Raw genomic sequence first — 116241 nt, 5'->3', positions numbered from 1 at the left:
CTCTCCCCGCATTCACAGCTATTCATTCTAGCATCTTCGACACCGCTGTTTCACGCAGCTGGACAGCTGCAGTCATGTCAGTACTTGTCTTTAGCTAATAATGAAATCAGACTGCAAGGAAGAAACACCATCAGCATAAGCTGCAACGTGATGTGTAAGAAACCTACACAGATTTAATTCATTGATCAAAGATGCAAGTGTGAGATGAGATTTGGCCGTCAAGCAAACAAGCTGTCAGGTCCACAGACTGAGAGATGACTAGCATATAGCTGCAGCACCGGAGGCTGCACTTTCAGGACCACATTTTTAGGATCGCAATTCTAGGACCCTAACTAGAGGGCGGGTTTTGCAAAGAAAGTTAGTGGGATTCATAATAACGCGACAGGATTGCATTTCCACCAAAAATGGAAGAAGATCTCGTCAAGCCAAGTGTGAATAACATTACTGATTGTGAATAACGTTATTTTCATTTGTTTAACTCTTACTGTGAAAACAGTTGATGTCTTGAATTGGACAGTGAAGTAACATTAGCTGTCTAGCCAAAGTGTGAGTGAGTTAACTAACGTTAACGTTAAAAGTCTTAAAGTTCCTAAAGTTACAATTATCGTTAGCTTATGATAGCTTGCTAACTGTCAGCCTAAAGTATTTGTTTAATAAAACCGTAACGTTTTAGTAAAACCTTAATTAATAAGTACTAATGAATGCATTTTTTTTAAGTGTTACCAATATTTTTATAACCCATCAGTGATTATGTTGTCCACTTACTATTTCAGTGAAGTGGAGGAATTCTGCAGACGATTGGAAAAACAAACGAGAAAAGAAGGAAGACCACTCAATTAAAAGGTGGTGCTCTTACCTACTTCATAATGTGGGCTCTCTCTCTCTTGCAGGAATCATTGAGACTGTTGAAAGGGTTCGATTGTGTGAAGAACAGAAACGGCAGACAATAAATAATTAAAATTGTCATTCTCCTGTTTGTGTAGTTCATGTGGAAATGCCAAAATTTCAATTCAATTCAATTTTATTTATAGTATCAAATCATAACAAGAGTTATCTCAAGACACTTTACAGATAGAGTAGGTCTAGACCACACTATAATTTACAAAGACCCAACAATTCCAGTAATTCCCCCAAGAGCAAGTATTTAGTACGACAGTGGCGAGGAAAAATTAAAAACTTTTTGACTTAGTTGCTTGCTTTTTTTTCTTTGTTGGGGTGGGTGGGTTGTGAAATTTGTTTAGTATATTGTTTTCAATGTAAAGGTGCAGTAGGTAAGACTTATAGAACTAACTTTCTGTCATATTTGCTGAAACTGACCCTATGTTTGAGTAGAACTACATGAAGGCACCACCTACAGCCTGTAGTGCGATTTGCAAAAATCCACCGCTCCCTGTTCAGATTCACCAATCAGGGCCGGGGTGTCTAACTGCATGTCAATCACTGCTCATGTACACGCATTCATTTTCACTTGTGGGGGGAGGGGCTTAGGAGACTGTTTTGGGCTTTACCGGAAATGGGGGGAGGGACTGAGAAGTTGTCGATGTTAAAAATGTTTGGCTAAGTCTTGGATCTTCGCAATCCTACCTACGGCACCTTTAAATACATTTAAAAAGTACTTCTTTATTTTACCTGTTAATATTGCACAACATGCAATTAGCAACCAAGTTGAATTGCAAGACAGAAAGTAGTATCTGGGTGGAAAAACCTTTTTTAAACATAATATTTGGACAGAAAATTGCTTTTTGGTGAAATTAACCTTTTAACATATGAAAAACTAGGGTCCTAGAAATGCAGTCCTGAAAACGCAGCCTCTGGTACGGCGCTGTAGTAAAGGAAAAACTAGGGTCCTGGAAATGCGGTCATATAAATGCAGTCCTTGAAATGCAGCCTCCAGTACTGCAGGAACATAGTACTGTCAGAGATGGAGGGATGAAGGGATGGATGACCAGCTCTGTGCCTCCTGAGGGCGCTGCTGCGTGCTCTTTTTCCACATTTTCTATTTTGTAGAAGAGGTGGAAGAAGTATTTAGATCCTTTACTTCAGTAAAAATACTAATAGGCTACCACGATCTAAAAACACTCTGTTACAAGTCATGCATTGAAAATGTTGACTTGTAACAGAGTGTTTTACTGTGTACTGTATGTAAGTTTCATCAGGAAAATGTACTGAAAGTAAAAGTACTCAATGCAGAAAAATCCTCACATTTTAGAAGCTGGAAACGATCCAAACGTGTTTAATGGTCTAATCATTTCAGTTGTAAATGTAGGGTATATATATTGTTGGGTAGTTTAATTTATAATAAAACATCGTATTTCATAAACTACATGTGTTTTGTGTCCAAAATCTTAATCTGTAAAGTAACTAAAGCTGTCAGATTAGTGTAGTGCAGTAAAAAGTACAATATTTCTCTCTGAAATGTAGTGGCGTAGAAGTAGAAAGTGGCATGAAAAGAAAAGACTCAAGTAAAGTGCAAGTACCTCAAATTTGTACTTAAGTACAGTACTGGAGTAAATGTACTTAGTTACATTCCATCACTGGCAGTTAGTGTAGCCTAACTGAAAGGGAGATGGATCATTTCATGAAATAATGATTATTTTAGAAAGCATACTGTTCAAAAAGATTCTTTTCTTTTCTGAAGTAAGGACTGATATATATTGCACATGATGGGATTTAGATTAGTCCACATGAAAGCTTTAGTGTGTAACTTCTTGATATTACAGTAATGAACGTCCGTTACATTCAAGCCATTGTCAAATGAGTTGCTACAAAACTAATTAAGACTCCACACAACTCTTTCTGTATTTCTCAGTATGGCTATGTTCAGAAGATTGTGGCATCTGGTGACTTTCCTGCGCAGAAACTTAGTGAAGATAATTAGGCCTACCTCTTTAATAGGGTTGGGTATCATTTGGGTTTTTTCGATACCGGTGCTAAAAGGATACTTTTAAAACGGTGCCGGTGCCTAAACGGTGCCTGAACCGGTGCCTGAACCGGTGCCTGAACTGAAATTTATATATAATATATTTATAATGTATATAATATAAAATATTTAAAAAAAGGGTTAAAATATAAAAAAAAAGGAGCACAAAACGTCATTGGCGACATTAAAGAACGGCTTGTTTATTGCTAAGGCCATATGGTCAAAATTAAATGATTGATTAATAATGTAATAACAATAACTTATAACAATGACTTATTTCACCAGTAAATTGCTGTTAAACGACAAAAACAAGCACCAGATGGGAAAAGGTATTTTACAATAACTTAAAATGCACCACAAGGCTGGCGAGTTTCAAGTAAACACACCGTCTGTATTGTTTTTCCGACAACGGCAGCTGCAGTCAGACTGTTACATCCCGGTGTTGGAATCTTCTACAGGGAAATACAGTCACACTTTGCACGGCTTAACATTAGCTTAACCATTGTGTTTAATCCAGCTACTAGTTAACAGTAACGTAGTGTCCCGTGCAGCGATGCTTCTGAAAGAAAAAAAAGTCAGGCTCCGAAATGAGGCACCGAAATTTTCCTTCTTATTCGGTATCGTTACTACCGTTTACATCGGAACCGGTGCCCTATTGGCACTCTGTTTTGGTACCCAACCCTACTCTTTAATCCTCCATGTCCTCCTTGGCTACTTGCCACCACGTGGGGGAAGTCACTGAAGGCTTGTATCATGTATCAACAGTTTTGTTGTCATTGTTTAGAATTCCTCATGGGGGCGGATGAAACTACACACTAAAGCTTTAAGCCTACTCATGCAAATCCTTGTTGCACCTCTTGTATTTAACCACGAGATGGCAATATAATAAAGCTAGTTGGCAAGCAACCACAAGCAGAATGAAAATAGAAGACATAAGAGCATTTGTCCCCATCCCCAGACTTGGGGAGGGGGGGGGTTCCCATTTACGGCAGCTATATGCACTATTTTTCAAGATATTAATAATAGAATGCCTAAAATCTGTACATCATTTTGGGGAAAAAACATAGTTGCTAAGCAAAGAAAAACATCTACACCCTAGTTCCTATTTTATATCTAGGCTAATTGTTCTCCAACTGTCTTTATCATTCTGGAACCAGAACACAGCACATGTTGAGGATTTTCACCCCTGCCACCTAAAGGCAAAAAAATGTCTGATGTTAGTATTTCAAAGTTACAGAATGTAGGTAGGGTAGGAATTTGGCGTAAACAGCATTGGTAATCTGAAACCTGTTTTTAGTAGAGTTCACAGAATGAATGTTGATATTAGAACAGAACTTTTGCTGCATTGATTTGCCAGTCCAGTCAGAGAGTCTGAGGGCATGTGACACAAAGTTTAAGGTGTTTTAAAAACCTAAAATATTCTGGGCTTTTGAGAAAACATTCAGGGCTGTTTTTTTTTACAATAAATGTATGACATTTAAATTGATATTTATTGTTTTGGTCCATACATGTACTGGTTTCTAAGCATATGATTTAAAGGAGAACTCCGGGCAATTTTTACGTTAATCTTTATCAATATAAATATATAAGTACTGTTGATAGCAAAAGAAACTAATAGAATCGGTCCTAGCAAACTGGAGTTGCTGCAGCTAATGCCCGTAGCTCCCAGTTAGCTAAAACAGCAGTTTTGGGGACATATTCTAAAGAGTGCCTTTGTGCCTCTTAACAGACACGAAATGCAATTATAATGTCTGTGCAACATGAACAGGGCTCTTACGTGACAACAAGATGTGTTTTCAACTCAGACATCCTGCCGCTAGCTCGCCCTGCTAGCTGCTAGCTGCCGTCTGGGATGAGTGTATTCAGCCAGGCTTCGATGATAATCATCACGCAGCAGTTCCGTGTGTATTTGTAGCTCATCTATTGTGTGTGACATCGATCTGGCATTGGTGAGTAGGAGTCTTGGCTGTAGCTCGCGCTTGGAGCAGCTGCTTCATCTGCCTGTTGCCCCTCTGTCTGCCTCGTTCTTTCCAACTCTTGTGAGGCTAGTTCTTCGTCTTTATACTCGGGTTTGAATAAATAAGGACGACCATCAAACTCAAAAGCCTCTTCCATGTGTTCAATATCTTCTAGATTCTCCATAGTTACGTTACTCCAAGCTTCTTCCCTTGTGAATACCTCCGGTCTTCACTCTTCACACACTACGCTCCGATCTGCACACAGCTGTTTACCTTTTCCTGACTTCAGCGCGAGCTACAGCTAGCCTTCAGTAATGCTATTACTGTGCAAGCCACACACATCATTTATCGCGTTTCCATGTAGTTACATAGTCACTGATATGTTCATAACCACTACAGTGCTTAATTAAATATTTTTGAGGGGGAAATAAACTACAATTTTTCACCGAGAAGGCATGACCTGTCCTTTGGAGGACATCCACCAGACCAGCGGGCGCTCGTTGTATTGTTGTCGGCCGCGGCAGGCGAGGTAGGCAGGGAGGAAGGAGAAGCAAGGATGCCAGTCGGGCCTGCTAGCCCGGCTAAGGAAACTACCACACAAATCGACACTGCCAAGACTCCTACTCACCAACGCCAGATCGATGTCACACACAATAGATGAGCTACAAATACACACGGAACTGATGCGTGATTATGGCTGAACATCAAATAATATAAATCAAATAATTTAATATAAATCAAATAAAACCACCAGTACCTTTACATGGAGCCCCAGAAGCAACGAAAGGCAGTAAAACGATGAACAAATGACTCAGGATCCTAATGGGGAACTCCCCTGAGTCTTTTTTTTACAGGTGTTGGGGAATACTATGCTGCATGTGTGAAAACAACTTTATAAAAGCCTTTTGTGTATCTAGAGGGCGCTGTGTGAAGTCTGGGCCACTTTAAACACAAAATCACACAAAACGTAGCAACACATTTTTTTAAATTTTAACCGGGGTGTTGATTGGGTATCACCTGTGACACAGCCAATAAACGAGACACGCCCACCAAACGAGAGAAAACATATTTGAAAGCTGTTGCACATCGCTTCATTCCATTCCGAGGAGACATGTCGTTCAACATGGAAACCATAGCAAAACGGTGCACACCGTTTTGAGATTGAATGTTTCCTTGGTAAACTGACTCATCGTCAGTTGGGGCTGAAGACTAAGTTTGAAAATGAAAAACATCTTTGGTGTTACGTTAGAAAGTGAGATTATCAGACGTATGTAGTTTCTCATCTCTGCTAGAGGCTAGCAGCTCAGGGCTACATTGATGGTTTTTATCCTTTTTTTAACTGTAAAAAAACAACTTTTGACAATATTATAGTAGAGCAATGCAAATCGGTGGAGTAGCTACTCTTAAGGGAGACAACATTATTCATCATCATCTTTTACTGCCTTTTGTTGTTTCTGTTGGTTTTCTATTATAATGTAATCATACAAGAATACAAAACATATATAAGATATTGAAATATAAAGTTTTTGGTTCATTAAAATAAACTGAGGGTTTTATAAAAGAATAGTCAAAAGACAGTCATCTGAGTTTTTTTACAGCGGGGATCTTCCCAGCATTGGACGCTTGGTGGGCTCGCCTCTAGCAGTTATCAGTTTCTCTACACTGACCACTGACAAACAAAGAAAACAGGCTCCATCCTCTGAAGTATTATATAGGAGTCAATTAAAATAAATCTAACGTAACTTTACTTCCACCTTAGGACACATTACATACATGCAGGTACGACTACACTACTCATGTAGTGCATATCACTCTGCCTAGGGTGGTAATCTAGTTCCAAATAACATATCACAACATCCCCTCCATGGAGTGGAGGAAGTTCTCTGTGGCAGCTGCGTTCATGGTGTTCCTTCATCACAGCTGCTTTGCAAGCCAGGTGCTGTCGGTGTCCCTCTTTACCTGCGTCTGCTCGGCTTGGCAGTAAAGTGGTGACAGGCCTGCCAAAGAGCAGTTCTGCAGGTGAAGGCAGGTGTCGCTTTTACTTGTAGCAAAGCTATGTGGAGGTCATCTTTGTTTTGCTGTGTTTTCTTCACAATGGCTTTGATGTGTCGGACATGTCTTTCAATTAGGGCTGTCAAACGATTACATTTTCTTAATCGCGATTAATCGCATGTTTTATCACATGATTAAAATTCTATTATTTTGCATTTCAGAACTGTTTTTAAGTACATATTAACAATGGAATGCAATTCTTACCAGTGTATCTTGATTGGGAATGAAATGAATGCAAAGAAAATGACTTTATGACCTTGATTTTAAGATTTGTATTTGTTTATTATATATTTAATCTAGTCACACATTTGAACAATACCCAACCCTAATATTGACTCTAGAGTCAATATTAGGGTTGGGTATTGTTGTATAAAAAAAAGAAGGGTACTAAACAGTTGGCGACATTAAAGAATGGCTTGTTTATTGCTAAGGCCATATCGTCAAAATTAAATGTTTAATAATAATGTAATCACTATAACAATAACTTATTTCACTAGTAAATAGCTGTTGAATGACAAAAACAACCACCAGATGGGAAAAGGGCATTTAACAACAACTTTGAATGCACCACGAGGCTGTAAATTACCAGTTTCATTGAACGCACCGTCTGTGTTTTTCCGACAACAGCAGCTGCAGATTGTTACATCCCGGTGTCGGAATCCTCTACAGTGAAATACAACAGTGAAATACAGACAAACTTTACACCGTTTAGCGTTAGCTGTCAGCATTGTAACCGTGTTTAATCCAGCTACTAGCGAGCGGTAGGCTAACGTTAGCTGCTGTCGAGTATAGTGTTAACTAGTGTCACGTGCAGCAATGTTTCTGTTGCCTGTAACGTCTGTTTCAGAGCATCAGAGAGAAGTGCAGGCATATGCAGCAGCAGGATGTGTTACGAGGAAGTATGGCAAAATAGTAGCCTGTTAGGCACGACGCAAAGCCCAGTGAAGTGAAAATAAATTAATAAATGGCAGCATGCGATTAATACCATTAAAAAAAATTAACGCATTATGCTCGGCCCTTAATCGCATCGCGATTAACGCGTTAATGCTGACATCCCACTTTCAATAAATCCATTGCTTTTGGGATAGTGGGGTGAACTGGTGATGTGTCTTACTCCACATTCTTTCACAAGTCCCTTGAAGGCCTGTCCTGTGTACTGTGGTGCATTATCGGTCAGGATTTCGTCCGGTCGTCCGAATAAGGACATGTATCGCTGCATTTTTTGTGTGACTGCATGGCTGGATACTGGAGTGGGCATTTCATCTACAAGTGGATATTTTCAGTATCTGTCTATAGTCAACATGTAGTGGCGGCCATTGACTTCAAAAAGGTTGGAGGCTATTGACTGCCATGGTTTGGGCGGTATTTCATGCAGTTTGAGAGGCTCTTTTTGGTTTGCATCTTGATGCTCTGCACACACACTGCATGATCTGCAGACTCTTTCAATGTCGTCATTCATCTTTGTCCAATAGACACTTTCTCTTGCCAGCTGGCGTGTTTTTTCTATGCCTTGGTGGCCCACGTGTAGTTGTGTGAGAATGTCTTCAGTCATGGAGTCTGGAATGAATACCTGTCTGCCCTTGAAGATACTCCTGACTCTATAGCAAGTTCGTCTCTGAAAGACCAGTATGGACGCAGGTCTTTAGGTAGGTCCTTTATGCTTTCAGGCCATCCCTCATGAATGAATTCCTTCAGCGCACGGAGCCTTGGGTCATCAGCAGTTTGGCTACGCAGAGCGTCTTGTTTTCCAGGTGAGAAGTTTATTATGGCGATGGTATGCCTCTCTGGATCCTCAAACTCTGTTTCGATCCCATCTATGTACTCATCCAGCTCAATGACGCCGCTGTTTTCAGGGTTTGGTAACCGGCTAAGAGTGTCTGCCAGGACCATTTATCTTTATCTATCTATCTATCTATCTATCTATCTATCTATCTATCTATCTATCTATCTATTTCTGCTCCGGGTCGGTATTTGACTTCATAGTTGTACCCTTGGGTCTTAATCAGCATACGCTGGAGTCGGGGTGGTGCTGCATGCAGTGGTTTTGAGCAGATAGTGACAAGTGGTTTGTGATCTGTTATCACGGTGAATGATTTTCCATACAGGTAGGTGTGGTAACGCTGCATTCCATAAACTATTGTGAGCATTGTTCTATGTTGCTGTATCTTGACTGGCGGTCCGTCAGAGTCTTTGGTCCGAACGCGATGGGCCTATTGTTCTGCACCAGTGCTATAACTAGGCCCTTCTGTGATGCATCTACTTGAGTGTCAGGGGTGTGCTAGTGTCATAATATTTCAGACATGCATCCTCTGTGATGGCTGATTTTAAGTCATCGAAGCATTTCTGATGGTCTGCTTCCCATATCCACAAAGCATAATTTTTTAGCAGTCTTCTCAAGGTGTGCGCTTTCTCTGCTAATTTTGGCATGTAAGTTGCGAGGTAAGTTAGCATTCCCATGAATCTGTGCAGTTCATCCTTGTTTTGGGGGGGTTGGCATATTCTGTATGTCTCTTATTTTTGCAGGGTCTGGTTTTTTGCCACTGTCTGTGTACAGGTTGCCAAAGAATGAGATACTGTTCTGCTTTATCATGCATTTGTCGCTATTGAACACCATACCTGCTTCTGTGGCCCGTTCCATCAGGTTAATCAGGTTCCTGTCGTGGTCTTCTTCATTTTTTCCACATACGGCTATGTCGTCAGCCATACTGACCACACCATCAAGCCCCTCCAGGATCTGGTCCATCTTGGCCTGGAAGAAATCTTGAATACACTCAGTCCAAATGGCAGACGTTTCCAGCAGTATCTACCAAACGGAGTGCGAAACATTGTCAAGACTTGCGAGTCTTCATCAAGATGTATTGACCAGTATCCTGCTTTTGCGTCAAGCTTGCTGAAAATCTCTGCATTTGCGAATTTTGGATTCAGTTCCTCGACTATAGGTATCTTGTATGAGCATCTTTTCAGGCTGGCATTCAGTTTTTGTGGGTTTAGGCATATCCATAAGGATCCGTCCTTCTTTGTGCTGTACGCCAGGCTGGAGCACCACTCAGTGTGATGTTCGACTTTCCACGAGTTTGTTCAGCTCACCTTGGAGCTTGTCTTTGATGTGGATGCTGCATTTCCGTCTATGAATGGCTCGGCGTCATCCTTCAGGATGAGTTTTGCAGTTCCTTTAAAGTTTCCTATTTTATCAAACTGATTCAGATATGCTCTTTTGAGATCATCACAGGTAGTTATTTTCAGTAGTTTTGCTTGTTGTTTGTTTTCCTTGCTGTCATCCATTTTTTCTTTAACTGTGTCCACATGCATAGTCACAAGATTCAACAGTTCACTCGTGGGTAGCCCATCCACAGCTGGTCCTGGTACATCCACAACGTAGAACTTGGCGTTTATCCATCTGGACTCCTTGTGTTGGCATGGAATGTTGATGGTTCCAAAGCAAGGGATCTCATGACCACTGTAAGCAGATAGTTTCAGGTTGTTTTTCTTCAGTTTTTTGTATGCACGTGCGTCGCTTCCGTACATCTGTCTGAATGTGCGCAGTGGAAGAGTGTTCGCCTGATGCTCCTGTGTCGATTTTCAGGCGAAGTGTATGTCCATAGCCTGGTACATCAGGTGGTCTCACGTTCAGTGTTGTGTAGGCCTCTTCTCTAGGTGATTTACTGTTGATGCTGTACATGCATTTTTCACTGATTGTGTCTGGTACATGTATTCTTCTTCTGGCTCTTGACTTTCGACCACATCAATTTTGGATTTGTGCTGTAGCCTGTGTCCTTTCTTATTTGCCTGGTGTTTGTTTTGTGGTGGACGAGACTTACTTCTTTTCCTTGCATTCGAGTTTTGCTTTTGTTGCCGTCTGTTTTCCCTGCAGCATCTCGCCCAGTGTCCTTTTGCGCCACACACAGAGCATTTGTCACTGTATGCAGGGCACTGCCGCGGTTTGTGGTTTGTGCCACAGTTCTGGCATACTCGTCCTCTGTGTCTTGCATGAACTTTTTCCAAAGTATATAGGCCAAGCTGGTTTAACTGTTCATTCCCTGCTGATAAAGCTTCATATTTCAGGTTTTTTCTTGTCGTCATCGCTGAGTCTGCTAGCATTCAGTCTTTTTAGTTCTTCATCTCCGATGCCTCGGCAGATCTTCCTACCTTGTTTAGCTTCATCCTCTATTTCCTCATCGTATAGGTAAAGACACATTTTCTGTCTAAATAGTGAGATAGCCTCACTCAGATCCAGATCGGACCAGTTCATCGTCGGTAAATGTGATACCATTTTGTCCGTGTATCAGCGTCTGCACACACTTGTGTTGCTTCCCTTAGCCACTTAGCTTGCTCCCGTTTGCTGCTTAGCTTGTCTAGTTCTCATCCACCAGTGTGGCGATAGCAATATTATCCTTGGACAATTTCGCCTGAGACTCACGTCAGGCACAGAGCGGGTCTTTCACCGCTGCCACCATGAAGTATTATTTAGGAGTCAATGATGAGGACTTGAAAATAAATCCAACGTAACTTTACTTCCACCTTAGGACACATTACATACATGCAGGTATGACTACGCTACTCATCTAGTGCATATCACTCCGCCTAGGGTGGTAATCTAGTTCCACATAACATATCACAACATCCTCCTACAACCGCCATGGCTGCACCTGATTGGACGAAGGGGCTGTCTGCTCCCGAATTTCAAAAGAGACCAACATGGCGGCTCATTTGGTAACTGTTGTGGAATTTCCAGCTTATGAACTCATGCTATGTAAGTTGAGACAATGGTACCCAGATGTCATTCAGGTCAGTGTCCAACATAACCTCATTACCTTTCTAGGCAGAGTAGTACTTGATGATAAGACAGTGCTGCTCAACCTGCCAAGGCCATGGAGAAGGTACACACACAACACATTTTGTCTGTGCTGAGATATTTAGGCACCCACAATATCTTTGTTTACCTTAATGGTTTAACTGAACTTAAAGGTGCAACGTGTAGCCTAATACTGACAGCGTTTAAAATAGTTACTGCAGTCCAAATTAAAAAATACTGGAGAGAGTATTTTCTGACTGCTTACATACAATGAATTGGAAGTGTGGAAAGGACAGTGGACACGTACCTTAACCCCTTCCCCTGTCCTCGGGGCTCCGTCTAACCTAGGGTGACCAGACGTCCCGTTTTGACCGGGTCAGTCACGATTTTGAATTGCGTGTCCCGAGTCCCGACAAAAGCCTGTCGGGACGCTTAAATGTCCCGGTTTACACCAACCATTATGACATTGTCCCTGTTGTCAGCGATTACATAGCCGACGTGGTCATATTATAGCCCGATCATTAACTAAACCCATGTAGAAAGACTAATAAAGCGTCCAGCGTATGATTTTAACAATGTGTGTGTGTGTGTGTGTGTGTGTGTCAGTCAATCGTAGCGGTCTACATAATCTGTGCAGCCAGCGTTACAATGTAGGCTATATTTGTAAACATTGTTGCAATGCCTCTTCTAATCTGTCTTGTTTTAACCAGTCCCTCTAGGTCTGCTGGAAAGTCAGTGGATGAGCGCTGGGTGGAAATGGGGACATTCTAAAATGTGAAAAAGGTTAACGTGGTTTAATGTACCTAAACAACGATCAATGATCACCAAATTTCTCTCTCATATTGTTCTTTCTCTCTCATATTGCTCTGGTTATGAGGAGCAATATGAGAGAGAAATTTGGTGATCACTGATCGTTGTTTAGGTACATTAAACCACGTCAAGCTTTTTCCTTACAATAGCCTCAATGAAGCAGAAACGCTTAATGTCAGATAACGTCCATAATAATTGGACTTTGGGTTAGATTTTTTGACAGTTTTCAGTGGTTATGAGGAGCAATATGAGAGAGAAATTTGGTGATCACTGATCGTTGTTTAGGTACATTAAACCACATTAAGCTTTTTCATGTTACGACTTAAATAAAGCCCATGAGAACCGTGGAGAGTCAACCCACAGCCGCTCCGCTGCCCTGCTGAAAATGTGAAGCAGACACTCGTCACACGGGCCAATTTTGCTGACACCTGTGCATAATTTCACAGTAGGCTTTCAGTCAACAAATTGATTCTTGAGCAAATTCACTCCTCTAACAAATATACGGAATTCATGTTTCCAATAGGGAAGCTAAATTAATTAATGCATAAATTAATTGATGTAGGCTATGTATTATTATGCATTATGCAATTAATGATTTATGTGTTACTGCATTCCTTAATATTCCATGAATCATCAGGAATTGACGTGCTCATAGTCTGTCATTCGTGACCATACATGAACAACACAACTAAAGCATTAGGTATGTGGGCACACCATTATGAATTATGATTTATTAAGCATGATCCTGATTTTTTATTTTTCTGCAAAAAAATGTGGTCATCACTGCGCAAATTCTGATTTGAACACAACTTGTGCATAATGATGTAGCCATCTTACCTAATGCTTTAGTTGATGTGTTGTTCATGCATGAGGTCATGAATGAGAGGCTATGAACTCATGTCAATTCCTGATGATTCATAAGATATAAAGGAATGAAGTAATGAACAAATCATGAATTCATAATTCATGTAGTATTACCATCACTTTAGTTCAAGCCTGTGGCAGCAGTTCCAAATAATTTGTTTAGTGCCATGCAATGAAAAATACCTTTTCACAATGTTTTTCACAAGTTCAGTGGGTGCATTTTCCAAAAGAATGCTTTAATTCTGAAAAATAAAGTTGGTCCCACACAAAACTCACTCAATGTCTTTTAATATTATTTCTTAGATATGTAGGCTACATACCAAGAAAATGCATGAATATTAACTGAGATACCCCATTATGTTGTGAGCAGTAGGCCTATGTGTGCTGTTGGCAAAATTGTGTCTAATCTGTCTGTGTCTATGTCTGACCTGGGCTGGCACATGTTTACGTTGAAAAGCGTGTGCGTGCACGAGCACTACGGTCATGCGCAAAGTGTCCCGGTTTTAGTTCCGGGAAATCTGGTCACCCTAGTCTAACCCCTCCCCCTGTCCTCGGGGCTCCCTCTAACCCCTCCTCCTTTCCTCGGGGCTCTGTCTAACCCCTCCTCCTGTCCTTGGGGCTCCGCCCACACACAGACATGCTTCAGAGCAGAGCGGAGAAAGGACTGCAATTTGACTTCATGTCTCATTCAGCAGTAAGCAAACACCTAATAATAGGCTTGTTCAAGATGAACCAGGCCTGTGCAGAATCAATCACCTGCGATTGCCGCCCAATGCATGGTTAGGTTTGTATCCGACTTGATCCCGACTCCCTCTGATGTCATGCACACGTGGGCAACAATAACCACACGAGATCAAGGCGACCGAAGTTTTTAAAGCCAGATGCCGCAGTTGCTCTTCACCGACTACAAGACCCAGGCAGACCCAGGGCATGATGGGAAACGTCTGGCTCTCAGCTGATTGGTTCAGAATCGACTCAACATGATGAAGTTTTATATAAACTTTCTATTGTTTTTGAATTGGAGGGATTTTAATTGCTAGTTGTCTGATTTAAAGGCTTATTCTGTACAGAACACAGCCTATTATAATATCAAATGCTTAAACAAACATGACTCGTACTCAGCTGGGCGAGGAAGCATTTCATTGGTTCTTTCCGAGCGGACCGCGAGGCAGTGATTGGTGGGCGTTTTTACAGGATTACAGCAGCTACAGATGACAGATATTTTTCCCTCCTTTTTCAGAGCCCATAAGTTATTTATTGCTGTTGGGGTGTAAAGACCATTTCAAACTACAGTATATCAAAAAGTGTATATTGGAATAAGTTACCAACCCTGCCTTTAATAAAATAATAAAATAAATGAGAGGTGGTTCTAGATGACAGACAGCGAGAGAAGCAGCCCTCTGTCTGTGTTGTCCTCAGTGACCTTAGCTCTGCTGTTGCTAAGTTGAGCTAAACTTTCCCTCCCTCCACCAATAGAGACAGATTGTCCCCCTTCCCCTCACAGCTGTGTGGCCTGAATGCTGGAAATAACCACCGGCCTGCGGATCAGGAGTCATGGCTGTTTAACAGTGGCAAAAGTTGGCACTGTGCTGCTGTAAACTATAAAAACAGAGAAAGACACAGGCTGAACTTTATAATGGAGACTATCGAGCCGACCCAAAGCCATACAATATACAGCGCAAAGAAGCGCATCAAGCTGGTACCAAGACCTAATTAAAAAATCAAATGTGGCCCAATTATTGTGATCCATGTCGGTTAAGATGAAGAGGCTGCTAAGATGAATTAGCTACGGAACATGTACAGCATTATCTGTTTAGGTCTACATGTGTTGAGTACTGCAGCGTATGGTTGAATTTATCATTATGTTTTCAGACGTAGCGTTGGTGAGATGCAAGTCAAGAAAGTCAGTACGGCAACCTCCCGGCCAATAAGACAATATAACAAAAATAATGCACCTTCATTAAGTCCAGAGAACCTTAAAGGTGAGAAGCCTGTTTACTTAGTACCATGCAGTAAGTAAGACCCACATGTTGGGACCCCCTTGAAAACGACATGATACGTGTTTATCCTAATAAACAAATTTTAATATATGGGGCAACGCCTGCGAGCCAGTTCAGGCATACAACTCGAGCTGCACCGTTGCATACACATGTGACCGCTTCACACTCTGTATCATTTACCAAACACACCCAATCAATTTGTCGGTCCCTGCTCCAGTATTGCTGACTGCTCTGTAAGCCCCACCACCACCCCAGCATCTACATGCAGGCTCCAGCCAGGGGGAAACTACCCAATATCTCATGTGAACCCAATCTGCGGGGAGTGATGAGGTCGGAGTCTGGCAGCCAAACACAATATTCTGCTGTTATAATGAACATTTCAATTGTGAGTTGTCTGACTGAAATAAGAAACATCTGAAGAAGAAAGTCCGATAACGATAATAATGGCACAACACCTTGCTGAACATGATTTATAAAATCGTAATCCTAAGAGGTTATTGAACATTTGAAAACACTGGGAAACATTGGATTTTCAAACGTAATCCCTTAGTCTACCCCGCTCTGAATGAGTAAATAAATTATAACCCTTTTTTAAACCACTTTTCTCAGTGTACCTATTACAGCCTGTTCTCATGAACCATACGTTCGAAAATCTATGAAAAGATAAGCACTGTAATTCGTATGATTTCCACGTTGTTTTTTTTGTGCTGCGCGCACCACATTGACTGCTGCTGCATAAGAATGCAGCTCTCTGTGTAGCGAAGTGGTCGGGGTGATGGGTGGGCGCACAGGACTTTCAAGCCAGGGAGCAGAGTTTGCTTCCCGGGGAAGACAAAAGACTTTCACCCAGGAATGCGTGTTTCTTAATACAGTGTTTTAATACAAACCACAATCTTTTTCCTAAACTTAACTACTCATTTCAGTGCCTTACCGTAACTTTTGTGGCCGCATAACGCTCACTTTTTCTTGCCTAAACTTAAACGTAATCTCCGCCGAAACGACCGGCAGCTCGCAGTGCTCTGTACCCGGCGCACAGTCATCTATATTCGGGTAACTGAACCACCAACTACCGCTGACCTGACAGAGCACCATGCGGAGCACCGTAGCCGGTGCCGCAGAGCTCTGTAGCAGCTAAACATATCTACTAACTGCCACTGATATGACAACTTGTGACAGAGGTCTGAAGCCGGCGTCACAAAGCTCTGTAGCGGCTTAAACAGCTAGCGACTGCCACTCTGTAGCACGGAGCTCTGTAGTCGATGTCACGTGACCAGCCGGCGGTCTCCTATCATACGTTTTAGTGTGCATAACTTTTCGTACGATATCATATGAACCCGTTCATGAGAATGCGTTGCCTATTGATAGGGTTGCACAAACTTCATGGTATAAATTGTATATGGTTATGTTGTTGTGTTAATTATATTTATAGTTTGATATAATTGTGATACAAAATTCTCAATGCAGTTCACTTGCTTGGTGTCAACAACATCACATGGCCTTCATTAGCATGTATACAACCCCGTTATTGTGAACAAAAGTCCATACACAGGTTTTTACCAAACTGCTGTTTCCATGATCAAGAATGAACCGTCTCGCTCAAGACAGGCATATTTTTCCACACATGCACTGTGGCTGTAACAATTCAGTTGTTGTAGTCCCCCTCTTCTTGTTATCACTCTGGCTTTAAATGCACGCCATGGTTGAGGTAGAAGAAAAGTTGTAATATACCCTTCCAAAATTAAAAATATAAATAACAGTATCAGTAAACGTTTGGAATTTTCTGGCATGAAAAGTAAGGTTCAGCATGGCCCAAGTATGGAACTGTGGCCACATGATAACATGTTTTCAATCGTGAGAAGCGGTTAAAAGCTCCAGAAAAAGCTAGTAGGACCTTGAGTTAAGATTATTTTGTCAAACAAAGTATCAATTTCAATCATTAAAAACACAAACTGGTCAAACGTCATCCAATTATGTAAATATGAATGTCAATGTGTTTATGTGCATGCATATGAAAAATCAAGACTGTACACAATATCAGAAAGTAGGGAGACAAAACAAATCTGCTCTTTTTACAGTTTATTGAATATATATATATATATATATATATATATATATATATATATATATATATAAAACTACAAAAGTAAGACTGTTTCAAATAGAGAGCAGTCCATTTATTTCATATACTATATATATGTGTATATATACACACATATATTTTTTATCTACAGTCCACATTTGGATCCCAATACAGTGATCAGCTGATAGTTTCTCTCTGTGTGTTTGTGTTCTATTGCATAGAAAAAGGCACAGCTCTGAGGTCTGTGTAAAATACAGCCTTCGTAGAGGAAATCAGCCTCGACTGCGGTCAGTCTTTCTCGGCGATTCGGAACTGCCACATGCTCGGACAGCGCTAAAACAGATTCGGTAACACTGATCGACAGTCTCAGGAGCTTGAATGCTGTTCATACTATCTACATTACTTTTGGCATTGAAGCGTCTATGACAGGCTTTGGAGTCTTGACATCTGAAGGTTGGAGACAGGTTTTTTAGTATTGCTGCATGAACTGTTCGCCTTCAACTGGAAAACGATGAAAAAAAAAAATAAAAATAAATAAAAGAGTAGAAAAGATGTAAAAAGTTGTGGCCGCCACCCCACAAAAATCAATAACAAAGCAACAAACAAACATAAACAAGATCCTAGAACTACCTATGTATATATAAAAAAATGGCTTCCACCCATAATTCCATGCTCAGATACATTCCTATCTGAAATACATTCCTACCACACATTCTGTACACACATTTACAATCCAAATGTTCACGTCACATCAAAAATAAATATATTTATACAGAAAAGAAAGACAACATGAATAAATAACTTCATAGACACAAAAGAAAAAACAAGCACTCCAAAATCCAAACATAGTGAAAGAAACAGCACAGTCGTCTACAAACAGCATGAGTTGGTGCTGCTATCTGCTCGGCTCACACTCTGCTTTGAATTCAGTTCAAATGCATTTCATTTACGTACTGGCTACGGTCAAATACACGCTGGGAAACTAATGATCTTCAATTGGAACAAGTTTCAACACCGCCCCGACCTCACTGCTGTTGGCTACCACAGCAAGAGGAGTCAGTCTGGATTCCAGATAACACATTCTGTCCCATTAACAACTACTGGGTCCCACCAGCTGGGACTTCTGCTAGAAATACCATTAACATACCATTTTACACCATAACAAGGTTGTATTGGCAGACACACAAGTGTTTAGGCTTTCTTGTTCTATTTGATACTTCAGTACTTTTGATGGAAAAAATCCACCCTATTGGTGATGTGCATTTGCGCACCACTGCAGTGTCTATCTGTGGTGTCCTTTCCTTACGGTGTATTGCTGAGAAAAGCTAGACAAATGTTGATGATATGTATAATGATAAGCAGGACCACACGGAATTTGTAGATGCAGAATTTTCCGCATATTTCCCGCAGATTTTAAACAAATAAAAATAAAGCTCAAAATGCTTACACATCTCCACCCTAAGCAGAAAAGCAGTCCGCTATATTCTGCAGATTTTCATTCTGGATCAAAAAAATGAAAAAAAAAAAAAAAAAAATCAGCAGATTTTGTTTGGGTCTGATGATAAGATACAGTGCACAGCAGTTACAATGTTTGGTGTCAACATTAAAGCTGCACTCATCAATACCTTTATTATTGCTATCAAATGATTACGCATAATGTGTAAGGTGTCGTTTGTAGTGAGGGACTCAGATAATTATCACCAAACTCTGCACTTGCCCTTGGTTCTATAGTGTTTTAGCTCATAGTTTTGGTTTTCTGGCCCGCTACTCTGATAAACCCACACTGCAAAGCAACACATTTGCAGAATATAGTGGAGTATATTAGCAGCTAAAGAGGCAGATGTGTCCCTCCTTCAGCCGTTGGTGGTGACCAAAACAGCCTGAAAGAGAGAGTGAATATGGAACTTGCAATTATCAGGTGGCCAGAGACAGAATTCCAAATGAATACTAATGTGCATTAATCTTCAGCCAACACACTTGCCAAAACAACTCATATACTATAGAGTAATAATATGTTATGTTATGTGTTGAGCTTGTTCTTTTGTCAACAAGTGGCAAAAAAAACCCTATGAATACAGCTTTAAACATTAAACTGAAGGCTTTTAAAAAAGCCCTCATTTTGAATTCTGATACTTAAAGGGGCTTTACTTGATATTCCGAACATTATTATAGCATCAAACAACTATTTGCTACGTAAAGATATAGTGCAGTAATGGCTCCCTGGGCAGAGTTATTTGACAAGTTGGGAAAGGGTTTGTGAGAGCCGTGTGGAGCCAATCCCAGACCACTTTTTTTTTCTTCTGAATATCGAGTACAGCCCCTTTAAAAATCAGGAGAAGGCAGAATCCAGTCTCACCCAGAGTACCCTCAAGACAATTACAACACTTCACACAGCAAGTCTGTAAATGCATTGAACTTATGACTGGTGATGTATAAAAGTATCCCAGGGTGGATTTTTCTTTTTAATATTTGAGCCGATTAGTTCAACTTTCATTGCATTGTCTGGCTATAAGAGGCAAGGTGAGTTAGTCTGACTTTTACTGACTCACTGCTTCTGTCTTTCTGAATATGTCCGCAAGAAAAGGCATTTTACAACTTTTTGTTTTGTTCCATCGACCCTTAAAAACACGTAATGTATCTGCACCTTGGAAGTTATTCTATCCCGTAGTCCTGTAGCCAGTATGACTTTTACATTACAAGGAAAGATGGTAGGTCTGTGATTTGCTAATGTCTGTGTCTACTACTGGCCTTATCTACCTATCAAAAATACAACTATCCTGGTGCCAACATGTTGGTCTCATTCAGAATGGGCTTTGTGCAAATTATGTGACACTGACCTTGCAAAAGCTTGTTGTGTGGTTTCTAAATGAAGGTCAGCAGTCTGAGAAGGTAGATTTAGGAGACTGTGACACAGCTGTTTTCAGCCTGTTGCCTCTACTCCAAAGATCTCTTCCATATAGTGTTGTCACTTTTCATGTGGAAAACCAGTTAATAGCTAAATTTGTGACTAGTTAGTTAAAATAACATCAATTTAATTATTAAAGGTAATCAAAATTTGTGTAAACAGGACTATTTCTAGCTTCAATAGATATCATATAAAAGGCTTGAATATGGACATAGCATGGCTGCTAAAACTCTGTGTGTGTGTGTGTGTGGTGTGTGTGTGTGTGTGTGTGTGTGCGCGCGCGTGTGTGTGTGTGTTTGGTCTGCTGGGGGAAAAAAGCAGGTGGACTTTAGGAATCCTCATGCGACCCTCATCTTAGAAGCTACACTTAGCCATCACATATAGTCTTTTTGGGTCAAATCAAAGATCATGCATAGTGGCTTGTGCTGTGCAGGGGGGTAGGATTTATGAAACAATTAGTATTTTGGATCGTATCAGGTATCAGGTTAACATTGTGGTTTGGGTTTCCTACTTCATTGGAAATCCACATTCAAATTCCTCACAAGCCAGATTTAGCCCTCCTGCTATCATATGTTTAAAACATACCTTGGGGTCAACATCAAAACTGTACAACACAATGCACAGAAGAGAGCAGAACCCTGGGATTTGGCATATAGGCCTCCTATTCTAATCACAAGTAAATATACTCTGCAAATTGTGTGTATGTGTGTGTGTAATACTATATGCGGTGCTGTAATCTGTCCGTCACTTATGGTGCTAATTATGTAGGAGCCAAACCAAAAAAGAGGCATTTCTATTAAAATATTCAATTTTCTTGGTGTGATTCTGAGAAGCTCTATGCAATCTGTGATAGTTGTTTTGTCTTGAGTCCACAGCCACAAAAATGTGTTTAGAGCCTAAAGTCTCTACTCAGGTTGGACTTTTCAGATCATCCACATTCAACTGGGAGGCAAGAGTTGGTGGTGGCGCAGCTGGCGCTTCCAATGTAAACACATCAAGCTTTCCTGTGGGTGTAGCTCATTTGAATGATGTAAGTGAAGCGTGATAACCAGACCATAGTTTGAGCTCATGTAAAAAAGCATCCAGCACAGTTATATATGCCTGCCTGCCAATAAGGAAGAGAAAGAAAAAAAATAAGTCCTGAACTGAATTCACAGACATGATGTGTATAAGAACAGACATTTCCTTCTACCAAAACAAGTTTAACAAACAACCAGGCGATGTGTTTTAGAGCTACTCCCAAAGCGTGATTATATTGACAGGCTAATATATAATGTAGCACACTGACAAAACAATGTATTCCTTGTAAAACCTTTTTATGCTTGCTTTACAAATAAAACATAGCATATGTAATAAGATAAAGATTAAATAATTATTATTTGATCATAACAAATTACCTTACTTAATAATAGTTTTAACACAATATAATAAATTAAAAAAAAAAAAAACATTGAGGATTGACCTCTCTAGGCTGTTAAAGTTAAAAGAACTAGAAAAAAAGACAAATACTGTAAAAACAGGAATTGAAGTGGTCATTTTGAAAGGCACTCATCTGCTAAAAGCCATGAATTCAGTGTGTGTGTGTGTGTGTGTGTGTGTGTGTGTGTGTGTGTCTGTGTCATGATGTCTATGTGTGTTCACTTGTATAACTATACCTGTGAGGAGTAAATGTCCTCACAAGGATAGAATGATTGCAAAAATCCTCCAGAATGAGGACAATTTGCCGGTCCTCATTTTTTCTATTTACAGTTACTTTTTTAGGATTAAGGCTTAGGTTCAGGTTAAAGAGTAAAACTAGGATTAGGTTTAAATTAGGATTAGGGAATGAATGGAATCAATGGAGGTCCTCACAAGTATAGAAATACAAATGTATGTGTGTCTTTGTTTCCCGGTTACTTCATTTCCATATTTGGAAAGGCGAGCACAGTGCATGCACAGTGTTGTGTAGTAGTAGTTGTCATAGTAGTACTAATTGACATCACTATCAACGTTTACAATTACCGACCTTTGAAGAGAGTTTTTTTTTTTTTTTTTTTAAATGTAAAAACAACAACCAGGAAAATAACCAAATCGATCCCAAAAGTTCATTCCAGTCTGTTCTCCATATGAAACTGTCTGTGTGTTTCTGAGGTGGTGGTGTCAGTGAGTCACGAGCCCACCAACACCTCCATGATGTGGTCCAGTTCTGTCAGATCTATTTTGAAAGGCTGATTGGCTGAAACCTGGGGGGCAGGGCCGCTGTATGGCAACGCCAGCGATTTGAGAAGGTCGTCCGCCGTCACCACCGGTGAAAGTTTGGTGAGTCCACCACCTGCCGCCACGCCCACAGTCCCCGCTGTGGTACAGGGATCAAAGTCATACATGGACGTGTCGATGTCGGCGAACAGGACGTCGTCCAGTGCCAAGTCTGAGAGAAACCCAGAGGGAGAGGAAGAGGAGGAAGAGGAAGAAATGTCTACTAGGCCAACAGGGGGCAGTGTGGGCAAAGTGTCCATCGGCCGGAGATCGGCACAGCAGGCTTCGGCTAGCAAGACGCCAGCTGCCTCTGGTTTAGCACCCATGGTCCTGCAGTCTCTGGGTGCTGGGGAGGGGGCTGCTAAGTGGGAGGGCTGGGTGAGTGGGGTGGGAGCTGGGGAGGTAGTCATGGTCGTAGTATTAGCTGCTGCTGTCCTTGTTATGGCTGTGGAAGGACACAACTCCATGTCACTCAGAGCGGAGGGGAAACTGTCATTGGACAAGGCGGGCACAGGGACCCTGGGGGACGCCTGGCTCAGAAGTGCCGAAGGTAACGGAGGAGGCTGCACCGGTGGAGGTGACAGAGGAGGAGTGGGTGGGGATGGAGTACAAAAGGCTGAATCTCCACCATCCTCCTCCAGTAAAGAGGCTGGAGTGAGGCAGGCTTCCAGACGGGTGGGGCAGGCCTCCACACGGTTTGAGCAAACCTGGGATGCCTGGCAGTTGGGAGGCACCATTGGGTGGGGTGAAGGCGGTGGAACGATCACCGGCATCAACAGCGCAGAAGGCTGGGATACCTGTGCTGCCGCTGCCACTGACAAAACACCAAAGGAGGGCGGCGCCTCACGGTAACCCTCGTCCATGGGGTCGTCGGGCGGCGGCGAGGGCGGCAAGAGCAGCGGCCGCAGGGAGCCTTCCTGCTTCAGTTCGTCCTGGATGCGTCGCAGCATGTTGTTGATTAGAACGCGGCGCTCCAGGCTGGGCTCGCCGAGCGGCCGCTGGCTGTACAGCTTCATCAGGGAGATGTTAAAGATGGTCTGCCGCTGCAGGGTGTACGACACCTTGGACAGGCCCTCCGGACCGAGGCCTATTCCCCCTCCCGCCACCGGCGCCTCCAGCGTTTTGCCTTCCAGCCCCTCTTCATCCTCGTCCAGCTTCCGCTTCGCACCTTTACCGAACATATATCTGAAATAACACAAAACCAGAGAAACAGGAGAAAGGAGTTTAATTGTCGCTCGACATAGAAGTCAGTACAACATAACAAGGCAACAAGCATGTCATAGGGATGCAAGCGATTATTCTTAGACAACTTTTTTTCTTGATTAATCATTTGTTTATGAAATGTTAGACAGAAGTAGAAGTTGCCCCTCACAATTTCCCAGAGCTAAGCAAACATTTGTCATTTTTGCATGCAAAATGACATAAACAACTAATGAGTACAGAGTAATTGCCATTCAATTTCCTGTTGCTCCATCAATCAATTAAACATCTAGCTCTCAAGCCATTCAAAAAAAAAAATGCAGTCCTGGCATGGCCCTTTTAGTGACAATTACATCATCTTACACTGATATGTAATGGTAGCACCCCACTTGGGCCAGTCCAGTCCCATTTGGGCTATAGGGATTAAATGTACCCCCTCCTGGTATATAACAAAATACAGGGCAGTGGTGAGAATTTTGTAAAAATTAAAAAAGCCTATTAAATAAGATTTTCAATGACTTTCCTTAACCAATTCAGAGCACTTCCATGACCACAAACTGTTCTTCCCTCCTGGTTTGTTATTGAGTATTTCTAAATTGGTGAAATTTTACACACTCCTTTGTTCCCTGTCTGGAATACACCTCAAACAATTCTGATATTGCAGAAAGTTTACACCTGACCATTGGGGCTTTTGTACTTTGACTCAAATCCAACAGCACTACTAGATCTCAGCATTATATTATCAATGTCATACCACATTAGAGCCTGACTGATAAAGGATTTTTAAGGCCGATATCGATACAAATATTTATATATCGGCCAATATATATTTAAAAAAATAATCCAGAAACATGTAACAAAACTTAAACAGATTTCCCTAACATTTCTTATTTGTAGTTATTTATGAGTCCTCACTAAAATAATATGATAATGCAGTTTAAAAATAAACTTGTTTGTTTTATTGTCACAACAGAACAGAGGAACATCCAAATATATTAAAGTTCTGATAAATAAAATGTATAAATATACAAACTTAAGATATGAAACTATGAAGGGTTAAACACGAGTGTTGCCAACAGGAACGTTGTAGAGCGCCCTCTGGTGGACAAACTATGCAACACCAACACTCATAACATGGTTGAAGGGTGTTTTGTCGGTTTTTATTTTATTTTTTAAATATTAATTTATCGGCCATTATAAATGCTGATACCGATAGTTTGGAAAATGCCTAATATCGGCCAATAATATTGGCCCGCCGATATATCGGTCGGGCTCTATGCCACATCTCAGCTAACTGAAACACTAATATATACAACAGTGAAGTTCACATACTGAACCCAGGAGCTTAACCGTGGTGATTCAAAAAGCTGCTTAAACGCAACAAGTTTACTGCAACAGGGGATTTAAAAAAAAAAAAACATACATTGAAACCAAGAGCAGCTGCAAAGGGAGCCTTACCACTGCATACTGTAGTCCAGTACACACACACACACACACACACACACACACACACACGCACACAGGCACACACACACACACACACACACACACACACACACAGTTATGTAATAGCAGTGTTCCCTGCTGTACCACAGGATCATGTGCCACATTTGAAGCCCAACCCCCCTCCACCCTCCTTCCTCCTGTCATATTAGAATAGCACATTGAGTTACTTATACCACCTTCAGACAGCTCGCGTGTTCAACCCGCGTTGGACCCTTTCATATGAGACAGCTAGCATTGTTAGCAGAGTCTCCAGTCTACAGTGTAGTTTTGAACACTTTACTGGTAAACCACAGAATTACACTGAATAAGTAATTTACCAGATAAAAGTTCCGTTTCAGTTTTCCCTCTTTGTCTGTCCATCGTTCTTGATCACCCATGCACGTGCTTTCTATTTATCTCTCTCTCCTTCTCTCTCGCTCTCTTTTGTCGGTGGATTGGTTAAATCACATTTAAACGCCGGTATCTTTGAATTAATTTCCATTGCTGGTAGCAACGCCTGGCAGCGTCCGACCGGCGTCCAACCCTGACCGGGAAGAGGATCATGAGGGAGGGCCAGCTGATGCAGTTGACCCATACAGACAGACCCCCGAACTGCATCACTGTGTCGGTCTGAATGGGGTATTAGTGAGGGGGTGGGGCAGGGTGGCAGGCGGGCGAGAGACATACAGTGGGAGAGAAAAGAGAGAGCCACAGTGAAGCCACAGTGCATTCTCTAAAGATACTGTACATATTCAAACAGCTTAATAGATCTCCCTATCTAATCAAACTATCTGACAGTGTTATTACTGGTTCTACAGAGAAAGCAAGGAAGGCAGCAGAAATAAAGACAGGAAAAATTAAAAAGAAAGAAAGAAAGCAGGAATCGCTGCAGTGTGTTTGACTCTAATCCAGGCTGACAGGCTCATGCAGCCAGTTGCTGTCTAAACACACACACACACACACACACACACACACACACACACACACACACACACACACTGCGCATGCGTCTCCTCACACACATACAACCACACACACACAGGAAGTGTGAGCTGCAGGCCTAGTCACCACGACTGGTTGGTTGCCATGACAAACAGAGTCAGCTGGGAATTCACCCAGAGAGATGACAAAGAATAAGATGGGGGAGAAGAGGAGGAGGGAGGGGGTGAACTGCGGGGCAGGAAGGAAGAGGAGGAGGAAGCAGCGGAGTAGGTGAGAGATTGGCCGAAAAAGGTAGGAGGGGAATGAACAACTTTCCATCTATTTCTGCTAGGGATGTTAATGACTAACCGGTTAACTGTTAACCAACAATAAGAATTTTACCCGATTAATACTATCAGTTAAACAGTTATTAAACAAAATAATTAAAACAAATATTAAAAAAGTTAATAAAAAAACGCTTTTTTTTGCATTTTAAAAGAAAAATGTATGTACATGTATTTCCTTAACTGAGTGCTCGTTAACTTGCTAGTGCAAACTTAGTGCTACATTTGCACAAGCAAGTTGCGTTTTAAGCTCTTTTTTTCTGCTATGTTCATGGCTCTCTGCTGGACGGCGCTCACAGCGGAGAGCTACGTGACACAATGCCACTATATTAACGAGGACTGGCGGGTTAAATCGGCCGTCCTACACACAGAGTATGCCAGGCAGACATACAGCTGACAACCTTGCAGGTGGATACGGTGGAGACAGGATACGTCAGTCGCACAGACATGCAAAAAAAGTGGTTGCATGTGTCCATGACAATGCACGCAACATTGTTTCTGCGCAACCGGTACAAGCCTGCAGCTGTCGGCACGTGCAGAGCGCTGAAAGTATGTCCGAGCCTCCTGGACGGGTGAACTGGGACACAGTTAAGGGTCGGCTATCGGTCAGAAAAGTAAATCTAAAATAACCCACCTTTTTTCTATTAAAACTACTGCCGAGGTGCCTTTGAGCTATGCACTCTGAATTACTTAACACTTTGCAATTGTATCATAAATGATGCAGATCTGTAGGTTCATTGGCTGCACATATTCCCATTTTACTGACGTTAGTGGATGTAAAAAACCCTTTGACTATTTGATTGCCACAACAAAAGTACCTAGGGCTGCCACCTCTTAGTCGATTAGTCGACTAATCGGTCGTTTTGGTCTTAGTCGACTAAGATTTCTTAGTTGATGAGTCATTTTTTATGCTTATTCATGCTTAATTACTCATTTCCAAGAAACTTATGAGCACATTTCTGGTAAGCACGAGATTTAAAGTGGTGCTTTTGCAGGATTAATTGTGGAGAAACTCAGTTTTACAGATGGTTCATTAACTACATTTATATTGTGCTTTTCTAGTCTTAATCACCTCTCAAAGAGCACAGCTCTGTCGATTACATCAACTAATCAATTAATCGACAAAATCATATAAGTGTTAGTCGACTAAGAATTTCTTTAGTCGAGGACAGCCCTAATTATTTTGACGTTAACTTGGTCTGTGGAAACAGGAAGTTTCTCAGTGTCACTCAGAGGTAGTGTACTGTCACTTTGAAGTCATAATTATTCACATTAAAATATTTTTTTTCTCTAAAATACCGTTTGCTGGTAGTAGTCTTTTTAATTATCATTTTTTTTCTTTGTTATTTAATTTATTTTGAATGAATGTGATATTGCCTATCACGTTCACCGAACTAGGCTCCTTACATGTTCGCTAATAGCTTATTTTGAGGAGTTTGGTCTCTGAGATCGAACATAGATAGACTAGTAGGGCTGTCCTCAAGTTACCAAATGACCAGTTGCTCACCAGCAATGTAGCATTTAAAAGGCTATTTTTTAACTCCACATAAAATGCTACATTTCATCACTTTCAGCAAAGTTCACGGAGAACCATAAGGGTAAAACAGGATCACCAGGCTGTAGAATAAATAAAAGAGAAACACTCAAGTGGATAGATTATTTTGTTTGACGTTAATTGCCTTTATTAATAAGACAGATTAAGAGATACATGCAGCAAAGGGCTGCAGGTCGGAACCAAACCCGCGGCCACAGTGACAAGGACTGAGCCTCTGTACATGGGGCACACGCTCTACCAGGTGAGCAAACCAGCCATCTAATCAATTCTCACTGACAGGTAAAAATATAATTCAAATTCCATTAAATATATATATAATATAATATATTCTAACATCTCCTGTAACATCTCCATTCCTTTTCATATGGCAAGCCACGGCCTGCGGGACATGCAAGTGTCCTTCGCCTGGACACTCCTCTTAAATGTTTTATCCATGTCACTTACTACTACTACTTTGATTAATCTCAAGATGGTTATTGTGAGGGCTTGGTCTTTGTAACGAGATCCTCAAAGCAGGAAAACAACTTGGAGCGTATGACCGACTTGAAAACAGGGCTGAATGAAAACATTCTGATCCTCTTACTTGGGCCAAAAATATAGGATGCTTGGTGTTTTTGCCAGTTTTACACTAAAGTTTGGAGCTACGAATTTGGGCTGAACAAGGTGTGTAGGACATTGGGGCATGTCTAAATGAGCAGGTTCTGACACTAGTTACAATAATTATTGATCCATGTGTTTCCTCATTTTTATAACCAAAGAAGAGATGTCAGCATTGCCTGCACTGTTTGATTGACGGGTGATCACTGGGAAGTGCAGAGCAGAAACACCACAGCAATAAATGTTAGCAACATAAATGAGAACTGTGGCTGGTTTAGGTCCTGCATGGACTGGTAGCTAGATCAAGACACTGAACCCCTAGTCTCGCATTGCCAGACCTTCCTCCACAGCGCTGCGGAGGATGGTCTTGGCTAGTCCACACAGTATTCCGGGATGGGAGAAAAACATGCTCTGGTTTATTGCCATTTCTTAAACCAATCACAATCGTCTTCGGCGGCACAGCAAAATAACCTTGGGAAGGAATTTGTTTTGGTGATAGCCTACATGTGTACGTTCAAAAGTTGTTTAAGTCGTGCAACAGAAAACTCAGATTGGACATAGTCTAGCTAGCTGTCTGGATTTACCATGCAGAGATCTGAGGAGCAGTTAACCATAGTCCTCATAATTCCACCGGAGTTTAAAATTCCAACACAAAGAAAACAGAAGGTAACGGACATCCGGCTGAAAAGAGGGAGACCGGCAGAATTGGAAAGTGTAACGTCGTAGATATAGACTACTGAACCCCTAACTGCTTGACTAAGGCTACATCTGCACTACTACGGTTTGGTTTAAAAACTAATAACTTTTGCTATGTTTACGCCTCGCGTACACACTACTTTGGACGACCTTTGGAAACGACGACGCACATCAGTCTTATTGGCTAGGTAGGCTTACATACCTTTCGGTAACAGTTCCACCTCGACATCGGTCCAAGGAAATAAACCCTTGATCTTACTTTTCGCCATTGTTGTTATTTTTTGTTTCATTGTTGTTAAGTATTTTCTGGATTTTCAACTTATACATCAATGATTTTTACCCGCAGAGTAACGTCAGACAATCTGCTTCCTGTTTACACTGGCACGCACATGTCCAGTGTATGAGAATGGTCATGTGATGTGCGTTGTCAAACGTGTTAATATGGACGGAGATTAGTTCTGCTACAGGAGCTAAAACTCTTGTGTGGACGGAGATTTTTGTCTCAAAATGCTGCTTAAAAATGAAAACGTAGTAGGGTAGAATGACGCAGCCTAAATGGTAGGGGTGGGAATCACCAGAGGCCCCACGCTACAATATTATCAAGATACTTTTGTCACGATACGATGTTATAGCGATTTCAATTATATTGCAATATTCTTCGATATATTGCAATTTATTATCCGTTTTCCAAATTCAAATTATGTACCCAAAGTAAAACTTTGTCAACATCTGTTTTATCTAAAAAGATACATTTCTATGTTTGTTCATCTTACAATCTAGTAGACTGAAAAAGCAATTGATTTAATTATCTCAGTACTAAAAAGTTAACGCGCAATTTGGTGCAATTTATATAATAAAAGAGTGATTCTTAGCGCCCATGTATCGATACAGTATTGCCACGGAAAATAGTGCGATACTCTGCTGTATCAATTTTTTCCCCCCACCCCTACTAAATGGCAGCCCCCACCTACATCTCTCCACTAATGTTTATAGGTTATGTGTGTATTTTGGGCCTATGTGTGTCTTACAACAGAGTGTAAGAATGGGGATTAGTAAAAGTACTATTTCTTTTTAAAAACCTAACATTAAGACGTTTGTGCCTTTTAACGACCTACTGCTTGAGTTTCTGTATTCATTGCAGCTGCTTGTGGAGCTTGTAGGAAAATGGTGAATCAGAGTGTCAGAGAGAGTCAAAGAGAGAGCAACAGAGTTAGTTTCAAAGCAGTTTGCGGGGTGTGTGACCGAGAGCTGAAGCAGCTGCGCATGTCTAACTCATGGCACGCACACACACACACACACACACACACACACACACACACACACACACACACACACACGTTGTAGGGCTGACATACCAGAGGTGCCCCACCCGTTACATTCCACTTCATTATCCTCATCTTCCCTTCCCTTCTCCTCCACCTCTTCTCTTCTCAGTCCCTCCTTTACCTAGTTTCCGTCTATCTATTCCTCCTTCCTCCGCTCTGTACCTCACACCTCCCCCCCTCCTTCCACTGACTGTCAGAGTCCACAGGCCCAGCACCATCCTACACCCTATGAGCCATGTCTGGATATGAACACACCAGAAGAAGAAAAACAGGTCACAATGAGTGGAACAGATAAAGCACAGCAGTGGAGGAGTGCCGCCCTCCAAAATGGAGCCACGGTCTTCATTCAAGGTCACTGTGACTAAACGTGCAACTGTTAACCGTCTCGCCAATAACTGTCTTATACTAACTACCTTTTCCAGAATGATTTCCATCAGGCAAATATAGCTCAATGTCTAAACCCTTTTAAGCAAAGAAGCTTAGTACTATTACTGATCATTTTGGACTGAAGTTAACAATAGATCTTTTTCTCAATAGGCATTACTTTTAAATTGGACAAAAATAGGGCTCTACGATATGAGGAAAATATGCGATAATGTTGAATATCGTGATAACGATATTACTTGCGATTTTGAAGTGTACTCTGTTTTGCCTTTCTGCTGCTTTCAGTAGTCTGATAAAATACAACAAATTGCTTGTTGAATTTCAAACAAATGAAAGGAAATCATTTCCAACATTCTTTTATTGAACATTATATATGAAAGGCACCACTAAAAAAAGAATGATAGTTACATTTTAAAGTGTAGTCTATTTCATCTTTTTATTACTGCTTGTTACTGCTTGAACGGTGCAAGAAGATGGCTCGGGTCTGTGTTGCTTGGCTGTGTTTTGATGCCTGCATGGCTTCTTATACTAAATGGGGGTACTCTTGATGTGTAACTGTGCTAATGTCTTGCTGCTTCCTGTAGCTCTGCATGGCTTACTGAGAAAGCTTATTTGTTGCTCTAGCTGTCTGTATGGTGTCTTCTTGACTTCTGTCTGTATAGTTTAAACTGTACTAATGTCTTGCTGTTTCCTGTTGCTCTAGTCTAAAATCATTTGGCCAAAGGACTACAGTTGAAAATTTGCCGGCTGGCTAACACTGGCACATTTACAGAAATGTTGATTAATGTGTGTTGTCCTTTATAAAATTAAGAATAAGAATACGTTTTATTTTCTTTCAACTAACACAAAAAATGTCAATTGCGATATGTTGCAGCCTTTCGCATGCGTATATTGTGCAAGTTGATATTGTGATGGCGATCATATCTATCATATCAGAGGCTAAGAACGTTAACTGGACTATCTATTATTTAATCAATATATGTAATCAATAAGACATCTAATGAAATGTGTTCCATTTGCAGTGTTTCCTCTTTTTTCTTACCTTATAAACCACCTTCAAAAGTTAAACAGATACAAAACAAATCAAAATTGATACATAAATGGTTGTTTCCAGCAGAGCGACCTGATCTATGAAAAGAACTTCAGGTAAGAACATTTCCCAAAAACAGCCCAAAAATATCACCAAATATCCTGATACAAAAAAGAACCAACACAGACTGGGCTTTTCCTTTTTACTCTGAAACGTCTACACAACCAGGCCCACACACTTTGTCCCCTTTATGAGAGAAGATGATGATTAACTCAAATTGATATTGAAGGACACAATACAATCAAATAGCATCAAAATCTGAAATTTCATCTCAAAAAGAAAGCCATCTTGTGTCTACGTGTGTTTTAAGACAAGATTACATTAAAAGTCGATGATGACTTCAGGGAAGTGGGTCTGGGTAAAGAAAAATAAACCATTAAGAACAAGCTGTGAGTTTTAATATAAATGAATGATTGAAAAGTATAAATCTAATCACAAAATGATGGTGTAAAACCTGTTTTGTGTTTCTGTGCAAAACATAAAAACATGTTTTACACATTTAGAGTGCAGGTCAGGTGTGTGTGCAGGCATGAGAGAGAGAGAGAGAGAGAGAGAGAAAGAGAGAGAGAGAGAGAGTGTGTGTGTGTGTGTGTGTGTGTGTGTGTGTGTGTGCGCGCGTGTGCCAACTGTGCCTGCAAACCCACATGTGGGCCGAACATATTTTTCCAAGAGCTGGCTGTGTTGTGTGTGTGTGTGTGTGTGTGTTGCGCAGTAGTGCAGTGCTAGTGGATGGACTCTGCAGTGATATTATGATCCTGTAACCGGATACGCTAGTTTCCATGCCTGAGCTGAGCTGCACTTCCACCCCTCCCCCTCACCTCCACATCGGGCTATTTCAGGTTCTCTGGATGCACAAAGTATGGACACACACTACACACTACACATTCTGCTGCTGCAGGTGGATGAATGTAGCACTGTGTGTGCTGTATGCTCAGTATGACATGCATTCATCTTAGCGTTCGCATGTGCATGAAGGCATACAGTTCACAGTCATGACTGTGCTTCCACTGCTCCTCCTCACTGTAATGCATCCAGCTCTGCACACGAGGACGACGCTGTCCAACTTCCTACTGTGTGTGTGTACACACACACACACACACACACACACAATGTAGAACTAGTAAACACATTCCAGACAAAACCCAGAGGAAGAGTGCATTGTAGTGCTCGCCTGACCAGCCTGACTATGCTTAATAGCAGCTACGCTTCCACACACAACTTAAGATACAGTTACACCATGACGATGCCTACTACTGTTTCTACCACTGCTGCTACTACTACAGCTCTGTCTAATATAGTCATTCTGGTTCTCTGCCATTTTGGAGCACTTGTATAAATGCATTATAAGTGCTACAATTAGACAGTAGGTCATCAAGACTCACCATCATTAACTGGCTATTTTGCATGGGCCTGCTATAAAATAGGCAAATACCCTAAACCAGGAAAATACAGTATGTGTGTCTTTTCTCAACCAGACTGTGACTATCTGTGACACTCAAGTGACACCAACTAAACTGTTCAAGACGTCTCATTAACCCTTGTGTTGTCTTCCTCTCGACCATGAACTTGTCCTTCCGGGTCAAAAGTGAATTTTTGGCGCTTTTTCAAAGTTTTTGTTGCTTTTTTCTGCGCTTTTCACGTTTTTGTCACTTACCTTTTTTATTCATGGTCAATAAACCTAATTTATATGACATTAGAACTAATTTAAGTTTGAGTTAAAACAAAGCAGAATTTATGATGTTGAGTGAATCACAGACTGGTTTATGTCTAAGTTTAGTCAGGATGCTGTTTTGAAACCATTTAAAAAAAAAAATAAAAAAAAATAAATCAAATGCTATAAAATTGAATAAAACACCCAAAATGCAATGAAAGTAATCCTTTTACCTGACAAGGATGTTGTATGGGTTCCATACAACGTATATCCATGCATCGAAGTTATTTTTGGGCAATTTGGTTGAAAGAAACCAATATTTCTGATCTAAAAAACTTTGTAAACACGAGGACAACACAAGGGTTGATCAAATCACACGTGGTTTAAATGGTGAAATGCGGACAGGAGGTTTGGTGATGGTCATGGTTTAAATATTAAAGGTGACTAATAATCCGGTTCAACACAAGCCCATTCGGAACGTGTCAATAGCTTGGCCTGTTAGCCTAGAAATCTAGGAGGGTCTAGGCATTCTCTGTTGGCTTGCAAGCTGGAAAAACCAAACTCTAGTCAGGCCAATCACATCGTGTATAGAGTCAGTGGGCGGGCTTATGGCTGCTGCTGCTGAGAACAGCAGTCTTCTGGAAGACTTGGAGTTAAGCTTTTCTTTGAGAAAAGAACAAAGAACGACACTGAAATCATTCTTAAAAAAGGAAGATGTGTTCGGAGTTTTGCCGACCGGATACGGCAAAAGTTTAATCTATCAACTAGCTCTGCTACCTTCTTTGTTGCTCTGCCTGGTTGTAGCGCTATCTTATTGCGTGCAGATGGAATTTGAAAGACAACCGTTTATCCCGCCCCTCGGATTGAGCCCTGTCAATGGTGAGTTCCCAGACCCAACATCTTGATGTGGATCTGGCTTGTCAGGGTATTGGCCTGTGGTATTGGGCCCCAAACAGCTACAGTATAGATTTATAATGATTATAATTGAGTTACTATTCTAACCCAAACTACCCTGAAATAACTTACAAAAGGCCCCCAAAGCACTTAAAAAATATGCAACTTAACTGTATACTACCGACTTAATGTATACTACTATTTCAGAGGAAATCATTGTACTGCAATGTTACTGGTTATGTTCCAGATTCAGATTTTACTCATAAACTATCACAATTAAAATAAGATGCTAATATTATTATTCATTTAACTATCCAGCATTATATTAGAGATGAAAGCTCCACCTTGAACAGACGTTAATAAATTTACATTGTGCCAATAATGCCTCTCTTTGACTCTTAATGTGAAGTAAACATTTGAATGCAGGACTTTTACTGTGCAGTAATAATAGTTTTACTATTAACATTTATATTAACATTTAATAGTTTTGGAAATAAATCACACCCAAGTCGTGGCTACTCGCGGTCAGAAACATCGGTGAAATATACACTTAGCGGAGGTATTAGTTTCCAGACAGGCGTGTTAGTCACTTGCTTTGACATAACCACCACCAAGTACAGCATAGATTTCATTTTGCCGCAGCACGGGGGACGGCGAGACTCGTCTTTCGAAAAACAAAAAAAAACACAAAATGATAATACATTCAGATGATGCTGACCTTATGTGAGCTGGTGATTAGGGAAAAGCTGCTAAAATCAGTAAGACACCAGAGTAACTGTAGAAAGCTCTGCGTTGTTGTCTTAGTGGTGTTTGTGAAAGAAAAATGTCGCTCTCGCTGGACTGCTTTTCCTTTTGGTCCATTTCACGTTAATGTGAAACATGGTTGCGTTTAGGTAGAGGAGAGGGGAGTACCTGGATAGAATTAAATAATACTTGGTAACAATTTATTTTAAGGTGCTTGTAATAAGCAGTAATTAACAGTTATTAAAACATGTATAGGACCTTACAAGATGCTTATAAACATAAATAAGTCCTTATTACAAGCACTTTAAAATAAAGGGTTACCTAATACTTTAGCATGCGCTCTTTGGTGGATTCTGTGTTTGCCGAATCCAGAAGATGCTTGGACAGATTCAGAAAAGATGACGAATCAAATTTTATCGGTACATTTGGTTGGTAATTAGAGCCACGTTGTTATTTTCCTTGTATTTGAGTTTTGCTCAGCCAGCTCAGAGCGGAAACTGTGCGGCCGGCAAGCTTTTTATTTTTTGTTTTTTGATCACCTGTTCCCACCTAGCAAAGTTAAAACTGCAGAAGACGTTAATAAGTTTATTCAAAGTTTATTAAAGAATGAATGTAACTAAAAGACTTTTCTAAGATCTAATGATTGTAGTTGGTCCCCAGTGGACTTCTTTAGGTTTAAGTGTTGTCTTTAAGCTTTTTAAGAGTTGTTTTTTATTATCTGCTCTAGCTTTTCCAACGTTTTAGACACAGTGGTGGTGATAATGATAATAATAATAATAATGGTCCAAAATTATGTGAAATTGCATATTTTCTTTTATTGAAAAATCTAACATTTTCTTGAGGGAGGACCCCTAAACCCTCCAGCAATATACATGCACCTCAGTCTTCCACAAACCTAGGAAAAACACTGGATGTAGTAAGCGATGTTAATCTAATACACTTTTTGTCAAATTCAGCAAATATCTCCTCACGGTCACTTAGCTTTCTATTTTCTGTGTGCGCTGAAAAAAAAATCTGCGTTTCTACACAGCCGCACAGAAAGGTGCGCACGAGCCAAACAACACTATTCCAGCCAATCAGCACCAGGTGGCGCATTTAAGTGAGTAATGGGGGCGGGGGGAGAGTGGGGAGGCAACGGCCGGGGCCAGGAGTTATCAACAACAAGAGTTGGCAGAGAAACAGCTAAAGAGGAAAAGGACTGAAGAATGGAAATTAAAAAAATAAGTTCTATGACCAGGAACGGAGGAAGAGCCTTGTTAACATCAGTGAGGCTTTTGACCGCTGCAGAAACCTCCGTGATTTCGTGGCCAGGTTGGATCAGTGGGTAGAGCAGGCACACATATACTGAAAGGCTTATGCCTCGACGCAGAGGTCCAGGGTTTGAGTCCGACCTGTGATGATTTCCTGCATGTCTTCCCCCCCTTTCTCACCTAGCTGTCCTGTCAATTAAAGGCGGAAAAGCCCAAAAAATAACCTTTAAAAAAATAAACCTCTGTGATTTCAAAGGAATGAAAACTGATGAGGGCTCTCGTCGTTATGGACAAGTGAGTAACAGCGTTAGCTTCGCCGTTTCACTGTTTGCTGTTTTCATTAGGTCAGTTTAACGTTGTCCGTTTGCTGTTGTTTGGGAAGGCTGCTCCTAACTGGCTGGCTTTACAGCAGTAGCGACAGTTTGCTAATCCCCAACCTAACTGAGCTAATGTCGACTCTGCCAAAATTTTTTTTAGTCAGCAGAGACGCTAACAGAAGTGGTCGCTATGGCAATGTATGTCCATGAATCTCGGGGGCGGAGATACTCTAGGGGTGGGGGGGATGTATTTGTTTGGCAGTTGAGTTCGAATATCAACAATCTTCGTGCAGCATCGCTTACTCCATCCATCTTCTTCCGCTTATCCGGTAACGGGTCGCGGGGGTAGCAGCTCCAGCAGGGGACCCCAAACTTCCCTTTCCCGAGCCACATTAACCAGCTCCGACTGGGGGATCCCAAGGCGTTCCCAGGCCAGGTTGGAGATATAATCCCTCCACCTAGTCCTGGGTCTTCCCCGAGGCCTCCTCCCAGCTGGACGTGCCTGGAAAACCTCCCTAGGGAGGCGCCCAGGGGGCATCCTTACCAGATGCCCGAACCACCTCAACTGGCTCCTTTCGACGCGAAGGAGCAGCGGCTCTACTCCGAGCTCCTCACGGATGACTGAGCTTCTCACCCTATCTCTAAGGGAGACGCCAGCCACCCTCCTGAGGAAACCCATTTCGGCCGCTTGTACCCTGGATCTCGTTCTTTCGGTCATGACCCAGCCTTCATGACCATAGGTGAGGGTAGGAACGAAAACTGACCGGTAGATTGAGAGCTTTGCCTTCTGGCTCAGCTCTCTTTTCGTCACAACGGTGCGATAAATTGAGTGTAATACCGCACCCGCTGCGCCGATTCTCCGACCAATCTCCCGCTCCATTGTTCCCTCACTCGCGAACAAGACTCCAAGGTACTTGAACTCCTTCACTTGGGGTAAAGACTCATTCCCTACCTGGAGAAGGCACTCCATCGGTTTCCTGCTGAGAACCATGGCCTCAGATTTAGAGGTGCTGATCCTCATCCCAGCCGCTTCACACTCGGCTGCGAACTGATCCAGTGAGTGCTGAAGGTCACAGGCCGACGATGCCATCAGGACCACATCATCTGCAAAAAGCAGCGATGAGATCCCCAGCTCACCAAACTGCAACCCCTCTCCACCCCGACTACGCCTCGATATCCTGTCCATAAATACTACAAACAGGATTGGTGACAAAGCGCAGCCCTGGCGGAGGCCAACTCTCACCTGAAACGAGTCCGACTTACTGCCGAGAACCCGGACACAGCTCTCGCTTTGGTCGTACAGAGATTGGATGGCCCTGAGAAGGGACCCCCTCACCCCATACTCCCGCAGCACCTCCCACAGTGTCTCCCGGGGGACCCGGTCATACGCCTTCTCCAGATCCACAAAGCACATGTAGCCCGGTTGGGCATACTCCCAGGCTCCCTCCAGGATCCTTGCGAGAGTAAAGATCTGGTCCGTTGTTCCACGACCAGGACGGAATCCGCATTGTTCCTCTTCAACCTGAGGTTCGACTATCGACCGAACCCTCCTTTCCAGCACCTTGGAGTAGACTTTACCGGGGAGGCTGAGAAGTGTGATACCCCTGTAATTGGCACACATCCTCTGGTCCCCCTTTTTGAAAAGGGGAACCACCACCCCGGTCTGCCACTCCTTAGGTACCGTCCCCGACTTCCACGCAATGTTGAAGAGGCGTGTCAACCAAGACAACCCCTCCACACCCAGAGCTTTAAGCATTTCTGGACGGATCTCATCAATCCCTGGGGCTTTGCCACTGTGGAGTTGTTTAACTACCTCAGCAACTTCCACCAGGGAAATTGACGACAATCCCCCATCATCCTCCAGCTCTGCCTCTACCATAGAGGGCGTATTAGTCGGATTTAGGAGTTCCTCAAAGTGCTCCTTCCACCGCCCTATTACCTCCTCAGTTGAGGTCAGCAGCGTCCCATCCTTACTGTACACAGCTTGGATAGTTCCCCGCTTCCCCCTCCTGAGGTGGCGAACGGTTTTCCAGAAGCACCTTGGTGCCGACCGAAAGTCCTTCTCCATGTCTTCTCCGAACTTTTCCCACACCCGCTGCTTTGCCTCTTTCACGGCAGAGGCTGCAGCCCTTCGGGCCCTTCGGTACCTTGCAACTGCCTCCGGAGTCCCCTGGGATAACATATCCCAGAAAGACTCCTTCTTCAGTCGGACGGCTTCCCTGACCACCGGTGTCCACCACGGTGTTCGTGGGTTGCCGCCCCTTGAGGCACCTAAGACCCTAAGACCACAGCTCCCCGCCGCAGCTTCAGCAATGGAAACTTTGAACATTGTCCACTCGGGTTCAATGTCCCCAGCCTCCACAGGGATGCACGAAAAGCTCCGCCGGAGGTGTGAGTTGAAAGTCTGTCGGACAGGGGCCTCCTCCAGACGTTCCCAGTTCACCCGCACTACCCGTTTGGGTTTACCAGGTCTGTCCAGAGTCTTCCCCCACCCTCTGACCCAACTCACCACTAGATGGTGATCAGTTGACAGCTCTGCCCCTCTCTTCACCCATCGCTTACTGCACCTTTAATGTTGAACGTGTCACGTTTACAAATTGCATCAAATTCCACATGCAAGTCCCCCAGCAATACACCCGCCAAGTGTTAAGAAGATCAGATGAACGCTTCTCGAGATATGCCAAGGACACACAGAAAGAGATTCCCTGCTTTATAGTTAGATTAAACATGTTTATTTATCTAAAAGCTATAGTGCGTTGTTTCTGTCTCCCCCATGAGGAATTCTAAGTAATGACAACAACACGTCCACATGATACAAGCCTACCGTGATCGCGCACAGATACCACCCCTCCTCCACGCAGTTGCTAGTAGCCAAGGAGGACATGGGGGATTAAAAAGAACATGATGGACTCTTCAGAAGAGATCATTATCTTCACTCGAGTTTCTGCGCGCGAAAGTCGCCAGACGACACAATCTTCTGAACATAGCCATACTGAGAAATACAGAGAGAGTTGTGTGGAGCTGATAGTCTTATTAGCTTCGTCACAACTCATTTGGCAATGGCTTGAATGTAACGGACATTCATGAATATCAAAAAGTGCACTATGAGTTCTTGCATGGTCACTTCTGTTGACGTTCCAAGTAAATTCCAAACAAAACACAGCAAGCTCGCCCCTCCCCCCATGTTTCCGTAACTGTCATGACTAACTGACTGTCACTAACCCCCACCCCCTCCCCCAACCATCTTGTCGGTGACTGGCTGGAGTGGTTTGTTGTATTTTGGCTTGTACTTTGACGTTTACGACCCCTGTGTTGTCACCCAAGACTGGGCTTTTTCACAGTATATTCAGGGGGCAGGCAGCTAGCGGATCAAGGAGAGATGCCTACGATTTGAGACAAAAATTAAATCGTGCTGAAACCATGCAGGAATTCATAGTGCACCTTTAAGTGACTGTAAGTGCAATTTTGCAGCCAACGTTTTAATATTACAATATTATTATGAATATTAGCTAAATTATGACCATGCACTGGTACTAGTGTTAGCTACAGTAAGTTGTCAAATAGCCTATAAGAATGAGCTTAAACCCCGCATACTTGACCCCAAACAGTATAACTACACTTGAAAACACTCTTATTTTGACATTTTGAAATCTTTCTGAACAACAATGGAGGACAGATGGAAGAGGAGAGCAAGAATCAAAATGAATAAGTCTGAGTACCGCCACTTCTGTGCTGAGTAGGTACGCACCCCTAAGAACCTGTGTAACTGCGTCTCTCACATACCAGCTTAATGCTGAGAACAAAATATTGAAACCCTAGTCACTGGAGTAGTCCACTGTGGATCCATGGTGGTCTGTCCGCCCCGACGGTCACCAAATCTCGCACACCAATAAAAATGAAAATGGTGCAACCAAGGCAACAAACTTTTGCTCTGTGCGCTCCGCTTTTCGTCACCTGGGGTCAGCTGCTGACTGCTCGAGTGTGCGCTCCAAACCTCTTTCAATTCATCTTCTCCACCCCTGCACCACTTATGCAATAAGAAGCCACTCTTTTGTTACATCTGTGTCTTAATCGGTTGCATTTTATTTTAATACAAAATGAGCTTTACACACAACCTTGTCAAAGCTGAATATTTCATCACTGGAGTGTTAGAGCTTATACACTTTATGTGGTCTTGATTTGGTTCGTCGTTTACATTTAAAAAGGGTTGCAAATCTAGTTCTTTAACTTTTATCAAATAAAACCTAATTTCTTACAAAATATTGGCTAGTGAAAATGCTGCACGGCTAACTTTGGAAAACCACTAGCCACAGTGGCTGCTGTGTAAAAAAGTTAATGTCAAACTCTGAATGTATGTAATGAAATTCATACAACATACATTTGAAGTGATATATTACCAAGATAATCATATAAATATATCCAAGGAACATGTGATTAACATGTCATGCAACAGCTGAATAAGGATAGTGGCACCTTTTTTGGTCCGATTCAGGCACTGAATAGCCCCGCTAGAAACAGCTAGAAAGCTTCAAGTGAACGTGTGTGTGTGTGTGTGTGTGTGTGTGTGTGTGTGTGTGTGCGCGTGTGTGTGCTTTCCCTCATAGTGATCATAAAATGCCCACGTGACAGAGGTCATCTGGGTATCAGACAAGGAATTCACTCTGATCTCTTACGTAATGACAGACCTGGTTACAAAACACTACAGCTCCTACTGTGCAACATGCAGCATCCCATTAATAAAGACACTGGTGTGAGCGCCGGCATGGCAAGCTCAGGGTGGATTGGACCTTTACAAAGAAGATGAGATAGTTGGTGTCTGTATCTGAGGATGTTGTTTTTAATTAATTGTGTGTGCCCAATTAATCTATTACAATTCATTTGTGAGAGCAATCCTATTTTTCTTTTATGAATGGCTATCTTTATTTGATTTACAGTATTTAAGGTGCAAGTTAAGGTGTCTGAAGTTAGGAGATTAAACACACACTGCGAGAGCCACTGACATGTAAAACCTGACTCATATTGAAACTAAACTCAGTTGCCAGTTCATTGGGTACATATACAGCTTTTTTAGTGGTTGTTGTTTCTAATATTCTTCCCTCATTGACAGAATTGAGCTGGACAAAAAAAGATGAAAAAGACCTCTCAGTGTAAAGCAACTGAATATGTTTATCCAAGAACCAAACTTCTGCACAGCCAGTACATCGCACACTGTAAGTCAATCACAACAGAGAGACCTGGCAGGTGCCTGTGCTTCAATGCCTGATTCTTCTGGACTAAATGTACTGTGTTAGTTAAAGAAATAACGTCATAATGAGACATACATACATGCACAATAAGTGTCTGTATGCCACTAAAATTTCTGGTCATTAAGCAGGGCCACACGGAATCTGCGGACACAGAAATTTTCGCAAATTTTCCGCAAATAAAAAAAAAAAAATTCTAATTAAACTTAGAATGTTAACACATTTCCACCACAAGCAGAAAAACAGCCCGCTAAATTACGCAGATTTTCATTCTGGATCACTCCTGAAAACTGTAAAAATAAAATAAAAAAATCTGCGGATTCCATTTGGGCCTGGTCATTAGTGTATTCACACAAACTCACTCCCTCTCATACACACACACACACACACACACACACACACACACACACTTAAGTCTATAAATAAAAGGCAGAAGAAGAGAGCAGATTTAGGTCAGCAGACGTGTCTACATGCCGTTGAGCGCTCCACTCTTTGCGTCTTCAGGGGGGAAAACACAGCTTGACACTTCCAGTGACGAATCCTCAGTAGCTACAGAAACCTACAGCGTCAAAATATCTGCTCACTGGGTGTATGTATGGTAGTATCTACCTTATTACTGCAGTATCTGCCTTATTACTGCAGCATGGGTGTATCAAGGCAGTACCAGCCTTATTACCTCAGTGGCAACCTTGTTACAGCAGCACCAGCTTCAGTGCTGCAAGTGTCATCATTTTTACTGCAGGCAGCACGCTTACTACTTAAGCATAATCCCTGTGAATGCAGTACAAGCCTTATATTATTGATGCACTTGAAGCTTTACTGCTGTACCTTAAGCCTTATGACTATTATTAGTTATTCAGTTACTGATGGTATGCAATATAGAGTACATTCATCTCTCATAGGGTAGCTGATGCAACACAACTTGCTTATTACTGTAAATTCAAGCCTTAGAAATGGACAATAAAAGCCTGCAGCTGTCACCTCATGGTGTCCAATACATATTCACATCAAGGCCTTCTAAAAATGTCTGTGAAGACATGTGTTAAAGACAATTTTGTTATAGTGCCTCCAAATCCCCCAAATTTCCTCCCAGATCAAAATTGATGTATTGAGTTTGAAATAACAGCAGCAAGCTGGGAGGACATTTGGAGGGACAACTTGCTAAAAAAAAAAATCAGGGAGAGCATCTTAAAACTAAAAGGCTTGACGTGTTTCCCCATTTTGTTTAGAAAGCTTTAGTATAGAAGCTGATCAGAATTTAGCCATTGTCATGGTCTCTTACTGGACATATTCCAGTAAATGAAATACACATACAGATACAAATAAACAGTGACATTTAAAATCAACATGTTTACTCTGGACCCTACCTGGAGCCCTGGGACTTCCTGAAGGGTACCACACTCAGCAAAAACTAGACTTTCCTCCCCCCACTGTGGTTATCTGCATACTACAGTATAGGCAGTTGTGTAACTCTGCATTACATCTGGCTACTCCTCAGAAGGGGTTCAGCTCTGATCAAGCAAGGCTCTGTGGGCTGATGGGAGTCTAAATTGTGGGTGCTCGTACAGACAAAGAAGGGGCGTTTTCAAACTTGGTCCGTTTCAGCCCTTGCTTTTAGTGATTTACTCCAAAGGGACTCAGACCCCTCTGGAACAAACCATACTCGTTGAGTATGGTTCGCTTCAAGGTCTGCGTCGCGGTTCTCTTCAGCTGTGCATTGTGAACACAATATGCTTCAGGTTCGTTTTGCCTTTTGCCAATGTATTTTATAGGGCTGACTAGGGCTGCACAATTAATCGCAATTGTTTCGAAATCCCAATATGGACTAGTGCAATATCAAAATCGCAAGGGGGTGCAATATTTGTTAATGGCAAAATATGTGTCAAACCATTCTGAATTAAGTATTGAGGTGCTGATGTACCGGCCTAAAAATTGTATCCTACAGACTAAAGAAAACATCTTTCTTTGGTACAGATCCTCCCAAAAAAATCACACTATAATAATTAAAATTTCTTTAAATTTTAATAATTGTCAATGAAAATGAGAATAATGATGCAAAAATGATCATTCCCTCCAATATCGTGAATCATATCGCAATCGCAATATCAGTCAAAATAATCGCAATTAGATATTTTCCTCATATTGTGCAGCCCTACTGAGGACCCATCAGAGCTGAAGTGGACCAAAAAGAGAAGTGAATGCTCTTTCAAGTAAACTGACCACGTGAACGGAAAAAGAACGGAGTCTCATTTTTGGTTGGTTTACTTTTTGGTCCACTTTAAGAGGGCTGAGTTTAGTTTGTTCTGAAGTGGCCTATGTGAAGCTTGTGGCTAGGGTTGGGCAATGTCCCCTAAATTGGCAGTTGACGATGTTTACAGTAAAACATTGCGATGGAATGTTTAAAATTAAACATTGCTGATCGCTGATCGCGGTTACGTGTCAGTTAAACTTCTCATCTCCAATCCTGTCTGTATTTGTGAGAAGTGGCGCTGTCCTGAGTTGAAAGATTACGGCTTTATTATCGAGTTAATAGGCGTGTGTGTTCGTGTCGGCCGCTGTCCATTTCCTAAGGTTCTGAAATGCAAACATTTTTTGACTACTTTTTTTTTAAAGGGCGTGCGCCCGTGAGCACCCACGGAGGAAAACATAAATTGGTGCCTATGATAGAGGAAGACTGACAGCTCTAATATACATATTATAATTTATTTACAAAACTGTCAAAGGGAGACAGGTATATCTCTCTGCCCTGTCACACGCTGCTCTCCCTCTCCTCTGCCTGCTCCGTGGCCGGTGTGTGTGACAGCCCGGTCAGCGAGCTTGTTACGTTACGCCCGCAATCTCTTGTGGAGCATTATAACTTCGAAAAACCACAGGTTCCAGTTAATCTGATAATGGATATGTGTGTTGTGTTATTTAAACAAACGCTCAGGGAACTAAACGCCTCTTGTACGCGAGTCTCCTGATAGAGCTCCAGCCAGCTCACAGCGGGTCTGTGGCAGGCGCCGGCCGGCTGTCACGTCAGACTGTGGAGCTTCTAAAATCCGACAAAGTCGGACCAAATTTGCAATTAGCCATCAATTTTCGTAAAACAGCCCATATTTGAGCTGTACATAGTTGATTTCTCGCAAAAAAAAGTCTCAGAAGTGAATTTAGTGATGAAATAGCAGACAAACAATGTATAAAGTTTCCAGTTGTTGGCCACAACAGCAATCCATGATTGTTGTGATTGTTGAGGTGCTTTGCACACCAACACAATTGACTTTGAATTTCTGATTGGGCGGGCCAGCTGTCAATGTGGGCGGACTCAGGACCGCCCACAGCTCCGCGCCTGCCTGCAAAGTTTTTAGGTTAGCTATAGAAGATACTAGGAGTAGTGTGTGTCTGACAGGGTGGGGGGCGTGGCATCACGATGGTGGCTCTCCATCGTGATGGCGGTCAGCCATCACGATGGACGATAATATCGTCCATCAGCACAACCCTACTTGTGGCTCACAGCACAGAAAGTGACAAAGTGAAGAAGAGAAAACGTTACAGTCAGTATAAGAGCACACTGCCGTTTTGTGGTTCACGTTATGAAACTCCACTCACCACAACAGCTACACAGTCCCAAACACTGAAGACCATATCACTTCCACTTCCACTGCAAAACCCCACTATACTACTTAAGAGCAGGTTAAGGTGTACAAGAAGATGCTTCACACAAGTTAACAATAAAGACTAAATAGGCCTATGTGTGCTTGCAAATGGCTTTTGTGTAAACATGAAGTCCATCTTCTCTATGGTGTTGTTGACAATACATATTCAAATATGTAGAGTTAACCAAGCCATTATATTTGGCCCCAAATACAGTTTCAATTAATGTCGTTTACATGCGAGAGTATGTCATTATATTTCATTTGGTAGCCTATTTACTTAAAAAAAATAGAATAACTTTAGTAGAAATGACTAACGTATCTATTATTTATTATAGCATGTTATATGCTAATGGGTGAGTGTATTTGGGGAAAGCACTCAGTGCTTTTTGGTTAAAAAAAAGTTTATGAGACAGACTTTTCTCCGAAGTGATAAAGTGGAAAGTGGCGGCCGCTGCCTCGGCTCTGTAAACTGGAAGGAGTTTTTGGCAGATAGAGGTACAGGGTCACTGGAAGTACAGCGGCGGGGACACGTATTGCCAGATATTATCCATTTAATACGAAAACTTTTTTCAACCAGACCCCGCTACCCACCGCACTACTGAAACACCTCCGCCGTGTCTATTATTCATAAGAAATACGTTAACGTTACACTGCCTTGCCGTAATGTATTTCATCCGGCGTGTTTTACTTTAGTATTCGAAAAACAAAAAAACGGTGTCTTACCACATCCAGGTCCGCCGGAGTTTGAAAGAGAAACATGGAGGGTATTTAAACAGTCCTGTCGGCTACAGAAGGACAAGCCGTCCTCCTCGCTCCCCGAGACTCTGTCACACAATGGCGCTGATAGGAGGAGAAAAGTGCCTCCGCTCGCAGGAACGATGCTGCCTTCAAGAGCTGTCGGACATACTCGCGTGGTAAACTGCACGTGCGCTTATGTCCCGCAATCGGTGTCATTTGAAGCAAAAACGTAACAAGATATTAGTTAATCAGTGTGACACAAGTGACATCAAGTTACACACAAGGAAAACCGGTGTTCAATGCTAAGACAGGCTAATGCATGGTGAATGTAGCACTTAAATGGAGAACATGGGCAACTCCAAATGTGGAAGGGCGTTACTTGAAATCGGATTTTTGTGGATCTTGTAATATAGCGAGAATTCAGCTGCCATGCAAAGTAACCAAAAGGGCCCTCTAATCTTTAGATAATCTGCTGGGTGGCAGCCTTTGGAGATCCTCTTGTCCTGGGCACAAGCAAGACACAAAGCGGCCCATGGAGCTACCAAGATGGGACATTTAGAGGACAGACAGCAAAAGGCTGTGACAACTAGAGGTCAATTGGATGCATTCCACTACCATGTAACTGGCAATCAAAAAATAAATAAAATATTCATTTTCAGTATGTGATCAGCTTTAAGATGGTACAATCTTTTGGGCAGAGGCCTCCCTGAAAATGTTTTCCTTAATACTTAGAAATATTTAATACAGATTAATATGGACGAAATCTGCTGATGGCATTTAGCCTAGAATGAATTTCCTTTCCTTGATACTCATACGTTTTTGACACTTTCCTTAAAACATCATCGATGATACTCCCGAGGTCATTTTTAAAGTGCTCATATTATGCACATTTTTAGGTTCATACTTGTATTTAGAGGTTATATCAGAATAGGTTTACATGGTTTAATCTTCAAAAATAAAACACCATATTTTTGTTGTACTGCACATTGCTGCAGCTCCTCTTTTCACCCTGTGTGTTGAGCTCTCCGTTTTAGCTACAGAGTGAGGCATCACACTTCTGTTCCATCTTTGATAGGAGTCGCACATGCGCAGTAGGCCTACATAGGTAAGCACTACTAGCCAGTCAGAAGCAGAGTATGAGGGCGTGCCATGCTAGCAGCTAGGCGAGCATATAACGTGTGTTACAAAGTGACGCTCGTTTGTCACGGAAGTAAAAGCTGGACTACAATAGAGCTGTTTGGAGCAGTTTGTGAACAGTGTTTTCTGTTGGAGATGGTAAGTCCTTTTGGGGTGGACTTTGGGCTTTTTCACTTTGTAAACCTATTACATGCACAAAAAAGATATATAACACAATAAAACAGAGAGACATGGTCGCAGATACAGACAACTACTCTGCAAAAAAACTCGCTTTCGGAGGAGTTTTTCTGCCCTTAGCCATTCCTGCCTTACATAGCCTAGGCACACTGTAAAAGACTTGTGTTTTTGTAAGATTCTTGTTTGCTTAGTACTTGTGAGTGTTTGCTTGTGTGAGGGAAAAAGCCAAAAAGCATAATATGAGCACTTTAATATAACAACGGAATAATAATGACAGGATCCATCTTGTTACTGGCAGGTAAATTTACGAGGAGCACATGAAGGCAGCAGGAGAAGCTGAAACCTAGCAGCTGCCCATAGCGTCATCAACTTTGCTCCGCCCACACACACACACACACACACACACACACACACACACACACACACACATATACACGGTATGTTCTGTAATATTGTATCTCTATTTCTCTCTCCCTCTCAGTATTAAATATGTAATTGAACATTAACAACACTTTGAAACTCTAAAGTGGAAGCAATGTTCAAGTTTAGTACTGTAACTACTGTGGCAAGTCCCCATTTAAATACATGTCCTACCAGTACATTTAAATTAGTAATATGCTTTTAATTTTAAAGTATTTTATCAGAGATTTTAGTATCTGCCAGTGTTTTGCACTTAGGCATGATGTTACTGAGAACTTGGAATCATTAATTTGTTCTTTTATTGACACGAGAATAGTGAGTGGTCACAGAAATGAGCACTGGACTGATGGTGCTGTTTGGCCGGTTAGCGGTAACCGTCCTACCCATCAGCAGATGGCGGGAAGATGTCCAGTAAACTCAAACAAAACCCAGCAGAGTCTGCTCCAAACAGACAAAAACACCAGTGGAGCAGGGCAGAAAATGGGCATCTCAGACCGTTTGTGTCCCTGTTGCCCCCTGCTGCACACTCACCCAGTTGTGCACTGATACACTCACAATCACAATACAAGTCTCCCTATTTTCCAAGACGGGCTGCCTGTTCTCAAGACAGGCTTTGATCAACCTGCTGTCACAATTTGAGTCCCGTGTTTACAGAACTGAATTGTTGGCACAGAATCACTCAGTTTCTCCTCTTGTCAGGGTGGAAAACATCTTTTAAGTCTTCATGGTGCACTAAAACTCTCCACTGTAAAGACTGGTACCGACAATTAGGGCTGTCCCAACCGATTATTTTTTAAACGATTAATCTAGCGATTATTTTTTCGATTAGTCGACTAATCTAACGATTCATTTTTCAATAAGCAATTATTTTCCCATTTCTCAATTATTAACAATTTACACAAAACAAATTTCAATAAGGTTCAAGTCTCTATTTATTAAAATTGTTTAACACTGCACTGTTCAAGTAAAATTAGTTTGTAGTGCAACCTGAAGGCAGATGTAGGCTATCAATCCAACAACAAAATAAAGTCACTTTCAGAAGGAATACAAAAATAAAAACTTAACAGAGCAAGTGCAAAAGAGTAGCCTGTATTTGCTTTTTTTAACAGTAGTAGGCAAAATAATGAATAAGCTCTTGTTTAACATCCAAAGCTCTTCTCCCTTTAATCTTACAGTAAAATTTTTTCAGCAACATAAGAAATCAGATGTATCAAATAAATCCAACATAAGGCAAGTTGCAGTGTCTAATATAACCATCTGTAATCGATTGGGTCACTCAAGATGATGGTAAACCAAATGATGCTTAATGTTAAGTCATAGCGGGGCATTAAAACGAATTAACGGACCGTGGGCTACTAGTGGGAACACAGTCCGTGTTACTATGTTGATAATAGCACACGTCTACAGTGCATGTTGTGTCTGAGCCCGGCCCGGCCCGACACATTAACTTGAATTATGAGCCCAAGCCCGTTTTAACCCAACAATTTTTTAATACGTGGGCCGTTATAACTGACGTTATAAAGGACTTGTGAGATATCTGAAACAATCTGGCCTGGTTGCGCAATTATCGAAGACAGTGCTACAGATGGGGGAGACACAATTATGTAAACTATGTCGACGAATCGTCCCAGCCCTACCGACAATTTGGCTGACATCTCCCAGACAGCCAGAGCTTCTTCTCCTGTCTCCCACATTTATGTTCTTGGGATTGCGTGTTAAGGGGGAGGGGGTCAACAGTAACAAATTTCAAAATAGAAATGAGTCAAGTTTTTGGTTGCATTTGAAGCAGGGAGTTTTACATCCAATCACAGTAATGATGTGATGATGATAATGAAATAAAATCCAGAGTCCTCTTGATCTGAGACCGAGACCTTCAAAAAGTTGTCTTGAAACCGGTCTTGAGTACGACAACGTTGCAAAACAGCTAATAAGACATTTAGACTCTTTGGCTCTCTGTTATCTTAAAGGTCAGCTGTCATAGCAGCTTGCTATCGGTCAATGTTGCAGAGTTGCTGGTCAAAGGTCACCAAAGTTCAACACAACTTTTGCCTCTGTGACTGGATCCAGCTTGCAGCAATTCCATTGGAATGAACTGTTTTAACCTGAAAGTTCACCATTTAAAATACTGGTCTGACCAGGCCTTAGCAGCGACGCTAAATATGAATAAATATTATGCACGGTTCTGCTGTACTGCTAGCAAAGCATGGACAAGTTTGTGAAAGGACTGCCAGGTAAATGTTTAGCATACGATGAAGCTACAGCAAACACCAGAACTACCAAAACAAAGTCAAGAAAATACATAAGTGGTGACCCACATTCATCTACGAAGCCGACTGCCAATCTCTGTGTTCGAATCTCATTGTCTTGTTGACCATCCTTTCGTGGAAAAACAGCTAAATGTAGCTCACCTCTCCCTCTCTCTCTCTCTCTCCCTTTTACACTCCTCTTCACGGAGAAACAGCTGATCTTAATTTAATTTATAAGAGTCTTAATTGGCATGTAAAACATACATTTACATGGAAGTGTGAAATAAAAATAAAAATGTAAATACAATAGCCTAAGTCACAGAATTATAATAGGCTTTTCACACTATTGTCATGGCTGAGCCGTCAAAAAAGAAGCAGAAAGCTAGGAAAGCTTTGTTGGAGGAACAGAGAAAGAGGAAATGGCAGACTAACTGAGCGAGTTTTTACACAGTGTTGCCAAATATCTATTCCGAAGATGTATGGGGAGCTCTATAGAGAAACCTGTGAGCAAAAAGCAAAAACAGCGAAGAAATTTCCAAAACCCCATAGGGGTGGGGGTTAGTCATAGACAGTTAAAGAAATGGACCAACAGATCCCTTTGCTCTGGACGAAGACCTGTGAAGACTATTAGAAGCACTTTTCCGGTGAAGGCTGAGCGTTACTGCACAGCCTCCAACTGAGCTTGAAGACGTAGATGTGACGTGAGCAACCTGTCTGAAAGTTGTAAGTCTTCTGGTAGCTGTGCCAAGAGAAATCTCAATCATTCCCAATCTTGCAGAGACGGAGAGCGTAGGTATATGTAAGGAGATAACATAGACACAGGCTAATTATTGATCACTTAAATGCTAGTTAACATTAGTAATTAAACTTAAACAGCTAATGTAAGTCGAAACTTCTCCTACTTCTCCTGTACTATACGGTAATTCCTCTACTATGCGACAGTAAGTCGCGTGGTTATGACACAATTGTTAGCCTATTTTTCCAAAAACGTCTGCTACGGAGCCATAACTTGAGATACAAGGTAATGGAGCCTTTTATACATTGTCGTGTTTCTTTAGAAATAAACAATGGACAAATAAAGTCTTTAAAGTGCCCATATTATGAAAAAATCACTTTTTCTGGGATTTGGGGTGTTATGTTGTGTCTCTGGTGCTTCCACACACATACAAACTTTGAAAAAAATCCATCCATGCTGTTTAGAGTGAGATACAGTTTCTGAATGTGTCCTGCCTTCAGTCTCTGGGTGAGCTGTTCAAAATCGACACAGCTTGTGACGTCACAAGCCGAAACGAGCAGGCTAACCGCAACCATTAGCTCGTAGCGTTAGCATGCTAACGCTAATGCTAACACTAGCATGCTAACGCTAGCATGCTACCTCGTTCTCAGTAGCAAAGCACTGCTACAACACACATAAGTTCACCATAATCTACAAAAGAACTACTTACATGTGCGCCCTCATTTAGAAGTCTCCCAGCTAATCCTGCCTTGTAACTTACCGAAGTTGTAGAAACAGCCTTTCTTTTACTGTCTATGGAGCTAGCTAGCTGACATGAGCTACATCTGAGCTACTGGGCATGTGCAGTGCAATCAAAGATAGTACAGAAGAAGAAGAAGAAAAGAGGTCTCACTCTGTAGCTAAAACAGAGACCAGCTGAAAAGAGGATCTGCAGCAGTGAGAGAGAGCACTGCAGTACAACAAAAATATGGTGTTTTTTGAAAATTAAACCATGTAAACCTATTGTGGTACAACCTTAAAATACAATTATGAACCTGAAAATGAGCATAATATGGCTGCTTTAAACGCTTCAGATGTAAAGTTATTCGCTGTCAAAGTGGCGCCAAAATGAATGGCAGTCAATGGGATGCTAACGGCGGGTTTGTTAGCATCAAAATGGCGCCATAGGAGGTACGCATTGTGGAGAGAGGCTTACCCCCTTGGGGTTAGTGCGTCTTTTTCACTGAAATTAGGGCTGCTGCTATAAAAGCACCCCCTCCCCCAACCATCTTGTCGGTGATTGGCTGGAACGTGGTTTGTTGTATTTTGGTGCACAGCCTGTGCCCCTAGTGTTTGTTTGACGTTTACGAACCCTGTGTTGTCTCCAGAGACCGGGCTTTTTCACAGTGTATTCAGGGGGCAGGCAGCTAGCGGATCAAGGAGAGATGCCTATGATTTGAGACAAAAATGAAATCGCGCTGAAATCACGCAGGAACTCATAGTGCACCTTTAAGTCAACATTGGCTGAAGACAAAAACGTCCATCACTGGACAGTATGACATGTATGAGACTCTTTTATAAAAGGCTAAACTGAGCTCAATGAGTGCAGACAGCAGAGCTTATGCAAACCGCTGCTCAAACAATAAAAGACAGGAATATTAAGAGGAATATTGTGTTATTCTTGGCAACAGGGATTCTCAATATATCGATATCATGCAAACAGCCTGAATAAAGCCTCAGCTGGAGTACGGCTAACAGGCGGGTTAGCCTGGGTCGCTCTGTGCATGCGACGCGTGCATGGATACAGTACGTAGCTTTTTGTGGTGAATGGAGATCTGATTAGTTCTGTCTTCATCTCTCTGGATTCTGAGTTGACTCATGAATGCTGAGCAGTGAGGAGGGATGGCTCTAAATAAAGATTTCAGGTCAAAAACAGGAAATGGCTCAGTGAGCAGGGAGGGCAGGGCCATAGCAACACCAACTGGAGAGCTGCACCCACACCATCCCTCCCTCCCTCCCTCCCTTCAGCTATCTTTATTTATTTCTCCCTCGCTCTTCTTTTATTTCCCTCTCTGTGCAAAATCTACCCGCTCCTTGTGTTTCTCTCCTTTTTGCTGTTGCTTTATCCTTATTTTTTATTCTCTGCTTCTCTTTGCTTCTCTTTTTCCATTCTGCAAACAGTGTCCTGGTTAACAATTTATGCATTCAAACCATAATGAAAGGCTATGTTGTTTGTTTCCAAACGTGCTATAAAATTTGGCATAATCATCAGAACCTACAATAACATAACAGAGAACATGTCATGCCACAATATCAGTGAATGTTCTATTCTATAGTTATGTGTCTACTAGAGTTGTCAGTCTTCCTCTATAATACCATTCGAATTTCATTTGTTATTTTTTATCAATATTCAAATTATATTCAAATATTTAATGCTCATATGCAGCCTGTTATTAATATGTACTACACTACTCAGGCTTATGCATTGTCAATGCCACTATAAGCATGTGGTTGTTGTTACACCTTCTGTCCACTAGAGGGACTTCCAACATCAGCCTGGCCTTGAAGGGGACCTACGTCATGGCGCATTGCATTTCTGGCACGCCGCTCTCTGTTTACATTATTTTCCACCACGCACACAGCGACAAACACAAATCAACAGAGAACTCTGTAATGAAACATTATCTAACAAGTGTAATGAAGCAGCTCTGTTGTAAAGGCTAACGTTGCTCAGTTAGCACAATGACATCATGTTAGAAAGCACAGCCGAAACGATTTGTCATAAACTAAGTAACAATAGTGTTAGCCACGATGCTAACGGCATTTATAACTACGCCAAATAGTGCTGCCACTACTATTTTAGTGATTTAAAAGCAACCTGTTTCTTGCAGATTGTCACGTTACTGAGAAGACAGCTGTTAGAAGGTAATATATGAAGTCGAAGCTAACTCTGACAGCTGTAGGGCAGCTGATAAGAGCTGTCTCCATGAAGCTCCCAGCTAAGCTCCTATAACTCGCGACGAAGTTAGGAAAACAGAACGAGTTAACTATTGATAACGTAAGCATTTTGGCTTGATGGATGTCAATTTTAAAGTCATGTTAAAACTATTTCCCATCCTTCTTCCGATTAGCAGTTGCAGCCTGTCACTCCCCCCTGCACTAACGTTACTCGGTACATAACGTTAGCTAACAATGCCTTGTGTTTCGCACTCCCGTAACTTATTGTTCATCAGACGTGACATGAGAAAAGGGAGATTAGCTGACGTTAGCCAACCTTTATTTATAAAAAAAAATCACATTTGAATAGTAATTTCAGCATTTGAATAGTATTGATTTTTTTTACTATTCAAATTATATTCGACTTTTGGAATTTGTTCCAACAGCCCTAGTGTCTACGTTTCTCTGTGCATGTATCAGGTTGCATGTGTATGTGTAACAGTGTGAACTTGAGTGTGAACCTGACTCATGGTAAGTTCACTGTTCCCACTCATCACTCCAGCCCAGTACATGAGACTACATGTTGCTTCCATCCATCACCGTGTTGCACCTTTGGGTAGTAACACGCAGGATTACCACTGTCACCAGAATTAGTTTGCCGACCATCATGTTCCATTTATACTCACTGTGACAGCACACATGCATTTTTATATCATCAGGGTCTATAAATTCCCACAGACGCACAAGCAGAAAAATGCCAGGGCTACACACACACACATACACACACACACACACACACACACACACACACACACACACAAACACACAGAGCTGTAATTTTTGAGTCACATGCATGTGTCTGTGGAGATTGTCCTCCGCCCACTTAAGTTGTTTGTTCAAGCAGCAATTACAACCTATATTTACGTTTATAGTGGTGGTGCCACCTAGTCGCCATAGTAGTTATGACGGGAGCAGAGCAGGAAGTAAGGTGATGAAGTATAACTGCGCCAAATAGGAGGTAGGATCATGGATGTATTAAGAGAACTGGATACGAGGTTCGGCGCGAAGCCCCGTTCATTCCAACGAGAGTTGCTCAAAAGCACATAAAGCAGTCATGGAGCTCGATCTTCTGCGTTGACTGGCCCATGACGTCACGATGGACATGCACACTAGCAACAGTTTGTGTTGTCGTAGCAACACTGCCAGTTCATGAGCTTCTTTCTCGTGTCTCTTACAAGTATACGTCGTTCTCTTAATACATCCATGGTATACGCGGAGAACTCATGAACTCGCCGTTTCATTGTCTAAAATATTCACTAACGTTAAACATTGTGTTTTCGTTGTTCCTGATCGTTTACATGCTTATCTAAATAAACTAAGGATGCTTTTAAAGAACCAAGGAGATGTAATCATTATGTCGTGCTACCAGCTAGCTACTAGCTAGCTACTAAGGTTAGCCTGCAGTTTCGTGAACAGAGCTTCTCTTAATACATCCATGGCTTCATCCCTCATCCACGTTACAGGCTTTACAGCATACAGCCCTCGGATGTATCATAAGTGTTAAACCCTAAACCTAAACCAACACCGGCTCTAACTAGCTCCATTATTTAGCTTGACCTGCATTATGCTTTTTTAGCTTTTGCAATAAACCACTAAACCAGGTCGAGTGATAGTGACACTGTATTGAAGTTACAAAAAACATTTTCCTTACTTTAAAATGAATTATCTTAATTTAAGATTAATACTGTTTTGAACCAAGGAGATGTAATCACTATGTCTGTAGTAACGTTATGTAGGCATAAATGTATTGTGTTACTGTTCTCTTAATACATCCACGCTAGCTACCGCTGATGTTAGCTACTAGCCGATAGCCCCAGCAGTTTGGGAAACGCTAATGATGTTACATCCACGTTACAGGCATCCATACATCCCTCGGATGTATCATAAGATAATACCAGGGATGTATTAATAGAACACATGGTGAATTACAGCCATTAGCTATAACCATTATTACAGCTACACGACTTCGGGAGAACCGTCATATGAGCATGCGCAGTGCAGGGTGACGTGTGCAGGCGCAGTCCTAGTTTAATAACTCTGGATTCGGCTACTAGTGAATGTTAAAAATGTTTAAAACCTGACGTTTTAAACAAGGACATTTTAAGTGTTCAGACTGGTAAGTTGATGTACCAAAAAAATAAATATCTAGATTTAGGGAAAAGTCTTTCTGGGCCAGAGAGGTGCAGTACCACCGTTGGCTGCTAAGCTCATGGTTGCTTTAAGACATGGTGCTGTTCCTGGGGCCTTGGGTAGGATAGGGTGGTGGGTCTGACAAACACAGGACTTTCACTCAGGAGACCGGGGTTCGAGTCTTGTTTAAAAAAAACGGAAACAATTAAAGTCAAAGTTATACGGAACAAACGGAGCTAAGTCACATTCTGCGACCGTTGTATTTCCTGCCACCGCTAGGGTCGCTAATTCATGAAATGCTCCTGTGGGTCGTATTACAAGGTAGGAATAAACTCTATTTGTCTTATTAGTAAAGGAATCCCTACACACTACTAGCAGTCTGTTTTTGACTCTATGAGGAGTCAATAACATAATCTATGAATAGATGCAAAAGCACTTGGCTAGTAGCTTGCGTTGTACAGTGAGTACTAAAGACACCTAACCATTACCAATACTGTTGCTGCAACTACCACTATTGTATTAATTGTATTGTATTTTTTTAAAACAAAAGCCCTTTTTTTAGACCTTAGGAATTTTCCTTAGAAACTAGGAATCTTCTGAGGAACTCATTGTGTTTGGACAGCATGAACCAGGGTCTAAATTAAGTTCTGGGGACATTTCAGGGTGTACCCCTTTAAAATTTGATTGTTTACTCTTTCTTCTAACACTATCCTAGACTTGTGTTTATGAAAATGCAAGTGAATGCACAGTTAAGATCCAGGGCATAGACATAATATCATGAACACCTGTACAGTGTAAAACAATCTAATACAAGAGTGTGGTTAAACTTATAAATGTTAACTTTTTTGATTAGATTGTGTGAGTGTGGAAGAAAATGTTAAAGCTTTCTTGCATCACATTTGGAAACTCAAACCCAAAGGGACAGGCAGGGCAATTTCACATTTGATTTTACAGCTTGGAAAATATCTAAATTTGAATTTTTTTAGCAAGAATTTTATGCAATAAATTGATATTTGGATGGAAAAGAAGAGGAACAGACAAATAGAGTAAAACCAGTGGAAATATCCATGTGTACAGATTTGGGCAGGGTGTGTGAAGAGGACCAGGGAATATTATTAATACTATTAGACATGGGTGTGGCATTCCAGCCAAACATGAAGAAAGAGGGAGTGGGGGGGGCTCCACACCAAAAGCACCCATCTGCTTTCTTTCTCTCTCTTTGTCTATACCTCCTCCTATTCTCTCTCTTTGTCTCTTTACCAGTGTCCATCATTCCCTCCTCCCTGCCCCATACAGCTCCTGCCTCAATCACACATACACACACAGGATGGTTTATCCTTGATACAGCATGATATATCCATGATTAGTGCCACAATTGTGTACTATATTATTTCAACTGATATTAAGACAAAGCTGGAAAGAGCCAGAGTTGGTATGCAAAATGGAATCTCTCCGTTTGTCTGCCCCACGACACATCTCACAATCATTATTTCTTCTTATTACGTTGATACTTCAAACAATTGTTAAGTGCCTTGACTTATGCACTTCAAAAGGGGAAGTATAAGTAAAGCAAGTAGCAAATCAAGTTAATATGCTCCCAAAGTATAGTCATGCCCCCTAGACGTAGTTTTTTTTGTGATGAGTCTGTATCAACGGAAGTACATTTCCAGGATAAAGCCTGACATCCATGCCCCTTACATTCCGCTCGCTGTGTGTCACCGTTCTCAAAATCTCTTCGATACGAGAAACAACAACAAACTTGGAGCTAGCAAGCTACACGCTGAAAATGGCAAGATTTGAAGAAAATTTGGATCGTGCAACATGGCAGGCCTGCTTAGTTCTTTTGGGGAATGATTGTTAAGATTTACAAAAAATATGTTTAGGGCATTTACTCTCTAACTGGGACGTTTTGGGACTGATTGGTGGGATTGCTGTGGACGAAGAAGATAGATAGAAGAAGATACACTGGTAAGAGCAAATGACGTTTAACCATGTATCCAGCTAATTTAAATAGCTCACGTTACTGTATTGTGTGAACAGTTAACAAGTGAACAAGTTACAGACATAATTTCTCTCCAGAGAACCTGGACTATCGGGATATGTATGCTGCAGGGATGCCACATGAATGTATAAATTGTTATATGACTATAAAGAAATGGAATCTCACAGAAATGTATTGAAATCACACAGAGAACATAAAAAATGTTGGCTTTTGAAAATTGTTATCCCAAATCAGGGGAAATAAACTCTGTAATTAACAAAAATATGAAACTATTTAGATTTTTCCCATAAAAGTCTATATGCTTTTATCCAAAAAGTTACTTGTATCATTTTCAGTGCATTTTCTGTCAAATCACACTCATTTCAACCTACAGGCTTCATTCTGACATCTCTTTATCTATCTGCCAGGACTCTGCCAGGACCTTCCAATACACACATACAGACACAGTAAATAAGGCCCTCCTGTATGGGCTCTCTCGCTGAGCAAACTCGATCCTCAAATCATTTTATGTGATTGGTCGACACAGTTGTCAGTCAAGGCGTCACAATCCAAGATGGCACTGGCTAACGCAAATACATCGGTTTTTGGTACAAAAAGATGACTAAATACACTAAATAGCCGCACAATCGTGGATTATTCGCTCTGGAATTACTTGTACAAAGTCTCCGAAAGTCACTGACATTCCAGGCCGGATTACTAAACTTCTGGAAGGACACTGTAGGGCTTGTTGTGAAGCGTCCGTTGTTAGGTACAAAGCTAAAAACACAGCGGGAGCATGGTTTGAAAGGTCACGAAGCAAAGGAGAGATTACGTGAGTTGATTTTTGGATTCATAATTATTTATTTATTTTACAAAGACACTGTAATTCCATAATAGATTAAAAAGCGTCTGGATGGCCTACAAGTGTTAGAGGACCTCATTGAAACGGTGCATATCTCTGCTTCTAAACACAAAGTCACTCTCTACACTGTACTGATCTGAAGATATTAAATATGACATAAAACGTAAAATATGATGTAAAACGATGTTGTGTCGATGTCGTTTCTGGCGATGCCTACAAGTAATCAGGTATTTTATCCGCTGAACCATAACATTTGACAAACCAACCAGAAACCAGACTGGCCAGATTCTCATGAAACTTGGTGGAAGCGTGTAGCATGGGCCAAGGAAGCACCCACTAAATTTTGGAGGAGATCTGAATCACGGTGCAGATTTACAAATTAGTTTTCACTTTCGTTAACATTGCAAGATAGGGGCATTTCTGCTACATTTATGTGGTGTCAGAATAATTGGAAAATTAGTTCCCGATCATATTCTATGGCTCACCTTATCCAAATTCTTTGCTCTTCGTTGTCAAGCAAATACTGGAAACAGCTATCAACATGTTGTTTAAACGCTCTGAGCAATAGAATACAAAACCTTTTCTTTTGTAGTCCATGTTGTTTAACCATTACTAGCTCGAAATCCACAGCAAGCTATACAGTTGTCTGACCCTGGTCGGAGACAATGCCACGCTATGATTGGCCAATCTGCCTTCGAGGGGCGGGACTTAGCGAAGGGTCAATAATAGCAGCACGGTTGGACCAACTACTCAAAATCAGTTTGATTTACTGCTCCCAATTTACTGTACCATTGCATGCAACAGTGTACGCATGGAAAAGTTGTGCATAGGGGTGTCACGATACCAAAAATTCCAATAAAATACCAGTAAAATAACACGATTCTCGATGCCGATTTTGATACCATGGTAAAAAAAAGGATTTTCTAAGATTCCATGTACTTTAACTTGAAACATGAACGTCTTTATTAAAATATTTGAAAAATATCAAAATGTAATAACAAGACATACAAAACATGTGCAAGTGCAATTAATGGTCATAGTGCAACAACTAGTGTCCCCAGACACATTCCAGACTCCAGGCATCTTTTCAAAAGGTAGGCTACTGTGCAAAAACAACAACAGTGCAAAACAAAACAGTGTTTCTAACAGTTGCGTGACCAGAGATGTTACAAACCACGGGTAAATATTGGAGATGTATTTGAAAGATGGAGACATTTTATGTCATTTCAACATTTGTGTACTCACATTGAATTATATAGTTAGAGTACCCAAGTTGTTTACTCACAAAAACAATTGAGACACAGCCAGTAAAGTGATCCCAACTGGTCCTGGCTAACAGTGGCTAATGGCGCCATGCTAACTGCTAGCTAACGTTACTGGAGTAGCAGGCAAGCGGCCATGGTTGTTTACAACGTGTAGCCTGTTCAGCAGCCGTAGCCGACAACGGTGAGTTATTTGAAGCCAAGAGAGGGGGGGCTGTAAATCAGGAAGAGAGGAACGTGAGTTTGCAGTGAACATGCCGTTTTTTAGGTCGGGTAGAATCTATCTCCATTGACTGTTGTTCATAGTTTTTTCGAAATTCTCTGATATGTCCCATGTACCGGAAGTAGAAGGGCGTGACTCCTACTTCTGAATGTATCGACTGGAACACTCTGAAGCGTATACTGCCCCCATCAGTTCCCAAAGAGGCGCAGCACCGATGCTTCTAACACTGGCATCGGCACCAACGGTGCCTACGGTGCTTCAAAAAAATGGGCATCGTCTGTGTTTTTTTTCCCATCATACTGCATCCTTAAAGGTCATAGATATTTTAGAGAAGATTTTTGCACACAAAACACATGTAGTTTATTAAATACAATGTTTACAATAAATTAAACTACCCAACAATATATACTGTAGGCCTACAAGTCCAGCTGAAATGATTTGCCGATTAAACACTTAGTTGATTGACAGAACTGTTTGAATCGTTTCCTGTTTTTAAAATGTGAGGATTTTAGAGTACTTTTACTTTTAATACTTTAAGTACATTTTCCTGATGATATTTACATACTTTTACTTAAGTAACATTTTCAATGCAGGACTTTTACTTGCAACAGAGTATTTTTACAGTGTGGTATTAGTAGGCTACTTTTAATTAAGTAAAGGACTGAATACTTATTCCAACACTGTCAAATAGTTCTATACTACTAGACAAGAGGATCAAATATGTATTAATCCGCAGCAAAAAATAGTCCCCAACAAATGTACCATTTCCTCCTGTTTAAATAATGTTTGTTAAAAACTACAGCCCAGCTGTTTTAGAAAATGATATAGCCAATCGACTTGGGGCTGAGAGCCAGAGTCAAGTTGGGATGTCAGAATTTATTAAGAGACGGATTAACACATTGTTGGTTTTGGTCTTTTTATGGGATTGGTCGACAATATGAAAAATATAGAATTAGACCTGACTTTGAAGAATTGAATGAATCTATGAATAGAAACTAGTTAGGGCCCTCCAAACACAACTGTTCATCTTGCAAGAAGAGGGCTTGTGCCTGGACATGAGTGACCCAGACAGACAGAAAGAGAGGGGGGGGTAGGGGGGGGGGTGTTTACTCATGGCCATGTGACGCCGCTTCCAGTGTCAGGTGACTTACAGGAAAGAAGTTGTTGTTCTTTTTCTCTCCCTCTTGCTCTGTCTCTCTTTCATTTGAGTCCTTTTTTTCTCGTTTCATAACTTCGGAGATGAATGCTTTCTCTCTCTCTGTTTAGTGGCATGTTGTTTATCACACTCCCTAATCTGAGTCTAAAATGTCAAAAACCAGCATGAAGTTATGCATCCAAATCATATTAGAAGATGAATGATTTGAATTTAATACAGCCACTGTAGACAAAAAATAAGTTTTAAAGTTGAGTATATGATGTTTTAAATCAGTTAAACCAGTCAAGACATTATGAGACACTGTAATAACCACCTTAGACATACAGTACAGTACACTGTTGTATGGTTTAATGGCGTTTGGCTCGGGGCTATGTGAAAAGGTTTATGCTATCCCTTCAATGTGTGTGTGTGTGTGTGTGTGTGTGTGTGTGTGTGTGTGTGTGTGTGTGTGTGTTTGAACCCATCCATAGCAAACTGGTGAGTGTGACACATTCCAGCAGGACAACTCACCAATAGTCCAGCAGTAGATGGGACACAGATACCTCTGTCCACTGGGGAAAACTCAACAAAAACACATTGATGGTGGAAAACTCAGTTCCCACAATTTGACAGTTTTTGTTTTTTTTGCAGTTTGGGTCACAGGTTAGCTCTGTTCTGAGCAGTCGGAATAGGAATGAAGACGTTGATAGCAGTAAAGGTGACAGTCATAGGGTAATAATAGGGGGATGTACTCATTCTTGTATGAGTGTACGTGCATTCTTCCCTCCCGCCTACCTTTGCTGTTTTGATTCGAAAAATAATGCAGCGTTTTTTACAGTGCACTTTAAGTCAAACTGAACTGCAGTGAAAACTCTGGGGAGGGAGATACTGTAGCGAAAAATAGGAAGGTCATTAATCTTGGAGAGAAAGTAAGCCAACTCACAAGCAGTGGTGGAATGTAACTAAGTACATTTACTTAAGTAATGTAACTAAGTACAAATTTGAGGTACTTGTACTTTACTTGAGTCTTTTCTTTTTATGCCACTTTCTACTTCTACTCCACTACATTTCAGGGGGAAATTTTGTACTATTTACTTCACTACATTAATCTGACAGCTTTAGTTACTAGTTACTTTACAAATTCAAATTTTTGCACACATAACCTACAATTAGTTAATATTTACAGTCAATATTGTAACAAATAAAACATGTCATGGAACATTATAACATGAGACACCATCAAAACTGCTCTCTTTATGCAAGGAACATAGATATGAATTTCCAGCAGTAAGTGATATGTACATTATTCCAGCATTTACTGTATCTTATGAAATAAACAGTAAATATACTAATAAAAAGAGAAATAAATGTTAAACCAAATGTTACACCAAACATTCAACTAAGTATTGTCCTTTCGATTATTCGCGGTCTTCACGTTTAGCTAATTGCATTCTTTCAAATCTCAATTTCGATTTGAAAACGATTAATCATTCAGCCTTGTAGTGTATAAAATACGATGTTTTATTATAAATTAAACTACCCAACAATATATACTGTAGGCCTACAAGTCCAGCTGAAATGATTAGCCGATTAAACACTTGGTTGATTGACAGAACTGTTTGGATCGTTTCCAGTTTCTAAAATGTGAGGATTTTTCTGCATTGAGTACTTTTACTTTTAATACTCTGAGTACATTTTCCTGTTGATACTTACATACTTTTACTTAGTAACATTTTCAATGCAGGATTTTTACTTGTAACAGAGTATTTTTACAGTGTGTGTGTGTGGTATTAGTACTTTTACTTAAGTAAAGGATCTGAATACTTCTTCCACCACTGCTCACAAGTCATGGCACAAGGAAGCAGCCACAGCAGTTCAGCAGAGACTAGCAGCAAGCGACTACAGTTTGGCTGGTTATCCAGCTTTCTTTTTCCAGTTTTTGCGCCCTCCTGCAGCTTCTTTTTGGCTGGACCGCAGCAAAACAGAGCCATATAATGTAAAGTTACACCATTGATATATACAGTTGAAACCAGATATTTACATACACTTCAGAAAAAAAACACAAAAACTTTTATTTCTTTACTGTCATACATTAAATCAGAGTAAACTTTTTCTGTTTTAGATCAATACATATTAACATATTTTTTGCATTTGTTAAATGTCAGAATCGAGTGAGGGAGAATTTTTATGTATTTTTTTTTATCACTTTCATCAAAGTCAGAAGTATACATACACTTCCTTAGTATTTGGTAGAATTGCCCCGAAACTGTTTCACTTGGGCCAAACGTTATGGGTATCCTTCCAGAAGCTTTCTACAAGAGTTTGCTGGAATTCTGGCCCACTCCTCTTGACAGAACTGGTGTAACTGGGTCAGGTTTGTAGGCCTTCTTGCTTGCACTTGCCTTTTCAGTGCCGCCCACAAATTTTCTATGGGATTGAGATCAGGGCTTTGTGATGGCCACTCCAATACCTTGACTTTGTTGTCCTTAAGCCACTTTGTAACTAATTTGGAGGTATGCTTGGGGTCATTGTCCATTTGGAAGACCCATTTGCGCCCAAGCTTTAACTTCCTGGCTGATGTCTTCAGATGTTGCTTCAATATATCCACAAAATTTTCTTTTCTCATGATGCCATCTATTTTGTGAAGTGCACCAGTCCCTTCTGCAGCAAAGCAGCCCCACAACATTATACTACCACCCCCATACTTCACAGCTGGGATGGTGTTCTGAGGCTTCAAAGCTTCGCCCTTTTTCCTCCAAATATACCATTTATCATTATGGCCGAACAGTTCAATTTTTGTTTCGTCAGACCACAGGACATGTCTCCAGAAATTAAGATTTAAAAAAAATGTTGTCCCCATGTGCAGTTGCAAACTGTAGTCTGGCTTTTTTATGGTGGTTTTGAAGTAATGGCTTTCTTCTCCCAGAGTAACCTTTTAGCTCATGGTGGTACAAGACTCGTTTTACTGTGGATAATGACACTGTCTTACCAGTTTCAGCTAGCATCTTCACAAGGTCTTTTGCTGTTGTCCTGGGATTGATTCGCACATTTCGCACCAAAAAACGTTCCTCTCTGGGACTCAGAATCCGTCTCCTTCCTGAGCGGTATGATGGTTGTACATTCCCATGTTTTTTATACTTGCGTATTATTGTCTGAACAGATGAACATGGGACCTTCAGGCATCTGGAAATTGCACCTAAGGATGAGCCACACTTGTGGAGGTCCACAATTCTTTCCCTGATGTCTTGGTTGATTTCTCTTGATTTTCCCATGATGTCAAAGAAAGAGGCTCTGTGTTTGAGGTGTGCCTTTATATGCATCCACAGGTGTGCCACCAATTAACTCAAATGGAATCAATTAACCTCAGAAGCTTCTTAAGCTCAGAATGGAATCATCTGGAGTTTTCTTTTTGTTTAAAGACACAATAAACTTAGTGTATGTATACTTCTGACTTTGATGAAAGTGATAAAACAAATACATACAAATTCTCCCTCGCTCAATTCTGACATTTAACAAATGCAAAAAATGTTAATATGTATTGATCTAAAACAGAAAAAGTTTACTCCGATTTAATGTATGACAGTAAAGAAATAAAAGTTTTTGTGTTTTTTTCTGAAGTGTATGTAAATATCTGGTTTCAACTGTACACGATATATAAGTGCGATGTGGTTGATGCGATACATCAACCAATGTGTCCCTGAGCAAGACACTTAACCCCTAGTTGCTCCAGAGGCGTGTGACCTCTAACATATATAGCAATTGTAAGTCGCTTTGGATAAAAGTGTCTGCTAAATGACATGTAATGTAACGTAATAAGTGTATATATCTCTGGGTGCTGAAGATATTTTTGCTCCTGCGATCAATCATGTGATCCACTTCCTCACAGGGCTGGATGGTTAATCGTCTAAAAGTCAAAACATAAATTCAGAACCTCTAACCGACGTTATATTCCCATGTGCGGCATGAAAGTTGAGACAGATTCAACTTTTGGAAAAACTCAAGCCGACATCACGCGGCGGTGGCCAGTCATGTAACTGGCGATCAGACTTGTGTGACGTGTGTGTTTTGAGGCGGCATGAGAGTCCCGTACAGTAAACAGGAAACATCACTGCCTCTATCTCTGCCACATGAAAGTTTTAAAACACGAAACACAAGCACTGAACTGCCCAGGGGTTTGTGTAACAGCTGATTGTTTCCTGCAACAACAAAGCACAGTCGCTCCGTCCTTTTTTCTCTCTCTCTTTCTCTGTGAAATGAAGCTGCTTGAAGCTGCTGAAGTGCGGTCGGAAATGTTGAGCTCTATAAACGATCTGGCGGAAAACAAAAATGGTAAAATATAGTATATATATATATATATAGTCTTTAAAAAGTATTTAAAATGTTTTTTTTGTTTGCAAAAAAATGCAATTGTTTGCACAATTTCAATTGTCCGTATTATTCAATAAATAACCATAAATAGTTCATATGTGTGAGTTTCCTTCAATTGTTTTAAAATCCCAAAGATGAGATATGCAATCTTTTGAAAAACATAAGAAAATATCCCACCTATAATAAAAAAGTAAGGGAATAGAATACTCTCACTTTGCATAATCCGGTTGAAGTGCTTGAAGATCCAATAATCACAAAAGTTTGTCATGCAAGAGAGACAATAAAACAAAGTTTAAAGGTGTGTTTAATATTTCATGACGTCAACTCATGCGGCAGAACAAATTCCACCTTAACGGTTGCCGGTAGCTGCCGGCGGTAGCCTTTGAGCGGCACAGTGAATTAAATGATTTTTTCAGTCTATAGCCATCTGTAAAGATGCAAAGGCAGAAAAAACATCCTTTCATTTTATAGTTACAGTTGACTAATCTGTGTAAACTTGCCACCGTAGAAACAATGGTTACATAAAATTTGAAAGAATTATATAGCATTTTCAGGTTCAAACTTGTATTTTGCGATTCTACTAAAACAACTGCTTGACTAGTATCAAACAGTGGTTATGTGACAACTTTTTGCTTCTGAACTCAGATAAAACACAAACACTAATTGTCGCCCCTGAAAGTAGAATCCCTCAGATAAAGCAGCATATTGATGACTAAAGCTTGTTTTACAGTAGGGCTGCAACAACGAATCGATAAAATCGATAAAATTTGATTATTAAAAAAGTTGGCAACGAATTTCATTATCGATTCGTTCTGTCGCGCGACACGCCACTCAGTCGCAGAGATAAAAGCAATTGAGTTGAGTGCCGTGCGGAGCGGCGCGGAGCGAAAGAAAAGAAAAAAGAGCAGAGCGGGGGTAGAGGAAATACGGAGAGAGACCAGAGAGACCCGTAACGTTGTTCTGAAACACATGGCGGAGGCAGAGAAATCAGTACGACCTAAGTCATCCAACGTGTGGGAGCATTTCACAATAAATAAATCGAAAACGTGTTAATTGCAAGATAAGCAAAAGCGACACGGCATGGCACAGGCGCACCACTGTGATGATTCAGCACCTAAAACGTAAACATGTTGGAGTCCTTGATGAGAAGGAAGGGAGTTCAACAGCAGGGTAAAGTCACTACAGAATCCTACTTTTGTTCCGTTTTGAAGTGAGGAACGTAACGTCTCTCTTCTGGTGCTGGTGTGGTATTTACTCGTTATCCAGCTTGACAAGCATGACAAGCTAGCATTAGCTCGTTAATAACAGTAGTAAAGCAGGACTAAAGACACGTTTTTATTCACTCGCCTTTTTTGGCCCATTCATTTTTCAATCTATTGTCATGTATATATTCTGTGCTTTGTCCCATATCAGTTATTGTTGACAAATATATCTGTGTGTGTTGTAACTTTTTAATTTCATTTTAAAGTTCTTTTATAGCACTTGGTCATTTTAAGCTGTGTTTAAATGTGGTGTACAAATTAACTTAACTTGCACTTACTACAATGATGGTAATAATTTAATGAATAAGCTTCAAGTAAATGTGTGTGTGTGTGTGTGTGTGTGTGTGTGTGTGTGTGTGTGTGTGTGTGTGGTCTGTATCTGCTCTTTGGGTTACTTACCTTTACACAACTATTAACTAACAACAAGTATCTATGTAAGTATGTATTGAGTTGATGTAAATTAATGCTTTTTTGTTTTTTGTTTTTTTATCCGATTAATCGAAAAAATAATCGACAGACTAATCGATTATTAAAATAATCGTTAGTTGCAGCCCTATTTTACAGTTCTGCGGAGGCTCCACGCAGAGCTTTCGCCGTAGCCTACATAAGTGGCCTGATGTTTATACTTGTGCGCTGATGTGTGCGTCGAGCCGGCTTGTGTGTGTGTGTGTGTGTGTGTGTGTGTGTGTGTGTGTGTGTGTGTGTGTGTGTGTTGTAGAGGGAGAAGTGAGAGAGTGACGGCGATTAGCTCCGGAGCGAGTACCGACTCTAGAGTCATAGTGAGAGAAACAAAGTGTCTCCCCTGTTCTTTCTGACCACGGTAGGAAATCTGTAGCAGGAAAAGTTAACCCTCTCCTTGATTTCATGTTGTTTATGGAGAAGCAGGAAATGAGTAAGGGGAAATGCAACGCTACCAAGCCATGGCCAAGCGACGTGCGTCGCCGCGACATGTAGTTACATTTTAGGCTCGTCTGTCCAGCCAAGCCTCAGGAGCTTAGTTGTTGTTTTTGATTCAGCCATTGAGCACCACTCTAAACAATTAGTTAGAAACAGTTTCTTCCAACTGAGGAATATTTCCAAATTAAGAACACTAGTGTCAAAGGGTGAATTGGAGATGATCATTCATGCTTTCATTTCCTCACGCTTAGATTACTGTAACTGTCTTTTTACCTGTTTGAGTAAAAAGGAGCTTTACTGTCTCCAGGCTGTTCAGAACTCTGCTGCAAGGCTTTTAACTCACATTAACAAAAGAGCACACATCACACCTGTTTTAGCAGCACTTCACTGGTTCAGTATAGAATTCAATTTAAAATCCTGGGGTCTCATTTATAAAACTGTGCGTAGGATCCTTACTAAAAGTGTACGTACGCCCAAAAGCCAAAAATGGCGTACGCCAAAAACAATTCAGATTTATAAAACTGTGCGTACGCACATCTGTAAGCAATGTAGGGCTGTCGTTTCACTCCAAAGCCTGAGACTGACTGCAATGGAGTATATAGCAGGACTTTGTACAATGAAAAATCACCAATAAAGGCTTCTAAACCAAATACTACACAACCGGTCATGTTCCGGCAGTAATGTGACCGGAAATTGGGGAGAAATGACCAACACTGGCCACCAAGATTACAGCTATCTGACCAAGGGCGTAAATCCTAGGTGGGTCGGGGGGGTCAGGACCTAAGGGTTGTCCCCCTCCTAAAACAATGCTGTGTATTGTAAATAACATAATGATGTATTGTATACTTAAAATATCTGTGTAAGTAGTAAAAAAATGCTTTTTAAGTTTAGAAACATTTGGAGTCCCCTACTGCCTGCTGTACGTTAGGATCTGCACTCGACTCACAGTCACATCGGGTAGTGACAGGAATGTAGTAAGTAGGCGGTTCAAGGCTATTTTATTCACATTAAATATCAGATGAAGTTGTTCTTTTCTCAAATAGAAATATTGATGTTGAGTAATTAATGAATTAGTCATGACAAAAAAGTTTGCTATGTTAGTGTAATATAATGTAACATTACTTAGCTTATTTAATAGCTTGTTGGATAGAAATACACCCACAACAACTAATGTTACCACGGCGATAAGCCTAACGTTATGTGTGTGAACTGACATTAGGGTTAATATTGAAGATCCAGAGTTGTGTTTTGCTCAATATGAAATTAAGTGGCTGATCAGTTAAATATATATCCTCTGTCCCAGACGAAACCTAATATTTATGTGGAGGACGCAAGATAATTTTATAATTATAATATGACCGTGTGGTGAACCTATGAACCTAACTCATATTTAGACATCTGACGTTAAAGATTTGTGTTGTTGTTGCCCAGATGAAATGACAGAGAAAAGAAAAACAGACATAAGATCCTTTTTCAGTACATCACAACGCCAAGTAAGTACAATAAGTCCTCATATCAAGACAATTTGGTAACATCTTTATAAGAATGGGTGCTTGGAAATGGAAATACTAACGTCACTATGTCACAGGCTAAGGCGACAGAAAGAACTGAGGAACACGGAGACCAGGGACAGTCAGGTGTAGAGTCTCAAATAAGTGTGTTGAGCTCAGTTCATATTTTTGGAGGTGTGTGCTGTCAGGGTGAGCTGATGAGCTTTACTAGTGGCTCACTAATTTACATTATGATCAGCTAATTTAACAAGTGTACAAAAGCATTGTATTTCTTTTATATGGGGACATTTTTTCAAAATAAGTCATTATGTTTTAAGGTATTTTTGTGGCTTGATTGTACAACTTAAAAATAAATACATGGTTTTAAAGAAGAATATTTTGGTCAATTTAGTCAGCTTTTTCATTGAATCGAGAGAAACACTGAAAAGAAGGATAATGGTACAGTCTCCATGCTACACAAATGATAGTTTTAAGGCTTTCATGTCCTCTACGAGTATAATTGTGGCTGATAATTTTATGTTTATTGTCCCCCCCCTACTGTTAGATCAGATTTACGCCCATGTATCTGACATTAGCATGCAGCTACTTAATATTTAGCAGTACGCTAACATTAGATTGTAATGGAATGGAGCAGCACTTTCTACCATCAAAAATCGAAAGATAAAGGCTTCTTAACCAAATACTACACAACCAGACATGTTCCAGCAGTAATGTGACCCGAAATTGGGGAGAAATGACCAACACTGGCCACCAAGATTACAGCTATCTGGCGTGGTGGTAGTTTTTGGATTTAATACAGTAAATATATTACATATTGCACATTTAAAAAACACTCCAGTAGTTCCTGCCTGGAGTAAATGAACAATCATAGAAGGCTGGTGAAGACCGGCTTGGAGTTGCGTAACACTTAGCCGAGAGTAGAAAAACAGAAAATACGGAAAAGCATAATAGTTCCACTTTAATTAAATTGTGCGTGCGTGCGTGTAGGTGTGCTTTGGTACTTCAACAAATAGCACTACATCCCTGTTTATCAGAGATACAGTGAGAACAATGTGCTAAAAGAAGGAAATGATGGACACAAGCAAAAAAAAAACATGTGACGTGTGATAGATTGAAATAAATCATCAGAGGTCAGCTTTGATTGGAAGGTAGAGGTTCACCACCCTTTCACGTCCCCCAAACAGAACCACATTGGACCATAACACACCAGACCCTGATTTAAATAAAATCTCTTAGCTAACAAAATCTCTAATCTGAGATGTCACTGTCACTGAGATTTGTTAGGATGTCCACTCTAAAGATGAATTTGCACTGTTTTGTCTCCTTTGGCCTTCCATCCACACAAGGCCAGCCTTCCACATCCAAAAATGGATGTTTTCAGAAAACATTCTCCTCAGTGGATACACTTGAAAACACAGTTCTTGCATCACAGTGAGGATGTGTTAAAGGCACCTTTTAATGTGAATGTCCAATAAGTAATGATAGTATAAGTAGTCTATTGAAGAAATAAAAATCCCCCAGTGTGTGCTGTATTGACTGAGAAAGCAAGTTATCCTCATGGATGTATTATATTAACTGGATACCGGATCCCAAGGGAAAGTTTGCAGATTTTCTGTACTGCCATACATGCAGATGAATGGCGGCAGTACACGGAGGTCTGCGTTTACCCGCCGGTAAATCTCCTCTGGATGACTCCCTTCAGAAGGGTTGATAATCAACAACTTTCCCCCTTTAGCAATTAGCTTAGCACAGAGCCATAGCAACCATAAACAACACTGGCTTGGCCACGTCATGTTATGAGTAGCAGAGCACAGTTATTAGTTTCTTTCAATGTATTGCTATAACCTTCTTATAGGTTAATGTTTCTTTATGTACTAAAAAACAGTATATGCAGAGTAATCTATTACTTCTTCCCCTGCTGTTGCCCTCCTACGCCAGACCAGACTGGCTGAGTCAGCTCTGCTGCTCTATCACGATTCAGCCTGTCACAATTTCCCTCCCTCAACCCCCCCTCTCTTTCCTTCATGAATCTCTTCATTCACACTGAGCTCGGTCAAAACTTCCTCGCCCCTCTTCTTTTCGCTGTCACTTTCTTTCTGTTTCATCTGATTGCAGCCGCTCCCTCTCAATCTCTTTCTATGCAATAAGGTAAAACATCCCCCCCCTCCCTTCCACCTTACCTTGCTCCTGTATTTCATTCTTCTACCTCCTCTCTCCCTCTCTCCCTGCTGGCTGCCTTCAGGGAAGCAGAAGGGAAGTGAATGGCTTCAGCCCTCCCAGCTGGTCCCATCACCCAGCAACCCAAAGCAAAACAAAAGAACACACACACACACACACACACACACACAAGCCTATAAAGGCAGGCAGGCACTGCGCACACAGAGACGGGTTCACTAGCAAATGAGTATATGCATGTTCTTAGACACATGCAGACAGATATGCAGATCAATGCGCGCACACACACACACACACACACACACACACACACACACCCACAAGCCTATAAAGGCAGGCAGGCACTGCGCACACAGAGACGGGTTCACTAGCAAATGAGTATATGCATGTTCTTAGACACATGCAGACAGATATGCAGATCAATGCGCGCACACACACACACACACACACACACACACACACACACACACAAGCCTATAAACAGGCTGGCACTGTGCACACAGAGACGGGTTCACTAGCAAATGAGTATATGCATGTTCTTAGACACATGCAGACAGATATGCAGATCAATGCACACACACACACACACACACACACACTCAGAACCCCCACCTTTGACCCCCCCCCCTCCCAAACTCACATTCATAAACACACAGCCAGCCAGCCAGCCAGCCAGCCAGCCAGCCGGCCCCCCTGCAGACTCCACCCATCACCCTTTCCTCCAGACTCCCACCCATCATCCTCGTCTCCCCTCCCCAGCACCCTCTCCAGACACCCAGTCCTTTGTCCACATTCTGCTCTGCACACAAAAAGCATTTTGGGGAAGAACATGTGTTGGTCCCAAAAAGAAGTGGACACAACGCGGAGAGTAAATGCACTGTTTGTGTTTGTGGTGCTTACACACAAATACATTCACACACATACATAAAATAAACTAAAACAGAGCTCCATTGTTATTTTGAATTCTGTAAGTAGCCTCTATAAATCATAGCCCCCCCCCAATATTCTCTGTGATATATCATCAGTGTGTGATGCTCACTGCATTTCACGAGTCATTTTGTGATGAAGTTCTCTGACTACTCTATTTACTTTTCCAATACCTGCTTCTTCTGTCATGTTTTCCAAAGTATTGAAGAAAGCTTTCGACAGACCTCAGAACAACTGCTAAGTCAGTTGAGTAGTGATGATGAAAAAATGGTTTCAATTGTATCGCAATAAATGTACCTTAGCTGAAAGTGGGTACGATACAACCAACACAGTGTGTTCTGAGAAATCTGTAGGTTTCCATCATCCGTTAGAAGTGTTTTTCACCATCCAGGTAAATGACCAGAAATCTCAGTGACACTTAATTGTTAAATGACGATGATACTGGTAATCTTTCCAACAAACTGTTTACTGTTTATAAAAACTGCCAACCCACCCAAGTTAGCCGATGAGTAGTAGTCACAATTTTAAGCTCCCGATAAGATTTTTTTAACAGAATGAGCTAAATGACTAGGGCTGAACGATTTGGGGAAAAAATCAAATTAAGATTTTTCTGCCAGATATTGTGATTACGATTCGATTTGCGATTTTTTAGCTAAAGATCAATATTCACTGTGTAACAGATATAACATGTCATGGAGCATTATAACATGAGACGCAATCAAAACTGCTCGATATTCTTATGCAAGGATGAGAACATAGATATGAGTGTTTTTCTTTTTAATGAGCACATTGAACAGTCAAACACAGAACATTATTCACAAAAGCTAAATATATAATAATACAAAAACAATTCCAATAAAAAAAACATCAGTACTTTCTTGCAAACTTGTGATATGCCTGAGTTAGGGCTGTCCCAATTAATCTACGATTAATCTAGCGATTATTTTTTCGATTAGTCGACTAATCTAACGATTCATTTTTCAATAAGCGATTATTTTCCCATTGCTCAATTATTAACAATTTACACAAAACAAATTTCAATAACGTTCAAGTCTCTATTTATTAAAATTGTTTAACACTGCACTGCTCAAGTAAAATTAATTTGTAGTGCAACCTGAAGCCAGATGTAGGCTATCAATCCAACAACAAAATAAAGTCACTTTCAGAAGGAATACAAAAATAAAAAGTAAACAGCAAGTGCAAAAGAGTAACCTGTATTTGCTTTTTTTAACAATAGTAGGTAAAATAATGAATAAGCTCTTGTTTAACATCCAAGCTCTTCTCCCTTTAATCTTACAGTAAAAAAAGTGCAATTTTAGCAACATATGAAATCAGATGTATCAAATAAATCAAGTTGCAGAGTGTCTAATATAACAGTCTGTAATCGATTGAGTCACTCATGATGATGGTAAACCAAAAAAATAACACTGCAGACTGACAGCGTTTGATGATGCTTAATGTTAAGTCATAGAACGAATTAAATGAATCAACAGACTAACATACCATTGGGCTACTAGTGGGAACACATTCCGTGTCACTATGTTGATAATCGCACACATCTACAGTGCACGTTGTGTCCGAGCCCGGCCTGGCCCGACACATTAACTGGAATTATGAGCCTGAGCCCGTTTTAACCCAACAATTTTTTAATATGTGGGCTGTTATAACTGACGTTATAAAGGACTCGTGAGATATCTGAAACAATCTGGCCTGGTTGCGCAATTATCGAAGACAGTGCTACAGATGGGGGAGACACGATTTAGCAGAGTTTACCTCACACTCAAGTCAGTGCAGGACATAGACCCAGAGCTACGTGAGAAGCTGGAGAGGCATAGCTTTCTCCCCACCCAATTAGGCTAATAAAGTAATGATTAAAAAAACACAAATACTTGATGAAGGGCCGAGGATAGTGGCGGGACATATCGGCCCGAGCCGGCCCGTGGGTCAAGTTCGGGCTCGGGCAGAGAATCTAAACTCTACTTGGGAATCTAATGGGAAAGGGATAAAAAGGTGAGCAGAACTTACGGTGTTTTGCTGCTGTTATCCTGACTCAGGGATGCATTTTACAAAGTCTACAGACTACCACGTTGTTGTTGGCATTAAGAGTAAAATACTTCCACACTTTAGAAGACCGTGTGCGAGCCTTTTTCTCAACGTGTTGTTGAACTTGCGAGGAATCCATACTTGCGCTGTTGCTGGAGGCAGCCGGTTATTTATAGATTTATACGCGTGAATTGTCCCAGCCCTAGCCTCAGTTTAATAGCAGCCTACATGTTGCATCTTCTACGATCATGTTAAATAAAGTTCTAAAAAATAAATGAAAAATCCAGTGGAAATAAGAAACAATCTGTGACATTATTCCAACATTTATCTTTTAAACAGCAAATATAATAATAGGAGGAATAAAAAATCTTACACCAAACATTCAACTAAATATCGCACATTCAATTAATCGCTGTCTTCACAATTAGCTAATCGCATTCTCCAAACAGGGGCCATACTCTGAGTATCTCGGTGGGACTCCCATAGAGCTCAACAGTGTGATTCCGGAAGTAAAAATCCCATTGATTTTCTCCACTCCACTTCTAATACGTCACTGAAAAAACCAAGTACTTAGGAGGTGAGTAAAAGGTTGTATATATATATATATATATATATATATATATATTAGGGCTGTCAAAATAACGCGTTAATTTCGATTAATTAATCTGAGAAAAAATAACGCGTTAAAAAAAATAATTAAAAAAAAATAACGCAGATTAATCTATTCCATATTGACGTTTGACCCGGAGCCGTTCTAGCCACCATTCGATTGTAAAATGAAGGAGGGAGACGAGAATGTGCTGCCTGGATCATTAATTGGAACATTTACTTGTAAAAATCTTCTTCCTGCCAACCCTGGCTACCAAAATCTGGTGCCACTGATGTCTGCGCTTCTCTCTGATGATCTGAAACAGACCTTACAGGCAACACAAACACCGCTGCACGTGACGCTAGTTAACACTATACTCGACAGCAGCTAACGTTAGCCTACTGCTAGCTAGTAGTAGAGTTTAGATTCTCGGCCCGAGCCCGACCCGAGCCAGACTGGACCTCGGGTCGGGCTCGGGCCGTTATTTTCCGCCACATCCTCGGGCCGGGCCAGGCCCGGGCCGGACCCTTGATCAAGCAATTTTTTTTTTTTTTATCCATTACCTTATTATCCTATTTGGGTGGGGAGAAAGCTATGCCATAATCAGAAATATTATAAATATATATATAGGCTATATAAAAGTAACAAATGTGTACAAAAGTTAGGCTGCAGTTACAAAATGCAGCACTTCATGCGCGGAGTCTCCTCCTCTCGCACGCATCACACCGGGAGCTTGAAGTTGTAAAGAAAAAAAGAAAAACAGGAGAATTAACTTTGAGCATGTGTGGAGGAAAGTCAGAGGTATGGAAGCAGTTTAAACAAGTCGTGGGCAGTGACAACAATATGTTGTTCATCATTGTTTCTTTTTTTTTTACGTTTCTTCATTCAGATCCATTTGCGATCCGTTCCATTCTAAACAAACGGCGCAGTTTACATGCTTTGTCCTTGTTGTATTATTCTAAACAGATTTCTGTAGTTCAAACAACTCTGAATTGTAGTTGAGAACGTCAGTTATAACGGCCCACGTATTAAAAAATTGTCGGGTTTAAATCGGGCTCGGGCTCATAATTACAGTTAATGTGTCGGGCCGGGCCGGTCTCGGACGCAACGTGCTCGGGCTCGGGTAGGTTCGGGCTTGATTTTTTGGGCCGATCTAAGCTCTAGCTAGTAGCTGGATTAAACACGGTTACAATGCTGACAGCTAACATTAAACAGTGTAAAGTTTGACAATCTGCAGCTGCCATCGGAGAAACAACACAGACGGTGCGTTCAATGAAACTGGTAAACTACAGCCTCGTTATTGTAAATGTCCTTTTTTCCATCTGGTGGTTGTTTTTGTCGTTCAGCAGCAATTTACTAGTGAAATAAGTTATTGTTATTGTTATACATTATTATTAAATCATTTAATTTTGACCATATGGCCTTAGCAATAAACAAGCCGTTCTTTAATGTCCCCGACTGTTGTTTAGTACCCTTTTTTTTTCTTTTCTTTTTTTACTTTCTTAAAAAGTCAATCAAAGGACAATCACATACATACAGTCCTGTCCAACTTCCATCTGTGGTAAAGTTGTCCCGCTGTTTGTATGCACAAAAAACAGCATCATGCATTGTATCAACTGGTATTGCTAACAATGGCTAAACTGGCTAAAGCTAACTCCGCAATGAAAAATCTGACTTGTAAATGAAACGCATTAAACTCGGGTGGGAAGTTATTCCCAGCTCCGGATTCCGAGTTCCGAGTTAACTGGAACTAGGGCTGGGTATCAGTAAAATTGTCCAATACCTGTATCGTTATTGTATCGTTTAGGAACCGGTATTAAAGTCATGGTATTGGTATCAGTACCAATACCATGACTTTAATACCGGTTCCTAAACGATACTTTTGTCGATACCAATTTTAAAAAATAAAAAAAAATTACACATTTCGACCCAAATCTTTTTATTCATTTTTCAGCTCCTACTATGTGAGCACCGTCTGTGTGTTACGTTTTCCCTTCGTGTCTCAGTCAATCAGCAGCTTTATTAGATCTTGGTAGCATGCTGCATGCTTATTGGCTCACTGACGCTGATGAGATTTACTCCTTAAGTATTGAAATTGGGTGTTGAATGATGAGGCATTTTTCGACACTCAATTCGGTCTGTGCCTAAAAAGTATTGAAATCGGTACCCTCACAGTGTGCTATCTTGTTGTTTGTGATTGCATTTAGGGCTCTAAATGCAATCACAAACAACAAGACAGCAGTCTGTGAGTTTGTCAGCCATAAAGCCATAAACTGTATCTTACATAAATTTGTGTGATGCTCACATGTAAATCTGCACATCCTGTACAAAGCATTTAAAAAGTTAATACGTATTACAGACCACATCTAAACAGTTTTGCCATACATGGCTGTCAATGCACACTGCTATGTTCTTATTGATTCTATATTTTTTTTGCTTCCTTTTTTCATTTGTAGCTGTAATGTCCAAGACATGAACACACTAAACAGAGATCCACAGCAGCTGATTAAGGGGAGAGCTGTAGCAGAAGGAGTGAAATTGAGCAGCTATTGTGCAACAAAATAAAATTAATCTTTATGAAATCAGAAGGGAAAGCAGTTGGAGCAGGGCAATGACTGGAGGAGGAAAAAAACTAACCAGACTACTAAATATTCAGTTTAACTTTCTCCTTCAGCACGGTGATTGTGAGCCAAACCAAACCTGTAAGAAAAAATGCTTTGCTTCCAACGTTTTTTTAAGCCCAAACTGCTCAAACAAACAAGTGAAATGGAGTGAGATTTTCTGGAAACAACACGTGGAACGTGGAAAACCTGAGAATGTGAGATGCTTCTGCCGGTTTCAGAAACATAACAGCAAATAGGATGGAAAATTTGGGGTAAATGATGTGAACTGAATCCAGTCCAGAGTAATCTGGTCCTACCCTGTCTAAACACGTTGCTCAAACATCAATCTACTACCATTCGAGCCCAGTCCAGTCCACCTGAACTCATGCTAGTCCAGAGTGGTCCAGTTTGGTTTCCGGTGAAAAGTAATATGTTTAGTCCAGTTTGGCCCAGTCCAAAACACTTTTTCCCAGCTAACACAATGCAACACACACACACACACACACACACACACACACACACACACACACACACACTGTAATTTATAGACTGTATATGTTATTTAGGTCTTTCTGTGCATCTTATTCACACAGCTTAATCTGCAAATAATAAATTGATAAATTAATATATTTTTATCCTCCAGGAGTAATTAATAAATGATTATTCAAATAAACTATAGACACAGTTTGACAACATACTGTATAATCACTGTAGTGCAAATCTACAGGTTTTCTAACCTAACACAAAAATAATTTCTCTCAATCATCACGTATGACCCACTAGAAGTGTTTGGTGGTGTCTGTATCTGCCCTCTGCCTGGATTTCCTCTTTTCTTCTTATTTTGCTGAGTGTGGGATGTTTATGGGCGTCAGCAAAGAGCCTTTGGGCCCCACATGTGTGTGTAACCCCCAGCCAATAACAGCGTGCAGGGTGTGCAGCCCGTTCTCATTCCCAACCGTCACTTTGCCCCTCAGCGATGGCTGCAATACTAGGCCTTTAACTGTCAGTATGGCAGACAATAGACCACTGGTTCATAACCTTTTTGGCAGATTTTTCTGGAGGCCTATAGGGGGATCCCGACCCCAAGATTGGAGGCCACTACAATGCACTGTCTGTCTTTACCCTCATGGGGGAGCAATGCAACATAAGGCGAACGTGGCTGGTTGTCATAGCGACGCCACAGGAAACTGCCGTGACCTAACGCGACACACACACAGAATGTCGAAGGTGTGTTGTATTTGATTCTGTTGCCACAGCCAGAAGAAACATTTTGTTTCAAAAGAAGCTGGAAGCAGCAAAAAAACACAGCTGGCTAAACTATTTAAAAATGGCGTGTTGGTTCACCCCTGTCTGTCGCTAGCAATGATGTAGTGACGATTCTCTCTGACCAATCAGTAGTCTGCAGGTTTTCACGTCACCTTTTGGTATCGCCTCAGCTCGCTTGGAACCTCGATGGAGGTGGTACTAAAAAAAGAGTAGAGTTGAGGCAAGTCGAGCAGGTAACATGTAATGGAAAAACACCATATGTGTACTATATGTTCATGACCAGCTGTGTGTAACATGGAATGGTGAAGTTGTCACACCAAGCACACAATGTGCTTCCATGCAAAGCCAAAATGATGGTGTTACACACATCATCATTCAGTCAGCGACCCAAACAGTAATCTCCCCAAATGCTACTCTGTACCATTGACAAAGATATCAGCCACTTGAATGGCTGCCAAGCTGACACAGCACTGTATAACAAAGTATATAACCATTAGGCCATAATCATACAGAAGCTGCAAGCCAAATATCCCAATTTCAGGGCAGGCCTGTTAACACTCCCTCACTCATATAGCATTTGGCATGGCTGGACTTTTAGTTTGATCCAAACCAAATGACAGGTGTGAAACCTCCCCTGGACCACGGTCCGGACCAAATAGCCAAAATTTGGTCCGACCAAAAGAGGTAGTCTCGGTCCGGATTAAACTGAACCATGTTTCGGTTCATTTCTAGTGTGAAAGCATTTTGTGGATGGTTGGGACTTTCGGACTAAATACATGGCAGGCTATCGTCATGTCATAAGAGAAGTGTAGCTCCTTTAAGGAACAGCTCAGTGCTTAGTGTATATATGAGCAAGAGTAGGGGTGTCACGATTCTCCAAATCCTCGATTCGATTACATTTTTGATTCTAAGGTCACGGTTCAATTTGATTCTCGATTTTTTGTCTATCGTTGCTATGCCATTTTTAGAGTAGACTTGTATGTAATATAATATCTGACCTTTGTTCGCAATGTACCACATTACATTGTCAAATTTAAAACATCTATTAACAACATAATGTAACAATAACATATCTTCAGTCAATTGGAAACTTGACAATTTGTCAATAAAGTAAAAAGAAAAAAAAAGTTTACCGACAATCCTGAGGGCAGACACTTCGCACCACACAGTTTGGTGTTTGAAGTCCCCAACGTCGTCTTCCAGGCAGCGCTGCCGGAAGGCACTAGGATTAGGCAATGGTTATGGTTGAAGACGACGGTCGCAGTGCTGCCTTGAAGGCTTAAAACACCATCGAGCCAGCACAGCAGCTGAGCAGACTGATAGCAAAGAGGGTGACTCGGCGGACGGCAGTCCGCTAACTTGTTGCTCTCTCTAATATAACCAATATAAGCTGCTCTGTTTAGGCTACAAAATGTGCATGCAGGCTGAAATTCAACCGTGCGGTTTTGTTGGGATAAAGCTGTAAGCAGAAGGAATATCCGCTAGCTGCTAGGCTAATGTGCAATGGTAAACACACAGAATATGGTACACGCACATAGCAGAGCTTCCAAACTGTGGCTTTTTTGTCGACAACGCGAACGTTGTCAACATAACTCACTGGAAATCCAAAATACTTCCACACTTTCACACACTTCAGTGAAAGAGGAGGGGGCTCAAGTTCTGTCGATGGGTCTCCAGCATCTGCAGTTGCCATGCTATCGTTTGACTGGCTCTAGCTAAGTTACAGGAAGTTGACTGACTCGCAGCACTTCAACACGTGTGTTTTTTCCGCTTGACAAGCCGACCAGACGTGACATGGGGGCGTGGCAGTATCGACGATTCCATTTTTTTATTCAATATTCAAGATTGTGACTTAATTTCGATAAATTTTGATTTTAAATCACAAGTGACACCCTTACGCGAGAGTGACAGCTGTCGGATATTAGAGCAGAGAATAAATCAGCAGTTTACTTGTTAAGTGGTAGTAACACAGTTGGTTTCAGTTTGTCTCAGTAGCACAGGGAGAGCAGCAGTCAGCTGGAAAAACCTCCGACAGCATAGAGAGGATACGAGAGGATGGGGAAGCCCATCTACAAACCAATTACGCGTTATTATGGATCCCACGCAACTTCTAGGCAAGTCCCACCCTAAGAAGCAGCCTGATTGGTTGGGGTTAGGCATTGACCTTGAGTAGTTAAGGTTAGGATAGCCGACTGGTCAGGGGATAGGACCTGAACAAATCGGGTCCCGTTACCTTGCGTAAGCATGGAGGCCTGGCCAATAGTAGCGTGTGAATGCTATTGAACAGCGGGTCTAGCCTAGAAGTTGCGTGGGTTCCATAATAATGCATCAATTACAATGCAACTTTCCCCGTTTAGCATTTAGCTTAGAGCAGCGCCATAGCAACCATAAACAATACTGGCTTGGCTGCGTCATCCTCCCCAGCTCCAGCCTCTTGTCAAAAATCGTCACATCTGGTTGCAAAAAAACAAGATGGCGACGATCATAACGCCAAACTCGAGGCTTCCAAACGGCAGTCCACAAACCAATGTGTGACGTCACGGATGCTACCTCCACTATTTTTACTATTTTACAGTCTATGCTATCCGTCTTGAAGAGTGATGTACTCCTTTCAGCCAACTTCCTGGATCAGCAGCAATATTACAATGCATTCAAAGCGCTAAATAAAGTCTAATCCTCTAGGCTGCAGTACATCGACCTGTGGGACTGCACAGCTTCATTTTTGTTCTTTGACATTAGATGAATTGATCAGATTGATGGTTCAGATGTGACAATGTGAAGCCTTCAAGACTCCATGAAGATTTCTGTAGACTGCTTGCAATGACCATTACTTTTAGATTTTTTTCACAATCAACATCCTTTTGAGTTGGTGGGTGGTGCATTCAATAAAAAAAAAGACTAATTTTAACTCCTTGTACTTAAAATGAATATATCGTACAGGACGCTTGAAGAAGAAGAAACACACTGGTATTTGTGCAGCATGATGATTCTAATGTATAATGTTGAACTGCTTTCGTTCTGAGTCTAAACCTGATGTTGAGCATTGAACAGCATGTTCTCAGTGTCAATGCACACTTACAGAGGGGAGGAAGAGTGTGTGGGAGGGGGTATTCCAAAAGAGGACATGATGTAACACTGTCTACTATAATACAGGTAGTGGAGCAATGAGTCACTGCGCTGAGGAAGGTGAACATGATAACATCCCAACAACTCAACGTGTGTGTATGTGTGTGTGTGTGTGTGTGTGTGTGTGTGTGTGTGTGTGTGTGTGTGTGTGTTTTGTGTGGCTAAATTTAAATATGAAGTGCTCAGAGGATATCATTTCCTTAACCCTTGTGTTGTCCTCTTGTCTGTTTTGCCTGTTCATAAAGCCTAAAGTATAAACTATCACCCAATTTTGTGTTAGATCTTCTTAGCCAACTTCATTCCAACTGATTACCACTATAGTTTTATACTTATTTATGGAAAATGAACTGTTTTTGTCACTTTTTTCAACGTTTTTTTGAATTCATGGTCAATAAACCTCATTTATATTAAATTATACCTAATTTCTGATTTAAAAAAAACAGAAATTATGAATTATTTTGACTAATAGTTACGATCAGAAGAACATATGTTGATAGATAATCACAGCCTGTTTCATGTATGGAACCATCAGTGGTATTTTTGGGCAATTTGGTTGAAAGAATCCCAAATTTTTGACATAGAAAACGGGTCAAATTTGACCCAAGGACAACATGAGGGTTAACAAGCACTGCAAAGGTGTCCACCTTAACAATTAATTTTAATTTAGACTGTGTGCAAATCTGAAAGTTAAAATACACGTAAACTAGATGTTTAATTATTACTAGTTATTAATTTAGACTGTGTGCAAATCTGAAAGTTAAAATACACGTAAACTAGATGTTTAATTATTACTAGTTATTATTGTGGAGTTTCAAAGTTTCTAGTTTCTTTCTTTCCACATGGTCTCAGGGTCTTCCTCAGAACATGATATTTGCTTTGTTGTTACGGAGAAAGCTCAGTTCGATCTTACTATCTATCTATCTATCCATCTACAGGGTTTTCCCTACTATTATAAAGCTTAGGCACAGCACCCAAGCCACTTTGGGCAACACTTAAGCCAAATGAATGTAAAATCAATGCGAGCATCAAAACTAACCTAAAGACGTTTCTCAGATCTAATAATTATAGTTGGTCAACAGTGGACTTCTTAACCATTATCTATCTATCTATCTATCTATCTATCTATCTATCTATCTATCTATCATCTCTCTGAATGCAGGCTTATTTATTATTAATACTTTGTTCTTTTGGCTCTTGTTATGAGGCCTGCTCTGCAAACGCTGCTCTTCTGACATCGATCCCCCTGTTTGTGTGTGTGTGTGTGTGTGTGTGTGTGTGTGTGTGTGTGTGTGTGTGTGTGTGTGTGTGTGTGTGTGTGTGTGTGTGTGTGTGTGTGTGTGTGTGTGTAGATAGCTAAAGCCAGTTCTCATGATTTTTGGCTGTCTTGATCTGTAGCAGATTTTTCTGTTCAGTCATTTATGTGGAGGACACCAAACATGTCTCTCTCTGCCGTATAAGTACTGTGTGTGTGTGTGTGTGTGTGTGTGTGTGTGTGTGTGTGTGTGTGTGTATGTGTGTGTTCTGCATGTACACTATGTGTCCCTCAGATCCATACTTAGTCTTGTCTCCTCGGGATCTCTGAATGCAGCACAATACTTCCACAGTCATTAGATATTAAGTGCATTGTGATACACATCATAAAAAACCGCAGAAAACAACATGTGTAATGTTGTAATGAATCATGATTATATTATGAGGCCTGTAGGAGCTAAAAGGTTGTCTCCAATAACATAATTTTACATTTTAAAGCACATGTTTGTAACACTGGTACTCGTTTACATGTAAACAAATAATTAAAACAAAACAATCTAAATACATGTAAAATAACAATTAAACTGACCAGTGTTACAAGTGTTATATAATTTAAAAAATAATAATAATTGTGCCGTTTTCAGGTGAAGAACAGAAGTACGGTCCCGGATGTGTTGACAACATTGATGTTAATTTGGGTGACTTGTTAGTACGGTTAATACTAGGGCTGCACAATTAATCACAATCTTATTGAAATTGCAATATGGACTAGTGCAATATCCAAATCGCAGGGGGGCGCAATATTTGTTAAAGGCAAAATATGTGTCAAACCATGCTGAATTAAGTATTGAGGCGCTGCAGAGACATCCCAGCCTACAAATCCTATCCTACAGACTAGGGCTGAAATGATTTCTCGAGTAACTCAAATAATTTGAATACCTAAAATCATCGATGCAAAATTCTTTGCCTCGAAGTTTTGTTTAAACCACTGTGTTTCTGCACGGATGATTATTACTGGACACATGCCGTGAAGACTGATGGCGCGGATTACAAAATAAAGCAAGAGAGCGAAAATAGTGATGGGCTAAGAGAAGAGACAGGCAAGAGACAACGACAGAAAGTTTGGGATCATTTTAAGCTGCAAAAAAACGAAAACTCTGTACAGTGTGTCACGGAGTGGACAAGTTACACAAGGTAACATTAACGTCTGCATGCATGTCTCTCGTCCAGCGTTTTACACATTGCTACTCTGCAAAAAGCAAATTTTTAGGAAAACAAGCTAAAGCGAAAGGTGTCGGTAAACTCAGCTGCTGCCGGAGACAAACCAGCCCCTCTCTCTTTACCAGTGCCTCCTGCACATGGCTACTTAATATGCATGTGAATGATGTCATCGGACCATGCTAGTGATGTCTGTCTTCATTCTGAATTCTGAAAATGTGTCCCCCAGCACAGTGTGGTTGAATAGCACACATTTATCTGTTCACTAGAACAGCTCTTTTGTATACCCAGTGTAAAGGGCCAGATATATGATATGGATAAAATAAACTACTGAGCTGCATGTCAACAGATCCATCTGTTGTGTTGCTAAAATAACGACTAGTCTCAACTTTCAATGCATCAACTCACTCGTTTACTTCCGGAAAACAACCAAAACAAAACAGCGCACACCTACGGTGGCCTTTCAGTGTCAAAAATGTGCAACGTAAAACAGGCATCCTGAATAACAGGACTAGAACTATATATATGTATACTGTATGTATTACGTGAACACAACATTTCCCCCCCCCCTTCCGAATGTTCAGACGCAACAAAGTCTTCGAAGTGCCCAGGGCGCATACAGACCCTGACAGGGCGGGGCTCAGGAACAAGGGGGGCCGGCAGCGGGGCTGAAGCCAGAGCGGGGCACTGAGCAGTCGGTACAGCTTGGGCGAGAGGTGCCGCAATGAGATCCGGCACATGAGGGGCCAGCCCAGTTGCTGGGTTGCTCTGCTCCGCCGGTCCAGTTGCTGGGTTGCTCTGCTCCACCGGTCCAGTTGCTGGGTTGCTCTGCTCCACCCCTGTCAGTTGAGGTTGGTGAAGAGGGAAGGGCACTCTGCGCAAGCAGCTGGCGTGCCAACGGGAACCATCAGTCAGCTGAAATGAAGCTGGGCCGAGCTGCCGACTGACCTGGTACGGAGCCGACCAGAATGATGACAGCTTGTTAGCTATGTGGGGCCGGCGGGCTCTGACCCAGTCTGACACACTGATAGCAGGCCACTTAGCCTTGTGCTTCTCATCGAACCTCCGCTTCATGGAACTCTGTTGTCTCTTGACGCGAGACTTGACTGCTGCTGGGCATGGCCGTGGGCCCGCGGCCATTGGTGGACGGAGTCTTGACAGGGGAAGCACAAGCTCCCTTTTCAGCATGAGTGCGGCAGGGGAGACCCCTGTTGTAGAGTGGGCAGTTGCTCTGTAGTGGAGGAGGGTCTGTGACAGTGCGGCCATCAGGTAGTATCCCTCAGACATGTGAGCACGCAGTCCACTTTTCAGGGATTGGTTGAATCGTTCCACCCCCCCGTTGGCTTGGGGGTGATAGACGGAGGTCCGGATATGGGTAACACCCTTGTTGGCGAGGGAGGTGGTGAACTCCAAGGACAGGAACTGAGGACCATTGTCCGTGGTAATTGCACGAGGCAAGCCCCAGCGGGAAAACAGCTGGTCGAGGAAGTTGATCATAGCAGCAGAGGTAACTGTACCCATGGGAGCCACCTCAGGCCACTTGGAGTGCAAGTCGTAGACCACCACGAGGAACCTCTGGTGGTGTGGCACATTGTGCAGCTCACCACAGATATCAAGCTGCAATGGTCCCATGGTGCAGACGGCCAGTCTACTGGCTGTAGTGGAGTTGAAGCGGGTGGCCCAGTCTTCCCACTGGTGAGGCACGCTGCACAGGAGCGGACGAGTCCCTCCAGGTCACGGTCCATGGCAGGCCACTACACAACGTCACGGCACCTTTGTTTGGCTTTGACAATGCCGAGGTGTCCCTGATGTGCCATTTGCAAGACACACCCTCTGAGGGCCACTGGGATGACAGCACAGAGGCCACGGGCGATGCAGGCCTCACCCCAGCATGACAGGCATGAATTGTAGCTGAAAGTCATACTGCTGCAGGCGGTCTGACCATCTGTAGAGGCGAAGGGGCCTGTGTCCTCCGCCCGAAGTGGACATCAGGGCTGTCAGGGCCTGGTGGTCCGTCCGTAGGGTAAAGGACCGTCCGTACAGGTACATATGCCACCTCTCGCACGTCCAAATGCAGGCAAGGGCCACCCTCTCACCCACTGAGTATTTCTGCTCGGTTGGGCTGAGCACCCGGGAGGCGAAGGCTATAGGCCTCTCCACGCCGTCATGGAGCTGTGACAGAACGGCGCCCAAAGCCACAGCAGACGCATCACAGGTCACGAATGTGGGGCAGTCCAGCTGGAAGTGTGCCAGGATCAGAGATGTGGTGAGGAGACGCGTCAGTTCGTTGAAACCTGCCTGGCATTCAGGAGTCCAGATCCAGGAAGCATCCTGCCTGAGCAGCATCCTCAGCGGGGCCGTGACGGAGGAGTACTGAGGTAGGAAACGCATGTGTAGTAGGCTGTCATCCCCAAGAACGAAGCCAGCTGCGAGGCTGTCGTGGGGGTGGGGACTGCGCTGATGGCTGCCACATTCGACTGGAGAGGGGAGATACCATCTGCGGACACACGGAACCCGACAAAATCAATGGCCGGTGCGGAGAACGTACACTTCTCAGTGTTCAAGGTGACATGGTGGCGGCTGAGGGAATCAAAAACCTGTTCCAGGCGGGCGTTATGCGTGTCAACATCTGGCCCGTGTACCACAATGTCGTCCAAACAGGCCACGGTACCGGGGCAGCTGGCGAGGATTGTGGACATGATCTTCTGGAAACAGCTTGGCGCTGAACTGAGCCCAAAAGGCATCCTCGTATAGCGGTACAGGCCAGTATGGTTGATAAAAGCTGTCAGGTTCCGACTCTCCGTGTGCAGAGGAATTTGTAGGTAGCCCTGACGTAAGTCCAACTTAGAAAAGACCCGGGAGCCGTAGAAGTGGGTCGTGAGTTCTTCTGTCGTCGGGAGAGGGTACTTGTCAGGCACCACTGCCTTGTTGACCTGGCGAAGGTCGACACAGACTCTCAGTCCACCTGACTTCTTCCTGGCGATGATGAGGTTGGACACCCACGGAGAGGCATCAATGGGTTCTATGATGCCATCAGCCTGGAGGTGTTGGAGCTCCTGTGTAACGCTGTCCCGCAGAGCCAGGGGAACACGCCGAAGGGGCTGGACCACGGGAGGCACGCTGTGGTCCAGGAGCGGTTTGTGTGTGAATGAGGTGAGGCACCCAAGGCCATTGAACAGTTCAGGCCGGCTTTGTTGCCAAGGGGAACCCACTTGTAGTATTTGTGTTCCGTTGTTGTCCTGTAGGGTAAAGCCAAGGCTGAGAAAGAGGTCAAGGCCCATGATGTTCGCTGCAGAGCGTAATGTGGAATGGGAAGCGGTCCACAGTTGTAGAGGTGTAGCGAACTGGGAGGTAAAGTAGACCAACAACGTCGATTTTGCTGCGGCCGTAGCCACAGAGAGCAGTGGATGGGGGCTGCAGCTGTCTGTTTGGGAAAAGTAGGTTACAGGTGTCAACATTCAGCAGTGACAACTTGGCCCCAGTGTTGAGGAGAAGAGGGACACAGCAGCCATCCAGGTATACGGGGCACCTGGAGAAGGTCCCTGGGTGGGGGCCTATGGTGCGCACTGACACCGCCGGGTCATGTGACTGTTCAGCTGGAGCAGACCGGCACCATTTAGCAAAGTGGTTAGGTTTCTGACAGCGTCTGCATGTTTGGCCCCTAGCAGGGCAGTCCTGAGCCCTTGTGGCGTGACGGGTGGAGCCACAATTGCCACAACGTCTCTGCTGGCGTGTTTGCTGGCGTGTGTGTTGGGGGCGCGCGACCTGTATAGCAGCAGGGTCGGCCAGGTTGTCTGAGCTTGATAGCTGTTGCACTGGCTGTTCCATAACGGCAGTATGAGACTTGTTTTCTGCTATTTTAGCAGCACATTGAGTTGCAGACTCCACTTGTAAGGCGAGTGTTAGTGCATCATCAAGTGACAGTGTTGCATCTTTGAGTAACAACTCCTCCTGAACTCTGGGATTAGACGTTTTTTCAATGAGCTGGTCTCGAATAAGTTCATCCCTCATGACGCCGAAATTACAGCGCTGTGCTAAGGCTTTTAAATCTGCTACAAACTGCCTAGTAGACTCACCAGGGCGCTGACATCTTTGTCTGAACTCCAGCCGCCGAAAGAGGATGTTCTGTGACTTCACAAAATGTCCAGTCAAAGCCGTAATGACAGCATTGTAAGTGTCCAGAGTACCATCGAGCGTGTTGAAGATCCTGTTCCCCTCCGCTCCCAGCAAGTGCAGTAGGATAGCGCGCTTCCTCGAGCGGCATTATCCAATCCAATGGCTAAAAGGTACAATTCAAAAGACGTTTTCCACTGATTCCAAGGATTCCTGAATAACAGGACTAGAACTGTATATATGTATACTGTATGTATTATGTGAACACAACACCATCTCACAACGGAGCAAACTCCAACCGCTGATGAAAACCATGGGCCCAATCTTGCACCCGGCGCAGCGCAGTGCAAAGCCCGACGCAAGTGTCTTTGCTAGTTTAAGACCGATGCAGTGGTCCATTTCCCATCCAGGGCCCACATCATTTAAATAGCAAATGCACCTGCGCCCATCTGTGCGCCCATAGGCGTGCTGTTCTTTACAGGGAGGTGTGTTCAGGTGCATTCTTGCTATTGCTTGAGGCAGTGGAGAGTGACCAACAAAAACCTGGTCTAAAGTCAATAACGCAGCATTTCATTGTTATTTTAACAGCGCATTAGTAAAATGCGTCTAGACTTGTGCACAGCGTGCGGACACTATGCTTGTTACACACACAGGGACACAGCAGCAGCACACAAACATGCAAAAGATTCAAAATAAAAAATCTTACAATATGAAATAGTATTATGATATGATCTGCTCGCGCACTTTCACTTCACACACGAGCAGATCCGTTTCTTCTCCTGAAAATCTCTCCTTCCTGCTTAGCAAATCCGCCATCAGAATAGCAATACGCCAAGGTACAAACGTGCCTGGCTTTTAAAAGGAATGGGAGATGACACTCTGATTGGTTTATTGCATGTTACACCCAAAACACACCTAAGATTAATTAAGACACTCAGTACAACCCTTTTAAACCTTTAAGCCTGGCGCACAGACCCTTTTTTCCGCCGCTAAACTAACCTAACTAATCTGCCCCAGGCGCTTCACGCCGTGCGCTTAGATCATTAAAATAGGGCGCTATGTATGTGACATGATTGACAGCCCTGAAAAAAGCTTATAAGGTTTACCTTGAGTTGGAATCTTCAAAGTCAAAAATGAACTTCCCATTCCTAATTTTAAGTATTCCAACAACTATTTTAAAAGAAACACATTATACACTACAGATTTACAGAGCACATCCACACATAAACAAACAGCTCGACTAGAACGCAGCAGCTCGACTTGTCTTCAACCTCCCCAAGTTCTCTCACACTACACCGCTCCTCCGTTCTCTTCACTGGTTACCAATTGCGGCCCGCATCCGCTTCAAGACACTAGTACTTACATACAGGGCCACGAACGGATCAGCCCCGGCATACATCCAGGACATGGTCAAACCATATACCCCAACCCGCCCACTTCGCTCTGCATCAGCCTAACTGCTTGCTGCCCCCTCACAGCGAGGGAGAACTAATCGCTCAATGAAATCCCGACTGTTCACTGTCCTGGCTCCCAAATGGTGGAACGAGCTCCCCATCGACATCAGGATGGCCGAAAGCCTACACATCTTCCGCCGAAGGCTAAAAACACATCTCTTCCGACTACACCTTGGATAAAAAAAATAAAAAAATAAAAATAAAATTCTTGAACCTGCACTTTCACATGTCTCTTTGTAGCTTTGCTTATTTAAAGCTAATGTACTTGCACTTACTACTTGTTGTCTGGAGTTTGAACCTTCACAGTTGAAAGCACTTAATTGTAAGTTGCTTTGGATAAAAGCGTCAGCTAAATGACATGTAATGTAATGTAATGTTTTGTGTTCCCCTCTGTTGTTCCTCATAATGCCTCACAGTTGATTTTTGGGGCCCAAGCAGCGATTAGTGATTCTACCTTTTCTTATCATTACACATCTTTCCTCTGCCATGGGAGTCTATGGCAGCCCATAGAACCGTACAGTAAAAAGTTGTGAAATTTGGCACATTGATTCGGGACAGTCTCATAATTCATGTCACCAAGTTTTAGGTCTGCACCACAGGCAGTCTAGCGCCACCAATGGGTCAAAGTTGGCGTTGCATCCATGCGATTAACTTTTGAACCGTATGCCCGATTTTGAACATTGATATATAGTTGGAATCCTTGGATGACGCCGAACTCAACGCACCCCATGATGTCAATATCCACCATGTTGGATCTTCTGCCATATTGGATTTGATCAAAAACACTCAAAAGTTTTCACTGGTCACAAAATTGGTCTGATTTTCACGAAACTTGGCACAGATGATCTTCAGATCATGCCTCACAAATGTTATTGCATTGCGTATTGATATTCGAAAGTATTTGCCCGTCACAGCCAATCGAAATTGACGGCGAAGCTGCCAAACAGGAAGTGAACTCATATCTCGGCAAGTCTTTCACGTATCAACACCAATCTTAGTACATAGGTACAGGGCCCAATTAGAAAGAGGCTCAAGAAAGTTGGTGACCATAGACCTATAGGGGGCACTGTAATTAGCAAAATTACATTTTGGCCTATAACGTTTGATGTGTTTGGAATTAAAACTTACTAGCGGTGTTAATACTGTGGGAGGTCCTAAGGCCGACACATGCCAATTTGTGATTTCATCAAAAACACTAAAAAGTTTTCATAGGTCACAAAATGTCTCGATTTTCACGAAACTTGGCACAGATGATCTTCAGACCAAGCCGCACAAAAGTTATTCCATTGCGTATAGAGCTCAACAGTCCCGCCCCTCCTCCGAGAAACCGTGGGCTCCAGAAGTAAATTTCCCATTCATTTCTCCCATTGACGTCTGGAAAAATCCGTATATAAAGAGTTTTTGACCATGCCTTAGGCTAACCAGCTACGACGTGACTCATAAGCATACAACATGTCATTTTGAGTGAAAAAACGAACAGATAAACCAAAAAAAGTTAAAGGTACAAGACTGTGTACATATTTTCATTATTGAGCGAAGGAACTACTCATCCCATAAACCACCGCGAACCACTGAATAAAAGAAGCTACGCTAGTTTAGCTAACAGCTAATTCGGCTAACCGCTAGCTGAGACAGCATGTAATAACATTAAAAGACCCTCAAAATAAAACCTGAAAATAACCGTTAAAATATATAACAGCTGTTACGTCAGCTGTAGCCTGCTTTTCCCAGTGTTTAGTTTGAGTTAACGTTATTTTCGACTGAATGAAGCTGTCAGCTAGCGGTTAGCCGAATTAGCTGTTAGCTAAACTAGAAGCAGAAGCAGAAGCAGAAGCGTGGAACAGATTGTGATTCGTGCAGTGTCATGAATCCTCGTAAAACAAGATTATCATCTTGCGCATGCCCATGACAGATCGTGCAGGCAGCTCCCAGAAATTTGGTGACTTTTGACCAATTGGGGGGCGCTAGAGTTACAGGAAGTGAGCTCATATCTCAGCAACGTTTTGATGTACTAAAGCCAAACTTGGTACAGGGACTTGGCACTTGATTGTGAGAACGCACAAGGACATTGGTGTAATTTGGCCTCTAGGGGCACTGTAACGAAGTAAATGAGCTGATATCTCAGCCATTCTTTATCCAATTGCCATTAAAGTTGCTGTGAGTGCATGCTCATGCCATGGCAACGCCATTCCTGCTAGTTTACTGCTTGGCCCCCTCATTGCTGGGGGGGCATTTTTAGGCCATTATTTGACAGGACAGCTTAGATTTGAAAGGGGAGAGAGAGGGGGGATGACATGAAGCAATGGGTCGCAGGTCGGAATTAAACCCGCGGCTGCTGTGGCGAGGACCTAGCCTCTGTACATGGTCATGATCATTTTAAGTAAAGGTGGCACACATATATACACACACACACACTATTTGAGAGAAAGAGAAGGAAAAAAGCGAGAAAAGGTGCTGCTTGTGTGGATAATGAAAAGGAGGTCAGTGCCTGAAGGGGTGGGGTGATGGTGAACACTGCTCAAAGTAAAGGCACTGAGAATATACTGTAGCTGCCACACTCACACGCATTCTCATACACACACTAGATCGCTTATTGTGACGGTGGATTGACAAGTCATGGTGTTCGTTGTCATGAAGACCTCTCACACCCATTACTGACTCACATCATTAGTCAAAAATGGCAAAAATCTACATAGGAGCAAATACACTGCATTTGATGAAAGAGTTGCCACAACATGTATTTGGTTGAGTTTATGTTTCAACTGGTAAATTACTGTAACAACTTGTGGTTTTTGACTGGATGAAGAAGTGCACACAATTTACAGTTCTTCCAAAGAAAACTAAATAGAAACTCTATTGGTCTTTTTGGAAAATTCATTGTCTGCTAAACCCTTCTGAAGAGTGATTGTCCAATCCTAGCTTAGCAACTGTAACTAAGCACTAGCCCTGTTAAGGGGAGACACTGCTGGTGAATAGGAAAAAAATTAAATAATAGATATTACCATGAAACTTCTCCAGTTGATTCCTTACATTAAGACAAACATCTTTTGTATTACAAGTTTTCTGGAATTTCATGTTTAAATATAGGAATTAAGCATTATCTTGTTAAACATGTGCTTATTTGGATACATTTCCAGAGCAGAAATCTGAACACAGGTTCAAATGTTTTCTTTTATTTTGTTGACATATCAACATGTCAAAGGTTTTTACAGAGGGGATTTTGGATATCTCCTTTTATCACTGCATAAATCAGAATATGGTGTCAACAGCCATCAAAAAAAAAATCCATTTTCACCACGTTTCTAGGTATAAAACGTTACATAAATTAGGCTATGAAACCCCTCTGTCAAAACCTTCAGAATACAGATAGGAGTGAAACTGGAAGGTAAGTACTACTGAAGTGCTACTGAAGTGGAGATTTCTGGCTCAGAGTCTGAGAAAAACCCATTTCGAGAAAACTAACCTTTAAAGATATGGATTATAAAATATCAGACATTTTGCAAGACATTACAGGTGACAGAGTAAAAGAAATAACTACATGAAACATGGACGAAACATCCCCAGTTAATTACTTTCATTTCTATTAAATGTTTTCTGAAAATGTTAAAATATGCAAATGAGGAATTATCTAATTTTGCTGAATTTAGGAGAAATTTGCAGGTGCAAATACACAAAGTGTAGTAAAATAAACACCTAAATGTGTATTTTGGATGTTTTTTCCCCCAATAGTCTGAAAGAAGACATGCTATGGAAGTAAAATAGCCCAAAAGCTAAAAATGTATGGTTTTGCCTGGGGTGTCTCCCCTTAAGCTTTAGATTGCTCCACGTGTTGAAGCGGTGTGCATGGGGCTGTTCTGTGAAAGATACTCTGAATTAAAGATGCGTTCCAAAACCAAAAACACAAGAGCAAAAGTGTAGAGCTTGTTAAACAGTGTGTAAACCTGTTAGCTTTAGCCCCAGTCTTTTAGCACAATATGTATGTAGCTATCAAGTGCATATTTACCCTTTCACAAGATTCGTGTTTTAAAATGAGTCAGCTGGAAACATGTTAGTTTATAGCTGGCTAGCTCCAGCTGATAAAATCTGCCATTGTTTCAAAATGACTATGACATAATGACATTATAAACTGTTCATGTGTTTAAAGAGAACAGTACAGCTTGACAGGAGTAGCAACAGTAAAGGGGACCGCGGTTAGTATGGATCCAGGATAAATGTCTGATCCAATTAATCTAGCGATTATTTTTTTGATTAGTCGACTAATCTAACGATTCATTTTTCGATTAATCTAATGATTAATTTTTATTTTTCTTATTTTCCCATTGCTCAATTATTAACAATTTACACAAAACAAATGTCAATAAGGTTCAAGTCTCTATTTATTAAAATTGTTTAACACTGCACTGTTCAAGAAAAATGAATTTGTAGTGCAACCTGAAGCCAGATGTAGGCTATCAATCCAACAACAAAATAAAGTCACTTTCAGAAGGAATACAAAAATAAAAACTTAAAGTAAACAGAGCAAGTGCAAAAGAGTAGCCTGTATTTGCTTTTTTTAACAGTAGTAGGCAAAATAATGAATAAGCTCTTGTTTAACATCCAAGCTCTTTTCCCTTTAATCTTACAGTAAAAAAATAAATAAATCCAACATAAGGCAAGTTGCAGAGTGTCTAATATAACAGTCTGTAATCGATTGGGTCACTCATGATGATGGTAAACCAAAAAAATAACACTGCAGACTAATATTAAGTCATAGAACGAATTAAAATTAATCAACAGACTAACGTACCGTTGGGCTACTAGTGGGAACACATTCCGTGTTACTATGTTAATAATCGCACACATCTACAGTGCACGTTCTGTCCGAGCCCGGCCCGACACATTAACTGGAATTATGAGCCTGAGCCCGTTTTAACCCGACAATTTTTTTAATACGTGGGCCGTTATAACTGACGTTATAAAGGACTCATGAGATATCTGAAACAATCTGGCCTGGTTGCGCAATTATCGAAGACAGTGCTACAGATGGGGGAGACATGATTTAGCAGAGTTTACCTCACACTCAAGTCAGTACAGGACATATACCCAGAGCTACAGGAGAAGCTGGAGAGGCATAGCTTTCTCCCCACCCAATTGGGCTAATAAAGTAATGATTAAAATAACGATGAAGGGCCCGGCCAGAGGATAGTGGCGGGACATATCGGCTCGAGCCGGCCCGTGGATCAAGTTCGGGCTCGGGCAGAGAATCTAAACTCTACTTGGGAGGGAAAGGGTCAAAAAGGTGAGCAGAACTTTCGGTGTTTTGCTGCTGTTATCCTGACTCAGGGATGCATTTTACAAAGTCTACAGACTACCACATTGTTGTTGGCATTAAGAGTAAAATACTCCCACACTTGAGAAGACCGCGTGCAAGCCTTTTTCTCAACGTGTTGTTGAACTTGCGAGGAATCCATACTCGAAGCATTTACGTAATCCGTAAGTCCCAGCCGTAGATCCGTTCTCTGTCTGTTGACGTTCTCAAACTCTGTCCATTTCGGGAAACAACAACAAACTTCGAGCTAGCTAGCTAGCTTCACACTAAAATGTCAAGTTTTGAAGAAACTTTGAATTTTGCATCAAGGCAGGCCTGCTTGGTTCTTTCTGGAAATTATTGTAAAGATTTACAAAGAGTATGTTTACAGCATTTACTCTCTAACTGGGACGTTTTGGGAACGATTGGTGGGATTGCTGTTGCCGAAGTACACACGGCAATACACTGGTAAGAGCAAATTATGTTTAACCATATATCCAGCTAATTTAAACAGCTCACGTTACTGTATTGTGTGAACAGTTAACTTCATATCATATTTTATGTGGCCCTTTCTTTTGAGAAAGAATGAAGAACGCAAAGTCCGATGACGCCATTCACGTGCAAATTAAGAAGCCATGTGGATAGCGCTCCAGCGTAGAGGATGGATGGATGTTTTGTTTACCCAGCAGCAAAGTTTACAAGATTTTGTCCAAATTTTAAGACTTGTGGCTTTGTAACTCTATAAGACTACAAACCGAGAGCTTTTGTTTTAGCTTGTTTGTAAAACAAATTATTAAAAAATCACAATTTGCAGAGTAGCGCCGTGGTTGATAAAACAGCGCTGTGGAGAGACCGCATGTAGACGGATCAGATTGAAATATCGCTTTCTTCTGCATATGCCTGTTAAGCTATTGAGAGACATTGGGCTGACACTACTTCAAATATCAGTGGTGAAGCGTACGGGCAACAGGCTGCCGATGTGCTTTTTCACAAAGCAGCATTGGAAACACGGTTTCTGTGATGTGTTGACAGCTGGGAATCTCATACCTCGGCTCCAGTACACTGAGAAGACGTTGAAACGCAGTCTTATTAACGACTGACAATGGCTGGTGGTCAAGTGCAATCATGTATTGGGTGAGAGCCTCTGTTATTTTTTACAGCCAAAAATCTCCAAACGGCTGGCATTGTTCCTCTTCTGCCACCTATACCTGCTCAACGGAGAAGTTAATGTCACATTGCTATGAGGTGGTATCGGGTGTGGTAGTATCGGAGTCATTTTATGATTACAAGTACGAGTAAGATACAATAAGATAGATAAGATAAACCTTTATTGTCATTGCACAGAGAACAACGAAATTGTGAGTGCCACAACTGAAGGTGCATTAAAGATAATAAACAGGCTAGACAATAACTAGCTAAAAACAAGAATAATTTAAGACATAAAAACACTAACGACGGGACAGGAAAAATATTTCACATGGAGTATGATTATTGTAATATTATTGCGGGATGATAAAGGCAAGTTAATGGTTTGGATGTATGTTGAGTATGTTGAGTACATGCGCACGGTATCGGGTGCATCCCTAGTTTAAAGAAATGCAAACAACCCAGAGCGTTTTTCTGTCCTATCCCAGAATGCATGTGTGGTGTATCCAGACCTTACTCCACACTGTGGAGATCTGGCAATGCAAGACTAGTTAACAGTCAATTATACAGTAGCACTGCAATAACAAGCTTTTTAAGAGCATCTTAATCGATCTCTTTTCATTTGTAATACTGCATTAGAGCTTACAGCTAACACAAGTTTTGCCATGTCAAGAGATATATATCTGAGGGCTGGATCTGATAATAGTTAATGTTCTGTTGCTGAGCAATAGCAGATGGGAGCCACAGTGAGGGTCTGGCATGACATTCAACAAATGGCAGTTAAAGCCCACAACATGATCCCCACCTCCGCCTGCTGTCTGACTGACCAGTAAGACCCTGTACACTACACATTTAAAAGGATTATTCTGACTGTTCAGGCCCAAGTCAAACATGCTCCTTTACCCACAGGTCCATATTAACAAGATTAATAGAGAAGCTGAGCAGAGGGTCACAGGCTCACGTTCCCCAGATAACCCTGCTTATATGTAGGGGATACCTGTTCACTGTTAGGGCTATAGTGTAGTGCAATGCTGGTTCTACTGAGGGATTATTGTGTGGTGATGCTATCATTACAGCCACTCTCCCACTGTCTATTTATAGTTCACAGAGCTCTCTCACTCTCTCTCTCTCTCTCTGTCTGTCTGTCTGTCTGTCTGTCTGTCTGTCTGTCTCTCCCTCTCTCTGTCTTTCTTTCAGTCTCTCTGTCAGATTCTCCATATTGAATGCCAGATGCATTAAAAGGAGAAGGTCAGAAAAAACTAACCAGCAGTTAGCGGTTTCAAACTCAGGGAGAAATATAGCACCTGTCCCTGATCTTACATAGAGTGCTATTCTTTTTTTTATTTTTTATTAAAGGACAAATCCAGCACAAAATGAACCTAGGGGTTAATAACACATGTGTACCGAGTCGACCGTTCTGGGGGAAGGAACTACAACGGTGGTGTACATTCAAAAGTTGTTTTAGTGGTGCAAGAGAAAACTCAGATTGGACAGATAGTCTAGTTAGCTGTCTGGATTTACCCTGCAGAGATCTGAGGAGCAGTTCACCATAGTCCTCATAAATCCACCGGAGTTTAAAATTCCAACTAGGGCTGAACGATTTTTGAAAATAATCTAATTGCGATTTATTTTCCCAAATATTGCGATTGCGATTCGATATTCGATTATTTTTTTAAGCTCTTTGTCTTCTGTATTATTCAACAAAGAATAATAATATAATAATTTATAGTATGAACACACAATTACACACTAGACAGTTAAATAAGTAAAAATATAGTATATAGTATATATCTATATACACACACACACACACACACACACACACACACACACAACAGTGTATTTTTTTTTACAGTGCACAGAGAGGAGCTGCCTCCAGCCCCTCCCCCTCGTGAAGTTGCGTGCTGCCGTGTGCACTCGCTCAGAGAGGCTATCGTTACGTTAGCTAGTTGCTGGTGTTCTTGCCATGGGATTAACTGTACTAATAAAACTGTTGAAACACCGCGGCCACGCTGCTGTGAAAGCTCCCCGAACGTCATTTATCAGTCTGATTGTTAACCCTCTCAGTGGCAGCTCCTCCACTCATATCTTTATAACGGAGCTAGCTAACCGCTAACCGGAGCTAACCGCTAACCGGAGCTAACCGCTAATCAGAGCTAATCGTTGCCAACCGAGCCTTGAGTTCTGTGTGCCTGTATCCATTAACTGCATGTATGGACTCGAGCCCGAATAAAACCCTTCATTTTATTAAAATGGCTGTAAAAGTTTTAAACTACAACTCAGAGTTGTTTGAATGACAGAAATCAGCTCAAGGTACTACGTAGCGTTAGCGTGCTAGTTGATGCTTTCTCTGCGGAGTGCGGACTGATTTGCTCTCGCGAGTCATGTGACCAAATCGCAGCCTTTGCGATTAGGAAATCGCGTTTTAACATATCGCGATATTATCACAAATGCAATTAATCATTCAGCCCTAATTCCAACACAAAGAAAGAGAAAGGTAACAGACATGCGGCGGAATTTCTGGCGGCAACGGCGCAATCCCAGAAGTTGCTATATAGACTATTAAAAAAATAACTGTAACCGATTAATCGATTATCAAAATAGTTGGCAATTAATGTAGTAGTTGACAACTAATCAATTAATCTTTGCCGCTCTATTCCAAACTGAGTCCAGATTTAATAAAAACCACAATACTTCTAAAAAATCCATCAGAGTTGCATTTAAGAACATTCCCTCAAAGACAGTTAAACTGGTTTCTACTGACCAGTTTATAAAATGTGGACAGACATCAGTGACGTTTACTGCTCATAATGTGAGTTTAAAAACTTTACTGGCAACAAAGATTTCAAATGTGGGGACCTGACCTTAGTTCAGGGTCCTGAATGTATCATCTCTCTTTCCAGACAGAGACAGTGAACGCTGCATGGCTGCTGACTCTGTCTGCCAGACGGGCCGCAGCGTCTGAGCTTTAGGCGGCGAACACAGACCAATCACGGCACCTTAATCTGGATTAGCTGCTAAAATAGAAGCCTGGTTGCTTGTGTAATCCCGTTGACAAAGTTCCGTCAGCCCCGTGGCCATTTGACGGCAGCCTAATCATCCAGGCCAGCCCAACATGGGCCAGACAGGGTGACTGACTGACTGACGCAGTACCCATACTACAGTTAACACATGTTACAGGGATACTGAAAATATCTGTATATACGCACATACGTAATATTATACAAAAATCGCCGCAGTACTATTTCAGAGAAGAAAATGTGAACGTATGGTTCTCCTGTCAAACCCTAGAAAGTCATCATGAGTACAGTGGTAAGTATTCAGATGTACTTGAGTAAATGTACCAATGCCACAATGTAAAAATATTCCACTACAAGTAAAGCATTCAAAATACTTAAGTAAAAGTGCAGCCTGCATGCCAGCTAAATGTAGCCTACTTAAAGTATCAAAACTAAAAGTATAATTTTAAACAGAAAAATGGGTCCAGTGACTGATATACTATTATATAATATGACATTATGAAATTGTTCATACTATAGCTTTATAGCTGGTCAGGGGGAACTAACTTTTCTTACAGTTCTTAGTTTCATCTCATTAAGGGCATAGGGAAGAAGAAAAATACTAAGTTCTGCAACACAAATTCATTTATTTAAATTTTTTTAATATTGGATGATTTTGCCTTTTGGGGCCTGAAACTGCTATTTAAAGGAGATCATCTGATAAGCTCCACTCTTTGGTGAAACTTTTCACATCTCATAGACATCTCTATATGGGCCAACTAGATGCTGTTTCATCATAAAAGGTTACAGGTCAAAAATGTTGAGAACCACTAAATCTTTAGGGATGGATTGTGTTATAAGGTGTTATAAGGTGTTTTTTCCTATAGGAGACATTCTAGACTTGATGAGGTGATAACAGCAACATTTTGAACGTCAAACACACATTTTCTGCATTCCGGTGAAACAATTTGTGCCTTTTCTGCATCAATTTATGGTGCAAATGTCTTTATTTATGTAAAGGAAATTATAATAGTTTTTTGGGGTGGGTTGCAATGGCCAGTTTTTATTATTGAGGGGTTTGTAACCCCCCCATCCCCCCTGTAAATTACGCCTATGATGACAAAACTATGAAACCACAATAGAAACATTGCAACAGCATTACTACAACAGATAGGTCTATGTGTAGTAGGGCTGGGTACCGAGACCCAGTGCTAATACGGCACCGGTGCCTTAACGACCGGTATCTACCAGACCGAATAGCAACGCGGATTTCGGTGCCTCATTTCGGTGCCACTTAAATGCCTGCGCTTCTCTCTGATGCTCCGAAACGGACGTCAGAGGCAACCGAAACATTGCCGCATGTCACGCTAGTTAACACTACACTTGGCAGCAGGTAAGGTTAGCCTACCGTTAGCTAGCAGCTGGATTAAACGTTTACAATGCTGACAGCTAAACGGTGTAAAGTGTGACTGTATTTCACTGTAGAGGATTCCAACACTGGGTCTGAAAGACAACACAGGCGTTGTGTTCACTTGAAACTCCCCTCCCCAGCCTCGTGCTGCATTCAAAGTTATTGTGAAATACCATTTTCCCATCCAGTGGTTGTTTTTGTCGTTTAACAGGAATTTACTTGTGAAATAAGTTATTGTGCAGCGTAAACTGTGAATCATGATTGGACGACTCAAAAAGCTCCCTGGTATGCGATTGTCATGATTGGATGACTGGCTGTCAGTCAAACTCCTTGCTACTGCAACACATAACATCAAAGACCCCTGGGGAAGTAGGGAATGCTGAGCACTGGACAGGTTAACTTGGTATAACTCGGTTATATAATGCAGGCAGCAGCAGTTGCGCGCTGCTTTCCTCGGAGCGACAAGAGAGTAACGTTACACCATGGCCAGTTCATCCAACCCTGACAGGTTATGTTTCCACTCCTGTTAAAGCTTTTAAAACGGATCTCCGTGAAAAATATAGCAAGTTATTGATCTTGCCAATGGGAAAATACAACATGTGGCCTACAACAGATTAACATGTAGGCTATGTTAATCTTTACAATCCTTTACTAAATTCGGCATACAAATAATGTGCCGAAGATAACACATTTTCATATCATTATAACTTTTAAAATTGATTCACCCGGTTCGTTACGGTAGTCCCACTGTCTCTTTCAATAGAAGAATGTCGGTTAGAAAGGCACAATTTCCTAAATGTAAGATCTTATTGATGGGATAAGTGATATTTGCTGTGTCAGATGTATGCCGATTTGAAAAGCAGCTTCGATTAAATATGTAGAATATATATGAAGCCTTGTTCTGTCGAGTATCAGCTTTAAGCAATAAGCAAGATTCAATAAACAACCATTTCTCCGGTATAGCCTACTGACTGGTGCGTAACGGGAATTCCACAATGCGCTTTTCCTCTTGTGAAAGCGTTGACAAATGTAGACAGGCAAGTAGGCTACCTCCCCATTAATTGTAACGTTACCCACGCTATCATATGTTTACCACATCAAGCGACTTTATGAAAATGTTTAAACTGCTTCAAGAAGGCGGCAGCGCATACCATTCCAACCTACAAAACGAGGTAACGTGAATCTTACAATCACAACCAAGAGCACCACAACGTTACATCAATAACAGAAGTTCAAGAAGCAGTTTAAGACACTCACCCTCTATGGCAGATCCGTCCAGCACGGTGCTAAAGTAGAAAAATAGATTTAAAAGAAATGTCTTTCAAGTAGTTTTGCAGAAAGCTCACTCCGCTGCTGTTGAAATGTCTAATTTATTTTATATCTAAAAACTGACAGACCACGTAGTCCAACACTTCTAATATCACAGATCGCGACCAATGCGAAGTCATGGAAGAACAGCCAGTCTGGTGCTGCATTTAAGTGCCATGAGACAGATACTAAATACGATAAACCCACTACTCTGTATGTGGTCAATAACTCATACAATTAGGCTCACTTTAGAGTTTAGATGCTGAAAGCGATTATAAATTACAGTTTGCCTTAGCTTTTGAGTAGTTTATAGCGACCATTGAATAGGGTATAAGCATGTCAACATTCACGTGTTGAAATCTATGGTTGAAATATTAGCCTAGCTTAAAATGCAGGGTTTATAGGCCTACTAATGTATATTTTAAATAGGCAAAGCAATTTGACAATTATATACAAAGCCAATTAAATAGCTTATATAATACACAGGGGTGGAATGTAACTAAGTAGGCTACATTTACTCAAGCAGGCTACTGTAGGCCTACTTAAGTACACATTTGAGATAGGCTGCTTGTAGCCTACTTTACTTGAGTCTTTTTTTTTCATGCCACAGAACTACTTCTACTCCACTACATTTCAGAGAGAAATATTGTACTTTTGACTCCACTACACTAATCTGACAGTTTTAGTTGGGTTACTAGTTACTTTACAAATTAAGATTTGTGCACACAAAACTATAAAACTATGAAATATTATGTTTTATTATAAATTAAGGTACAGCTAAAATGATTAGCCGAGATTGAACTGTTTTAATTGTTTCCAGTTTCTAAAATGTGAGGGTTTTTCTGCACTGAGTAGCATACTTGTACTATAATACTTTAAGTAGGCTACATTTTACGGATGATGGACTACTTACATACTTCTACTTATGTTACATTTTCAATGCAGGACTTTTACTTGTAACAGAGTAGCCTAGTAGGCTATTACAGTGTGGTAGCCTATTAGTACTTTTACTTTAGTAAAGGATCTGAATACTTCTTCCACCACTGATAATACAGTAATATAGACAGTATAGGCTACTATGTAGACGTACGCAGGTTGCCCCTGCTGGGAAGACTCCCGCGGGGATAAACTATACAGTATATTTGAAACAGGTTTGTAATATTCATTTATTTCCACAGTACCTGAACGCAGCAGCAGGCAGTGCAGTGACTCAGAGCTGAGTCAGAGCGTCGTGTCCCGCCCACACCCCGGTGGCGGCCAATAGCGCTCGTGCGGAAGCGGGTACAGTGTGGCCAACACAGTTCTCTTAATACATCCATGCTTTACAGTGTGTGGTGTCGAACAGTCACACAGCAGCAGCCCTCCTCCACTGTCCCTCTTTGTGCGGTTTAAAGGGACGGCAACTCCCGGGTCATATACGGATATCATTCCCATTGACCATTAAATGCAGGTGGGCGGGAATGTTGTATGTGTGGCCTATGTAATCTGTGAAAAAACAGGCCTATGATGAATAAATATTAATATATGAAAGACGAATTGGATCATAGGCTATAACCTACGCCATGGAAGCGGACGAGAAAGCAACAACAACAAATTGCTTCTTTATTTCGCAACAAAACCCCACACATATGTATCGGATTTTTAATAGCCTAATAATCATTAAAGTGAGGTTTCACCTGTTTTAACAGTCAGTAATTTAAAGCAGCATGCCAGCATTGATAGACAAACAAATAATAGCCTACCTGTAAATATGAATGTATAAGATAAAATAGGATAAGATAAGATAAAATTATGTAGCCTAAAATAAGGTCAGTGTGTGACTCACTGTAGAGTTAAGCTTGATTTGATAAACATGAATTAGATTATTCTATTATTACTCTAACCCTTGATTTGCATCGACCTCTACTGGCAATCTGAGGGAACTACAACAAAGTCCTACAAACTCTTTCAGCACCTCTCTAATAGCCACTGAGAAATATAAACAATGAAGAAATTAGTTCAACAGAAACCATCACTGCCTGTGTGTGTGTGTGTGTGTGTGTGTGTGTGTGTGTGTGTGTGTGTGTGTGTGTGTGTGTGTGTGTGTGTGTGTGTGTGTGTGTGTGTGTGTGTGTGCACATGCCTGATCCTCATCCATCCCTGCAGATGTGTCCAGACATTTTTTGTTTGTTTGTGGACATCCAGCATTCACTGCATCCAGTAGAGCAGGGGTGTCAAACTCATTTTAGTTCATGGGCCACCAGAGGTGTCAAAAGTATTCACATTCATTACTCAAGTAGAAGTATAGATACTAGGGTTTAAAAAGACTTCTGTAGAAGTTGAAGTATCAACTCAAGCTTTTTACTCAAGTAAAAGTGTAAAAGTACTGGTTTCAAAACTACTTAAAGTATAAAAGTAAAAGTAATGTAAGGGGAAAGAAATGCCATTAGGGACAAAAGTTTAGGCAGCGCCACAGGGGCCTATAGTGCACTACCCCACCTCCACAAAAAAACATTTTTCTAAAGGCCATAATGCCTATAATGTTATGTTAAAATGTTAATGTTGAAAAATTACTGGATGCACCTGTTTCAGCCACATTTATGCCCATTGAAAATGAATGCATTTTAGTACAATGCAAATACATTAAAGAACCACTACTGAGCATTAACATGTGTTTCATGGAGCAGAAGATATGACTAGTTGCCTATAAGTATTGTAATTAGCTCGTGGTACTTGGGTGCGCAGAGCTTGCAGCGCATTCGAAAGGAGTTGTTTTTGCATCCAACCATTTCGAAAAATGGAGTAGAAAGTACAGATAATTGCGTGAAAATGTAAGGAGTAGAAGTAAAAAGTCTGCTGTAAAATAATTACTCCAGTAAAGTATAGATACCCAATTTTTTTACTTAAGTAAGGTTACTTGACACCTCTGTGGGCCACATACCCCATAACTTGATCTCAAGTGGACCAGACCAGTAAACCACTCCAGAAAGATCAGAAACTTTATCTGCCACAGAGTTTCTTCTCAGTTTGATGTTGGCAAACGCAAGTTGCTTCTGCTATGACAGCGTTCTAAGGCCATTGTAGGGAAAAAATAAAATGTTATGAACCCGGGAGAGAGGGGTAATATTCAGAGAAAAAAAAATCTAAGATTAAAGTTGTAAATTTACGGAAAAAGAACTCAGATATTCTCAGAGATTAAAGTGGTAAATATGGAATTGGAATTAATTACTTCTCTGCAATTTTTACACTTTGCAAAGTCATCCAGTGGGCCTGATTGGACCCTTTGGCAGGCCCACAGGCCGTATGTTTGACACCCCTGCAGTAGAGACGTGATCATGTGGCTGGTGGTCATACATTTTCCACCTCCATCAGGAAAATAATCTCTTCTTCCTGGGGTACATTTGTTAAACAAATGTTGTAATGTATTGTACTACACAATAACATTATCTTGTGAGTGTAATGAAAAATCAATAAAGACATTGTTTAAATATATATATATATATATATATATATATATATATATATATATATATATATATATATATATTAGAAGAAGAATATTGTAGATCTTCACTCTTCTTATGAGATGTATTTATGAATGAAAATACCAGAGGTGAAACCGTTTAAGATGACTTGTCGTCTGTTGTAAAAGGAATTCATAGTTTTTTAGACATTAAACTCATTTAGCCTGAAATTTGTGTCAGCTGAACCTTATAGTTGAATGTTGTTCTGTTCCTCACTGGCAACTTTACACTGTGAAATTCAACTGTTGTGTTTCCAGTTTAATACAACACAGCCATGTTAATGTTCTTAGTAACACATGCTGGGCTTTTTTCCTTTTATGACCACTCAACGTGTCTGCTGTGAAAAAGCCCTTTGGCTTGGAAAGTAGAAATAAGTAAAATGGCTCAAAGTCTCTAATTTTACAATAAGCCATCAGGGCTTCAGATATGAATGTTAGTAAGTCATTCTTCTACTGAAGTCCTTCATCAAGTTAGGTATGCATCTGCTGTTTTTTCTTCTTAAACTCCCTCTTTCTGATTCTCTCCGGGACATGTCTTGTCCTGCTGCGCCCTCAGCTGGTGGAGGACTGTTACTTGTTAAAGGTACCCTGCCACACGTATTTCATTACTTTGTGGTAATGTCTGAAGTTCTACCATGGACTCTGTAACATTTTTTTGTGGAAAAAGTGCCTTGGTTACCTTGTTTCAAGCCATTGTAGCGTGGTATAGAAAGCCTGCAGGAAGACTCAGCTCGATTTGATATAGAAAGTGAGCTTTCTTGACTCATTTACAGTTTTTCCCAATTGTTTACACACCAAAATTGGAACTTGACACACAATCACCGAAACCTGAAACGCATGTACCAAATCCCTAAACCAAGTCTGCAAAATTGCAAGCACAATTCCTGAATTACACTCTGGGCCAGATGTACGTACATTTGCGAATGTAGCGTTATCAGCGCCATGGCCAACCCACAGAAAGCGCACGCTGTGATACTTCAGCTTACGTCGTATTTAACAAACCTGGAGTTCATCGGGTAATCAGAGCCTTTCTCCGCCCACTATACCGTAAATTGCGCTGTAGCAAAGAGTTAAGTACTTGTGCTATGATACGTCTGAGTGCAGACTGCGATATTCCAACTGCTGATGCTATGACTGTTTGAAATGATCCGGATGCAAATATTTGTAATGTAGCGAGGAGTTTTAACAACTGCTGGAATGGAATGTGAACGCTGAGTCGGAGATTCAATGTCATCTTTGATTTCTTCCAGTAACTGTAATATTGCATGGCTGCTTAATCTGTAACGCTTAATGATTTTGTGTTCACTCAACTGAAAAAGTGTGATCCTTGTGGCAAAAATCTTTTCAGCTCGTCTCCTTGGCCTATGTCTTCGTCTTGCTCGGATTACTGCTGCCATTTCACCAGGAGGCAGATGCGAGGAAACCCGCTTGCGGCTGGTTTACACCCTCTTTTACAGTAAGAGGCAGAGAATTTTCACCACAAAATAGAGGCGCGCTTTCACGGGCGGTTTTTGTACATTACATTACATTACATGTCATTTAGCTGACGCTTTTATCCAAAGTGACTTACAATTAAGTGCAACCTTGAAGGTGCAAACTCCAGACAACAAGTAGTAAGTGCAAGTACAGTGCCTGACAAAAGTCTTGTCGCTTATCTAAGTTGTAGGAACAACAAATAATAACTTGATCAATTGGAATCAGAAATGGTTTATATGAAAGGCAAAGGCTTCTGGATTATGCTTATTATACCAAAATAAAGGTTTGTATCATTCATTGAGTTTTATCATTGAATTAGGACAGAAAGGTCAGATTTGGCTTGGACAAAAGTCTTGTCGCATACAAAAATACAGTAATGTACGGTAGAAATTATACTTTATTGTGAATACACAAACATGCTACAATAACATCAGAGCATACGTAAAGTCATGGTGCCTTGGGAAAAAGAAAATGAGCTTGGAGGACTACATCCATACGTCTCGGCAATGACTCAAATAACGTATTGATGAAGTCATCTGGAATAGCAAAGAAAGCAGTCTTGCAGGACTCCCAGAGTTCATCAAGATTCGTTGGTTTCATCTTCCAAGCCTCCTCCTTTATCTTACCCCAGACATGCTCAATAATGTTCATGTCTGGTGACTGGGCTGGCCAATCCTGGAGCACCTTGACCTTCTTCGCTTTCAGGAACTTTGATGTGGAGGCTGAAGTATGACAAGGAGCGCCATCCTGCTGAAGAATTTTCCCTCTCTTGTGGTTTGGAATGTAATGGGCAGCAATAATTTGTTGATACTTCAGGCTGTTGATGTTGCCATCCACTCTGCAGATCTCTCGCACACCCCCATACTGCATGTAACCCCTGTAGTGGGAATTTTATTTTAACATTATAGTTTGATATCTTACAAGATTCTCTTATATACTTTACAGGAGTTTCCTAATAATCTTTAGTTTTGTAATAGACTTTCAGACTCCAAGAGAAGAAGCAACTGGCATCATAAAACCTTGAGTCTAGGTGAAGCTATTCTCTGTGAAAGTTATTTATTGTTTTTAGAACTCAGTCACTCCTTTCATGGCAGATAAGGGTGGAAAGGGATCATAACATTTGAACTGTTGTCTCCTTCTGTTTCTTTCTCCGTCAGGAGGATACAGGTGTTTAGGCTATTAACTAGAGAAGCAGGGTCAGAGGGGAAAAGTAGTAAAGTCATTATGACTTTTTATGGTGTTCTTTCATCTGCGTAGCGAGGGGGGTGGTTTAAGTGAGTTCTTACCTATATAGACGTATGTTTTGTCTAGATGGTCAGAAGACCCTTTCAGATGTGCCATGAGTACTTGTGAAACTGTTTTCTCTGCATTTGCAAATGTAAATAAATACTCAAAGACCAAACTTTGGTTTAATCCTCAAATCGTCCTTATTTGTTTCATCTGGTGTTTTTGATACGCACTCCTGCTGCTTACAAGAAAAACTTCCACTACAATTTGGTGTTGTCGACGCAGGATCGGATGAGATAAACAGAGAAAAGAACTCTGTGGGTCGCTGATGACTGGCTATCCAGGGATCAAAAATCGCCTGCCTCATACCTCTAACCTTAAAAAGGTATTTCAGAGAGAAGGGGGTCAGGACCACGGAGAACTCTTGACTGTTTCCACTCCGATCCAAAACGAACAGGAAGAAATTTCAAGCAGCATCGGGTAAGATCAAAATTGATTAAATGCAGTTGAATTGTGAATTCAAGATTTTGAACAAACATTCTAAACAAGCAACAATTGCTAAACAAATTAAGTAATGAAAATGTGCGAAATCATTATTATTTAAGAGGATAAATAAAACAAATACTGACATTTGGAAATTGAGTAATTTGGTACCTTTTTGTTTCTTTTGATTTTGTTTTTGGGGTTCTAGTTAAAACAAAATAGCATTGAATTTATGATTACAAGTGACATTCTCTTGCAGAGACGGGCATATATCTGATTAATTCTCTGATACAGCATGGCAAGGGAATAACAGAAGAGTCAGACGTCGGGCTGATCAAGAGTTAGAAGAAGAAAACTAACTAAAATTAGGCAGAAGGCCTAAATACAAATAGACTAACATACTCCAAGGGAGTCCCTGTCTATTTAGAGACAGACTGCAGAAAGAAATAAGATAGTTTAAGAAAAAGTTCTTGACTACTGAAAGGTTTTTGTCTGCAGGGCTGTACCGGGTTTTTACAAGGTTTGCCGAAAAAAGAACCGAGCCTTGTGGTGACGATCACATTGTAAGGAAATAGTATACTAGCTTCTGTTATTATGAGTAAATGAAAGCTCAAAGCCGTGCCAGGTATCGGGGCCCATTGTGGGCGAGATGGTTGGAAAAATATGGACCGGACTGCTTGAGATGTTTGTCATATTGGTAAAAATGGAACACTAAGTACAAACAAAGTTAAGAATGCTAAAACTAGATTTAGAAGAAGAGAAAAACCAAAAGGCAAAGAAAAATATTAAAACAAAGGTTTTAAAACAAATTGGGGATAACAAGAAATGTTTTAATGTGTGGATGAAAGAAGCTGATAGCAGAGAGAGAAAACAATTGAAGAACAATTAACTCTGTTGGACATTCATGACAACTGATGAAACATAGAAAAGAGGAAAAATACTGATGCAAATCTCCTCTTTGAGTTCTAGTGCCGTGGAATTCCACCTCGATAGCCTTCCGCCACAACCATACCACCCGCCGCCGAGAGAGGAAAGGATGCAAGAATGCTGGACAATTGTCTGCCTCAGCACCTCCACAACAAGGAGGACGAAGAGGGGGATTACACATGCCCCGTGTTCGAAGTACCCATGACAGGAGAAGAGATAGGGGCTGGATACAGACCCTGGACAGACACTGACATAAGAACTGCCACCAGCCATTTGCCCACCTACAAAGACTCAGGTGCTCGCCTCACTGAGCTTCTCATTGAGGTTGTTAATGAACAGACAGCTGAAAAAGCTGAGAGGAAAAGACAAAGGAAAAATGAAGAGGCCCAGCTGAGACTGCTGAAAACCATGACAGAGATGGCTGGGAGAAACAGAGGCACAGGTGGTTTCAGAGGTCGTGGGGGAAGCGGAATCAGAGGCAGAAGAAGAGAAAAAGGACAATATCATAAGAACACTCCGGCAGCGAATAAAGACACATGTTTCAACTGCAGAGAAAAGGGACATTGGTCGTATAACTGTCATCATCCCAGGAGGGATTCGTCCGGAAGGGAACACAACGACCCCCAATGGTATGCAGTCTGAGAGGTGGCGGTGGATGGGGTGGTGGAAGTGCTGAGAGGATGGAAACCACGTTCACAACGACTGAGGACGGTAAAACAGACACACACATACATACACGTGCTTGCAAACGAAGATATGCTTTTTTGTACGCTACAAACACTCCCCGTACGATAGACAGATCATATTAGACGCAATACAGCACATTGAACAGAAAAAGATATGCCAACTTATTCAATGTATTTATCTGATGTGTATACAAATTGCCTACCATGGTGGTAATTATACAAGGGAAGGACATTTAATTATTAGTTGATTCAGGAGCAACAATTTGGGTTTTGCTAAAAATCTTAGTTTTTCAAATCAGAAGCTCTCTGGTAAACTAGTTTTTTTTCCCCCTTATAGAAATGATTTTGTGGGATGGTTATCTCAGAAAAGTTCACCATTCTTATGATTTGTGTATATTCAGATCATTAGGATCCTGAATTAGACAAGAAAGGAAAGTGCTAATTTTCTTTTTCCTTTCAACTGTGTGTCCTGTAAATTTGTTGGACAGAGATTTGATGTGGATATTTGAATTGGAGTCATCTTTTGCCCACTGGCCTAAGGGTGTGCGTCATGATAAAAATCACTCTGGCTGATATATTTTTGTTACAGCCTAAAAGTACGCATTTTGTTTACAAATTAATGGGACATGTACCATGTCAGTCTGTTAATCTCCTGACTACGGTAAACAAATTGTGACACCTGTAGCTGAGCTTAAGGAGTCACAAATAGTACATTGCATTTCTTTTGTCACCCTTGACTCTGACGAAGATTATGTTGAAAAGTTTTTGAACATTCAAAGGATGAGCTTGAGTTTTCTTTTGTCTACTGGCATATACACACATGTGCAGTGGCTGTTACCTTGACTGATAAACTAAATAAGTTTTTCAGAATTTCTAACTCAAAAGCTCACATTCATGTTTCTTTGTCTCCAACAGAAGAGGAGACAGACTCTGGACACCTTGTGACTACTTGTAAAATTGACTGACTGGACTGACACTGCTGATAAATAGCGTTTTCTTTTTCTCCATCGACGAGGAGATTACAGAAAACCCGTACAACAGTGTATGCTTGTAGTCACAGTGTTTACATATTGAGTGAACCTATGCGTACAAAATACACATATTTGCACAGTAAAAAACAAAAAGACATTTTATCTACTGATGTTTCACCACTTTTTGTCTCAGGTACAGCGTCATCTCTGGACAAACACACAAATGTGATGTGGATTGAAAAAAAAAAATTGTCAACCTGTAGTCATTAAGCTGCATTCGGACTACAGGCCCCAGAAACATCAGCGCACGCTAAAACAGGAAGCAATCGACAACTCCTTATTGACGGATGAAGTTATTGTTCCATGTTTAGATTCTCCTGTAATGTACGTACACTTATTTTCTCAGTAAAGATAAATAAGGAGAATCATCTTATTATAAATGTTGAAGTTTTGTTTTTGTTCAGGACCTTCAAGCAGTAAATGCAGTGGTCTATGCTCGAGCACCCAAAGTTTCCCAAACCAAAAACAACATTCCAGGGAATGTTAAATGTTTTATTTCTCTGTTGTTCTGTCTAACGTTTTTCTTTTTCAGCGTTTCAGTGGAAAAGACAGCAAATATCGTTTTATAGTTCTGGTTGATGGTAAGCTGTACACTTTGACACACCTTTGTCAGGGGTACATTGAGTCTTTAATTAATAATGCCATAGAGCAGTTAAAGAATAACAGTGTGTTTACATGTACCCTAGAGAAATCCTTCTTTCTTTGAGAGAGGACAGCTGGAGGAGGAGCTTCCCAGAGAACACACACACACACACCCAGAGATAAAACACAAGCTAAAACAAAACATGAGTTGTACAAGTGGAACTTTGGTTTAAAGAAATGATTTTGGAGACAAGTTTTTGTCATAAATTATAGAATGTGATATGTTTTCCATAACAGGTAACAAATTGGATAAAGAGATGTCAAATTAGAAGTACTTAGGTTTGCTCTATAGGCCTAAAAACTTTGATTCATAAAGATTCTTAGAACTACCAGATAGTAAATAGTTTTACTTTGGGTTGCAAACTAAAGATAAAAATGAAATAAACAATAACTTTTTGTTTGTTTTGTCTTAGTTCAAAGGTTATATTAAATAGATACAGGTTGATATGAGATTTCATCCTAAAAGCAGTTCATTTAATATCGTACTCTAAATGAGTTTTTGAGTTGCTATATCACAAAATTGTCTAAACTAAATTAGTTGATGTTGACGTTGAAAACACTTATTTTTCTCTGAAAAAAATACTTTTTGAACTTTTGTGGCTGATAAACAGGGTTTTTGCTGTGTAACACAGGACAGTGTTAATGGCTAAACCATTAAACAGATTATTTATATATGCTGCTTATTGAGTCATGAGTTTTTCATGACTCAAATAGGAGGGATATAGTAGCAATAATAAATAAAGTGTTCACATATTTTTTTGATTTTAAAACTACTCTAAAGAAAATTTAGTTTTGTTTTGATTGACTTGCACTATTTGCAAAAACACAACCTTTAAAGTAATCTAAGGAGTAAAAGAGAACAGTTTCCAAAAAACAGTTTTCCTTTTCAGCATATTTGTATCGTATGGATTTTATAGAGTTAAACCAGAATGAGGGAAAGAAATGCTGTTTTATAATTATTGATATTGACTAAAATGAGTAGAAGTTTTTCCAAGTGATAATATTGATAAAAGAACAAATAATGCTTTTTGGAGTTCTGTTTTGTGCCACACAGTGCCTCGTGTGTGTCAGTCGGGTCCATCTCACCCTCCCACCAGCTGCAGGATGGACTGAGAGAAGGAGGGGGGGAGCGAGAGACCGTCCTGATCTGACACATCTGACGCATTGGGAAGTTAAGTAGCACGCAGACTCACATTCTGAAAATACACACACTATTAGGAGAAGATAATTAGAAGTACTTATTTTTACTTTTAAGATAAGTATTCAGATTGGTGTGTCAGGAAATGTTTAAAGTACATTTCACTGTTCGAATTTGAATTGGATTGATGAAAAGTTGATAAAATAACTGTGGTTTTAGGTAAAGCCTGATATAAACATCAGTAAACTATTTTTGGGTAAATACAGGCATAAAAATTCCATTCAAAGACTTCCTAGAAACCAGGTTTGAAAAAGGGAATACCTTAAATTGTATTTTTCTAGTCTTTTGCAGTTGCTGCATCTTTTCTGGTGAACTGTGAAAGTTGGGTGAGGTTTTAGTGCTGAGATGGTTTGAAACCATGATGATTAAAAACCATGTATCAACAACTTTAACACAGAGATTATGATTAAGACTAACATCTAAATGAAAATGTTTAATGTTGATATGAATGCTTAAATGATGTACATTATGAGTAATGTACTGAGACAATGGTATGCACATATTCATTTAATATTTACTCTCATATGCATTGAAGTTAAGAAAAACATTTATCATTTAAATGTTGTATTTTTGATGATGCAAAATAATACAGGAGAGAAGTTAAAGATAAATCTTATGAACAGTAAAAAAATAGTAATATATAATATACTAATTTACTTTTGTATATAAAAGGGATAACAATTCAGTCAGGAAAAGCTTAGAGGAAACAAGAGCTTTAGAGAGATAGAGAAGTACACTGTGTGACAGTCTATGAGAGACTGGCTCAGGTTACAAGCAGGCATTTCCAGCGAGGAGGAGTCTGCCACAAGACCTTCTGTCTCTGAGCTTTCAGCACACCAACATAAAAAACTTGAATTGACTCAAATGCATTTTGGGAAAAAGTTTAGAAAAAAAAAAACAAGAGGTTGCCTTCCAGTTCAGTTCCTGCTGGTACCAGAGAGCTAAATGTACTTTTGAATTAGGATAATGGGTTTCCTATTGATGGATTGTATAGGAGTTAAATTTAACAGTTACTTTCACTCAGAAGTTAATTATAGTTGTTCTACTTCTTGCTTTTATCTGAGGGATATTTAAATGATAGTTTTTTTTATTAATGGAGAAAATATGCTTTTTTCAAAAATGCCAAAAGCTGATGAAAATTGTGAACATACAAAAGTGAAGTGCAGAAAATCTAAAATGCTGTTGATTAGAAGTTTTAAAAAATAAAGCTGACAAAGACTATATATTTTTTTTTTTTTTGTGATTGAAATTTTGAGCTACTGTAACTACTACTACAGTGGGGGCTACATAAAAATGTTCTTATGTCATATAGGTGATAAACGAACAGTTGATTTTTTGATTTCAAAGACAAATTATGTCATTTGCAGGAAGAACTAATTTCTTCAAAAGACAAAAGAGTCAGTAGCAGAGTTTAGTCAAATGCTTACAGATGCTATTGTGATCTGACATATTTGGGTTAAGGAGAATTAGAATTTTTGTACACAAAACATATGTGTATGAAATATAATGTTTTATTGTCATCAAACTGCCCGACAGATATATAGGCCTACAAGTCCAGCTGGAATGATTAGTTGCTTTAATCAATTAGTTGATTGTCAGAAAACTGCTTTGATCATTTCCAGGTTTCAAAATGTGAGGACTTTTCTATATTGTTGCTTTTTAATACCTTAAGTGCATATCTTTACGATATCTTTCTTACTTAGGTAATATCCTTAATGAAATATTGCTGGTAACAGAAAATGTTTACAGTTTGGAATCAGTACTTACTTTGTCCACTATAACTATCTGTATGAACCTTGTTGAATTGACTAAACCTAATGTAACAACATTTTTATTTGAATCAATGATGACATTGATCAGACTTTGGAAAGCAGTGTTTTTGAATGCAGAATGGAGAAAAGGACTACACACACACACACACACACATGAAACAGTGGTAAAGACTTGTTTCCTACGGTTTGTCAAGTGCTAGAGGACGAACCTCTGACAACGAAGAACATGGGGGGAAAACGGCGAGTGACGCGTTCCACACCTCCCATGTCTAGGAGTAGATGGTGTTCAGGGTACAACAGGTACCACAGAGAAAATGTTACGGTAATGGTTAACAACTACGTCCACTTTTATGGTTTCAACAGGCATTAAGAT

At 41.1% G+C, this 116241-nt stretch overlaps 1 protein-coding gene and 2 long non-coding RNA genes across 5 annotated transcripts; 2 read left to right on the top strand and 1 right to left on the bottom strand.

The window, feature by feature from the left end:
• Nucleotides 1–19511: 19511 nt before the first annotated feature.
• On the bottom strand, nt 19512–103084 carry sertad2b (SERTA domain containing 2b). Of its 3 annotated transcripts, XM_031323822.2 has the most exons (3): nt 46671–46939; nt 25640–25931; nt 19512–23801 (listed from the first exon to the last, which is right to left on the bottom strand). In XM_031323822.2, exon 3 carries the CDS (start codon nt 23795–23797, stop codon nt 22529–22531), a length of 1269 nt encoding a protein of 422 aa, XP_031179682.1. In that variant the 5' UTR covers nt 23798–23801; nt 25640–25931; nt 46671–46939; the 3' UTR covers nt 19512–22528. The 3 variants fall into 3 exon arrangements, with proteins under 3 accessions (XP_031179682.1, XP_031179681.1, XP_031179680.1); XM_031323821.2 differs by lacking the exons at nt 25640–25931; nt 46671–46939 and adding an exon at nt 102874–103084; XM_031323820.2 differs by lacking the exon at nt 25640–25931 and having other exon boundaries at nt 46671–46935.
• On the top strand, nt 27855–55553 carry LOC116067397. The gene is made up of 4 exons (XR_004109197.1): nt 27855–27866; nt 45298–45304; nt 49060–49063; nt 55427–55553. It is a non-coding gene; the product is annotated as an uncharacterized LOC116067397 (long non-coding RNA).
• Nucleotides 60956–68786, top strand: LOC118493185. Its single transcript, XR_004895164.1, has 3 exons — nt 60956–60966; nt 65701–65704; nt 68654–68786. It is a non-coding gene; the product is annotated as an uncharacterized LOC118493185 (long non-coding RNA).
• Nucleotides 103085–116241: the final 13157 nt, after the last annotated feature.

This window comes from Sander lucioperca, chromosome 15 (genome assembly GCF_008315115.2).
Source record: "Sander lucioperca isolate FBNREF2018 chromosome 15, SLUC_FBN_1.2, whole genome shotgun sequence".
In the NCBI taxonomy this organism is placed as follows: domain Eukaryota; kingdom Metazoa; phylum Chordata; class Actinopteri; order Perciformes; family Percidae; genus Sander; species Sander lucioperca.
This window is presented reverse-complemented; position numbering and strand designations above follow the sequence as displayed.

What these genes read in the sequence shown, in the direction of transcription:
- sertad2b (XM_031323821.2), bottom strand. Translation starts at nt 23,797, where the DNA reads ATGTTCGGTAAAGGTGCGAAGCGGAAGCTGGACGAGGATGAAGAGGGG.